The 144,179-nt window shown below is 40.7% G+C and overlaps 1 protein-coding gene and 1 long non-coding RNA gene across 2 annotated transcripts; both read right to left on the bottom strand.

Moving 5' to 3' along the window:
- Positions 1-66,318: 66,318 nt before the first annotated feature.
- Positions 66,319-119,687, bottom strand: LOC138352575 (uncharacterized). Its single transcript, XM_069305065.1, has 7 exons — positions 119,678-119,687; positions 113,366-113,448; positions 110,983-111,162; positions 103,269-103,380; positions 93,268-93,350; positions 90,967-91,155; positions 66,319-66,923 (listed from the first exon to the last, which is right to left on the bottom strand). The coding sequence occupies exons 1-7, from the start codon at positions 119,685-119,687 to the stop codon at positions 66,789-66,791; spliced, it is 792 nt and encodes a 263-aa protein (XP_069161166.1). The 3' UTR covers positions 66,319-66,788.
- A 6,044-nt stretch (positions 119,688-125,731) lies between these two features.
- LOC138352605 (uncharacterized) lies at positions 125,732-134,719 on the bottom strand. Its single transcript, XR_011222835.1, has 4 exons — positions 134,639-134,719; positions 133,094-133,256; positions 128,672-128,829; positions 125,732-126,507 (listed from the first exon to the last, which is right to left on the bottom strand). It is a non-coding gene; the product is annotated as an uncharacterized lncRNA (long non-coding RNA).
- Between the last annotated feature and the right edge of the window lie 9,460 nt (positions 134,720-144,179).

Here is a 144,179-nt window from a genome sequence, read left to right as displayed (position 1 = left end):
ACAACTAGTACACCACTACTACCACACCACAACTAGTACACCACAACTAGTACACCACTACTACCATACCACAACTAGTTCACCACTACTAGCTCACCAGAACTAGTATACCACTACTACCACACCAGAACTAACACACCACCACTACTACCACACTACAACTAGTACACCACTACTACCACATCCCCACTAGTACACCACTACTACCACTTCATAACTAGTACATAGCTACTACCTCTCCACAACTAGTACACCACTAATACAACACCATCATTAGTACACCATTACTACCACACAAAAACTAGTTCACTACTACTACAACTCCACAACTAGTACACCACTACCACCACACCACAACTATTACCCCACTACTAATACACCCTAACTAGTACACCACAATTACCACACCTCAACTAGTACACCACTACTACCACACCACAACTAATACACCACTACTGCCACACCACAACGAGTACACAACTACTACTACACCATAAATAGTATACCACTACTACCACACCATATCTAGTACACCACTACTACAACACCACAACTTGTACACCTTACTACAACACCACAACTAGTACATCACAAGTAGTACACCACTATTAGCTCACCAGAACTAGTACTCCACGACTACCACACCAGAACTAGTACACCACGACCACCACACCAGAACTAGTATACCACTACTACCACACTAGAACTACTTTACCACTACTACCACTCCACAACTAGTTCACAACTCCTACCACTCCACAACTAGTACACCACTACTACCACACAACAACTAGTACACCACTACTACTACACCATCATTAGTACACCACTACTACCACACCACAACTAGTACATCATTAGTACAACTAGTACACCACTTCTACCACACCACAAGTAGTACACCACAACTAATACACCCCACCTAGTACACCACTATTACCACACCACAACTAGTACACCACTACTACCAAACTACAACTACCACACAACAATTAGTACACCACAACCAGAACACCACTACAACAACACAACAATTAGAACACCACCACCAGTACACCACTACAACAACACCACATCTAGTACACCACTACAACAACACCACATCTAGTACACCAATACTACCACAATACAACTAGTACACCACTACTGCCACACGACTACTGTCACACCACAACTAGTAGACAACTACTACTACACAATAAATAGTACACCACTACTACCACACCACACCTACCACACTATAACTAGTACACCACTACTACCACACCATAAGTAGTACACCACTACTACCATACCACAACTAGTACACTATCACGGGGCGTGTGTTACTGATGTTATCAGCCGTGATACGTTTTTGTTGTCATAGAGAGCTAGTGAGAGCTTGGTGGTGGTGGTCCTTACCAGGTTGTCTTGGGAGTATGAGGGGTAAGGGAAACAGCCTAGTACACGTCACAAATTTATACGTACAAGTCACAGGATTACATTTAACAAGGCGTTTTCCTTACAACATAAGATCACTATGTATTATAGCTCAAGTGGTTCTGACCACCCCACGGCTCACTGTCCCATTCCTGGTGTCATACACCCAGCCACAAACCGCTATCATCGAACGACACATACATTTTTGCCTCTAGGAAACCTGGACTCTTATAAAACCTCTCCAACTTCTGCAATATTACTCTACCCAATCTTGCAACCCTGGATATAGACAAGGATAGGCTTAACTGACTGAACGGCCGGAGAAAACCCTTCAAATAGCAGGAACGGTCGGCAGCGCTACACCTCCCCCTTCAGTCAAGATGGCGTCCACCTCTCTTGCCTCATCGCCCCTTAATACTCTACTCTTTACATATTATATCAAACACATTAATGATTTTATTTACTATATTCCCCCATGCATACTTTTTTATAGATTCCATTTTTCCCTTACATAGTAAAGCTATTCAAGTTCACATTATTTCTGATGATCTCCAGCTGAGAAGGCAATACTTTTCTGGGAGGAGTAATAATGATGACTGGCGGTCTCTCTGATCTCAGCTGGGGATTTATACTAATATACACTCTCCCTGTGTCCACCAACATTTTAGAACCGAAACCAACCTCCACAGGAGGTAAGGTTCGTAACACCCCTCCTAAGCCATGGAAAAAAAAGGGAAATTCTTAAAGGAATTTCACTCTTTTTCACATAAAACTAACACCTCAAACAGATTTCATAGTAATTGTAAAGAAACAGTAAATGTTATATAATAAACACTAGATACACAAGAATATATACATCTCTGAGCAATAGTACAACCCTAAGTCACCCCAGGTTTTGGCAATCTAGAAAGCGCATCTGCTACTACATTTAATTTTCCTGGAATATGTTTGATGACCAGATTGTACTCTTGCAGCAATAAAGACCACCTTAATATTCTCTGGTTGGAATTCTTCATGCTAGCAATAAATGTTAAGGGGTTGTGGTCAGTAAACACTTGAACAGTATTGGCTGATAAATAAATGTCAAATTTTTTAACAGCTAGTAATAATGATAAAGCCTCCTTCTCCACTGTGGAGTAATTCTGTTGACATTTAGTAAATATTTTAGAATAGTAATGTATTGGATGATTAATACCCTCATCATCTTCTTGCATTAGTACAGAACCAGCACCCCAGTCCGAAGCATCTATATATAGTTTGAATGGCTTAGAGTAGTCAGGAGTAGCTAACACTGGACCAGATGACAACATTCCTTTTAGTTTAGTAAATGCATCCTGACATTCCTTAGACCATCTAAACTTTACATTTTTACATAGCAAGTTTGTCAAAGGAGCTGCAATTGCTGCAAAATTTTTACAGAACTTCCTATAATAAGCACACATTCCTAGATATCCTTGTACCTCCTTCTTGCTAGTCAACACTGGATACTATAATATATCATTTACTTTATTTTTGAGTGGTAACACCTTCCCATTTCTCACTTCATATCCTAAGTAAGAAATACTAGCTCTAGCAAAAGTACATTTATGTAAGTTTACAGTTAAATTAGCCTCCTTTAAGCATTTTAATAGTTTAGCCAAACCTTTCATATGGCCCTCCCAATTATTGTGAAAAATTACAATATCATCCAAGTAAGCTCTACATTGTGGTATGTCTTTTAACACTAAGTTCATATGACGCTGGAAAGTTGCTGGGGCATTTTTCAGCCCAAAAGGCATTACAGTGAATTCATACAACCCATCTGCAGTTATAAATGCACTCATCTCCCGAGCTCTTGGTGTTAAAGGAATTTGCCAGTAGCCTTTTGACAAATCTAGTTTGGTTACAAACTTGGCTTTACCAACACTGGCAATACAATCATCTAATCAAGGCATTGGAAAGTTATCATCAACAGTCATTACATTTAGCTTACGGTAGTCAATGACCAACCTGTAAGTTCCATCCTTCTTTGGAACCAAAATGCAAGGACTACTCCAACTGCTGCTGCTAGGTCTCACCAATCCATGTTGAAGCATGTAGTCGACTTCTTTCCGGATGAAATTTAACTTGGTAGGGTTGACTCTATATGGGTGTGACTTGACTGGTTGGTTGTCGGTCACCTCGATGTCGTGGAGAATAACTTTAGTCTGGTTGGGAATATTGCCAAAGATGTCTGCACGAGAAGTCAGCAACTGCTCCAAGTCCTGCTTCTGCTCTGATGACAAATGTTCCACCATTTTCTGGACATTAGCCAACCACTCCCCATTGCTAAAATAAGGTACATGAGCATTAGGTACACTATTAAAATCACATTCCCCATTATTCTCATCTACATGGGCTACACTAAGCACCTGGTTGGTATTGGTAGTTCCCTTCTGTGTTAGTTTCATCCTATTCACATGCACTACTATTTCCTTTCTCTTGAGATCAGGGGTTTGGATTACATAATTGGTGGGACTGAGTTTCTTTATCACTGTATAAGGACCTTGGAACCTATGCAACAATGTTGGTCCCTGTCGTGCCATTAGTACCACCACTTTATCACCTGCCTCAAAATGTCGTTGCTTTGTCTTTTTATCGTACTGTGCCTTCATTTTTCCTTGAGCTTCTTTAAGATGAATTAAGGCTTTAACCGTTTTTATTTAACTTATCTTGTAAGTCATGAATATAGTTTACCTGCACAACACTCTTTGGATTTCCAACCAACTTATCTCTTAAGATGGTTAGTGGACTTCTCACCTCATGGCCAAAAACTAATGAGTTGGGTGAACACCCCAGGGACTCCTGATAAGTATCCCTCAGTGCCATGAGCATCAGTGGAAGACCATCATCCCAGTCTCTGCCAGTTTCCATGCAACTGGTTCTCAACATTTGCTTAAGGGTTTGGTGCATCCTTTCCAAAGCGCCTTGGCTCTCCGGATGGTAAGTAGTGGATGTCTTATGGAGGATGCCAAACTCCTCACAAAACTGCTGAAAATCTTTGGAAGTGAAATTAGCCCCATTATCTGTCTGTATTACTTTTGGTAAACCAAAACTAGTACAAAATTTCATTATGTGCCTTACTACCACTTTCGTTGTAGCATTTCTCACAGGGAATGCCTCAGGAAAGCGTGTAGTCTGACACATCATGGTGATGATATACATATTACCACTCTTGGTTCTAGGCAATGGGCCTACTACATCAACAATAATATGGGTAAAGGGTTCCTCGGCTACCACAATTGGCTGTAAAGGAGCTTTTGGTATTACCTGGTTTGGTTTGCCAGTTTTTATACATACTGGACATTCATTACAATACTGGATGACATCTTTCTTTAATCCAGGCCAGGTAAAGTACTTGCTTATTTTATTATATGTTTTTGCAATGCCCTGATGTCCGCCTATTGGTGAATCATGGGCTACACTTAGCACCTTTTCTCTATAACCCCTAGGTAGGACTACTTGATTAACTACCTCCCAAGTGTGTGACACAGGTGAGCTCCTAGGTCTCCACTTCCGCATCAACACCTCTTTAGTGTAGTAATAAGTCATAGCCTCCGATTCTGCTTCTAGTTTAGTTACTGCCTTATTATGCAAGTCAGTCAACGTAGGATCAGTTCTTTGCTGATGAATAAAATTTGATTTTGATCTCAAGTCTGAAGAGCCAGATGTGGTAACTGGACTGCACTCTCCCCTACCCCTTTTCCTAGGTGGTTTGGTGGAGGTGTTCCCCATCCTGTTCCCATCTGCTTCTTCCAACTTGGTAATAAAAGTGTCACAAAGATCCACTTCACTATTTGATTTGTTAACCTCTAATTTTGTCTCCTGACTTACATTATTGGGAGTTTGTGATATTTGAGACTCTGATTTTGACTGGGTCACGGCACATGCTGGGTACATTACCTTGTCCTCAGGATCTGCCCATGCCCTAATCACCTCTGGCTTAGTTAGCATTATTGGGTGGTCATCTCTTTTTACTCTATTACCAGAAAGATCATTCCCCACAATTAGATCAATGCCAACAACTGGTAATTTAGGACTAACACCTACTAAACTTTTGCCTTTAATAAAATCACAGTCTAGGTTTACTTCTCTCAATTGTACAGTCTGGAAATCTCCTGTGATTCCCTGTATAATCATTACCTCCCCAGTCTCTGTAGACTGTATATATTCTAACACACTCTCTAATAATAAAGATTGGGATGCTCCTGTATCCCTCAAAATTTTAACATCATGCCACAAACCATTTGCACACTGTAATTTCCCATTTGATATAAACTCTCCAAAATGATTTATAGCAAGTGCTTTTCTCCCCATTATTTTTGTTACACCTTTGGTTTTCCTCCCATCACACATTGTGAGTGCCATAGGCCTCTTTTCTGGGTGGAGAAACCAACAACTCTTAACAACATGACCCTTCCTATGGCAGTAGGAACACTGTTTCAACTCTGGGTGAGGCTTATTACTAGTGTTGTAACACTGTAAAAGTGTTTGGTTTAGTTTATTTAAAATATATATAAAATATGAGTCAGAGACAGGAATTGGAGAAGGCGCCAAGTTGTCGGCCGGAGATCTCACACCTCTAACCGTTAATGACCCCAAGTGACCTGAGGTCAGATCATGAGAATTTCACCTGGCTTCCGCTAATCTTATAATTGGAGCCTGGTAGCCTTCAAACATGCCGACGTTTAAGGAGTGGCTTGGTAGAAAGCCGGAAGCTATCTACTTGTGGGCGGAGTTAGCTACTAGGTTCCCCAATAAATACTCGGAGAGCTATCGATTCGACAGCATTAAGCATTAAGAGAAAAACAGCAGACGAGCCAGCAGAGCAGAGAAGACGTCCCTAGCAGGGAGGCTGTAGGCCGGCAGGGCGAGACAGTCTCTGTCAAGCTACAGACCCCCCCCCCCTCTATCCAGCTATAGGCCGAGACACTTGGTGAGTTGAGCAGTAAGGTGACTTGGTCGTGTTTTACAAGTGTTGTGTGATGATCAGGGACAGTCAGTTGTAGTGTTCTCAGATTCTTGGAGGATGACTCACTTTACATATATATATCTTGAACATTGCTTAAATTTTTGATACTTAGTATGTGAAATATAATTGAATTTATTATTTAAATGGCCTTTAACTGTCTTTTAACTGGCCTTTAAATGGCCACCTCTCTCCTGTTTCACCCCAAACCCTCACTAATTACTTCACTATTCATTTCTTTCCTTTCGTTTTCTCTTATACGTTTGTGGCAGTGACATGTATTCTAGAGTTCTCTCTAGAGTTTCGGGTAACTGATCAAGTTACGGCGCCTTGTAGTCTTAGCACCTAGGTAGTCAAATCACCTAGGTTACAAGGTGTTGAACGAGAGAGGTTGCCTTAGGAACTCTGGAGGGTGCTCTAGAATAGTTAGCTAACTGAGGACGGGATAACGGACTAGAGAGAGCTGTTTCCCCCGGCCTCGTTAGTTAACTGGGGGGTGGAATAATGGACAAGATAGAGCTATTTCCCCCACCCCCCGTTACAGTGTGATCCTCTTTGGGTTTCATATTACTCTCTTTACCACCTGGCACCTTTGAAAAAGTGTTCCCTTGACCTGCTGTTGGGTACATGTGGGACCCAAATCTGACTGAGGAGTTTACTGCTCGACCAGATCCTTGTCTATTTGATTGAATTTTATTTTTAAAAGTTACTTTATGCATCAACTCATATTCATCTGCTAATTTAGCCAACTCATAGATATCTCTGGGTAATTTCTCTGCCAAATACAAAGCCACATTAGAAGGCATGCAAGATAAAAATTCTTCTACTAGGGGTAAATTTTTAAGAGAGTCCAGATCCCTAATTTTTTCTGCATCTAACCATTTATTAAACATGTGATATTTCTCTTGTGCAAATTCTACCAAGGTTTGACTTGGGTCTCGTCTCAGTTGTCTAAACTTCTGCCTATAATCCTCAGGAACAAGTTGATAAGCAGTAAGGATGGCTGCTTTTACCTTATCATAGTCAAAACAGTTACTCAAAGGCATAGCTGCAAATATCTTCTGTGTCTTTCCCACCAACTGACCTTGAAGAAGAGATACCCATTGTGTTTCAGGCCACTCCATACTCTGTGCCAACTTTTCAAAATGTATGAAGAATTGGTCTGGGTCAGACTCACAGAATAGAGGAAACTTGACATTTTTGTGAATCTTTAACTGCCCAGTTGTTCCTAAATCGTCAACACCGGTATTTTCTGATTTAATTCCCAAATCTCCTAGCCTAATCTGTAACTCTATCTTTTTCTGAGCTAGCTTCACTTCTAACCTCTTCATAGCTAGTTCTTGAGCTTGCTCTGCCTCTATCTTCTTCTGAGCTTGCTCTGCCTTTAACTGCAACTTCTTTAGTTCCAATTCTGCCTGCCACTGCATCTGAGTCTCTACCTTTCCTGTAGTTACAACATTTGCACCACTGGTGGACGGGGACTGGTCTAATATTTCCTGTGGGAGAATTTGCTCATCTACCCAGTGTATCATTATTTCTCTTAGCAGTTCCGTCTTCACCATTCCCATGTGCAATAATAGTCCATAGTGCTTGCCAACAGCCACGAGGATAGACTTTTTTGCCGCTTTCAAACCCTCAACACTAGGATTGTCGACAATTTGTTGGGCTACCAAATCCATTTTTTAGTGTGCTAAGATACAGCAGACTCCAACACACTTTATAATTCTGCACCCACCTTTCTCTTTTTAGGCTAAGAATTTGTTTTGAAAACTCATAAGGACAGTGCTTAGTTTACTTGACTACCCTGTCAACTGGTAATTTTTTTGCACTCAAAAACATGCACAAAAAATTCTTAAAACACTTTTCATGAAGATTAATAAAATGTACATAAATAAGTTATGAAGTACATATTCATATTATACCAATATTAAAAATATTCTAATTTTCTACACAAGTTAAAGTAAAAAAAAAATAAGCTACACAATTTTTATATCAGGTTACATCTACAGGTTATCCACTTTATTAGGCTTTCGATCAGGCTGCTCAATATGTAAGGTGCTCTCGGACAGGCTACCCAATTCTATCACGGGGGGTGTGTTACTGATGTTATCAGCCGTGATACGTTTTTGTTGTCATAGAGAGCTAGTGAGAATTTGGTTGTGGTGGTCCTTACCAGGTTGTCTAGGGAGTATGAGGGGTAAGGGAAACAGCCTAGTACACGTCACAAATTTATACGTACAAGTCACAGGATTACATTTAACAAGGCGTTTTCCTTACAACATAAGATCACTATGTATTATAACTCAAGTGGCTCTGACCACCCCACGACTCACTGTCCCATTCCTGGTGTCATGCACCCAGCCACAAACCGCTACCATCCAACGACACATATATTTTTGCCTCTAGGAAACCTGGATTCTTATAAAACCTCTCCAACTTCTGCAATATTACTCTACCCAATCTTGCAACCCTGGATATAGACAAGGATAGGCTTATCTGACTGAACGGCCGGAGAAATACCCTCAAATAGCAGGAATGGTCGGCAGCGATACACCTCTCCCTTCAGTCAAGATGGCGTCCACCTCTCTTGCCTCATCGCCCCTTAATACTCTACTCTTTACATATACTATCAAACACATTAATGATTTTATTTATTATATTCCCCCATGCATACAGTCCATTTTTGGACTGTATGCATGGGGGAATGCATTCCCCCCATGCATAGAGTCCATTTTTCCCTTACATAGTAAAGCTATTCAAGTTCACTTTATTTCTGATGATCTCCAGCTGAGAAGGCACTACTTTACTGGGCGGAGTAATAATGGTGACTCGCGGCCACTCTGAACTCAGCTGGGGATTTATACTAATATACACTCTCCCTGTGTCCACCAACATTTTACAACCGAAACCAACCTCCACAAGAGGTAAGGTTCGTAACATACACCACTACTACAACACCACAACTAGTACATAACAACTAGTACACCACTACAACCACACCACAACTAGTACACCACTATTACCACACCACAACTAGTCCACCACTATTAACACACCACAACTAGTACAAACTTACTACCTCACCACCACTTGTACACCACTACTACCACACCACCACTAGTACACCACTACTACCACACCACTACTAGTACACCACTACTAACATACCATCACTAGTACACCTCTAGTACCACACTACAACAAGTACACCATTACTACCACACCATAACTAGTACACCACAACTAGTACACCACAACTAGTAAACCACTACTACCACACCACAACTAATGCACCACTACTACAACACCACAAACAGTACACCACTACTACAACACTACAACTAGTACATAACAACTACCACACCACAAATAATACGCCACTACTACCACACCAGAACTAGTACACCACAACTACCACACTACAACTAGTGCACCACTACTACCACACCATAACTAGTACAACACTACTACCATACCGCAACTAGTACACCACAACTAGTTCACCACCACTACTACAACACTATTAGTATACCACTACTACCAAATAACCACTAGTAAATCACTAAAACCACTCCACAACTAGTACACAACTACTACCACTCCACAACTAGTACACAACTACTACCATTCCACAACTAGTACACCACTACTACCACACCACAACTAGTACACCACTACTACCACATCACCACTAGTACACCACTACTACCACTCCACAACTAGTACACCACTACTACCACTCCACAACTAGTACACCACTACTACCACACAACTACCACACCATAACTAGTATACCACTACTACCACACCACAACTACCACACTACAACTAGTAAACCACTACTACCACACCATAAGTAGTACACCACAACAAGTACACCAGAACTAGTACACCACTACAACCATAACACAACTAGTACACCACTACTACATCACCACAACTAGTACACCATAACTAGTATACCACTACTACCACACCACAACTACCACACTACAACTAGTAAACCACTACTATCACACCATAAGTAGTACACCACAACTAGTACACCAGAACTAGTACACCACTACAACCATACCACAACTAGTACACCACTACTACATCACCACAACTAGTACACCACTACTACAACACCACAACTAGTACATCACAAGTAGTACACCACTATTAGCTCACCAGAACTAGTACACAACTACTACCACACCAGAACTAGTACACCACTACTACCACACTACAACTAGTACACCACTACTACCACTCCACAACTAGTACACCACTACTACCACCCACAACTAGTACACCACTACTACCACATCACCACTAGTACACCACTACTACCACTCCACAACTAGTACACAATTACTACCACTCCACAAATAGTACACCACTACTACCACACAACAACTAGTACACAACTACTACTACACCATCATTAGTACACCACTACTACCACACCACAACTAGTACATCATTACTACAACACCACAACTACTATACCAATACTACCACTCCACAACTAGTACACCACTATTACCACACCACAACTAGTACACCATTAGTACAACACCACATCTAGTACACCACTACCACCACTCCACAACTAGTACACCACTACTAACACACAACAACTACTACACCATAACTAGTATACCACTACTACCACACCACAACTACCACACCACAACTAGTACACCACTACTACCACACCATAACTAGTATACCACAACTAGTACACCACTACTACCATACCACAACTAGTACACAACTACTACATCACCACAACTAGTACACCACTACTACAACACCACAACTAGTACATCACAAGTAGTACACCACTACTAGCTTACCAAAACTAGTACACCACTACTACCACACCAGAACTAGTACACCCCTACTACCAAACTACAACTAGTACACCACTACAACCACTCCACAACTAGTACACCACTACTACCACACCACAACTAGTACACCACTACTACCACATCCCACTAGTACACCACTACTACCACTCCACAACTAGTACACTACTACTACCACTCCACAACTAGTACACCACTATTACCACACAACAACTAGTACACCACCACTACAACACCATCATTAGTACACCACTACTACCAAACCACAACTAGTACACCACTACTACAAAACCACAACTAGTACACCACTACTACCAAACCATAAGTAGTACACCACTACTAATACACTCCACCTAGTACACCACTATTACCACACCACAGCTAGTACACACCTACTACCAAACTACATCAACCGCACCACAATTAGTACACCACCACCAGAATACCACTACAACAACACCAAAATTAGTACACCTCCACCAGTAGACCAGACAACAACATCACATCTAGTACACCAATACTACCACAACACAACTAGTACAACACTACTGCCACACCACAACTAGTACATAACTACTACTACACCATAAATAGTACAATACTACTACTACCCTATAACTAGTACACTACTACTACCACACCAAAACAACCACAGCACAACTAGTACACCACTACTACCACACCATAAGTAGTACACAACTACTACCATACCAGAACTAGTACACCACTACTACCACACCAAAACTAGTACACCATTACTACAACACCACAACTAGTACACCACTACTACAACACCACAACTAGTTCATCACAGCTAGTACGCCACTACTACCACACCACAAGTAGTACACCACTACTACCACATCACCACTAGTACACCACTACTACCACTCCACAACTAGTACACCATTACTACCACTCCACAACTAGTACACCACTGCTAACACACAACAACTACCACACCATAACTAGTATACCACTACTACCACACCACAACTACCACACCATAACTAGTATACCACAACTAGTACACCACTACTACCATACCACAACTAGTACACAACTACTACATCACCACAACTAGTACACCACAGCTACAACACCACAACTAGTACATCACAAGTAGTACACCACTACTAGCTCACCAGAACTAGTACACCACTACTACCACACCAGAACTAGTGCACCACTACTACCAAACTACAACTAGTACAACACTACTACCACTCCACAACTAGTACACCACTACTACTACACCACAACTAGTACACCACTACTACCACATCCCACTAGTACACCACTACTACCACTCCACAACTAGTACACCACTAATACCACTCCACAACTAGTACACCACTACTACTAAACAACAACTAGTACACCACTACTACAACACCATCATTAGTACACCACTACTACCAAACCACAACTAGTACACCACTACTACAACACCACAACTAGTACACCACTACTACCACACCATAAGTAGTACACCACTATAAATACATCCCACCTAGTACACCACTATTACCACACCACAACTAGTACACACCTACTATCAAAATACAACAACCACACCACAATTAGTACACCACCACCAGAACACCACTACAACAACACCACAATTAGTACACCTCCACCAGTTGACCAGACAACAACACCACATCTAGTACACCAATACTACCACAACACAACTAGTACACCACTACTGCCACACGACTACTGCCACACCACAACTAGTACACAACTACTACTACACCATAAATAGTACACCACTACTACCACCCTATAACTAGTACACCACTACTACCACACCACAACAACCACAGCACAACTAGTACACCACTACTACCACACCATAAGTAGTACACCACAACTAGTACACCACTACTACCACACCACAACTAGTCCACCACTACAACTAAACCACAACTAGTACAAACCTACTTCCTCACCATCACTTGTACACGACTAATACCACACCACCACTAGTACACCACTACTACCACACCACCACTAGTACACCACTACTACCACAACACCACTAGTACACCAATTCTAGCACACAACCACTAGTACACAACTACTACCAAATCACAACTAGTAGACCTCTACTACCACACCAGAAATAGTACACCACCAATAGTACACCACTACAAGTACACCAATACAACCACACAACAACTAGTACACCACTACTACCACACCGCAACTAGTACACCACTACTACCACACCACAACTAGTACACCACTACTACCACACCAAAACTAGTACACCACTACTATCACACCACTAGTACAGCACTACTACCACACCACCACTTGTACACCACTACTACCACACCATTACTAGTACACTACTACAACCACACCACAACTTGTACACCACTACTACTACACCATACCTAGTACACCACTACTACCACACCATCACTAGTACACCACTACTACCACACAATCACTAGTACACTACTACTACCACACCATCACTAGTACACCTCTACTACCACACAACAACTACTACACCGATACTACCACAACACCACTAGTACACAACTACTACCACACGATCACTAGTACACCACTACTACCACACCACAACTAGTACACCACTACTACCACACCATCACTAGTACACCACTACTACCACATTATCACTAGTACAACACTATTACCACACCACAACTAGAACACCACTACTACACCACCACAACTAGTACACCACTATTACCACACCACTAGTACACCACTACTACCACACCATCACTAGTACACCACTAGTACCACATCATCACAAGTACACCACTACTACCACACCACAAATAGTACACGACAACTAGTACACCACCACAACTACACCACCACTAGTATACCACTACCACCATTCCACAACTAGTACACCACTACTACCACACCATAAATAGTACACCACCAATATTACACCACTACTAGTACACCAATACAACCACACCACAACTAGTACACCAGTACTACCAGACCACAACTAATACACGACTACTACCACACCACAACTAGTACACCAATACTACCACATCAAAACTACTACACCACTACTACCACACCACTAGTACATCACTACTACCACACCACCACTAGTACACCACCACTACCACACCATCACTAGTACACTACTACAACCACACACCTACTTGTACACCACTACTACCACACCACCACTAGTACACCACTACTACCACACCACCACTAGTACACCACTACTACCACACCATCACTAGTACACCACTACTACCTCACCACAACTAGTACACCACTACTACAACGCCACAACTAGTACACCACTAGTACACCACTAATACCACATCATCACTAGTACACTACAAGTACATCACCATCACAAGTACACCACTACTACCACACCACAAATAGTACACGACAACTAGTACACAACCACAACTACACCACCACTAGTATACCACTACTACGACTCCACAACTAGTACACCACTACTACTACATCACCACTAAAACACCGCTACTACCACATCACCAAAAGTATACCACTACTACCACTCCACAACTAGTACACCACTACTACCACTCAACAAGTAGTACACCACTACTACCACATCACCACTAGTACACCACTACTACCACTCTATAAGTAGTACATCACTACAACCACACCACAACTAGCACACCAATACTACCACATCACCACTAGTACACCACTACTACCACTCCACAACTAGTACACCACTACTACCACACAACAACTGGTACACCACCACTACAACACCACCAGTAGTACACCACTACTACCACACCACAACTATTACACCTCTACTAACACACCACAACTAGTACACCACTACTACAACACCACAACTAGTACACCACTACAACCAAAGCACAAGTAGTACACCACTAATAATATACCCCAACTAGACCACCTCTATTACCACACCAAAACTAGTACACCTCTACTACCACACCACAATTAGAACACCACCACCATTACACAACTACAACAACACCACGACTAGTACACCACTACTACCACACCATAAGTAGTACACCACAACTAGTACACCACAACTAATGCACCACTACTACCATACCGCAACTAGTACACCACTACTACAACACCACAACTAGTATACCACTACTACAACACCACAACTAGTTCATCACAGCTAGTACGCCACTACTATCACACCACAACTAATACACCACTACTACCATACCAGAACTAGTACACCACTACTACCACACCAAAACTAGTACACCATTACTACAACACCACAACTAGTACACCACCACTACAACACCACAACTAGTTCATCAAAGCTAGTACGCCACTACTACCACACCACAAGTAGTACACCACTACTACCACATCACCACTAGTACACCACTACTACCACTCCACAACTAGTACACCATTACTACCACTCCACAACTAGTACACCACTGCTAACACACAACAACTACCACACCATAACTAGTATACCACTACTACCACACCACAACTACCACACCATAACTAGTATACCACAACTAGTACACCACTACTACCATACCACAACTAGTACACAACTACTACATCACCACAACTAGTACACCACAGCTACAACACCACAACTAGTACATCACAAGTAGTACACCACTACTAGCTCACCAGAACTAGTACACCACTACTACCACACCAGAACTAGTGCACCACTACTACCAAACTACAACTAGTACAACACTACTACCACTCCACAACTAGTACACCACTACTACTACACCACAACTAGTACACCACTACTACCACATCCCACTAGTACACCACTACTACCACTCCACAACTAGTACACCACTAATACCACTCCACAACTAGTACACCACTACTACTAAACAACAACTAGTACACCACTACTACAACACCATCATTAGTACACCACTACTACCAAACCACAACTAGTACACCACTACTACAACACCACAACTAGTACACCACTACTACCACACCATAAGTAGTACACCACTACTAATACATCCCACCTAGTACACCACTATTACCACACCACAACTAGTACACACCTACTATCAAAATACAACAACCACACCACAATTAGTACACCACCACCAGAACACCACTACAACAACACCACAATTAGTACACCTCCACCAGTTGACCAGACAACAACACCACATCTAGTACACCAATACTACCACAACACAACTAGTACACCACTACTGCCACACGACTACTGCCACACCACAACTAGTACACAACTACTACTACACCATAAATAGTACACCACTACTACCACCCTATAACTAGTACACCACTACTACCACACCACAACAACCACAGCACAACTAGTACACCACTACTACCACACCATAAGTAGTACACCACAACTAGTACACCACTACTACCACACCACAACTAGTCCACCACTACAACTAAACCACAACTAGTACAAACCTACTTCCTCACCATCACTTGTACACGACTAATACCACACCACCACTAGTACACCACTACTACCACACCACCACTAGTACACCACTACTACCACAACACCACTATTACACCAATTCTAGCACACAACCACTAGTACACAACTACTACCAAATCACAACTAGTAGACCTCTACTACCACACCAGAAATAGTACACCACCAATAGTACACCACTACAAGTACACCAATACAACCACACAACAACTAGTACACCACTACTACCACACCGCAACTAGTACACCACTACTACCACACCACAACTAGTACACCACTACTACCACACCAAAACTAGTACACCACTACTACCACACCACTAGTACAGCACTACTACCACACCACCACTTGTACACCACTACTACCACACCATTACTAGTACACTACTACAACCACACCACAACTTGTACACCACTACTACTACACCATACCTAGTACACCACTACTACCACACCATCACTAGTACACCACTACTACCACACAATCACTAGTACACTACTACTACCACACCATCACTAGTACACCTCTACTACCACACAACAACTACTACACCGATACTACCACAACACCACTAGTACACAACTACTACCACACGATCACTAGTACACCACTACTACCACACCACAACTAGTACACCACTACTACCACACCATCACTAGTACACCACTACTACCACATTATCACTAGTACAACACTATTACCACACCACAACTAGAACACCACTACTACACCACCACAACTAGTACACCACTATTACCACACCACTAGTACACCACTACTACCACACCATCACTAGTACACCACTAGTACCACATCATCACAAGTACACCACTACTACCACACCACAAATAGTACACGACAACTAGTACACCACCACAACTACACCACCACTAGTAAACCACTACCACCATTCCACAACTAGTACACCACTACTACCACACCATAAATAGTACACCACCAATATTACACCACTACTAGTACACCAATACAACCACACCACAACTAGTACACCAGTACTACCAGACCACAACTAATACACGACTACTACCACACCACAACTAGTACACCAATACTACCACATCAAAACTAGTACACCACTACTACCACACCACTAGTACATCACTACTACCACACCACCACTAGTACACCACCACTACCACACCATCACTAGTACACTACTACAACCACACACCTACTTGTACACCACTACTACCATACCACCACTAGTACACCACTACTACCACACCACCACTAGTACACCACTACTACCACACCATCACTAGTTCACCACTACTACCTCACCACAACTAGTACACCACTACTACAACACCACAACTAGTACACCACTAGTACACCACTAATACCACATCATCACTAGTACACTACAAGTACATCACCATCACAAGTACACCACTACTACCACACCACAAATAGTACACGACAACTAGTACACAACCACAACTACACCACCACTAGTATACCACTACTACGACTCCACAACTAGTACACCACTACTACTACATCACCACTAAAACACCGCTACTACCACATCACCAAAAGTATACCACTACTACCACTCCACAACTAGTACACCACTACTACCACTCAACAAGTAGTACACCACTACTACCACATCACCACTAGTACACCACTACTACCACTCTATAAGTAGTACATCACTACAACCACACCACAACTAGCACACCAATACTACCACATCACCACTAGTACACCACTACTACCACTCCACAACTAGTACACCACTACTACCACACAACAACTGGTACACCACCACTACAACACCACCAGTAGTACACCACTACTACCACACCACAACTATTACACCTCTACTAACACACCACAACTAGTACACCACTACTACAACACCACAACTAGTACACCACTACAACCAAACCACAAGTAGTACACCACTAATAATATACCCCAACTAGACCACCTCTATTACCACACCAAAACTAGTACACCTCTACTACCACACCACAATTAGAACACCACCACCATTACACAACTACAACAACACCACGACTAGTACACCACTACTACCACACCCGAACTAGTACACCACTACTGCCACACAATTACTAGTACACCACTACTATCACACTATAAATAGTACACCACTACTACCACACCACAAATACCATACTATATCTAGTACACCACTACTATCACACCACAACTACCACACCACAACTAGTACACTACTACTACCACACCATAACTAGTACACAACAACTAGTACACCACTACTACCAAAGCACAACTATTACACCACTACTACAACAACACAACTAGTACACCACTACTACAACACCACAACTAGTACATCACAACTACCACACCACAACTAGTACACCACTACTACCACACCTCAACTATTACACCACTACTACCACACCATAACTAGTACACCACTACTACCACACTACAACTAGTACACCACTACTACCACACTACAACTTGTACACCACTACTACCACACTACAACTAGTACACAACTACTACCACACCACATCAAGTACATCACTACTACCACACCACAACTAGTACACCACTACTACCACACCAACACTAGTTCAACACTACTACCACACCACCACTAGAACAACACTGCTAGCACACAACCAAAAGTACACCACTACTACCAAATCACAACTAGTACAACACAACTATCACACCACAAATTGTAGACCACCACTAGTACATCATTATTACCACACCAGAAATAGTACACAACTGCCAGTACACCAATACTACCACACTAGAACTAGTGCACAACTACTAGCACTCCACAACTAGTACACCACTTCTACCACACCACAAGTAGTATACCACTACTACCACACTACAACTAGTACACCACTACTACCACACTGCAACTAGTTCACTACTACTACCACACCACAACTAGAACACCGCTACTACCACACCACAACTTCTCCACCATTACTACCACACCACAACTAGTACAAATCTATTACGTCATCAGCACTTGTACACCACTACTACCACACCACAACTAGTACACCACTACTACCACAACACCACTAGTACACCATTACTAGCACACCACTACTAGTACACCACTACTACCAAATCACCACTAGTACACCACTATACCACACCACAACTTGTTGACCACTACTAGTACACCACTACTACCACACTACAAATAGTACACCACCAATAGTACACTACTACTAGTACACCAATACTACCACACCACAACTAGTGCAACACTACTACCACACTATAACTAGTACACCACTACTACAACACCACAACTAGTACACCACTATTACCACACCAAAATAGTACACCACTATTACTACACCACTAGTATCCCACTACTATTACACCATCACTAGTACACCACTAGTACCACACCATCACAGGTACACCACTACTACCACATTACAAATAGTACACGACAACTAGTACACCATCACAACTACACTACCACTAGTATACTACTACTACCACTGCACAACTAGTACACAACTACTACCACATCACCACTAAAACAGCACTACTACTACATCACCAAAAGTATACCAATACTACCATTCCACCACTAGTACACCACTACTACCACTCTACATGTAGTACACCACTACTACCACACCACAACTAGTACACCACTACTACCACATAACCACTTGTACACGACTACTACCACTCTACAAGTAGTTCACCACTACTCCCACACCACTACTACCACACCAGAACTAGTACACCACTATTACCACACCATCACTAGTACACCACTACTACCACACCACAACTAGAACACCACTACTACACCACCACACCTAGTACACCACTATTACCACACCACTAGTACACCACTACTACCACACCATCACTAGTACACCACTAGTACCACACCATCACAAGTACACCACTACAACCACACCACACGACAACTAGTACACCACCACAACTACACCACCACTAGTATACCACTACTGCCACTCCACAACTAGTACACCATTACTACCACACCAGAAATAGTACACTACCAATATTACACCACTACTAGTACACCAATACAACCACACCACAACTAGTACACCACTACTACCACACCACAACTAGTACACGACTACTACAACACCACAACTAGTACACCAATACTACCAGACCAAAACTAGTACATCACTACTACCACACCACCACTAGTACACCACTACTACCACACCACCACTAGTACACCACTACTACCACACCATCACTAGTACACCACTACTACCTGACCACAACTAGTACACCACTACTACAACACCACAACTAGTACACCACTAGTACACCACTAATACCACACCATCACTAGTACACTACAAGTGCATCACCATCACAAGTACACCACTACTACCACACCACAAATAGTACACGACAACTAGTACACAACCACAACTACACCACCACTAGTATACCACTACTACGACTCCACAACTAGTACATCACTACTACTACATCACCACTAAAACACCGCTACTACCACATCACCAAAAGTATACCACTACTACCACTCCACAACTAGTACACCACTACTACCACTCAACAAGTAGTACACCACTACTACCACATCACCACTAGTACACCACTACTACCACTCTACAAGTAGTACATCACTACAACCACACCACAACTAGCACACCAATACTACCACATCACCACTAGTACACCACTACTACCACTCCACAACTAGTACACCACTACTACCACACAACAACTGGTACACCACCACTACAACACCACCAGTAGTACACCACTACTACCACACCACAACTATTACACCACTACTAACACACCACAACTAGTACACCACTACTACAACACCACAACTAGTACACCACTACAACCAAACCACAAGTAGTACACCACTAATAATATACCCCAACTAGACCACCTCTATTACCACACCAAAACTAGTACACCTCTACTACCACACCACAATTAGAACACCACCACCATTACACAACTACAACAACACCACGACTAGTACACCACTACTACCACACCCGAACTAGTACACCACTACTGCCACACAATTACTAGTACACCACTACTATCACACTACAAATAGTACACCACTACTACCACACCACAAATACCATACTATATCTAGTACACCACTACTATCACACCACAACTACCACACCACAACTAGTACACTACTACTACCACACCATAACTAGTACACAACAACTAGTACACCACTACTACCAAAGCACAACTATTACACCACTACTACAACAACACAACTAGTACACCACTACTACAACACCACATCTAGTACATCACAACTACCACACCACAACTAGTACACTACTACTACCACACCATAACTAGTACATGACAACCAGTACACCACTACTACTACACCTCAACTATTACACCACTACTACCACACCATAACTAGTACACCACTACTACCACACTACAACTAGTACACCACTACTACCACACTACAACTTGTACACCACTACTACCACACTACAACTAGTACACAACTACTACCACACCACATCAAGTACATCACTACTACCACACCACAACTAGTACACCACTACTACCACACCAACACTAGTTCAACACTACTACCACACCACAACTAGAACAACACTACTAGCACACAACCAAAAGTACACCACTACTACCAAATCACAACTAGTACAACACAACTATCACTCCACAAATTGTAGACCACCACTAGTACATCATTATTACCACACCAGAAATAGTACACAACTGCCAGTACACCAATACTACCACACTACAACTAGTACACAACTACTAGCACTCCAAAACTAGTACACCACTTCTACCACACCACAACTAGTACACCACTACTACCACATAACCACTTGTACACGACTACTACCACTCTACAAGTAGTTCACCACTACTCCCACACCACTACTACCACACCAGAACTAGTACACCACTATTACCACACCATCACTAGTACACTACTACTACAACACCATCACTAGTACACCACTAGTACCACACCATCACAAGTACACCACTACTACCACACCACAAATAGTACACGACAACTAGTACACCACCACAACTACACCACCACTAGTATACCACCACAACTACACCGCCACTAGTATACCACTACTGCCACTCCACAACTAGTACACCATTACTACCACACCAGAAATAATACACTACCAATATTACACCACTACTAGTACACCAATACAACCACACCACAACTAGTACACCACTACTACCACACCACAACTAGTACACGACTACTACCACACCACAACTAGTACACCAATACTACCACACCAAAACTAGTACATCACTACTACCACACCACTAGTATATAACTACTACCACACCACAACTAGTACACCACCACTACCACACCATCACTAGTACACTACTACAACCACACACCTACTTGTACACCACTACTACCACACTACCACTAGTACACCACTACTACCACACCACCACTAGTACACCACTACTACCACACCATCACTAGTACACCACTACTACCTGACCACAACTAGTACACCACTACTACAACACCACAACTAGTACACCACTAGTACACCACTAATACCACACCATCACTAGTACACTACAAGTACATCACCATCACAAGTACACCACTACTACCACACCACAAATAGTACACGACAACTAGTACACAACCACAACTACACCACCACTAGTATACCACTACTACGACTCCACAACTAGTACACCACTACTACTACATCACCACTAAAACACCGCTACTACCACATCACCAAAAGTATACCACTACTACCACTCCACAACTAGTACACCACTACTACCACTCAACAAGTAGTACACCACTACTACCACATCACCACTAGTACACCACTACTACCACTTTACAAGTAGTACATCACTACAACCACACCACAACTAGCACACCAATACTACCACATCACCACTAGTACACCACTTCTACCACTCCACAACTAGTACACCACTACTACCTCACAACAACTGGTACACCACCACTACAACACCACTACTACCACACCACAACTATTACACCACTACTAACACACCACAACTAGTACACCACTACTACAACACCACAACTAGTACACCACTACAACCAAACCACAAGTAGTACACCACTAATAATATACCCCAACTAGACCACCTCTATTACCACACCAAAACTAGTACACCTCTACTACCACACCACAATTAGAACTCCACCATAATTACACAACTACAACAACACCACGACTAGTACACCACTACTACCACACCCGAACTAGTACACCACTACTGCCACACAATTACTAGTACACCACTACTATCACACTATAAATAGTACACCACTACTACCACACCACAAATACCATACTATATCTAGTACACCACTACTATCACACCACAACTACCACACCACAACTAGTACACTACTACTACCACACCATAACTAGTACACAACAACTAGTACACCACTACTACCAAAGCACAACTATTACACCACTACTACAACAACACAACTAGTACACCACTACTACAACACCACAACTAGTACATCACAACTACCACACCACAACTAGTACACTACTACTACCACACCATAACTAGTACATGACAACCAGTACACCACTACTACCACACCTCAACTATTACACCACTACTACCACACCATAACTAGTACACCACTACTACCACACTACAACTAGTACATCACTACTACCACACTACAACTTGTGCACCACTACTACCACACTACAGCTAGTACACAACTACTACCACACCACATCAAGTACATCACTACTACCACACCACAACTAGCACACCATTACTACCACACCAACACTAGTTCAACACTACTACCACACCACCACTAGAACAACACTACTAGCACACAACCAAAAGTACACCACTACTACCAAATCACAACTAGTACAACACAACTATCACACCACAAATTGTAGACCCCCACTAGTACATCATTATTACCACACCAGAAATAGTACACAACTGCCAGTACACCAATACTACCACACTACAACTAGTACACAACTACTAGCACTCCACAACTAGTACACCACTTCTACCACACCACAACTAGTACACCACTACTACCACACTACAACTAGTACACCACTACTACCACACTGCAACTAGTTCACTACTACTACCACACCACAACTAGAACACCACTACTACCACACCACAACTTCTCCACCATTACTACCACACCACAACTAGTACAAATCTATCACCTCATCAGAACTTGTACACCACTACTACCACACCACAACTAGTACACCACTACTACCACAACACCACTAGTACACCATTACTAGCACACCACTACTAGTACACCACTACTACCAAATCACCACTAGTTCACCACTATACCACACCACAACTTGTAGACCACTACTAGTACACCACTACTACCACACCACAAATAGTACACCACCAATAGTACACTACTACTAGTACACTAATACAACCACACCACAACTAGTGCAACACTACTACCACACTATAACTAGTACACCACTACTACAACACCACAACTAGTACACCACTATTACCACACCAAAATAGTACACCACTATTACTACACCACTAGTACCCCACTACTACTACACCATCACTAGTACACCACTAGTACCACACCATCACAAGTACACCACTACTACCACATTACAAATAGTACACGACAACTATTACACCATCACAACTACACTACCACTAGTATACTACTACTACCACTGCACAACTAGTACACCACTACTACCACATCACCACTAAAACACCACTACTACTACATCACCAAAAGTATACCAATACTACCATTCCACCACTAGTACACCACTACTACCACTCTACATGTAGTACACCACTACTACCACACCACAACTAGTACACCACTACTACCACATAACCACTTGTACACGACTACTACCACTCTACAAGTAGTTCACCACTACTCCCACACCACTACTACCACACCAGAACTAGTACACCACTATTACCACACCATCACTAGTACACCACTACTACCACACCACAACTAGAACACCACTACTACACCACCACAACTAGTACACCACTATTACCACACCACTAGTACACCACTACTACCACACCATCACTAGTACACCACTAGTACCACACCATCACAAGTACACCACTACTACCACACCACAAATAGTACACGACAACTAGTACACCACCACAACTACACCACCACTAGTATACCACTACTGCCACTCCACAACTAGTACACTATTACTACCACACCAGAAATAGTACACTACCAATATTACACCACTACTAGTACACCAATACAACCACACCACAACTAGTACACCACTACTACCACACCACAACTAGTACACGACTACTACCACACCACAACTAGTACACCAATACTACCACACCAAAACTAGTACATCACTACTACCACACCACTAGTATATAACTACTACCACACCACAACTAGTACACCACCACTACCACACCATCACTAGTACACTACTACAACCACACCCCTACTTGTACACCACTACTACCACACCACCACTAGTACACCACTACTACCACACCATCACTAGTACACCACTACTACCTCACTACAACTAGTACACCACTACTACCAGACCACAACTAGTACACCACTATTACCACACCACTAGTACACCACTACTACCACACCATCACTAGTACACTACTAGCACATCACCATCACAAGTACACCACTACTACCACAACACAAATAGTACACGGAAACTAGTACACAACCACAACTACACCACCACTATTATACCACTACTACCACTCTACAACTAGTACACCACTACTACTACATCACCACTAAAACACCGCTACTATTACATCACCAAAAGTATACCACTACTACCACATCACCACTAGTACACCACTACAACCACTCTACAAGTAGTACACTACTACAACCACACCACAACTAGTACACCACTACTACCTCATCACCACTAGTACACCACTCCACAACTAGTACACCACTACTACCACACAACAACTGGTACACCACTACTACAGCACCACCAGTAGTACAACACTACTACCACACCACAACTAGTACACAACTACTAACACACCACAACTAGTACACCACTACTACAACACCACAACTAGTACACCACTACAACCAAACCAAAAGTAGTACACCACTAATAACATACCCCAATTAGACTACCTCTTTTACCACACCACAACTAGTACACCTCTACTACCACACCACAATTAGTACACCACCACCATTACACAACTACAACAACACCACGACTAGTACACCACTACTACCACACCCGAATTAGTACACCACTACTGCCACACAATTACTAGTACACCACTACTATCACACTATAAATAGTACACCACTACTACCACACCACAACTACCATACTATAACTAGTACACCACTACTATCACACCACAACTACCACACCGCAACTAGTACACTACTGCTACCACACTATAACTAGTACACAACAACTAGTACACCACTACTACCACAGCACAGCTATTACACCACTACTACAACAACACAATTAGTACACCACTACTACAACACCACAACTAGTACATCACAACTACCACACCACGACTAGTACACTACTACTACCACACCAAACTAGTACAGGACAACCAGTACACTACTACTACCACACCTCAACTAGTACATCACTACTACCACACCAGAACTAGTACACCACTACTACCACACTACAACTAGTACACCACTACTACCACACTACAACTTGTACACCACTACTACCACACTACAACTAGTACACAACTACTACCACACCACATCAAGTACACCACTACTACCACACCACAACTAGTACAAACCTACTACCTCACCACCACTACTACCACACCACAACTAGTACACCACTACTACCACACCAACACTAGTTCAACACTACTACCACACTACTACTAGAACAACACTACTAGCACACCACCAAAAGTACACCACTACTACCAAATCACAACTAGTACAACACTACTACCACACCACAAATTGTAGACCACCACTAGTTCATCATTAATACCACACCAGAAATAGTACACAACTTCCAGTACACCAATACTACCACACTACAACTAGTACACCACTACTACCACTCCACAACTAGTACACCACTACTACTACACCACAACTAGTACACCACTACTACCACACCAAAACTGGTACACCACTTCTTCCACACCACTAGTACACAACTACTACCACACCATCACTAATATACCACTACTACCACACCACAACTAGTACACCACTTTACCTACACAACAGCTAGTACACCACTACTACCACACCATCATTAGTATACCATTGCTACCACACCATCACTAGTACACCACTACTACCACACCACAACTAGTACACCACTACTACCACTCCACAGTAGGACGGCGGTCAGGGAACGACAAGGGTAGGACGGCGGTCCGCGAATTACTTCAATATTCTCGGGATATTTACGTACCAGTGAGCCCAAAACATAGTTTTTGGTCATATGAAGGGTACAGCAACGCAGTGATAACGCAACATAGTGAATTATTATAACGTTGGATAAGAAAAAAAATTGAAAAAGAACGAGATTGTGGCAAGACGGTGGCACCAGAGGCCTGAGAAGGGAAGAGCTTAGACCACCACGTGGGAGGACCTCTGGCGGGGACGTCAACAATTAAGGCGGACATCACTTCATAAATCACCTAATTGTGCTGTGGGATGCTTACTCGGAGGTGAGTGCTCTCAAAGTCAGTCATACAAGGTGTACAGTGTTTTTTTATATAGTAATTAGCTTTGAACATAAGTTAATTAAAATACGAAAAAGAAGCTCAAGAGCCTCAGCTTGGTACTAGTTTCTCACACATGTGTGTTGCATTACACCGCCACTGACTAGACCTACCCCCCCCCCCCCTCCTCACCATAACACGCCAGTGTAAACACACACACACACACACACACACTCGCACGCACAAACCAACCTACCGCCAACCTCACCTCTCACCCCAGGGACTGACCCGCCATACCTCACCCACCTGATTGCCCTCCTTCCTCTCTTCCTCTCTGCCTACTTCCCTGTCTCCCTCACTCTCCCTCCCTTTCACTCCCCTTCACTCCTCCTCTCCCTTTCACTCCCATTCACTCCTCCTCTCCCTTTCACTCCCTCTCTCCCTCTCCCTCCATCCCTCCACCAGTTAACCCCCCCCCCCCACTGTGCCACCCCCACAATAAACACACACACACATACACACACACGCACACACACACACACACAGACACACACACACACACACACACACACACACACACACACACACACACACACACACACACACACACACACACACACACACACACACACACACACACACACACACCCCAGTGCTAATCCACCCCATGCTAACCAGCTCACACGTGCTTCTCAGGTCACCCCTTTCCCAAATCAGCCGCCCCTGCTTATCTCCCCAGCACATCCCTTGACCCCTCTGACCCCACTGGAGTCAAATTCATCCCACATTCCAAGGACCCCCTCATCACCTCAACCCCCAAAACCCGTCCAGCCCTCGTCCCCTCAACCCCCAAAACCCACCCAGCTCTCATCTCCTCAACCCCCAAATCCCATCCAGACCTCATCCCCTCAACCCCAAGAACCCACCCAGACCTCATCCCCTCAACACCCAAAGCCTACCCTGCCCTCACCCCTCCTCATCCCCTCTCCTTCCATGTGACCCCCCACCCTTGCGAGGGAGGTGGGAGGTCCCCCCCACCCCCTCTATCCATCCCCCTCCCAACCTCTCAACCTCTATCTGTCTCCCAACCTTACGCCATCTCCCAACCCCTCTATGCCCTCCCTAATCTTCAGACCCAGTATGCCCTTCCTACTCCAGACCTACCTACCCAGGCCCTACCCCAGACCCTCCTACCTACCTTCCTAGAAGCCCAGCCCCCAGTAGCCCCCCAAGCACCCCTCCTGAACTCTTTCACCCCCCATACACCCCCCGGACCCCCCCAGACACCCCCTGGATCCCCCCGGACATCCCCCGGACCCTCCCCGCCCCCAGTCATCCCCCAGAAACCCCCCAGATCCCCCAGATCCCCTCTGCCCCCAGTCACCCCCAGACATCCCCCAGATCCCCCCAGACCCCCAGAGAAAGGGAGAACTCTGGTACAAGAGTTTCCAGGAAGAATCTCAAGGTTTGGTACACCAATGCTGATGGGGTATCTAATAAAGCAGAAGAGATAAAAGAAAGAGTGAGTGAAGCAGATCCTGACATAGTTGCAATTGTGGAAACTAAAATTAATGACATGATCTCAGATGCAATCTTTCCTGAAGGGTACCAGGTGATACGAAAAGAGAGGACACAGAGACAGGGAGGGGGAGTAGCACTCCTAATAAAGCGGAAATGGAAGTTTGAAGACCTGGGAAATCGAGTTACCAATGAGTGCACAAGCTTCATACATGGAACTCTGACAGTAGATGGGAGGAAGATTGTGATCATGGTAATCTACAATCCCCCACCAAACAGTAGAAGACCCAGGCAGGAGTATGATGACAACAACAAAGCATGTATAGATGAACTGCAGAAGGCAGCAACACTAGCCCACAGAATGAGAGCGAAGCTGCTGATCATGGGGGACCTAAATCATGGAGAGATAAATTGGGAATCAAGGAATCCCCATGGAGGGGATGAAACGTGGGGAGCAAAATTAGTAGATGTTATAGACAGGAATTTCCTGACACAACATGTGAAGGAAGACACAAGGGAAAGAGGAGGAGATGCACCGAGCCTATTAGACCTGATTTTCACCCAGAACGTAGAAGATATCGAGAATTTAGAGCATGAAATACCTCTAGGGGCCAGTGACCATTGTGTCCTAGTCTTTGACTACATGATGGAATTCAAAATTATGACCATGGGACAAGAGATCTGGGAAAGGAGAGCTGACTACAGGAAAGGGGACTATATGAGGATAAGGGACTATCTGGGTGAAGTGCAGTGGGAGGAAGAAATTAGAGGAAAAACAGTCCAAGATATGATGGACCTAGTCATACAGAAATGCCAGGAGGCCGAAGAGAGATTTATACCAACGGTAAAGGGAAAAAATAAGAAGGAATATAATAACCCATGGTTTAATAGACAGTGTCAGGAAGCAAAAATGGCCAGCAGGCGGGAGTGGAGGAAGTACAGAAGACAAAGAACAGAGGACAACAGAAGCAGATACAACAGAGCTAGGAACGATTACATTAACATAAGACGAACATCGGAAAGGGACTATGAGAACGATATTGCAATCAAAGCGAAAAAACAACCTAAGTTACTACACAGTCATATAAGAAGAAAAATGTCGGTGAACGACCAAGTGACAAGACTAAGGAAGACAGAGGGGGCATATACTGAAAGTGACAAGGAAATCTGCGAGGCACTGAATGCCAGTTTCCATGGAGTGTTCACTACCGAGCCTGAGCAGCTCCCATTGTTGGAAGGGGTTACCCTAGATGAAAGACTATCAGATATAGAGGTGACAGCAGAGGAGGTAATGAAACAGTTGACAACTCTAGATGCAACTAAAGCAGTTGGACCAGACAAAGTATCACCGTGGATACTAAAAGAAGCAGCACAGGCCCTCAGCGTGCCTCTGGCAATGATCTTTAATGAGTCACTTATGTCAGGAGAATTGCCCAGTTGCTGGAAGAAGGCAAATGTCGTGCCGATCTTCAAGAAAGGAGATAGGGAGGAGGCACTTAACTACAGACCTGTATCACTGACAAGCATCCCCTGTAAAATACTGGAAAGAATAATTAGGCTACGACTGGTTGCACACCTGGAGAACATTAGGTTTGTGAACAAACATCAACATGGGTTCTGGACAGGGAAATCGTGCCTAACAAACCTTCTGGAATTCTATGATAAAATAACGAGGATAAGACAGGACAGAGATGGTTGGGCAGACTGCATATTTCTGGACTGCCCAAAAGCCTTTGATACAGTACCGCACATGAGACTGCTGTTCAAGCTCGAGAGGCAGGCGGGGGTGGGGGGAAAGGTCCTAGAATGGATAAGGAACTACCTAACAGGAAGGAGCCAAAGAGTTACGGTAAGGGGCGAGAAGTCGGACTGGCGAACAGTAACAAGTGGAGTACCACAAGGATCGGTGCTGGGACCAATTCTATTTCTTGTATATGTTAACGACATGTTTACAGGCGTAGAGTCCTACATGTCGATGTTTGCGGATGATGCAAAGTTGATGAGAAGAGTTGTGACAGATGAGGATTGCAGGATCCTCCAAGAGGACCTGAACAGATTGCAGAGATGGTCAGAGAAATGGCTACTAGAATTCAACACGAGCAAATGTAAAGTTATGGAAATGGGACTAGGAGATAGGAGACCAAAGGGACAGTACACAATGAAGGGGAACAGCCTACCTGTAACGACGCGTGAAAGAGACCTGGGGGTGGACGTAACACCTAATCTATCTCCTGAGGCACATATTAATAGGATAACGACAGCAGCGTACTCTACACTGGCAAAAGTTAGAACATCATTCAGAAACCTAAGTAAGGAGGCATTTAGGGCGCTTTACACTGCCTACGTAAGGCCAGTCTTAGAGTATGCCGCCTCATCATGGAGTCCCCATCTGAAGAAGCATATAATGAAACTGGAAAAGGTTCAGAGGTTTGCAACGAGACTCGTCCCAGAGCTACGAGGGATGGGGTATGAAGAGCGCCTGAGGGAACTGTGCCTTACGACACTAGAAAGAAGAAGGGAGAGGGGGGACATGATAGGAACGTATAAGATACTCAGAGGAATTGACAGAGTGGACATAGACGAAATGTTCACACGGAATAGTAACAGAACGAGAGGACATGGATGGAAGCTTGAAACTCAGATGAGTCACAGAGATGTAAGGAAGTTTTCTTTTAGCGTGAGAGTAGTGGGGAAATGGAATGCACTTCAGGAACAGGTTGTGGAAGCAAATACTATTCATAATTTTAAAACCAGGTATGATAGGGAAATGGGACAGGAGTCATTGCTGTAAACAACCGATGCTCGAAAGGCGGGATCCAAGAGTCAATGCTCGATCCTGCAAGCACATATAGGTGAGTACATATAGGTGAGTACACACACACACACACACACACACACACACAGGGGGCCTCGTAGCCTGGTGGATAGCGCGCAGGATTCGTAATTCTGTGGCGCGGGTTCGATTCCCGCACAAGGCAGAAACAAATGGGCAAAGTTTCTTTCACCCTGAATGCCCCTGTTACCTAGCAGTAAATAGGTACCTGGGAGTTAGTCAGCTGTCACGGGCTGCTTCCTGGTGCGTGTGTGTGTGTGTGTGTATAGTGTGGAAAAAAAAAAAAGAAGTAGTTAGTAAACAGTTGATTGACAGTTGAGAGGCGGGCCGAAAGAGCAAAGCTCAACCCCCGTAAAAACACAACTAGTAAACACACACACACACACACACACACACACACACACACACACACACACACACACACACACACACACACACACACACACACACACACACACACACACACACACACACACACACACATACACACACACACAGGTCAAGCGGGATGGAAAGACAACAGAATGAAGCTGGAGGAGAGGGACTGGACGAGTCATTCATGGAGATGATTGCTAAGGCATGGAAGGAAGTCAGTGGGGAATTGAAGGACCTGAGGGAAACTATATGTAAGCTGCAGATAGAACTAAGTGCAGCACAAGAGGAGATAAAAAGCCTAAAAACAGGCCCTCATCAGACTCTGGCCCAGGGGACCAACCCCCAGGTGCCAGGAGATGTAGCAATGGCAGGGACCCCTACAATTGGCCCAACCTTTGCTGAAATGCTCAAGAGCCCAGGAGCAATGTCCACAGTCAAGGAAGTTGTAATGAAAGCAGTAACCTCACAGGAGGCAGCTAGATGCACAAGCCAGCTAATGGAAAGGAAAAGAGCTGTAGTAGTGGTAGGTGTCAAGGAACAAGAGGGCTCCACAAGGGAGGAAACGAGGACTAAAGACAAAGCTGCAGTGGCAGGGATATTAAAGGAGATAGGAATGGAAGGGGCTGAACGAGACATAGAACAGTTTTTCCGGATTGGCCAGTACAACAGAGACAAAAAGAGATTGATCAAGGTAGTATTCAAGAGCGAGAACATCAAAGAGGACATCCTAGTAAGGAAGAGCAAACTGAGGCATGCAAGGAACTACAAAGAAGTATATGTTCAGAGGGACATGACCAGAGACGAGATAGTAAGGGCAGCAGATGCAAGGAAAAGGCGCAAGGAGAGGGAAGAGAGCCAGGGAACCTCAGCCTCCAACCCAGCAATCCCAGAGGGGAGTGGGGAACCCCAATCCAGCAACCCAGGAACCCCAGGGGGGAATGCAACACCCCAGCCCACCACCCAATAGGGCCCTCCCTACCCCCCAGCACAAACCCTTCCTTGCCCCTGCATAATGCCCATCATGAAACCCAAATCCTCCCCTTCCCCTTACCCCAAGTAGCCCCTGATTCCCAGCCCCTGGTCTTCTCCCTGCCCCAAGCAGGCCTGAGCAAGACCAAAGCCCTCTATCCCCCACTCCACCTCCCTCCAAACCCCTCTCAACTACACCGCAGGAGGGCGTGCCCTCTCCCCCAGGCAATCCCTGCTCCCTCACCCCCAGGACTTCTTCCTGCCCCAAGCAGGCCTGAGGAAGACCTAAGCCCTCCACCCCCCACTCCACCTCCCCCTGAACCCCTGGCAACTACCTCACAGGAGGATGAGCCTACCCAAGTAGCAATGACCATAGAACAACCTCCTACACTTGTAGGGAGTGTGGGTGAAATTGGATATAAGAAAGTGAGCTTCAAGGTAATGTACTCAAACATTGATGGGATTACCAATAAAACAAGTGAACTGGCAGAAAGGGTGCAAGAAGAAAACCCTGATGTAATAGGACTAACGGAAACAAAATTGTCAGGAGTCATAACAGATGCTGTGTTTCCAAAGGACTACTATATAGTAAGGAAAGAGAGGGAAGGGAGAGGAGGTGGAGGAGTGGCCCTGCTGATAAGGAAGGACTGGAGTTTTAATGAGATGGAAATTCCGGGCTGTGACGGATTCAGAGATTACATAACAGGAACTATAACAATGGGTGGACCTAAGATAATAGTGGCAGTCATTTACAACCCTCCCGTAAATGACAAAAGACCTAGACAGGAGTTTGATAGGAACAACATGGCAACCATTAATATAATAGAGAGAGCAGCTTCAGTTGCCTGCAGGAATGGCTCAAGACTCTTAATCATGGGTGATTTCAACCATGGAAAGATAGACTGGGAGAATGGGGACCCACATGGTGGTGCAGATACGTGGCGAGCTAAACTCTTGGAAGTGGCAACAAGGAAGTTTCTGAGCCAGCATGTCAAGGAACCCACAAGAGTGAGAGGCAATGATGAACCAGCTAGACTCGACTTGATATTCACCCTGAATGAGTCAGAAATAAGGGAAGTCAAAATTGAAGCCCCCATAGGAATGAGTGACCACAGTGTACTGACCTTTGAGTACTTGGTGGAGGTGGGGATAACCTATCCAAGGATGGGAGTGGAGGGGAAAAGATTGAATTACCGAAGAGGAAAATATGACGAGATGAGGAACTTCCTCAGGGGAATACCATGGGAAACAGAACTTAGAGACAAGAATGTGCAGGTCATGATGGATTTTGTCACCCAAAAGTGCCAGGAAGCTGCAGACAGGTTTATCCCCGTCCAAAAGGAGAAAAACGAAAAGCAACAGAAAACCCCATGGTTCAACCAGGAATGTAAGGTAGCGAAACAACTGAGTAAAAGAACATGGAGAAACTACAGAAATAGCAGAACACCAGAGAGCAGGGAGAGATACCAGAGGGCCAGAAATGAGTACATCAGAGTGAGGAGGGAAGCAGAGAGACAGTTTGAAAATGACATCGCGAGTAAAGCCAAGACCCAATCAAAGCTGCTCCACAGCCACATCAGGAGGAAAACAGCAGTGAAGGAACAAGTGATGAAGCTGCGGAAAGGGGAAAACAGATACACAGAGAATGACAAGGAGGTGTGTGAAGAACTCAACAAGAGATTCCAGGAGGTCTTCACAATAGAACAAGGAGAAGCCCCTGCACTAAATGAGGAGGCGGCAAACCAAGCAACCTTGGAGGAATTTGACCTCCCCAGTGATGAGGTTAAAAGGTGTCTGCTGGAGCTGGATGTGACAAAGGCTGTTGGGCCTGATAGAATCTCACCATGGATACTAAAGGAAGGTGCAGAAGCACTAAGTGTGCCACTCTCTATGGTGTATAACAGGTCACTGGAAACAGGAGACTTACCAGAAAGTTGGAAGACAGCTAACGTGGTCCCAATATACAAAAAGGGTGACAGGCAAGAGGCACTGAATTACAGGCCAGTTTCCTTAACTTGTATACCATGCAAGGTGATGGAGACGATTGTGAGGAAAAGGCTCGTAGAGCATCTGGAGGGAAATAACTTTGTAACGCACCACCAACATGGGTTCAGAGATGGTAAATCGTGCCTCACAGGTTTAATAGAATTTTATGACCAGGCAACGAAAATTAGGCAGAAAAGAGAAGGGTGGGCCGACTGCATTTTCCTGGATTGCCAAAAAGCCTTTGACACAGTACCCCATAAAAGGCTGTTAAAAAAGTTGGAGCAACAGGCCGGAGTATAAGGGAAGGTGCTCCAGTGGATAAGGGAGTACTTAAGCAACAGGAAACAGCGAGTAACGGTGAGGGGGGAGACATCAGAGTGGCGAGATGTCACCAGCGGAGTCCCACAGGGCTCAGTACTTGGACCCATACTGTTTCTAATATATGTGAACGATCTTCCAGAGGGTATAGACTCATTCCTCTCGATGTTTGCTGATGATGCAAAAATTATGAGAAGAATCAAGACGGATGAAGATAGACAGGGACTACAGGATGACCTGGATAAACTGGAGGAATGGTCTAGAAAATGGCTGCTAAAGTTCAACTCGGGAAAGTGTAAGGTGATGAAATTAGGCGAAGGGAGCAGGAGGCTGAACACAAGGTATCATCTGGGAGGGGAAATCCTGCAAGAGTCAAATAGAGAGAAGGATCTGGGGGTTGATATCACACCGAACCTGTCCCCAGAGGCCCACATCAAAAGAATATCATCAGCGGCATATGCTAGACTGGCCAACATAAGAACTGACTTCAAAAACTTGTGAAAGGAATCTTTCAGAACCCTGTATACCACTTATGTAAGACCAATCCTGGAGTATGCAGCTCCAGCCTGGAGTCCATACCTAGTTAAACACAAGACAAAGTTAGAGAAGATTCAGCGGTATGCCACCAGGCTCGTCCCGGAACTGAGAGGATTGAGCTACGAGGAAAGGCTAAAGGAGCTGAACCTCACATCCCTGGAAAACAGAAGAGTAAGGGGAGACATGATAACCACCTACAAAATTCTCAGGGGAATTGACAGGGTGGACAAAGACAAACTCTTCAGAACGGGTGGGACACGAACAAGGGGACACAGGTGGAAACTTAGTACCCAGATGAGTCACAGAGACGTTAGAAAGAATTTTTTCAGTGTCAGAGTAGTTAATAAATGGAATGCACTAGGAAGTGATGTGGTGGAGGCTGACTCCATACACAGTTTCAAATGTAGATATGATAGAGCCCAGTAGGCTCAGGAATCTGTACACCAGTTGATTGACAGTTGAGAGGCGGGACCAAAGAGCCAAAGCTCAACCCCGCAAGCACAATTAGGTGAGTACAATTAGGTGAGTACTACTGCCACACCACTACTAGTACACCACTACTCCCACATTATCACTAGTACACCACTACTATCACACCACTAGTACACCACTACTACCACACCATCACTAGTACACCACTACTACCACACCACAACTAGTACACCACCATAAAACACCACCATTAGTACACCACTACTACCACACCACAACTTGTATACCACTTCTACCACACCACAACTATTACACCACTACTATCACACCACAACTAGTATCCCACTACTACCACACCGCTACTAGTACACCACTACTACCACACCACAACTAGTATACCACTAATGCCACACCACAACTAGTTCACCACTACTACAACATTACAACTAGTGCACCACTACTACAACACCACAACTAGTACATCACATCTAGTACACCACTACTGCCACACCACAACTAGTACACCACAACTACCACACCAGAACTAGTACACCACTACTACCACACTACAACTAGAACACCACTACTGCCACACTACAACTAGTACACTACTACTACCACACCACAACTAGTACACCACTACTACCACACCACAACTTCTCCACCATTACTACCACACCACAAATAGTACAAACCTACTACCTCACCAGCACTTGTACACCACTACTACCACACCACAACTAGTACACCACTACTATAACAACACCACTAGTACACCATTACTAGCACACCACTACTAGTACACCACTACTACCAATTCACCACTAGTACACCAATATACCACACCACAACTTGTAGACCACTACAAGTACACAACTACTACCACATCACAAATAGTACACCACCAATAGTACACTACTACTAGTACACCAATACTACCACACCACAACTAGTGCAACACTACTACCACACCATAACTAGTACACCACTACTACCACACCAAAATAGTACACCACTATTACTACACCACTAGTACACCACTACTACCACACCATCTTTAGTACACCACTAGTACCACACCATCACAAGTACACCACTACTACCACACCACAAATAGTACACGACAACTAGTACACCATCACAACTACACCACCACTAGTATACTACTACTACCACTGCACAACTAGTACACCACTACTTCCACATCACCACTAAAACACCACTACACCTACATCACCAAAAGTATACCACTACTACCACTCCACCACTGGTACACCACTACTACCACTCTACAAGTAGTACACCACTACTACCACACCACAACTAGTACACCACTACTACCATATCACCACTTGTACACGACCACTACCACTCTACAACTAGTACACCACTACTCCCACACTACTACTACCACACCACAACTAGTACACTACTACTACCACATCACCGCTAGTACACCACTACTACCACTCCACAACTAGTACACCACTACTACCACACAACAACTAGTACACCACTACAACAACACCTCAATTAGTACGCCACTACTACCACACCACAACTAGTACACCACAACTACAACACCACAACTAGTACACCACTACAACCACACCACAAGTAGTACATCACAAATAATATACCCAAACTAGTACACCTGTATTACCACAGCACAACTAGTACACCTCTACTACCACACCACAACTACCACACCACAACTACCACACCACAATTAGTACACCACCACCATTACACAACTACAACAACACCACGACTAGTACACCACTACTACCACACAAATACTAGTACACCAATACTATAACACTGTAAATAGTACACCACTACTACAACACCACAACTACCACACCATAACTAGTACACCACTACAACCACACCACAACTAAAACACCACAACTACCACACCACAACTAGTACACTACTACTACCACACCATAACTAGTACACAACAACTAGTACACCACTACTACCACACCACAACTAGTACACCACTACTACAATAACACAACTAGTAAACCACTACTACAACACCATAACTAGTACACCACTACTACAACACCATAACTAGTACTTCACAACTAGTACACCACTACTACCACACCTCAACAAGTACACCACTACTACCACTCCACAACTAGTACACCACTACTATTACCACACAACAACTAGTACACCATTACTACAACACCACCATTAGTACACCACTACTACCACACCAAAACTAGTACACCACAACTACCACACCACAACTAGTACACCACTACTACAACACCACCACTAGTACACCACTACAACCACACTACAAGTATTACACCACTAATAATATACCCCTACTAGTACACCTCTATTACCACACCACAACTAGTACACCTCTACTACCACACCACAATTAGTACACCACCAATAGTACACAACTACATCAACACCACGACTAGTACACCACTACTACCACACCACAACTAGTACACCACTACTGCCACGCAATTACTAGTACACCAGTACTATCACGCTATAAATAGTACACCACTACTACCACACCACAACTACCATACCATAACTAGTACACCACTACTATCACACCACAACTACCACACCACAACTAGTACACTACTACAACCACACCATAACTAGTACACAACAACTACTACACCACTACTACCACAGCACAACTATTATACCACTACTACAACAATACATCTAGTACACCACTACTACAACACCACAACAAGTACATCACTGCTAGTACACCACTACTACCACACCACAACTAGTACATCACTACTACCACACCACATCTATTACACCACTACTACCACACCGCAACTAGTACAAACCTACTACCTCTCCACCACTTGTACACCACTACTACCACACCACAACTAGTACAATACTACTACCACACCAAGACTAGTTCAACACTTCTACCACACCACCACTAGAACAACACTACTAGCATGCCACCAAAAGTACACCACTATTACCAAATCACAACTAGTACAACATTACTACAACACCACAAATTGTAGACCACCACTAGTACATCATTAATACCACAGCAGAAATAGTACACCACCAATAGTACACAACTTACAGTACACCAATACTACCACATTACAACTAGTACACCACTACTACAACACCACCATTAGTACACCACTACTACCACACCACAACTAGTACACCACTACTACCACACCACAACTAGTACACCACTACTACAACACCACATCTAGTACACCACTACAACCAAACCACAAGTAGTACACTACTAATAATATACCCCAACTAGAACACCTCTATTACCACACCACAACTAGTACACCTTTACTACCACACCACAATTAGTACACCACCACCATTACACAATAACAACAACACCACGACTAGTACACCACTACTACCACACCACATCTAGTACACCACTACTGCCACACAATTACTAGTACACCACTACTATCACGCTATAATAATACACCACTACTACCACACCACAACTACCATACCATAACTAGTACACCATTACTATCACACCACAACTACCACACCACAACTAGTACACTACTACTACCACACTATAACTAGTACACCACTACTACCACACCACAACTTGTTCATCACTACTACCACACCACATCTATTACACCACTACTACCACACCACAACTAGTACAAACCTACTACCTCACCACCACTTGTACACCACTACTACCACAACACAACTAGTACACCACTACTACCACACCACAACTAGTAAAAACCTACTACCTCACCATCACTTGTACACCACTATCACACCACCACTAGTACACCACTACTACCACACCATCACAAGTATACCACTACTACCACATCATCACTAGTACACCACTACTACCACACCACAACTAGTATCCCACTACTACCACACCACGACTAGTTCACCACTACTACCACACCACAACTAGTACACCACTAATACCACACCACAACTAGTTCACCACTACTACAACATTACAGCTAGTACACCACTACTACAACACCACAACTAGTACATCACTCCTAGTACACCACTACTACCACACCACAACTAGTACACCACAACTACCACACCAGAACTAGTACACCACTACTATCACATTACAACTAGTACACCACTGCTACAACACTACAACTAGTACACTACTACTACCACACCACAACTAGTACACAACTACTACCACACCACAACTTCTCCACCATTACTACCACACCACTACTAGTACAAACCTCCTACCTCACCAGCACTTGTACAGCAATACTACCACACCACAACTAGTACACCACTACTGCCACAACACCACTAGTACACCATTAGTAGCACACCACTACTATCAAATCACCACTAGTACACCACTATACCAAACCACAACTTGTAGACCACCACTAGTACACCACTACTACCACACCACAAATAGTACACCACCAATAGTACACTACTACTAGTACACCAATACTACCACACCACAACTAGTGCAACACTACTACCACACCATAACTAGTACACCACTACTATAACACCACAACTAGTACACCACTACTACCACACCAAAAAAGTACACCACTATTACAACACAATCACAAGTACACCACTACTACCACACCACAAATAGTACACGAAAGATAGTACACCATCACAACTACACCACCACTAGTATACTACTACTATACTGCTCAACTAGTACATCACTACTACCACATCACCACTAAAACACCACTACTATCACATCACCAAAAGTATACCACTACTACCACTTTATTACTAGTACACCACTACTACCACTCTACAAATAGTACACCACTACTACCACACCACAACTAGTACACCACTACTACCACAATACCACTTGTACACGACTACTACCACTGTACAAGTAGTACACCACTACTCCCACACCACTACTACCACACCACAACTAGTACACTACTACTACCACATCACCATTAGTACACCACTACTACCACTCCACAACTAGTACACCACTACTACCACACAACAACTAGTACACCACTACTACAACACCTCCATTAGTACACCACTACTACCACACCACAACTAGTACACCACTACTAGAACACCACAACTAGTACACCACTACAACCACACCACAAGTAGTACACCACAAATAATATACCCCAACAAGTACACCTCTATTACCACACCACGACTAGTACACCTCTACTACCACACCACAACTACCACACCACAATTAGTACACCACCACTATTACACAAATACAACAACACCACGTCTAGTACACCACTATTACCACACAACTACTAGTACACCACTACTACCACACTATAAATAGTACACCACTACTACAACACCACAACTACCACACCATAACTACCACACCACAACTACCACACAACAACTACCACACCACAACTAGTACACTACTATTACCACTCCATAACTAGTACACAACAACTAGTACACCACTACTACGACACCACAACTAGCACACCACTACTACCACACCACAACTAGTACACCACTACTACAACAACACAACTAGTACACCACTACAACAACACCGTAACTAGTACATCACAACTAGTACACCACTACTACCACACCTCAACTAGTACACCCCTACTTCCACTCCACAACTAGTACACCACAACTACTACCACACAACAACTAGTACACCATTACTACAACACCACCATTAGTACACCAGTACTACCACACCACAACTAGTACATAACTACCACCAACCCACAACTAGTACACCAATACTACAACACCACCACTAGTACACCACTACAACCACACCACAAGTAGTACACCACTAATAATATACTCCAACTAGTACACCTCTATTACCACACCACAAGTAGTACACCTCTAATACCACACCACAATTATTACACCACCACCATTACACAACTACAACAACACCACGACTAGTACACCACTACTACCACACCACAACTAGTACACCACTACTGCCACACAATTACTAGTACACCACTACTTTCACGCTATAAATAGTACACCACTACTACCACACCACTACTAACACACCACAACTACTACAAACCTACTACCTCACCACCACTTGTACACCACTACTACCACACCACAACTAGTACACCACTACTACCACACCAAGACTAGTTCAACACTACTACCACACCACCGCTAGAACAACACTACTAGCATGCCACCAAAAGTACACCACTATTACCAAATCACAACTAGTACAACATTACTACAACACCACAAATTGTAGACCACCACTAGTATATCATTAATACCACACCAGAAATAGTACACCACCAATAGTACACAACTTCCAGTACACCAGTACTACCACACTACAACTAGTACACCACTACTACAACACCATCATTAATACACCACTACTACCACACCACAACTAGTACACCACTACTACCACACCACAACTAGTACACTACTACTATAACACCACAACTAGTACACCACTACAACCAAACCACAAGTAGTATACCACTAATAATATACCCCAACTAGAACACCTCTATTACCACACCATAACTAGTACACCTCTACTACCACACCACAATTAGTACACTACCACCATTACACAACTACAACAACACCACGACTAGTACACCACTACTACCATACCACAACTAGTATACCACTACTGCCACACAATTACTAGTACACCACTACTATCACGCTATAAATAGTACACCACTACTACCACACCACAACTACCATACCATAACTAGTACACAACTACTATCACACCACAACTACCACACCACCACTTGTACACTACTACTACCACACCATAACTAGTACACAACAATTAGTATACCACTACTACCACAGCAGAACTATTATACCACTACTACAACAATACAACTAGTACACCACTACTACAACACCACAACTAGTACATCACTACTAGTACACCACTACTACCACACCATAACTAGTACACCACTACTACATCAACACAACTAATACACCACTACTACAACACCATAACTACCACTCCACAACTAGTACACCACTACTACTACCACACAACAACTAGTACAGCATTACTACAACACCACCATTAGTACACCACTACTACCACACCAAAACTAGTACACCACTACTACCACACCACAACTAGTACACTACTACTACAACACCACCACTAGTACACTACTACAACCACACTACAAGTAGTACACCACTAATAATATACCCCAACTTGTACACCTCTATTACCACACCACAACTAGTACACCTCTACTACCCCACCACAATTAGTACACCACCACCAGTACACAACTACAACAACACCACGACTAGTACACCACTACTACCACACCACAACTAGTACACTACTACTGCCACGCAATTACTAGTACAATACTACTATCACGCTATAAATAGTACACCACTACTACCACACCACAACTACCGTACCATTACTAGTACACTACTACTATCACACCACAACTACCACACCACAACTAGTACACTACTACAACCAGACCATAACTAGTACACAACAACTAGTACACCACTACTACCACAGCACAACTATTATACCACTACTACAACAATACAACTAGTACACCACTACAACAACACCACAACTGGTACATCACTACTAGTACACCACTACTACCACACCACAACTAGTACATCACTACTACCACACCACAATTAGTACACCACTACTACCACACCACAACTACCATACCATAACTAGTACACAACTACTATCACACCACAACTACCACACGACCACTTGTACACTACTACTACCACACCATAACTAGTACACAACAACTAGTATACCACTACTACCACAGCAGAACTATTATACCACTACTACAACAATACAACTAGTACACCACTACTACAACACCACAACTAGTACATCACTACTAGTACACCACTACTACCACACCATAACTAGTACACCATTACTACAACAACACAACTAATACACCACTACTACAACACCATAACTAGTAATTCACAACTAGTACACCACTACTACCACACCTCAACTAGTGCGCCACTACTACCACTCCACAACTAGTACACCAATACTACTACCACACAACAACTAGTACACCATTACTACAACACCACTATTAGTACACCACTACTACCACACCAAAACTAGTACACCACTACTACCACACCACAACTAGTACACCACTACTACAACACCACCACTAGTACACCACTACAACCACACTACAAGTAGTACACTACTAATAATATACCTCTACTAGAACACCTCTATTACCACACCACAACTAGTACACCTCTACTACCACACCACAATTAGTACACCACCACCATTACACAATTACAACAACACCACGACTAGTACACCACTACTACCAGACCACAACTACCACACCACAACTAGTACACTACTACTACCACACTATAACTACTACACAACAACTAGTACACCACTACTACCACAGTACAACTATTATACCACTACTACAACAATACAACTAGTACTCCACTACTACAACACCACAACTAGTACATCACTACTAGTACACCACTACTACCACACCACAACTAGTTCATCACTACTACCACACCACATCTAGTACACCACTACTACCACACCACAACTAGTACAAACCTACTACCTCACCACCACTTGTACACCACTACTACCACACCACAATTAGTACACCACTACTACCACACCACAACTAGTAAAAACCTACTACCTCACCACCACTTGTACACCAATACTACCACACCATCACAAGTATACCACTACTACCACACCATCACTAGTACTCCACTACTACCACACCACAACTAGTACACCACCACTAAAACACCACCATTAATACACCACTACTACTACTCCACAACTACCATACCATAACTAGTACACAACTACTATCACACCACAACTACCACACCACAACTAGTACACTACTACTACCACACCATAACTAGTACACAACAACTAGTATACCACTACTACCACAGCAGAACTATTATACCACTACTACAACAATACAACTAGTACACCACTACTACAACACCACAACTAGTACATCACTACTAGTACACCACTACTACCACACAACAACTAGTACACCACTACTACAACAACACAACTAGTACACCACTACTACAACACCATAACTAGTACTTCACAACTAGTACACCACTACTACCACACCTCAACTAGTACACCACTACTACCACTCCACAACTAGTACACCAGTACTACTACCACACAACAACTAGTACACCATTACTACAACACCACCATTAGCACACCACTACTACCACACCAAAACTAGTACACCACTACTACCACACCACAACTAGTACATCACTACTACAACACCACCACTAGTACACCACTACAACCACACTACAAGTAGTACACCACTAATAATATACCCCAACTAGTACTATTTAACCTCTATTAACAAACCACAATTAGTACCCCACCACCAGTACACAACTACAACAACACCACGACTAGTACACCACTACTACCACACCACAACTAGTACACCACTACTGCCACGCAATTACTAGTACACCACTACTATCACGCTATAAATAGTACACCACTACTACCACACCACAACTACCATACCATTACTAGTACACTACTACTATCACACCACAACTACCACACCACAACTAGTACATTACTACAACCACACCATAACTAGTACACAACAACTAGTACACCACTACTACCACAGCACAACTATTATACCACTACTACAACAATACAACTAGTACACCACTACTACAACACCACAACTAGTACATCACTACTAGTACACCACTACTACCACACCACAACTAGTACATCACTACTACCACACCACATATAGTACACCACTACTACCACACCACAACTAGTACAAACCTACTACCTCTCCACCTCTTGTACACCACTACTACCACACCACAACTTGTACAATACTACTACCACACTACAACTAGTACACCACTATTACCACACCACAACTAGTACACAACTACTACAACACCACAACTAGTACACCTCTTCAACCAAACCACAAGTAGTACACCACTAATAATATACCCCAACTAGAACACCTCTATTACCCCACCACAACTAGTACACCTCTACTACCACACCACAATTAGTACACCACCACCATTACACAACTACAACAACCCCACGACTAGTACACCACTACTACCACACCACAAGTAGTACACCACTACTGCCACACAATTACTAGTACACCACTACCAGTACACCACAAATAGTACACCACTAATACCACACCACAACTAGTTCACCACTACTACAACATTACAACTAGTACACCACTACTACAACACCACAACTAGTAACTCACACCTAGTAAACCACAACTACCACACCACAACTAGTACACCACAACTACAACACCAGAACTAGTACACCACTACTATCACACTACAACTAGTACACTACTACTACCACACTACAACTAGTACACAACTACTACCACACCATAACTAATACACTACTACTACCTCACCACAACTTCTCCACCATTACTACCACGCCACAACTAATACAAACCTACTACCTCACCAGCACTTGTACACCACTACTACCACACCACAACTAGTACACCACTACTACCACAACACCAATAGTACACCATTACTAGCACACCACTACTAGTACACCACTACTAGTACACCACTACTACCACACCAGAAATAGCACACCACCAATAGTACACTACTACTAGTACACCAATACTACTACACCACAACTAGTGCAACACTACTACCACACTATAACTAGTACACCACTACTACAACACCACAACTAGTACACCACTACTACCACACCAAAATAGTACACCACCATTACTACACCACTACTACCACACCATCACTAGTACACCACTAGTACCACACTATCACAAGTACACCACAAATACCACACCACAAATAGTACACGACAACTAGTACACCATCGCAACTACACCACCACTAGTATAATACTACTACCACTGCACAACTAGTACACCACTACTACCACATCACCACTAAAACACCATTATTACCACATCACCAAAAGTATACCAATACTACCACTCCACCACTAGTACACCACTACTACCACTCTACAAGTAGTACACCACTACTACCACACCACTACTACCACATCACCACTAGTACACGACTACTACCACTCTACAAGTAGTAAACCACTACTACCACACCACAACTAGTACACCATTACTACCACATCTCCACTAGTGCACCACTACTACCACTCCACAACTAGTACACCACTACTACCACACAACAACTAGTACACCACTACTACAACACCTCTATTAGTACACCACTACTACCACAACACAACTAGTACACCACTACTACCACACCACAAATAGTACACGACAACTAGTACACCATCACAACTACACCACCACTAGTATTCTATTACTATACTGCACAACTAGTACACCACTATTACCACATCACCACTAAAACACCACTACTACCACATCACCACTAAAACACCACTACTACCACATCACCAAAAGTATATCACTACTACCACTCCATTACTAGTACACCACTACTACCACTCTACAAGTAGTACACCACTACTACCACACCACAACTTGTACACCACTACTACCACATCACCACTTGTACACGACTACTACCACTCTACAAGTAGTACACCACTACTCCCACACCACTACTACCACACCACAACTCGTACACCATTACTACAACATCACCACTAGTACACCACTACTACCACTCCACAACTAGTACACCACTACTACCACACAACAACTAGTACACCACTACTACAACACCTCCATTAGTACACCACTACTACCACACCACAACTAGTACACCACTACTACCACACCACAACTAGTACACCAAAACTACAACACCACACATAGTACACCACTACAAACACACCACAAGTAGTACACCACAAATAATATACCCGAACTAGTACACCTCTATTACCACACCACAACTAGTACACCTCTACTACCACACCACAATTAGTACACCACCACCATAACACAACTACAACAACTCCACGACTAGTACACCACTACTACCACACAACTACTAGTACACCACTACTATCACACTATAAATAGTACACCACTACTACAACACCACATCATAACTAGTACACCACTACTACCACACCACAACTACCACACCACAACTACCACACAAAAACTACCACACCACAACTAGTACACTACTACTACCACACCATAACTAGTACACAACAACTAGTACACCACTACTACCACACCACAACTAGTACACCACTACTACAACAACACAACTAGTACACCACTACTACAGCACCGTAACTAGTACATCACAACTAGTACACCACTACTACTACCACACAACAACTAGTACACCATTACTACAACACCACTATTAGTACACCAGTACTACCACACCACAACTAGTACACCACTACTACAAAACCACAACTGGTACACCACTACTACAACACCACCACTAGTACACCACTACAACCACACCACAAGTAGTATACCACTAATAATATACCCCATCTAGTACACCTCTAATACCACACCACAATTATTACACCACCACCATAACACAACTACAACAACACCACGACTAGTACACCACTACTACCACTGTTGGAAATTTCCAACACTAATACAATACTATTGTATTGTTATAAACTAGTGTTAAAATATACTAATTACTGTAGTAACTAAAATTTACTAACAGTAGGGTTCACATGAACTAATTATTATATCTGTATAGGAATACTGGAAGTCTTACGAAACCAAGCACCAGTATTGCGTCAGATTCTACCTAGTTAAACACATTTATATCCAGTGTGTTAGAGAATTGAATGTGATTCTCTAAAATCATCAGTATTCCGGGTGATAATAATTTACGGATAACATAACTCCCAAATAATTCCAAATCGAGAGTTTTTAGTTACAATTGTTATCAAGTAATAAATTTACCGTCACGTGTGAATGCCATGGAGAAAACTAAAATCTTCTCCATTTCTTGCTAACTACCATAAGACGAGAAAGTAATAATATTTGTCTCCCTAGAATTACAACCCAGTCTTTATTAAAGCATTTTAGCCGCAACTTCGCAAAATAATATAATTCGTGATAAATAATTTCTGTGGCGAATGCGAGACGCGAGCGGGGAGGTAGATACCATTGTGATTTGTGGCTTGAGGAGGACAAGACGCCTGAGTGCGGCGTGAAGTCACGTGTTGCGGAATTGAGCAACAAGTTTTGGTGTCAGAGTCTGGGACACGTTCCGGTGAAGTTGTCAGCAAGATTTAACCTGATACTCATCATAGAACTAGTTAATATTGTTCTACGTGATCTGTTATGACCGGCCAACTAAAGCGCGTCGACATTCAAGCCAAGCTATCCACCACGTGTTCGCCATTGTGAGAGTGGAGCTTGGGACGCGGTTTCGGCAAGCCTCAACTTAATCTGTACCCCTCAGCTAATATATATAACTCCCTTTTGATGCATCATTAGAGATTGTATATATCGGGGCAGCTTGTCGTTACATTGAGCAACCTCAACAAAACCCATGTTAGTATTCTAACTAATTAATTTTCCATTTCCATGAATATAGATATTTTATTAGCCTAGTACAATGCTACGTAATATCCCTTAAATTACAGCTCGCGTGTGAGGAATCCACGAGCTGTTTGTTCCCTTACCCGTGTTATTCATCTCCCAGTGTTCTACGAGGAATTCCGGAGATCCCGAGGATGATTCGTAACTGATGTCTTTGAAATCGTCTTCAAGCTAAGACTTTTCGTATTCCTTTAATTATTCAAATTCTCATTATTTTATTCTATCATTTAATGGGATACTGTGTACACTGGAGATAATACGTGTTTATTAGAATGATTAATTTCTGATGTTAATGATCCATATATTTACTGGTGATAAGTCATCTATTGATTTCTTTAATTGGTCATAAGATTAAGTTATTACACAATGAACTGGTGCACGAACCACACTAGTTCCTAGACGTATATGAAGTTCTAGCAATAACCCCCCAATGTAGGTGTTTGAGGCTTTGATTCAAGTTAATTATCTATACAGCTCATTAATTTTTAAGTGATTATACTTCCGAATATTTAACCATAGTCACTGGTTCTCACTGGAGTTTCTGATGTTCTCTTTTTCATTAGTTTCCCTCTTTACTATAAAAGCGGGTGGTCCTTCGTAATTGATTTCATTACTTTAATAATTAAATAAATAGAGTCAAGCCCCAAATGTCTCACATTATGGTCTTATCGAACCGGATAAACATAAAATATAAATATACATAATAATTAGTAATAACTAATCACCGTGTGAAGTAGTCTAGACTAACCCCATTAATTAATTGTGTCTACCAACAAACAGCGTAACACATAGGTTAGCCTAAGTCACACCAAGTCATTGCTACTTACACCTCATGTATAAGGTAGCACTCGAGGGACACAGTTAATTGCCCACAACACTTAGACCTACACTTCATACTGAAGTAAGAATCTTTAGGTCACCAGGAGCAACAGCTCATAACTTGTATATTAATCATTAACACCAATTATGTGTTAACCATTTGGGCTATACAAATATTTCAATATACAGCTGTCAGCAGACTGTCTATTATAGCCTGAATTCATTCCATAGTTACTGATTCACTCAAGTCAGTGGATTCATTAACATTTTAGGATCCAGTACATTAATACAAATTGATGATCCCATACTAATTAACCCTTAACATGCTCGGGGTCTAATATCCTTCCATCCCCACAGGCGCATGTCATTTTGAAAAAAAAAAAATATTTTTTCTTTCTAACCTGTTAATTTGTGTTCACTGATCACGGGAAAAATAATAAAAAAATCGTAAGTGGCATATATTGCCTGCTATAGGGCGGGGAAGTCTGGCAAATTATAGGCGCTGACTCAGCGTGCGTCCCAGGCGGTCTGTTGCTCGCAAGCTGTCAGGCCAGAGTTGCCACAAAGAGATAATTACCGAATTATTTCAATGTCTCTGATTGATTTTTCATACTTTTTTTGCTGTAATATTATTCAATAGTGTGTAGTTTGATATATTTATATAATAAAATGAGTGAATCATTGCTGTACTCCAAAATATGGTGTGCATATTGTTGATTCAATTACGTTCATCAGTGAACAAATACTTTGTCGGTTATTACACTATAAGCACAGGTTATATATAAGTATTTGCATGTTTTGTTCACTATAAGGAACCACTAAGTAGCTATTATGAGTCAAAAAGTAATGAGGAGTGACCGCCGTGTACCAGCCAGCCACTCCCGCCCTACCTCCAGTCATCTGACTCACCCTCATTCTCCTCCCACAATAATGTTTTTGCTATAATTCACTATATACAGACGTTATATATAAGTATCTACATGTTTTGTTCACCATAACTGTACATCTAAGCTTGTATGGTGAGTAAAGGCACAGAGATGTGGCTACTCACACAGTCAGCTGATCGGCGGCTGCCCTCAAGGTCAGACGCACTAATATTTCTCCTCCAACAATACTGTGTGGTGTTATTACGCTATATATCTTATATACAGACGGTATATATAAGTATCTACATGTTTTGTTCACCATAACTGTACATCTAAGCTTGTATGGTGAGTAAAGGCACAGAGATGTGGCTACTCACACAGTCAGCTGATCGGCGGCCGCCCTCAAGGTCAGACGCACTAATATTTCTCCTCCAACAATACTGTGTGGTGTTATTACGCTATATACACACATTATATATAAATATCTACCTGTTTTATTCATCATACTTGTACAAATAAACTGGTATGGTGCCCAAAGACCATCGTGGTAACCAGTAAACAACACCATCGTCTGCACGGTGGCGTCGTGCAGACGACGCCACCGCTCTCACCAAAATGGCGGCTCCAAACCTTCTCTTGCTGTTTATATCCTCTATACACACGTTATATATAAGTATCTACATTTGTGTTCACCATAGCGAACCACTAAGCTGGTATGCTGAGTGCAGTCAATAAAAGGTGGCCACACACAGTCAAAAGACATCGCCCTCCCTCCTACAGCATTACACCTCCTTCCATGGCGCACAGCGCTAAATATCACCACAATCCTGCTATTATCAGAACCCTGGTCAGTTTTATCACAGTCAGGGGTCTTATGTAATAATATCATCGCTACATAATAGCATGAACAAGTATAATTTGGCATTTTTAGGCGATGCTGTGGTCACAAGCTGAACAGCAGTGCTGTTAGCTCATGCTGCGTGCGTCAGGCTTGGTTGCTCACTCAATACTGAGGCCAATAACACCCGGGAGTTTGGCCCACGATTTTTTTTTTAAATGGCGTCTGTTTACAAGAGCCCTGATGAAGGTGTGGTGAACCCCGTGTATCCGCGGGCTGTTTAAATCTTGCATAGTACACCAACACATCGTATGACGTGATGCGCAGTTTACTGGTACAACGTCCAGCACGTCATATGACGTGATGCGCACTTTAATGGTTAAGGCGTCCTGTAGATACCAGTTGTGTTGCTCCTGACAGTATGGGTTCGAGTCACTTCTGGGGTGTGAGTTTTCAGTCGCATATAGTCCTGGGGACCATTCAGGCTTCTTCGCATTTGTGTTCCTCATGTGTGCCCCAAAGAATGAGCTGATTTGATAAAATGCTATATCCAAGATTACCATCCAAGTGCGGGCGGGGAAGTGGTTCAAATAGCTTCGGCTATCACTTCCTTATGTCCGGACGTGATGGTCAGGCGGATTAAGGCGTCCTGTAGATATCAGTTGCGTTGCTCCTGGCAGTATGGGTTCGAGTCACTTCTGGGGTGTGAGTTTTCAGTCGCATATAGTCCTGATGATCATTCCTGCTTTTTCGCATTTGTGTTCCTCACGTGTGCCCCAAAGAATGAGGTGATTTGATATATTGCTATGCCCAAGATTACTATCCAAGTGCCGGCGGGGAAGTAGTTCAAATAGCTTCGGCTGTCACTTCCTAATGTCCGGTCATGATGGTGAAGCGGATTAAGGCGTCCTGTAGATACCAGTTGTGTTGCTCCTGACAGTATGGGTTCGAGTCACTTCTGGGGTGTGAGTTTTCAGTCGCATATAGTCCTGGGGACCATTCAGGCTTCTTTGCATTTGTGTTCCTCATGTGTGCCCCAAAGAATGAGCCGATTTGATAAAATGCTATATCCAAGATTACCATCCAAGTGTGGGCTGGGAAGTGGTTCAAATAGCTTCGGCTATCACTTCCTTATGTCCGGTCATGATGGTCAAGCGGATTAAGGCATCCTGTAGATACCAGTTGCAATGCTCCTGGCAGTATAGGTTAAAGTCACTTCTGGGGTGTGAGTTTTCAGTCGCATATAGTCCTGGGGACCATTCAGGCTGTTTCGCATTTGTGTTCCTCGCGTGTACCCCAAAGAATAAGGTGATTTGATAAAATGCTATTCCCAAGATTTCCATTCGAGTGCCGGCGGGGAAGTGGTTCAAATAGCTTTGGCTATCACTTCCTTATGTCCGGTCGTGATGGTCGAGCGGAATAAGGCCTTCTGTAGATACCAGTTGCGTTGCTCCTGGAAGTATGGTTTCAAGTCACTTCTGGGGTGTGAGTTTTCAGTCGCTTATAGTCCTGGGGACCATTCAGGCTTGTTCGCATTTGTGTTCCTCACGTGTGCCCCAAAGAATGAGGTGATTTGATAAAATGCTATGTCCAAGATTACCATCCGAGTGCGGGCGGGGAAGTGGTTCAAATAGCTTCGGCTATCACTTCCTTGTGTCCGGTCATGATGGTCAAGCGGATTAAGGCATCCTGTAGATACCAGTTGCAATGCTCCTGGCAGTATGGGTTAAAGTCAATTCTGGGGTGTGAGTTTTCAGTCGCATATAGTCCTAGGGAGCATTCAGGCTTGTTCGAATTTGTGTTCCTCACGTGGGCACCAAAGAATGAGGTGATTTGATAAAATGCTATGCCCAAGATTATCATCCCAGGGCCGGCGGTTAAGTGGTTCAAATTGCTTCGGCCATCACTTCCTTATGTCCGGTCGTGATGGTCAAGCAGATTAAGGTGTCATGTAGATACAAGTTGCGTGGCTCCTGGCAGTATGGGTTCGAGTCACTTTTGGGGTGTGAGTTTTCAGTCGCATATAGTCCTGGAGACCGTTCAGGATTGTTCGCATATGTGTTCCTCATGTGTGCCCTAAAGAATGAGGTGATTTGATACAATGCTATGCCAAAGATTACCCTCCGAGTGCCAGCGGGGAAGTGGTTCAAATTGCTTCGGCCATCACTTCCTTATGTCCGGTCGTGATGGTCAAGCGGATTAAGGCTTCCTGTAGATACCAATTGCATTGCTTCTGGCAGTATGGGTGTGAGTCACTTCTGGGGAGTGAGTTTTCAGTCGCTTATAGTCCTGGGGACCATTCAGGCTGTTTCGCATTTGTGATCCTCACGTATACCCCAAAGAATGAGGTGATTTGATACAATGTTAAGGTATTTGGATAGAACGTTTTGTGCTAGAGATAGGGGGAACAGGTTAAGGGTTTGCTATCCCGGAGCTGGCATTGGTGATATTATAAACAACATGAATGATATTATGGCTGGAAATGGGAACAATCCCGTTATTTGCATTAGCGTGGGAGGAAATGATGTTGGTCGAGTTAGGAGTAAGGAACTGATTCAGAGGTATAAAACAGCCATAGAATTAGTTAGGAGCAAGGGAGGAATCCCGATCATATGTGGCATTCTTCCAAGAAAGGGAGTGGGAAATGAATGGGTGTCGAGGGCAATTGGTGTCAATTGCCGGCTGGAAAGATATTGCAAATCAAATGCAATATCTTTCATAGACAACTGGGAACACTTCTATGGAAGAAATGAAATGTATGCTCGTGATGGGGTGCAACTATCGAGACCTTGGGTTGTTGCTGTTGCGAACTCGTTGGAAGAAGTGGTTAGAGGTGTTTGTTTGGGTTTAAACTGTTAGTAGATAGAGGTATGGGAATTGATTTGGAGGAAGAAGGTAATAAAAGTATGTGTTTGTGGGAGAAAGGAATTGGCAAAATGATCAGGGAAAGCGAAGGGCCACAAAATAACAATTGACTTAGGGTATATTACACTAACAGTAGAAGTCTAAGAAATAAAATTAACGAATTAAATGCTCTTGTCTGCACAGAAAAAATTGATATTATTGCACTTACCGAAACGTGGATGAATGTAGAAAATAGAGAACTATTAGCTGAATATAAAATAAATGGATTTAAACTATTTCACACAGATAGATATATTAGACGAGGAGGTGGAGTAGCCATATATGTTAGGGACAATTTGAAATGTAGTCTCAAAGAGGGAATCAAAACTGAGCCACACACAGAAACTATTTGGATAGAATTAAACGAAAAAGCTAATAATATTATAATAGGAGTTATATATAGGCCACCAAATTTAGACAGAATGGAAGCAAAGCATCTATAGGATGAAATATCTAGAGCATCTAGATCTAACAGTATTTATGTCATAGGTGACTTTAATTTTAGTGGAATAAACTGGTTGAACAAAACAGGGAATAGTGAAGCAGAAGATTTTCTAGAATTAATTGACGATTGCTTTCTTACGCAACACATTAAGGAACCAACACGGGAAAATAATATTTTAGATTTAGTGTTAACTAACAGGGAAACACAAATTAATGACATTAAAATAGGGAGTGAGCTAGGGAACAGTGATCACAAAGAAATCAGATTTAGCATAGAATGGAATAGACCTGTAGGAGAAAATTCTGTTAAAGTGCCAGATTTTCGAAAAGCTGATTTTAATAGCCTAAGAAATTTTTTGGGTCAAATTGATTGGAAAGCCTTGTGTATGGGGTGTGGGCCGATCTTGGAGCGAGACATGAACCCAGCGATAGGTGACTTAAATGGGGATTTCGATGTATAACTTATTTAAGAATATTCTAAACAAAGCACAGGAACGTAGTATACCATACAAATTGAATAGATCGAATACTAATGACCCAAAGTGGATAACAAAGAATTTGAAGAACCTTATAGGTAAAAAGAGACCTTGGTACAAAAGGATTAAAAATGGGGAGGTCACTTTAGAACAGGAATTCGTACAACTGATTAGAAATGTTAAAAAAGATATAAGGAAAGCAAAAAGAAACTATGAAGTTCGCATAGCAGGGCAAGCAAAGACAAATCCTAAAGGGTTTTTTCAGTTATATCGTACTAAGACTAGGGAAAGGATAGGTCCATTAAAAACTGAGACAGGTCAAATAACAGATAGTGATGAAGAGATGAGTAGTATTCTTAATAAATATTTTGTATCTGTATTTACTAAAGAGGAACTTAACAATATGCCTTCAGCCGAACAAGTCTATGTGGGTGGGGACGAGGACAGGTTGATGAGTTTAGCAGTTACCAGGGAGGATGTTCTTAAACAAATAGTAAAACTCAAACCAAACAAATCCCCAGGGCTGGATGAAGTGTTTGCCAGGGTGCTTAAAGAATGCAAAGAGGAGCTTTGTGACCCACTGTCAACCATATTTAATAAATCAATAGAGTCAGGCAGAGTGCCAGAGTTTTGGAAGTGTCTAATGTGATACCAGTTTTTAAGAAAGGAGATAGATCACTTGCGTCTAACTATCGACCAATTAGCCTAACGTCTATTGTGGGAAAGTTACTCGAATCTATAATAGCAAATAAAATTCGTCTTCATCTTGAAAAACATAGATTAATAATTGAGTCGCAACATGGTTTTATAAATGGCGGTTCATGTTTAACAAATTTGTTATCTTTTTATTCTAGCATAGTTGAGGCAGTTGATAGTGGTAAGGATTGTGATGTTGTGTACCTTGACTTTAGCAAAGCTTTTGATACAGTGCCACATGAAAGACTGATTAAAAAGATAGTCTCATGGTATTGGGGGTGCTATATTAAGCTGGATTAGGGCATGGCTATACCAAAGGAAACAAAGAGTTAGTATAAATGGAATCAAGTCAGAGTGGGAAAATGTTGTGAGTGGAGTGCCTCAAGGCTCTGTCCTGGGACCTTTGTTGTTTATAATATATATAAATGATTTAGATTCAGGTTTGAGTAGCAACATTTGCAAATTTGCCGATGATACGAAAATCGGTAGGGAAATTAATTCGGAGGAGGACTCACTATCACTTCAAGTTGATCTAGATAGGGTTTTGAAATGGTCAAAGGATTGGCCGATGCAGTTTAATGCTGATAAATGTAAAGTTCTGTGGTTAGGTAATGATGATAGGGTTACAAGATACGAGCTAGATAGTGTTGAGATTGCGAAGTCGAATTGCGAAAGGGATCTGGAAATTATGATTAGTAAGAATTTAAAACAAAAGGATCAATGCATAAATGTTCGTAATAAGGCAAATCGGTCACATGGATTTATTAATCGTGGCGTTAGTAACAAGACACCTGGTGTGGTTCTCAAGCTATATCTTGCTCTAGTTAGGCCCCATTTAGATTATACAGTTCAGTTTTGGTCACCATATTATAGAATGGATATAAATTCACTTGAACGTGTCCAGCGTAGGATGGCTAAGTTAATTCCCCAAATTAGAAATCTTTCATATGAAGAAAGATTAACAAAGCTTAAGTTGCATTCACTGGAAACATGAATGATATTATGACGGGAAATGGAAACAAACCCATTATTTGTATTAGTGCAGGGGGTAATGATGTTGGACGAGTTAGGAGTGAGGAACTAATACAGAGATTCAGGACAGCCATTGAATTAGTTAGGAGCAAGGGAGGAATCCCGATCATATGTGGCATTCTTCCAAGAAAGGGAGTGGGAAATGAATGGATGTCAAGGGCACTTGGTGTCAATTGCCGGCTGGAAAGACATTGCAAATCAAATGCAATATCTTTCATAGACAACTGGGAACACTTCTAGGGAAGAAATGAAATGTATGCTCATGATGGGGTGCATCTATCGAGAGCTGGGGTTGTTGCTGTTGCGAACTCGTTGGAAGAAGTGGTTAGAGCTGTTTGTTTGGGTTTAAACTGTTAGTAGATAGAGGTATGGGAATTGATTTGGAGAAAGGAGGTAATAAAAGTATGTGTGTGTGGGAGAAAGGAATTGGCAAAATGATCAGGGAAAGAGAAGGGCCTCAAAATAACAATTCACTTAGGGTATATTACACTAACAGTAGAAGTCTAAGAAATAAAATTAACGAATTAAATGCTCTTGTCTGCACAGAAAAAATTTATATTATTGCACTTACCGAAACGTGGATGAATGTAGAAAATAGAGAACTATTAGCTGAATATCAAATAAATGGATTTAAACTATTTCACACAGATAGATATATTAGACGAGGAGGTGGAGTAGCCATATATGTTAGGGACAATTTGAAATGTAGTCTCAAAGAGGGAATCAAAACTGAGCCACACACAGAAACTATTTGGATAGAATTAAACGAAAAAGCTAATTATATTATAATAGGAGTTATATATAGGCCACTAAATTTAGACAGAATGGAAGCAAAGCATCTATAGGATGAAATATCTAGAGCATCTAGATCTAACAGTATTTATGTCATGGGTGACTTTAATTTTAGTGGAATAAACTGGTTGAACAAAACAGGGAATAGTGAAGCAGAAGATTTTCTAGAATTAATTGACGATTGCTTTCTTACGCAACACATTAAGGAACCAACACGGGAAAATAATATTTTAGATTTAGTGTTAACTAACAGGGAAACACAAATTAATGACATTGAAATAGGGAGTGAGCTAGGGAACAGTGATCACAAAGAAATCAGATTTAGCATAGAATGGAATAGACCTGTAGGAGAAAATTCTGTTAAAGTGCCAGATTTTCGAAAAGCTGATTTTAATAGCCTAAGAAATTTTTTGGGTCAAATTGATTGGAAAGCCTTGTGTATGGGGTGTGGGCCGATCTTGGAGCGAGACATGAACCCAGCGATAGGTGACTTAAATGGGGATTTCGATATGGATTCAATATATAACTTATTTAAGAATATTCTAAACAAAGCACAGGAACGTAGTATACCATACAAATTGAATAGATCGAATACTAATGACCCAAAGTGGATAACAAATAATTAAAAGAACCTTATAGGTAAAAAGAGAGCTTGGTACAAAAGGATTAAAAATGGGGAGTTCACTTTAGAACAGGAATTCGTACAACTGGTTAGAAATGTTAAAAAAAGAGATAAGGAAAGCAAAAAGAAACTATGAAGTTCGCATAGCAGGGCAAGCAAAGACAAATCCTAAAGGGTTTTTTCAGTTATATCGTACTAAGACTAGGGAAAGGATAGATCCATTAAAAACTGAGACAGGTCAAATAACAGATAGTGATGAAGAGATGAGTAGTATTTTTAATAAATATTTTGTATCTGTATTTACTAAAGAGGAACTTAACAATATGCCTTCAGCCGAATAAGTCTATGTGGGTGGGGACGAGGACAGGTTGACGAGTTTAGCAGTTACCAGGGAGGATGTTCTTAAACAAATAGTAAAACTCAAACCAAACAAATCCCCAGGGCCGGATGAAGTGTTTGCCAGGGTGCTTAAAGAATGCAAAGAGGAGCTTTGTGACCCACTGTCAACCATATTTAATAAATCAATAGAGTCAGGCAGAGTGCCAGAGTTTTGGAAAGTTGCTAATGTGATACCAGTTTTTAAGAAAGGAGATAGATCACTTGCGTCTAACTATCGACCAATTAGCCTAACGTCTATTGTGGGAAAGTTACTCGAATCTATAATAGCAAATAAAATTCGTCTTCATCTTGAAAAACATAAATTAATAATTGAGTCGTAACATGGTTTTATAAGTGGCCGTTCATGTTTAACAAATTTGTTATATTTTTATTCGTTATTTGTTATTATTTGCGAACTCGTTAGAAGAAGTGGTTAGAGGTGTTTGTTTGGGTTTAAACTGTTAGTAGATAGAGGTATGGGAATTGATTTGGAGGAAGGAGGTAATAAAAGTATGTGTTTGTGGGAGAAAGGAATTGGCAAAACGATCAGGGAAAGAGAAGGTCCGCAAAATAACAATTCACTTAGGGTATATTACACTAACAGTAGAAGTCTAAGAAATAAAATTAACGAATTAAATGCTCTTGTCTGCACAGAAAAAATAGATATTATTGCACTTACCGAAACGTGGATGAATGTAGAAAATAGAGAACTATTAGCTGAATATCAAATATATGGATTTAAACTATTTCACACAGATAGATATATTAGACGAGGAGGTGGAGTAGCCATATATGTTAGGGACAATTTGAAATGTAGTCTCAAAGAGGGAATCAAAACAGAGCCACACACAGAAACTATTTGGATTGAATTAAACGAAAAAGCTAATAATATTATAATAGGAGTAATATATAGGCCACCAAATTTAGACAGAATGGAAGCAAAGCATCTATGGGATGAAATATCTAGAGCATCTAGATCTAACAGTATTTATGTCATGGGTGACTTTAATTTTAGCGGAATAAACTGGTTGAACAAAACAGGGAATAGTGAAGCAGAAGATTTTCTAGAATTAATTGACGATTGCTTTCTTACGCAACACATTAAGGAACCAACACGGGAAAATAATATTTTAGATTTAGTGTTAACTAACAGGGAAACGCAAATTAATGACATCGAAATAGGGAGTGAGCTAGGGAGCAGTGATCACAAAGAAATCAGATTTAGCATAGAATGGAATAGACCAGTAGGAGAAAATTCTGTTAAAGTGCCAGATTTTCGAAAAGCTGATTTTAATAGCCTAAGAAATTTTTTGGGTCAAATTGATTGGAAAGGCTTGGGTATGGGGTGTGGGCCGGTCTTGGAGCGAGACATGAACCCAGCGATAGGTGACTTAAATGGGGATTTCGATGTGGATTCAATATATAACTTATTTAAGAATATTCTAAACAAAGCACAGGAACGTAGTATACCATACAAATTGAATAGATCGTATACTAATGACCCAAAGTGGATAACAAAGAATTTGAAGAACCTTATAGGTAAAAAGAGAGCTTGGTACAAAAGGATTAAAAATGGGGAGGTCACTTTAGAACAGGAATTCGTACAACTGGTTAGAAATGTTAAAAAAGAGATAAGGAAAGCAAAAAGAAACTATGAAGTTCGCATAGCAGGGCAAGCAAAGACAAATCCTAAAGGGTTTTTTCAGTTATATCGTACTAAGACTAGGGAAAGGATAGGTCCATTAAAAACTGAGACAGGTCAAATAACAGATAGTGATGAAGAGATGAGTAGTATTTTTAATAAATATTTTGTATCTGTATTTACTAAAGAGGAACTTAACAATATGCCTTCAGCCGAACAAGTCTATGTGGGTGGGGACGAGGACAGGTTGACGAGTTTAGCAGTTACCAGGGAGGATGTTCTTAAACAAATAGTAAAACTCAAACCAAACAAATCCCCAGGGCCGGATGAAGTGTTTGCTAGGGTGCTTAAAGAATGCAAAGAGGAGCTTTGTGACCCACTGTCAACCATATTTAATAAATCAATAGAGTCAGGCAGAGTGCCAGAGTTTTGGAAAGTTGCTAATGTGATACCAGTTTTTAAGAAAGGAGATAGATCACTTGCGTCTAACTATCGACCAATTAGCCTAACGTCTATTGTGGGAAAGTTACTCGAATCTATAATAGCAAATAAAATTCGTCTTCATCTTGAAAAACATAAATTAATAATTGAGTCGCAACATGGTTTTATAAATGGCCGTTCATGTTTAACAAATTTGTTATCTTTTTATTCTAGCATTGTTGAGGCAGTTGATAGTGGTAAGGATTGCGATGTTGTATACCTTGACTTTAGCAAAGCTTTTGATACAGTGCCACATGAAAGACTGATTAAAAAAATAGTCTCTCATGGTATTGGGGGTGCTATATTAAGCTGGATTAGGGCATGGCTATACCAAAGGAAACAGAGAGTTAGTATAAATGGAATCAAGTCAGAGTGGGAAAATGTTGTAAGTGGAGTGCCTCAAGGCTCTGTCCTGGGACCTCTGTTGTTTATAATATATATAAATGATTTAGATTCAGGTTTGAGTAGCAACATTTGCAAATTTGCCGATGATACGAAAATCGGTAGGGAAATTAATTCGGAGGAGGACTCACTATCACTTCAAGTTGATCTAGATAGGGTTTTGAAATGGTCAAAGGATTGGCAGATGCAGTTTAATGCTGATAAATGTAAAGTTTTGAGGTTAGGTAATGATGATAGAGTTACAAGATACGAGCTAGATGGTGTTGTGATTGCGAAGTCGGATTGCGAAAGGGATCTGGGAGTTATGATTAGTAAGAATTTAAAACAAAAGGATCAATGCATAAATGTTCGTAATAAGGCAAATCGGACACTTGGATTTATTAATCGCAGTGTTAGTAACAAGACACCTGGTGTGGTTCTCAAGCTATATCTTGCTCTAGTTAGGCCCCATTTAGATTATGCAGTTCAGTTTTGGTCGCCATATTATAGAATGGATATAAATTCACTTGAACGTGTCCAGCGTAGGATGACTAAGTTAATTCCCCAAATTAGAAATCTTTCATATGAAGAAAGATTAACAAAGCTTAAGTTGCATTCACTGGAAAGGCGAAGAGTTAGGGGTGACATGATAGAGGTTTACAAGTGGATGAATGGACATAACCGGGGGGATATTAATAGGGTATTAAAAGTATCAACACAGGACAGAACACGAAACAATGGATATAAATTGGATAAGTTTAGATTTAGGAAAGACTTGGGTAAATACTGGTTCAGTAACAGGGTTGTTGATTTGTGGAACCAATTGCCGCGTAACATTGTGGAGGTGGGGTCCCTCGATTGTTTCAAGCACGGGTTGGACAAGTATATGAGTGGGATTGGGTGGTTATAGAATAGGAGCTGCCTCGTATGGGCCAATAGGCCTTCTGCAGTTACCTTTGTTCTTATGTTCTTATGTTCTTATTCTAGTATAGTTGAGGCAGTTGATAGTGGTAAGGATTGTGATGTTGTGTACCTTGACTTTAGCAAAGCTTTTGATACAGTGCCACATGAAAGACTGATTAAAAAGATAGTCTCATGGTATTGGGGGTGCTATATTAAGCTGGATTAGGGCATATCTATACCAAAAGAAACAGAGAGTTAGTATAAATGGAATCAAGTCAGAGTGGGAAAATGTTGTAAGTGGAGTGCCTCAAGGCTCTGTCCTTGGCCCTCTGTTGTTTATAATATATATAAATGATTTAGATTCAGATTTGAGTAGCAACATTTGCAAATTTTCTGATGATACGAAAATCGGTAGGGAAATTAATTCGGAGGAGGACTCACTATCACTTCAAGTTGAACTAGACAGGGTTTTGAAATGGTCAAAGGATTGGCAGATGCAGTTTAATGCTGATAAATGTAAAGTTCTGAGGTTAGGTAATGATGATAGAGTTACAAGATACGAGCTAGATGGTGTTGAGATTGCGAAGTCGGATTGCAAAAGAGATCTGGGAGTTATGATTAGTAAGAATTTAAAACAAAAGGATCAATGCATAAATGTTCGTAATAAGGCAAATCGGACACTTGGATTTATTAATCGCAGCGTTAGTAACTAGACACCTGGTGTGGTTCTCAAGCTATATCTTGCTCTAGTTAGGCCCCATTTAGATTATGCAGTTCAGTTTTGGTCGCCATATTATAGAATGGATATAAATTCACTTGAACGTGTCCAGCGTAGGATGACTAAGTTAATTCCCCAAATTAGAAATCTTTCATATGAAGAAAGATTAACAAAGCTTAAGTTGCATTCACTGGAAAGGCGAAGAGTTAGGGGTGACATGATAGAGGTTTACAAGTGGGTGAATGGACATAACAAAGGGGATATTAATAGGGTATTAAAAGTATCAACACAAGACAGAACACGAAACAATGGGTATAAATTGTATAAGTTTAGATTTAGGAAAGACTTGGGTAATTACTGGTTCAGTAACAGGGTTGTTGATTTGTGGAACCAATTACCGCGTAACGTGCTGGAGGTGGGGTCCCTCCATTGTTTCAAGCGCGGGTTGGACAAGTATATGAGTGGGATTGGGTGGTTATAAATAGGAGCTGCCTCGTATGGGCCAATAGGCCTTCTGCTGTTACCTTTGTTCTTATGTTCTTATGTTCTAATGTTCTAATGGCTATAGTGGGTAAAGACTGTATTGAGTAAAGGCTACAGTGAGTAAAGCCTACAGTGAATAAAGGCTATTAATGAGTAAATGCTATTGTGAGTAAAGACCATAGCGAGTAAAGGCTAGAGTGAGTAAGGACTATAGTGAGTAAAGGCTATAGTGAGTAAAGGCTATAGTGAGTAAAGGCTATAGTGAGTAAAGGCTATAGTGAGTAAAGGCTATAGGGAGTAAAGGCTATAGGGAGTAAAACCTATAGTGTGTAAAGGCTATAGTGGGTATAATCTATAGTGAGAAAGGCTATAGTGGATAAAGGCTATAGTGGGTTAAGGCTATACTGGGTAACTGGTATAGGAAGTAAAGGCTATAGCGGGTAAGGGCTATAGTGGGTAAATATAATTTTAATCCTCTGTATCTTATTTATTACTTTTGAAAAGCTATATGGGTAAAGCTATGGTAGGTAAAGGCTCTTGTGGGTAAAACTATAACGGGTAATGTCAATAGTGTAAAAAGCTATGATGGTAAAGGTTTTACTGGGCAAATCTGTAGTGGGTAAAAGGTATAATAACTAATGCTTTAGTGGGTAAATGCAATTTTAATTCCTCTGTAAATTTGTATCTTACAAATAAATTTTAAAAGTCATATGGGTAAAAGGAGCATAGAAAATATGATTTGAATTCCTTGGTAGCTCATAATAGGTTTAAACCCCTTGGTAGCTCATAATAAGTTTAAACCCCTTGGTAGAACATAATAGGTCTAAACCCCTTGGTAGAACATAATAGGTCTAAACCCCTTGGTAGCTCATAATAAGTTTAAACCCCTTGGTAGAACATAATAGGTCTAAACCCCTTGGTAGCTCATAATAAGTTTAAACCCCTTGGTAGAACATAATAGGTCTAAACCCCTTGATAGCTCATAATAAATTTAAACCCCTTGGTAGAACATAATAGGTCTAAACCCCTTGGTAGCTCATAATATGTTTAAATACAACAAAGTTCTTGAAGCCTTATATAAGGCGTCCCTCGTCACTGATGCAAACACCGATCTAATAACCTCTGTCCTCCTCCAGGAACCTGATAACGTCGAAGTCGTTGGGCACGGTCTGTGCTCTCTCCTGGATATCTTGGAGTGTGTAATCCATCAAAAGTTCTCCGTTCTCAAACACCGGAACAAGTAGGTCCTGAAATATAGAACCTGGTATAGAATTAACAGTTCTTGGTGAAAATGGTAATGATCTTACTAATGCTAAATTCAAAGTTTTTATTAAAAGATTTTGGGAGCCCTACTTTTCAATATTTCCTATATATTCAAACAGTGTCTATCAACATGTGTCCATCAACACGTGTCCATCAACACGTGTCCAAACAAAGTGTCCATCAACACGTGTCCAAACACAGTGTTCATCAACACGTGTCCATCAACACGTGTCCATCAACACGTGTCCAAACAGTGTCCATCAACACGTGTTGATGGACACTGTGGGCACTGGTGAGCATTGAAGCGCAGGTCCCTCAAACTGCTCGAAAGGAAAATTGAGAATCGAAGCGAATTTTGGTTGTGGGAGATTCCCAGGTGAGGTATTTAGACAGAACGTTTTGTGCCAGAGATAGGGGGAACAGATTAAGGGTTTGCTTTCCGGGAGCTGGAATTGGTGATATTGTTGGAAACATGAATGATATTATGACAGGAAATGGAAACAAACCCATTATTTGTATTAGTGCAGGGGGTAATGATGTTGGACGAGTTAGGAGTGAGGAACTAATACAGAGATTCAGGACAGCCATTGAATTAGTTAGGAGCAAGGGAGGAATCCCGATCATATGTGGCATTCTTCCAAGAAAGGGAGTAGGAAATGAATGGATATCGAGGGCACTTGGTGTCAATTGCCGGCTGGAAAGATATTGCAAATCAAATGCAATATCTTTCATAGACAACTGGGAACACTTCTATGGAAGAAATGAAATGTATGCTCATGATGGGGTGCATCTATCGAGAGCTGGGGTTGTTGCTGTTGCGAACTCGTTGGAAGAAGTGGTTTAGATGTAAAACATCTAAACTATTGGGACCGACTAAAGAGCCTAAAACTGTACTCCCTTGAGCGCAGGCGGGAGAGGTACATAATAAATTACACGTGGAAAATATTAGAGGGGCTGGTCCCAAACCTGCACACAGAAATAACATCACATGAGACCAGAAGACATGGCAGGATGTGCAGAATACCCCCGTTGAAAAACAGAGGTGCAACTGGTACTCTGAGAGAGAACTCTATCAACATCAGAGGTCCGAGACTGTTCAACACGCTTCCACTACACATAAGGGGCATAACTGGCCGACCCCTCACAGTGTTCAAGAGAGAACTGGATAAGCACCTCCAAAGGATACCTGATCAACCAGGCTGTGACTCGTACGTCAGGCTGCGAGCAGCCGCGTCCAACAGCCTGGTTGATCAGTCCGGCAACAAGGAGGCCTGGTCGACGACCGGGCCGCGGGGACGCTAAGCCCCGGAAGCACCTCAAGGTAACCTCAAGGTAGAGGTGTTTGTTTGGGTTTAAACTGATAGTAGATAGAGGTATGGGAATTGATTTGGAAGGAGGTAATAAAAATATGTGTTTGTGGGAGAAAGGAATTGGCAAAATGATCAGGGAAAGAGAAGGGCCTCAAAATAACAATTCACTTAGGGTATATTATACTAACAGTAGAAGTCTAAGAAATAAAATTAACGAATTAAATGCTCTTGTCTGCACAGAAAAAATAGATATTATTGCACTTACCGAAACGTGGATGAATGTAGAAAATAGAGAACTATTAGCTGAATATCAAATAAATGGATTTAAACTATTTCACACAGATAGATATATTAGACGAGGAGGGGGAGTAGCCATATATGTTAGGGACAATTTGAAATGTAGTCTCAAAGAGGGAATCAAAACTGAGCCACACACAGAAACTATTTCGATAGAATTATACGAAAAAGCAAATAATATTATAATAGGAGTTATATATAACTCCTATTATATAAGGCCACAAAATTTAGACAGAATGGAAGCAAAGCATCTATGGGATGAAATTGCATATGCAATTGCATAGGAATTGCATTCAGTTGCATATTGTCCTGGGGACCATTCAGGCTTGTTCGCATGGGATGAAATATCTAGGGCATCTAGATCTAACAGTATTTACGTCATGGGTGACTTTAATTTTAGAGGAATAAACTGGTTGAACAAAACAGGGAATAGTGAAGCAGAAGATTTTCTAGAATTAATTGACGATTGCTTTCTTACGCAACACATTAAGGAACCAACACGGGAAAATAATATTTTAGATTTAGTGTTAACTAACAGGGAAACACAAATCAGTGACATCGAAATAGGGAGTGAGCTAGGGAACAGTGATCACAAAGAAATCAGATTTAGTATAGAATGGAATAGACCTGTAGGAGAAAATTCTGTTAAAATGCCAGATTTTCGATAAGCTGATTTTAATAGCCTTAGAAATTTTTTGGGTCAAATTGATTGGAAAGTCTTGGGTATGGGGTGGGGGCCCGTCTTGGAGCGAGACATGAACCCAGCGATAGGTGACGTAAATGGGGATTTCGATGTGGATTCAATATATAACTTATTTAAGAATATTCTAAACAAAGCACAGGAACGTAGTATACCATACAAATTGAATAGATCGAATACCAATGACCCAAAGTGGATAACAAAGAATTTGAAGAACCTTATAGGTAAAAAGAGAGCTTGGTACAAAAGGATTAAAAATGGGGAGGTCACTTTATAACAGGAATTCGTACAACTGGTTAGAAATGTTAAAAAAGAGATAAGGAAAGCAAAAAGAAACTATGAAGTTCGCATAGCAGGGCAAGCAAAGACAAATCCTAAAGGGTTTTTTTCAGTTATATCGTACTAAGACTAGGGAAAAGATAGGTCCATTCAAAACTGAGACAGGTCAAATAACAGATAGTGATGAAGAGATGAGTAGTATTTTTAATAAATATTTTGTATCTGTATTTACTAAAGAGGAACTTAACAATATGCCTTCAGCCGAACAAGTCTATGTGGGTGGGGACGAGGACAGGTTGACGAGTTTAACAGTTACCAGGGATGATGTTCTTAAACAAATAGTAAAACTCAAACCAAACAAATCCCCAGGGCCGGATGAAGTGTTTGCCAGGGTGCTTAAAGAATGCAAAGAGGAGCTTTGTGACCCACTGTCAACCATATTTAAGAAATCAATAGAGTCAGGCAGAGTGCCAGAGTTTTGGAAAGTTGCTAATGTGATACTAGTTTTTACGAAAGGAGATAGATCACTTGCGTCTAACTATCGACCAATTAGCCTAATGTCTATTGTGGGAAAGTTACTCGAATCTATAATAGCAAATAAAATTCGTCTTCATCTTGAAAAACATAAATTAATAATTGAGTCGCAACATGGTTTTATAAATGGCCGTTCATGTTTAACAAATTTGTTATCTTTTTATTCTAGCATTGTTGAGGCAGTTGATAGTGGTAAGGATTGCGATGTTGTGTACCTTGACTTTAGCAAAGCTTTTGATACAGTGCCACATGAAAGACTGATTAAAAAGTTAGAGTCTCAAGGTATTGGGGGTGCTATATTAAGCAGGATTGGGGCATGGCTATACCAAAGGAAACAGAGAGTTAGTATAAATGGAGTCAAGTCAGAGTGGGAAAATGTTGTAAGTGGGGTGCCTCAGGGCTCTGTCCTGGGCCCTCTGTTGTTTATAATATATATAAATGATTTAGATTCAGGTTTGAGTAGCAACATTTGCAAATTTGCCGATGATACGAAAATCGGTAGGGAAATTAATTCGGAGGAGGACTCACTATCACTTCAAGTTGATCTAGATAGGGTTTTGAAATGGTCGAAGGATTGGCAGATGCAGTTTAATGCTGATAAATGTAAAGTTCTGAGGTTAGGTAATGATGATAGGGTTACAAGATACGAGCTAGATGGTGTTGAGATTGCGAAGTCGAATTGCGAAAGGGATCTGGGAGTTATGATTAGTAACAATTTAAAACAAAAGGATCAATGCATAAATGTTCGTAATAAGGCAAATCGGACACTTGGATTTATTAATCGCAGCGTTAGTAACAAGACACCTGGTGTGGTTCTCAAGCTATATCTTGCTCTAGTTAGGCCCCATTTAGATTATGCAGTTCAGTTTTGGTCGCCATATTATAGATTGGATATAAATTCACTTGAACGTGTCCAGCGTAGGATGACTAAGTTAATTCCCCAAATTAGAAATCTTTCATATGAAGAAAGATTAACAAATCTTAAGTTGCATTCACTGGAAAGGCGAAGAGTTAGGGGTGACATGATAGAGGTTTACAAGTGGGTGAATGGACATAACAAAGGGGATATTAATAGGGTATTAAAAGTATCAACACAAGACAGAACACGAAACAATGGGTATAAATTGGATAAGTTTAGATTTAGGAAAGACTTGGGTAAATACTGGTTCAGTAACAGGGTTGTTGATTTGTGGAACCAATTGCCGCGTAACATTGTGGAGATGGGGTCCCTCGATTGTTTTAAGCATGGGTTGGACATGTATATGAGTGGGATTGGGTGGTTATAAATAGGAGCTGCCTCGTATGGGCCAACAGGCCTTCTGCAGTTGCCTTTGTTCTTATGTTCTTATGTTATGTTATGTACGTGTCCAAGCACAGTGTCCATCAACACGTGTCCAAACATAGTGTCCATCAACACGTGTCCAAACATAGTATCCATCAACATGTGTCCAAACACAGTGTCCATCAACACGTGACCAAACATAGTGTCCATCAACATGAACATAAGAACATACGAACAAAGGCAACTGCAGAAGGCCTATTGGCCCATACGAGGCAGCTCCTATTTATAACCACCCAATCCCACTCATATACTTGTCCAACTCACGCTTGAAACAATCGAGGGACCCCACCTCCAGCAAGTTACGCGGAAATTGGTTCCACAAATCAACAACCCTGTTACTAAACCAGTATTTACCCAAGTGTTTCCTAAATCTATACTTATCCAATTTATACCCATTGTTTCGTGTTCTGTCTTGTGTTGATACTTTTAATACCCTATTAATATCCCCTTTGTTATGTCCATTCACCCACTTGTAAACCTCTATCATGTCACCCCTAACTCTTCGCCTTTCCAAAAGAACAAAGGCAACTGCAGAAGGCCTATTGGCCCATACGAGGCAGCTCCTATTTATAACCACCCAATCCCACTCATATACATGTCCAACCCATGCTTGAAACAATCGAGGGACCCCACCTCCACAATGTTACGCGGCAATTGATTCCACAAATCAACAACCCTGTTACTGAACCAGTATTTACCCAAGTCTTTCCTAAATCTAAACTTATCCAATTTATACCTATTGTTTCGTGTTCTGTCTTGTGTTGATACTTTTAATACCCTATTAATATCCCCTTTGTTATGTCCATTCACCCACTTGTAATCCTCTATCATGTCACCCCTAACTCTTCGCCTTTCCAGTGAATGCAACTTAAGCTTTGTTAATCTTTCTTTATATGAAAGATTTCTAATTTGGGGAATTAACTTAGTCATCCTACGCTGGACACGTTCAAGTGAATTTATATCCATTCTATAATATGGCGACCAAAACTGAACTGCATAATCTAAATGGGGCCTAACTAGAGTAAGATGTAGCTTGAGAACCACACCAGGTGTCTTGTTACTAACACTGCGATTAATAAATCCAAGTGTCCGATTTGCTTTATTACGAACATTTATGCATTGATCCTTTTGTTTTAAATTCTTACTAATCATAACTCTCAGATCCCTTTCGCAATCCGACTTCGCATTCTCAACACCATCTAGCTCGTATCTTGTAACTCTATCATCATTACCTAACCTCAGAACTTTACATTTATCAGCATTAAACTGCATGTGCCAATCCTTTGACCATTTCAAAACCCTATCTAGATCAACTTGAAGTGATAGTGAGTCCTCCTCCGAATTAATTTCCCTACCGATTTTCGTATCATCGGCAAATTTGCAAATGTTGCTACTCAAACCTGAATCTATATCATTTATATATATTATAAACAACAGAGGTCCCAGGACAGAGCCTTGAGGCACTCCACTTACAACATTTTCCCACTCTGACTTGATTCCTTTTATACTAACTCTCTGTTTCCTTTGGTATAGTCATGCCCTAATCCAGCTTAATATAGCACCCCCAATACAATGAGACTCTATCATTTTAATCAGTCTTTCATGTGGGACTGTATCAAAAGCTTTGCTAAAGTCAAGGTACACAACATCAAAATCCTTACCACTATCAACTGCCTCAACTATGCTAGAATAAAAAGATAACAAATTTGTTAAACATGAACGGCCATTTATAAAACAATGTTGCGACTCAATTATTAATTTATGTTTTTCAAGATGAAGACGAATTTTATTTGTTATTATAGATTCGAGTAACTTTCCCACAATAGACGTTAGGCTAATTGGTCGATAGTTAGACGCAAGTGATCTATCTCCTTTCTTAAAAACTGGTATCACATTAGCAACTTTCCAAAACTCTGGCACTCTGCCTGACTCTATTGATTTATTTAATATGGTTGACAGTGGGTCACAAATCTCCTCTTTGCATTCTTTAAGCACCCTGGCAAACACTTCATCCGGCCCTGGGGATTTGTTTGGTTTGAGTTTTACTATTTGTTTAAGAACATCCTCCCTGATAACTGTTAAACGCGTCAACCTGTCCTCGTCCCCACCCACATAGACTTGTTCGGCTGAAGGCATATTGTTATGTTCCTCTTTAGTAAATACAGATACAAAATATTTATTAAGAATACTACTCATCTCTTCATCACTATCTGTTATTTGACCTGTCTCAGTTTTTAATGGACCTATCCTTTCCCTAGTCTTAGTACGATATAACTGAAAAAACCCTTTAGGATTTGTCTTTGCTTGCCCTGCTATGCGAACTTCATAGTTTCTTTTCGCTTTCCTTATCTCTTTTTAACATTTCTAACCAGTTGTACGAATTCCTGTTCTAAAGTGACCTCCCCATTTTTAATCCTTTTGTACCAAGCTCTCTTTTTACCTATAAGGTTCTTCAAATTCTTTGTTATCCACTTTGGGTCATTAGTATTCGATCTATTCAATTTGTATGGTATACTACGTTCCTGTGCTTTGTTTAGAATATTTTTAAATAAGTTATATACTGAATCCACATCGAAATCCCCATTTAAGTTACCTATCGCTGGGTTCATGTCTCGCTCCAAGACCGGCCCCCACCCCATACCCAAGACTTTCCAATCAATTTGACCCAAAAAATTTCTTAGGCTATTAAAATCAGCTTTTCGAAAATCTGGCACTTTAACAGAATTTTCTCCTACAGGTCTATTCCATTCTACACTAAATCTGATTTCTTTGTGATCACTGTTCCCTAGCTCACTCCCTATTTCGATGTCATTAATTTGTGTTTCCCTGTTAGTTAACACTAAATCTAAAATATTATTTTCCCGTGTTGGTTCCTTAATGTGTTGCATAAGAAAGCAATCGTCAATTAATTCTAGAAAATTTTCTGCTTCACTATTCCCTGTTTTGTTCAACCAGTTTATTCCACTAAAATTAAAGTCACCCATGACGTAAATACTGTTAGATCTAGATGCCCTAGATATTTCTTCCCATATATGCTTTGCTTCCATTCTGTCTAAATTTGGTGGCCTATATATAACTCCTATTATAATATTATTTGCTTTTTCGTATAATTCTATCCAAATAGTTTCTGTGTGTGGCTCAGTTTTGATTCCCTCTTTGAGACTACATTTCAAATTGTCCCTAACATATATGGCTACTCCCCCTCCTCGTCTAATATATCTGTCTGTGTGAAATAGTTTAAATCCATTTATTTGATATTCAGCTAATAGTTCTCTATTTTCTACATTCATCCACGTTTCGGTAAGTGCAATAATATCAATTTTTTTCTGTGCAGACAAGAGCATTTAAATCGTTAATTTTATTTCTTAGACTTCTACTGTTAGTGTAATATACCCTAAGTGAATTGTTATTTTGAGGCCCTTCTCTTTCCCTGATCATTTTGCCAATTCCTTTCTCCCACAAACACATACTTTTATTACCTCTTTCCTCCAAATCAATTCCCATACCTCTATCTACTAACAGTTTAAACCCAAACAAACACCTCTAACCACTTCTTCCAACGAGTTCGCAACAGCAACAACCCCAGCTCTCGATAGATGCACCCCATCACGAGCATACATTTCATTTCTTCCATAGAAGTGTTCCCAGTTGTCTATGAAAGATATTGCATTTGATTTGCAATGTCTTTCCAGCCGGCAATTGACACCAAGTGCCCGTGACATCCATTCATTTCCCACTCCCTTTCTTGGAAGAATGCCACATATGATCGGGATTCCTCCCTTGCTCCTAACTAATTCAATGGCTGTCCTGAATCTCTGTATTAGTTCCTCACTCCTAACTCGTCCAACATCATTACCCCCTGCACTAATACAAATAATGGGTTTGTTTCCATTTCCCGTCATAATATCATTCATGTTTCCAGTGAATGCAACTTAAGCTTTGTTAATCTTTCTTCATATGAAAGATTTCTAATTTGGGGAATTAACTTAGTCATCCTACGCTGGACACGTTCAAGTGAATTTATATCCATTCTATAATATGGCGACCAAAACTGAACTGCATAATCTAAATGGGGCCTAACTAGAGCAAGATATAGCTTGAGAACCACACCAGGTGTCTTGTTACTAACGCTGCGATTAATAAATCCAAGTGTCCGATTTGCCTTATTACGAACATTTATGCATTGATCCTTTTGTTTTAAATTCTTACTAATCATAACTCCCAGATCCCTTTCGCAATTCGACTTCGCAATCTCAACACTATCTAGCTCGTATCTTGTAACCCTATCATCATTACCTAACCACAGAACTTTACATTTATCAGCATTAATCTGCATCTGCCAATCCTTTGACCATTTCAAAACCCTATCTAGATCAACTTGAAGTGATAGTGAGTCCTCCTCCGAATTAATTTCCCTACCGATTTTCGTATCATCGGCAAATTTGCAAATGTTGCTACTCAAACCTGAATCTAAATCATTTATATATATATTATAAACAACAGAGGTCCCAGGACAGAGCCTTGAGGCACTCCACTTACAACATTTTCTCACTCTGACTTGATTCCATTTATACTAACTCTCTGTTTCCTTTGGTATAGCCATGCCCTAATCCAGCTTAATATAGCACCCCCAATACCATGAGACTCTATCTTTTTAATCAGTCTTTCATGTGGCACTGTATCAAAAGCTTTGCTAAAGTCAAGGTATACAACATCACAATCCTTACCACTATCAACTGCCTCAACTATGCTAGAATAAAAAGATAACAAATTTGTTAAACATGAACGGCCATTTACAAAACCATGTTGCGACTCAATTATTAATTTATTTTTTTCAAGATGAAGACGAATTTTATTTGCTATTATAGATTCGAGTAACTTTCCCACAATAGACGTTAGGCTAATTGGTCGATAGTTAGACGCAAGTGATCTACCTCCTTTCTTAAAAACTGGTATCACATTAGCAACTTTCCAAAACTCTGGCACTCTGCCTGACTCTATTGATTTATTAAATATGGTTGACAGTGGGTCACAAAGCTCCTCTTTGCATTCTTTAAGCACCCTGGTAAACACTTCATCCGGCCCTGGGGATTTGTTTGGTTTGAGTTTTACTATTTGTTTAAGAACATCCTCCCTGGTAACTGTTAAACTCGTCAACCTGTCCTCGTCCCCACCCACATAGACTTGTTCGGCTGAAGGCATATTGTTAAGTTCCTCTTTAGTAAATACAGATACAAAATATTTATTAAAAATACTACTCATCTCTTCATCACTATCTGTTAATTGACCTGTTTCAGTTTTTAATGGACCTATCCTTTCCCTAGTCTTAGTACGATATAACTGAAAAAACTCTTTAGGATTTGTCTTTGCTTGCCCTGCTATGCGAACTTCATAGTTTCTTTTTGCTTTCCTTATCTCTTTTTTAACATTTCTAACCAAATGTGTCCAAACATAGTGTCCATCAACACGTGGCCAAACACAATGTCCATCAACACGTGTCGAAACACAGTGTCCATCAACATGTGTCCAAACATAGTGTCCATCAACACATGTCCAAACATAGTGTCCATCAACACATGTCCATCAACATGTGTCCAAACATAGTGTCCATCAACACGTGTCCAAACATAGTGTCCATCAACCTGTGTCCAAACATAGTGTCCATCAACACGTGTCCAAACATAGTGTCCATCAACACTTGTCCAACATATTGTGCTATTACAAACTCCCTGATCTCCGACAGAGGACAACTGTACCCATCAATGTTGCATGTCTGCAAGAGTGAAGAGCTCGTATTAGCGCCCAACCTGTATCTTACATGGCTGCAACCTCTGTATGTTGCATGTTACACAACCTCGCCAACACCAACCCCCCGTACAGCTTTACCACCAAGTGATGGCTTATGTAGGAAAATCCTTCCAATATTATGAATTTCAAACATTCACGATGATGCGTAGATTGTGACCTGGAACCGATGCATATGTCTGAAGACATTCTTGACTTTTATCCCGACTTCAACACCAGCTCCCATACCGTTAGGCCAACCTGTCAATCTGTCATCACAAAGTGACAGTATCAATTATTACTACAAATGGAAGTACAAATTATTAACTTCCCTAGGCCTTGTATATTACATGCGTATGTTCTAAATGTACATAATGCAGATGTACTAAGGCTTTGGCTGCCATATTTTGACTAGGATTGCTTACGTGGATATTAAGTCGCAATAACGTGGATGAAAATTAGACACTCAACCCACACATCTGAAAAATAAAAGAAGCGACGACGTTTCGGTTCTTCCTGTACCATTAGCAAGTCATGTTACCATTGCATGAGTTGATAATGGTCCACATTATGACATGACAATTATATTATTTTCAGATTTGTGGGTTATGTGTCTAGGGTTGCTTATTTATGCCTAGGACTGGTTTTTAGGCTTATTATCACTGTTCTATTATTTGGTTTGCTCTTTATAGTGGTCCATTGTATAAAACGTAAACCTCTTTTGGATACTACAGCCCAAATTTTGTCCGTTTGATTCATAGTAGCTATAGGTTCTCTCTTTTTAGAATATGGGTTGATTTGGCTATTGTTTCAATAAGCTAAGTGTCCCTCGAAAAAAATCTGTAAATCTGACACCCTAGGCATCGGTTGTCATTTGTACTTCCCCAAATATTATATCAGGGATTTATAAAGAGAAAAAATCATACTTACCAAACCTACTTGTTACGCTGAAGTGTAACCAACTATAATGATAAAGGGTTCCCAGATGAGTTTTATGCACGGACTACAACAACGCCTATCAGATATGGGGAAGAGAGCTCTGCTCTTTTCAAACATATGAATTCGATAGAATTTTTTATTCGATAGACTGGGTGAATTTTATTAGTTACCGAAATTTACCTGGTAACATGTATTAATATACGCAACAACATTCCACTTCGAAAACGACAGGAAGCCGGCGGCTTGTCAAAAGTTTTCCATTTGTCCTGACGATTAAAGTGTTTTAACATAATTGTGTTTGAAAGAGGGTAGAATTCATAAATATATATACATATATATATATATATATATATATATATATATATATATATATATATATATATATATATATATATATATATATGCGAACAAGCCTGAATGGTCCCCAGGACAATATGCAACTGAAAACTCACACCCCAGAAGTGACTCGAACCCATACTCCCAGGAGCAACGCAACTGGTATGTACAAGACGCCTTAATCCACTTGACCATCACGACCGGTGTGAGTTTTCAGATATATATATATATATATATATATATATATATATATATATATATATATATATATATATATATATATATATATATATATATATATATATATATATACATATATATATATATATACATATATATATATATACATATATATATATATATATACATATATATATATATATATATACATATATATATATATATATATATATATATATATATATATATATATATATATATATATATATATATATATATATATATATGTATACACCTCGACATCCTCACAGACCAACATCACCTCAGCACTGAAACAAGGATTACCAAGAAACTAACAACATTATATGGAGGACCTATGGCAATTCCACGACCAAGAGATGGCTTCCTGAACCTTGCAGGAATTAACCTCACTGAGGACCAAGTCACTCTCCTAAATCTGGGCATAAACTGTCATGTTATGTCCAGACCGAGTGAGATGGCCCGGAAAGTAGAGTTGGAAATTCTGTTGGACGACATATTCGACCTCGAGACACAAAAGAAGGTCACTACCAAAGATACCTTACAAGCAGAACTTATTGCAGAAGGAGGAAAGAATCGAGGCAACTACAGAAGCACCATACTGTCCCCCGAGCTTAAAGCGGCAGCTAAAAGCCTTCGTGAGAACAAGGAGATAGTTGTCAGGAGAGGTGACAAGTCGCCAATATATGTCATTCTTAAAAAAGACGAATATCTGGCGAAAATGAACATCATACTCTCTGACCAAACTAAGTTCCAAAGGGTAACGAAGGACACTACAGCCGAATTAAAAGCAAAGGTCAACAAACTGATCGAAACTGTGAACGCCAAGAAATCCGGACTCCACCTGCCAAAGATCATTGGGGAATATAAACCTGGATATGCGTATGGAAATGTCAAGACGCACAAGCCTGGAAACCCACTTCGGCCAATCATTAGCCAGATACCCACACCCACGTACAGACTGGCGAAGCGACTCAACGGCCTGCTGACTCATGTTCCTTGCGCCTTCAGCCTGAAGTCTCCAAAGGAATTTGTTGACTTACTGTGGGGCACACGGGCCACAGGGATAAGAGCCTCGTTGGACGTAGAATCGCTGTTTACCAACGTACCTGTGGACGAGACAATCGGAATGATAGCCGACAGAGTGTATCGTGATCCAGCCTGTACTCCTCTTGACATACCAGAAAATATTCTGAGGAAACTACTCCAAGCTTGTACTAAAGAGGCACCCTTCTTGAGCCCGGATGGGCACATGTATAAGCAAGTAGATGGGGTCGCCATGGGTTCTCCCCTAGGTGTCCTGTTTGCAAACTTCTACATGGGTACCATCGAGCAAAAAGTCTTAGTCGACATGAACTTGAAACCGGCCATATACTGCAGGTATGTTGACGACATTTTTACACAGGTACCTGATGTCAGACATCTGCAGGAGCTGAAGGAGGCATTTGAGCAGAGTTCCGTGCTGCGTTTCACTTACGAGATGGAAAAGGATGGGAAGCTGCCCTTTCTAGATGTAACAGTCATGAAAAAGGGCGGAGGTTTCCACACTGCAGTCTACACTAAGGAAACAAACATAGGAATGTGCCTAAATGCCAACAGCGACTGCCCTGACAGGTACAAGAGGAGTGTTGTTAACGCATATGTCGACCGTGCTCTCAGCCACAGCTCAGAATGGAAGCAAGTCGACGAAGAACTCTGTAGGGTAAGGCAGGTCCTAGTCAATAACGGCTTCTCCAATGGTTTCGTCGAAGACACCATAAGAAGGAAAGTGAAAAGCCATGCAACCTCTGAAGAGACAACTAACACAACACCTATGCCCCCTATTAGACTATTTTACAGGAACTTCTTTTCCACAGCTCATAAAACGGAGGAAAGGGTCCTGAAAGATATTGTTAATGGAAACGTTATCCCTACAGACAAAAATCAGAGGATACAACTGACGATTTACTATAAAACCAGAAAAACGGCCAGCCTACTCATGAGAAACTCTCCAGACACAAAACAGAACGCTTTAAAAGAGACTAACGTCGTCTATGCCTTCAAATGCCCACTTGGGTACTGTAAGCTCCAAAAAACCCAGTATATAGGCAAGACAACAACATCTCTTTCTAGGCGTTTAACGATGCATAAGCAACAGGGCTCCATTAAGGAACATATAATCTCTTCCCACAAGCAAACCATCGCCAGAGAAATCCTAGTAAACAACACAGAAATCATCGATAGATACAGCGATAGCAGGCATCTTGACGTTTGCGAGGCACTACACATCAAGAAGTCAACACCAGCAATCAACAGCCAATTATTGCACAACTATATTCTACCCACCTCAAGACTACGCTCCAATATAGAAGCATCAAGAAATATGGACCAATAGGCTTTCTACAAACACTTCTATTCAATATCCATTGTTTCGTGTTCTGTCTTGTGTTGATACTTTTAATACCCTATTAATATCCTCTAATGCCACATCATCCTTCCCACCTTACTCAAATGTAATGCCACATCACCCTTCCCACCTCACTCAAATGTAGATATAAAATCAGGGAAACGCAAGTTCTAATCAGTTGTGTATTTGTGAAGTCTTTGAAAATGTAATAAGTTTTACGAAACGCGCCCGTGTCGCGTCAGACTAGAAATCCTCCAAAAAACCCAGTATATAGGCAAGACAACAACATCTCTTTCTAGGCGTTTAACGATGCATAAACAACAGGGCTCCATTAAGGAACATATAATCTCTTCCCATAACCAAACCATCGCCAGAGAAATCCTAGTAAACAACACAGAAATCATCGATAGATACAGCGATAGCAGGCGGCTAGACGTTTGCGAGGCACTACACATCAAGAAGTCAACACCAGCAATCAACAGCCAATTATTGCACAACTATATTCTACCCACCTCAAGACTCCGCTCCAATATAGAAGCATCAAGAAATATGGACCAATAGGCTTTCTACAAACACTTCTATTCAATATCCATTGTTTCGTGTTCTGTCTTGTGTTGATACTTTTAATACCCTATTAATATCCTCTAATGCCACATCATCCTTCCCACCTTACTCAAATGTAATGCCACATCACCCTTCCCACCTCACTCAAATGTAGATATAAAATCAGGGAAACGCAAGTTCTAATCAGTTGTGTATTTGTGAAGTCTTTGAAAATGTAATAAGTTTTACGAAACGCGCCCGTGTCGCGTCAGACTAGAAATAAAAAATGAATTTTGGAGAAGTGATTTTTGATTTACCTCCAACAGTGAAGCATAATGTACGAAAGATTGAGAAAATTCGTGTTAGAATTATTAATCTTACTTTTTCGGTCATATTTAATAAAATATGTCTACAGGAAAGACTGCTACCAAAATATACTAATATATATATATATATATATATATATATATATATATATATATATATATATATATATATATATATATATATATATATATATATATATATATATATATATATATATATATATATATATATATATATATATATATATATATATATATATAAATACCCCAGAATTCCTACCTCTCTTATGGCTTTGAAGTATAGCGTAGTGGATACAGCATGCAACTGCCACCTTGTTGGCCAGTGTTCGAGTCCCCTGGTGGGTTGAGTGTCTAAAAAGTTATAAACTTCAGCTACTGGAATAGGGTAGTCTGTGCATATATATATATATATATATATATATATATATATATATATATATATATATATATATATATATATATATATATATATATATATATATATATATATGAATTCTACCCTCTTTCAAACACAATTATGTTAAAACACTTTAATCGTCAGGACAAATGGAAAACTTTTGACAAGCCGCCGGCTTCCTGTCGTTTTCGAAGTGGAATGTTGTTGCGTATATTAATACATGTTACCAGGTAAATTTAGGTAACTAATAAAATTCACCCAGTCTATCGAATAAAAAATTCTATCGAATTCATATGTTTGAAAAGAGCAGAGCTCTCTTCCCCATATCTGATAGGCATTGTTGTAGTCCGTGCATAAAACTCATCTGGGAACCCTTTATATTATATATATATATATATATATATATATATATATATATATATATATATATATATATATATATATATATATATATATATATATATATATATATATGGGGGGATACATAAGGGATAAACATAGGGGCTGCAGAAGGCTTATTGGCCCATACGAGGCATCTCCTATCTAAACACAAAGATTAATCCAGTGTAACTGGCCTGTCTTCTGTGTTGGCATCGATATGTTCTTGTCTTGTCCTTACTCTCATGGTGGGTAGAGTAAATAGTTCCGTGATTTGGGTGTTCATGGTAGGTCGCTCTATTCTTATGTGAATTGCCAATGGGCAATTATGAATTATGGGCAATTCACATAAGAATAGAGCGACCTACCATGAACACCCAAATCACGGAACTATTTACTCTACCCACCATGAGAGTAAGGATAAGACAAGAACATATCGATGCCAACACAGAAGACAATGTCCAACATAACAGGCCAATTACACTGGATTAATCTTTGTGTTTAGATAGGAGATGCCTCGTATGGGCCAATAAGCCTTCTGCAGCCTTCTGCCTCGCTCTATTCTTATGTGAATTGCCAATGGGCAATTATGAATTATGGGCAATTCACATAAGAATAGAGCGACCTACCATGAACACCCAAATCACGGAACTATTTACTCTACCCACCATGAGAGTAAGGATAAGACAAGAACATATCGATGCCAACTCAGAAGACAATGTCCAACATAACAGGCCAATTACACTGGATTAATCTTTGTGTTTAGATAGGAGATGCCTCGTATGGGCCAATAAGCCTTCTGCAGCCCTATGTTTATCCCTTATGTATCCCCCCATGTTTTCACCTTCATTGTATTATCACCTGACCTAAGTGAAGGACCTGGTGACTCTAGTGGGAGCCCTGAGGACAGAGTTGGACTCTCTGCGGGAGGAGGTGCGTCAGCTTAAAAAACAACGAGAAGTAACGAAGGAGGAGACCAGCAGTAAAGGGACCTCGTCTTGGAGAGTTGCGAAAGACAGGGGCCTTAAGAAGACTTTGATAAAGCCGCCTTCAAACGCCATAGCAACTTCAAATTCATTTGACGTTTTGGAGGACGAGTGCTGTGGAGAGACTGTGGATCGCGCAAAAGGGAAAGCAACGAAGAGAAAGGAAGCGCAGGCCCCTCAGAAAGTAAAGGAAGTACCTAAGCAAACATTAGTTGTGGGAGATTCCCAGATAAGGTATTTGGATAGAACGTTTTGTGCTAGAGATAGGGGGAACAGGTTAAGGGTTTGCTATCCCGGAGCTGGCATTGGTGATATTATAAACAACATGAATGATATTATGGCTGGTAATGGGAACAATCCCATTATTTGCATTAGCGTGGGAGGAAATGATGTTGGTCGAGTCAGGAGTGAGGAACTGATTCAGAGGTATAAAACAGCCATAGAGTTAGTTAGGAGCAAGGGAGGAATCCCGATCATATGTGGCATTCTTCCAAGAAAGGGAGTGGGAAATGAATGGATATCGAGGGCACTTGGTGTCAATTGCCGGCTGGAAAGATATTGCAAATCAAATGCAATATCTTTCATAGACAACTGGGAACACTTCTATGGAAGAAATGAAATGTATGCTCGTGATGGGGTGCATCTATCGAGAGCTGGGGTTGTTGCTGTTGCGAACTCGCTAGAAGTGGTGGTTAGAGGTGTTTGTTTGGGTTTAAACTGTTAGTAGATAGAGGTATGGGAATTGATTTGGAGGAAGGAGGTAATAAAAGTATGTGTTTGTGGGAGAAAGGAATTGGCAAAACGATCAGGGAAAGAGAAGGTCCGCAAAATAACAATTCACTTAGGGTATATTACACTAACAGTAGAAGTCTAAGAAATAAAATTAACGAATTAAATGCTCTTGTCTGCACAGAAAAAATAGATATTATTGCACTTACCGAAACGTGGATGAATGTAGAAAATAGAGAACTATTAGCTGAATATCAAATATATGGATTTAAACTATTTCACACAGATAGATATATTAGACGAGGAGGTGGAGTAGCCATATATGTTAGGGACAATTTGAAATGTAGTCTCAAAGAGGGAATCAAAACAGAGCCACACACAGAAACTATTTGGATTGAATTAAACGAAAAAGCTAATAATATTATAATAGGAGTAATATATAGGCCACCAAATTTAGACAGAATGGAAGCAAAGCATCTATGGGATGAAATATCTAGAGCATCTAGATCTAACAGTATTTATGTCATGGGTGACTTTAATTTTAGCGGAATAAACTGGTTGAACAAAACAGGGAATAGTGAAGCAGAAGATTTTCTAGAATTAATTGACGATTGCTTTCTTACGCAACACATTAAGGAACCAACACGGGAAAATAATATTTTAGATCTAGTGTTAACTAACAGGGAAACGCAAATTAATGACATCGAAATAGGGAGTGAGCTAGGGAGCAGTGATCACAAAGAAATCAGATTTAGCATAGAATGGAATAGACCAGTAGGAGAAAATTCTGTTAAAGTGCCAGATTTTCGAAAAGCTGATTTTAATAGCCTAAGAAATTTTTTGGGTCAAATTGATTGGAAAGGCTTGGGTATGGGGTGTGGGCCGGTCTTGGAGCGAGACATGAACCCAGCGATAGGTGACTTAAATGGGGATTTCGATGTGGATTCAATATATAACTTATTTAAGAATATTCTAAACAAAGCACAGGAACGTAGTATACCATACAAATTGAATAGATCGTATACTAATGACCCAAAGTGGATAACAAAGAATTTGAAGAACCTTATAGGTAAAAAGAGAGCTTGGTACAAAAGGATTAAAAATGGGGAGGTCACTTTAGAACAGGAATTCGTACAACTGGTTAGAAATGGTAAAAAAGAGATAAGGAAAGCAAAAAGAAACTATGAAGTTCGCATAGCAGGGCAAGCAAAGACAAATCCTAAAGGGTTTTTTCAGTTATATCGTACTAAGACTAGGGAAAGGATAGGTCCATTAAAAACTGAGACAGGTCAAATAACAGATAGTGATGAAGAGATGAGTAGTATTTTTAATAAATATTTTGTATCTGTATTTACTAAAGAGGAACTTAACAATATGCCTTCAGCCGAACAAGTCTATGTGGGTGGGGACGAGGACAGGTTGACGAGTTTAGCAGTTACCAGGGAGGATGTTCTTAAACAAATAGTAAAACTCAAACCAAACAAATCCCCAGGGCCGGATGAAGTGTTTGCTAGGGTGCTTAAAGAATGCAAAGAGGAGCTTTGTGACCCACTGTCAACCATATTTAATAAATCAATAGAGTCAGGCAGAGTGCCAGAGTTTTGGAAAGTTGCTAATGTGATACCAGTTTTTAAGAAAGGAGATAGATCACTTGCGTCTAACTATCGACCAATTAGCCTAACGTCTATTGTGGGAAAGTTACTCGAATCTATAATAGCAAATAAAATTCGTCTTCATCTTGAAAAACATAAATTAATAATTGAGTCGCAACATGGTTTTATAAATGGCCGTTCATGTTTAACAAATTTGTTATCTTTTTATTCTAGCATTGTTGAGGCAGTTGATAGTGGTAAGGATTGCGATGTTGTATACCTTGACTTTAGCAAAGCTTTTGATACAGTGCCACATGAAAGACTGATTAAAAAAATAGAGTCTCATGGTATTGGGGGCGCTATATTAAGCTGGATTAGGGCATGGCTATACCAAAGGAAACAGAGAGTTAGTATAAATGGAATCAAGTCAGAGTGGGAAAATGTTGTAAGTGGAGTGCCTCAAGGCTCTGTCCTGGGACCTCTGTTGTTTATAATATATATAAATGATTTAGATTCAGGTTTGAGTAGCAACATTTGCAAATTTGCCGATGATACGAAAATCGGTAGGGAAATTAATTCGGAGGAGGACTCACTATCACTTCAAGTTGATCTAGATAGGGTTTTGAAATGGTCAAAGGATTGGCAGATGCAGTTTAATGCTGATAAATGTAAAGTTCTGAGGTTAGGTAATGATGATAGAGTTACTAGATACGAGCTAGATGGTGTTGTGATTGCGAAGTCGGATTGCGAAAGGGATCTGGGAGTTATGATTAGTAAGAATTTAAAACAAAAGGATCAATGCATAAATGTTCGTAATAAGGCAAATCGGACACTTGGATTTATTAATCGCAGCGTTAGTAACAAGACACCTGGTGTGGTTCTCAAGCTATATCTTGCTCTAGTTAGGCCCCATTTAGATTATGCAGTTCAGTTTTGGTCGCCATATTATAGAATGGATATAAATTCACTTGAACGTGTCCAGCGTAGGATGACTAAGTTAATTCCCCAAATTAGAAATCTTTCATATGAAGAAAGATTAACAAAGCTTAAGTTGCATTCACTGGAAAGGCGAAGAGTTAGGGGTGACATGATAGAGGTTTACAAGTGGATGAATGGACATAACTGGGGGGATATTAATAGGGTATTAAAAGTATCAACACAGGACAGAACACGAAACAATGGATATAAATTGGATAAGTTTAGATTTAGGAAAGACTTGGGTAAATACTGGTTCAGTAACAGGGTTGTTGATTTGTGGAACCAATTGCCGCGTAACATTGTGGAGGTGGGGTCCCTCGATTGTTTCAAGCACGGGTTGGACAAGTATATGAGTGGGATTGGGTGGTTATAGAATAGGAGCTGCCTCGTATGGGCCAATAGGCCTTCTGCAGTTACCTTTGTTCTTATGTTCTTATGTTCTAATGCGGGTATAAAATCAACTAATATATATATATATATATATATATATATATATATATATATATATATATATATATATATATATATATATATATATATATATATATATATATATATATATATATATATATATATATGTATATATATATATATATATATATATATATATATATATATATATATATATATATATATATATATATATATATATATATATATATATATATATATATGTGTCGTACCTAGTAGCCAGAACGCACTTCTCAGCCTACTATGCAAGGCCCGATTTGCCTAATAAGCCCAGTTTTCATGAATTAATTGTTTTTCGACTACCTAACCTACCTAACTTAACCTAACTTAACTTTTTCGGCTACCTAACCTAACCTAACCTATAAAGATAGGTTAGGTTAGGTTAGGTAGGGTTGGTTAGGTTCGGTCATATATCTACGTTAATTTTAACTCCAATAAAAAAAAATTGACCTCATACATAATGAAATGGGTAGCTTTATCATTTCATAAGAAAAAAATTAGAGAAAATATATTAATTCAGGAAAACTTGGCTTATTAGGCAAATTGGGCCTTGCATAGTAGGCGGAGAAGTGCGTTCTGGCTACTAGGTACAACATATATATATATATATATATATATATATATATATATATATATATATATATATATATATATATATATATATATATATATATATATATATATGTCGTACCTAGTAGCCAGAACTCACTTTTTGGCACTATCACTATATATATATAGTGATAGTGTATATATATATATATATATATATATAACTCACTATATATATATATATATATATATATATATATATATATATATATATATATATATATATATATATATATATATATATATATATATATATATATATATGTCGTACCTAGTAGCCAGAACTCACTTTTTGGCCTACTATTCAAGGCCCGATTTGCCTAATAAGCCAAGTTTTCCTGAATTAATATATTTTTTTAATTTTTTTTCTTATGAAATGATAAAGCTACCCATTTCATTATGTATGAGGTAAATTTTTTTTATTGGAGTTAAAATTAACGTAGATATATGACCGAACCTAACCAACCCTACCTAACCTAACCTAACCTATCTTTATATATTAGGTTTGGTTAGGTAGCCGAGAAAGTTAGGTTAGGTTAGGTTAGGTAGGTTAGGTAGTCGAAAAACAATTAATTCATGAAAACTTGGCTTATTAGGCAAATCGGGGCTTGCATAGTAGGCTGAGAAGTGCGTTCTGGCTACTAGGTACGACATATATATATATATATATATATATATATATATATATATATATATATATATATATATATATATATATATTTTGACTCTATGAATCATAATGTCCAAAAACGGAAGAGTACCATTCTCCTCAGTCTCACAAGTGAATTTTATTGAAGGTACCAAAGAATTGAGTTCATTAAGAAAAACTATCTGGTCTTTGTTGCACGGCCATAAGCACAAAATATCATCAACATACCTAAACCAAACTACATTAGCCGGGATAATCCTGGATAAGATTTTTGTTTCAAAGAATTCCATATACAAATTGCTTAAAACTGGGGACAGGGGATTGCCCATCGCCATACCAAATGTTTGTTTGAAAAATTTTCCATTAAAACTAAAATAATTGTCTTTTATACACAATTTAATAAGTTCCAATACTTTATTGGTCTGCAAGCTCAAATTATATTTAGGCAGTTCCTCACGTAGAAATTCTAACAGATCATCAACAGGAACTTTAGTGAATAAAGAGGTCACATCGAAACTTATAAGTTTAAAATCAAAATTTAAATTCAGTGTGGATAGCTTATTGGTTAACAGAAATCCTACTGAAAAAGTGATTGCACAATTTAACAAAACTCTTAAAACTGTGTGTAAAGGCGATAAAGAGTTGATATCTAGGCTAACAAGTCGATCCCCTCTCTTCCTTACATGTATGGTCTTATAAAAACTCATAAGCCATATAATCCGGCAAGGCCGATTATTAGTTCAATTGGTTCGGCGGCTTATAAACTCTCTAAGTGGTTAGTCAAAGTTTTGTCCCCTATAGTTGGTACTATTTCCAACTCACACTTGACAAACAATGTGGACTTAGTTAATAAGCTATCCACACTGAATTTAAATTTTGATTTTAAACTTATAAGTTTCGATGTCTTGATGTGTACACATCAAGAAGTCAACACCAGCAATCAACAACCAATTATTGCACAACTATATTCTACCCACCTCAAGACTCCGCTCCAATATAGAAGCATCAAGAAATATGGACCAATAGGCTTTCTACAAACACTTCTATTCAATACCCATTGTTTCGTGTTCTGTCTTGTGTTGATGAAATTAATACCCTATTAATGCCACCCCTTGTTCTGTCTTGTGTTGATGAAATTAATACCCTATTAATGCCACCTCTTGTTCTGTCTTGTGTTGATTAATGCCACATCACCCCTTCCACCTCACTCAAATGTAGATATAAAATCGGAGATGCGTAAGTTCTATTCAGTTGTGTATTTGTAAACTAAAGACTTTGAAAATGTAATAAGTTTTACGAAACGCGCACGTGTCGCGTCAGACTAGAAATAAAAATGAATTTTGGAGAATTGATTTTTGATTTACCTCCAACAGTGAAAAAAAATGTACGAAAGATTGAGAAAATTCGTGTTAGAATTATTAATCTTACTTTTTCGGTCATATTTAATAATATATATATATATATATATATATATATATATATATATATATATATATATATATATATATATATATATATATATAATTAATACTTCGAATTTCAACATTTCTTCATTTGATAACTGATCTTGCCAAGATCTATCCCTTTAATAGGCTGTTAAACGGAGCTAGCGACGAGACATTTACTTCACCGTTACTTTACATTTGTTTATGTAAAATATGATGAATATTTGAGTAATGAATGGATTTATCCGCCCCTTGAGGGACCCGTAATATAAGAGGGTAGAAATAGCCTAACCTTCTCTATCATTTTGGGATGTATTTTGTTATCTCAATAAACTTCCAAGAACTTGAACCTAACGAAACATGTGACTCGATCCTTCCCCTTTTCTCATACAAGCAGCCACAGCCTCATATTTTTATTCTTTTGAAAAAGGTCTTAGTGTGAACAACGAACCCAACGATTTCTGAGGAAAGCGCTGATGTTACATTTCCAATCATGCAAGTTCCCTCATCTGAAGTTAACAGAATATTGTATAACTATACTTGTGAAGGTACATTTACTGTACTCTGATCTTGACGTGAAAGATCCGAATCCCACTGACATTAGAATGAAAAAGTCGATTTGGAATTTAACATAAAAATCCAGGTAGCTGTCTGACCTTAGTGACTGTATGATCAGGCGTAATAAACAGGACCTAATACCCATCTGACCTTAAGACGAAAAATGAGTTCTAATTCTAACATTACCGTGTACATACCGGATCCGTGTCAGTGCCTGACCTTAGTGGAGTCACCTTTCCCGGCCTGCTGAGTGGTGTAGAGACCGTGGTGGTGATGGTGGAGGGAGAGACGGCCACGCTTGCTATTCTTGCCGGAGTCGGTGACGGGCTGCTTGTACACGTCGACGCCCTGCCCGCCCACCTCCACGTAGCTCACCTTATATGCGCACTTCTGCGTGTCTCGATTAATCTATAACAACCAATGCCAGGGAAGTGTTGTGTGATTCTAATGAAAAGAACTCTAATGGCTTGGCAAAATAATATTTATGACGGTTACCCAAAAGCCGTAACGGTCACCAACTCGTCCTCTTAAAAATAACGTCACTTCTCGCTCGTATGCGTGCTATGGCCAAATTTGGACGTAATTTGAAATGAAGTTGACTCACAAAAGTGACGTACTGTTCCGTTTTCTGTTTGAGTTGTCCGGCTTACTCGGAACGGTTAGGAGAGGACACTTTCAATTCACGTTTTTCATAACGTTTTGAAACTTTATGAGAATTTCCTGTCCACCTAACCTATCAGAGGACCCTTAACTTATTGTTGTTGAAAAAAATCCCAAATTTTTTTTCATTTCTTTTTTATTTTCAAATTACGTCCACTTTCGGCCATACGGGCAAACGGCCAAAAGCGACATTATTTTTAAGAGGATCGTGTGTTATTATTGATCTTGAGGCACCAGCCCGTGGGCAAGGATGAGCCACATTTGACCACAATATCAACCAAATATATATACACCAGTTAAGGTATTGGTTGTAAGACTCAATATTATCAGCCGAAGCAGACTTTAGGCCAAGTTCGATAACGAATTCATACATCAGGACAGCGAAATTATAACTCTAAAGATACAACATGGGACATGAAGACCCTCACCTGCCCGTCGTTACTGTCAGGAAAGCCCGGGAAGGCATCAATCATAACACCACTGGCACTGAATTATCATCAATATCTCCAAGTCGTTTATGTTTATATACATAATACAGTCAGTAAAACAATTCACAATTTGCACTGATTAATTCAGAGAACAAAATATTTCTTACAGTATTTATGTTATCTTTTTATGAGGACTTCCACCATAACCTTTGTTCTTTATTATCGTTATTCACTTGAACGTTTATCATTATTAACTTGAAATTTCAACGCCAATTATCTGAACTTTCATCATGATTACCCTGAATTTTTACCTTTATTAACATGAACTTTTACCGTTATTAATATTAACTTTCACCATTATTACCTTGAACTGTCAACGTTATTAACATGAACTTTCATTATTTATTTGACTGAACTTTTATAATTTATTAACAAGAACTTATAACATTCATCAATTCGAGCTTTCATCGTTATTAAACTTAATTTTCAGCATTTATTAATCTGATCTTTCATCATTTATTTGGCGGAATGTTTATCATTTATTTGACTGAACTTTCAGCATTTATTTACCTGAACTTCCAGCATTTATTAACCTGAACTTCCAGCATTTATTAAACTGAACTTTCATCATTTATTAACCTGAACTTTCAGCATTTATTAACCTGAACTTCCAGCATTTATTAAACTGAACTTTCATCATTTATTAACCTGAACTTTCAGCATTTATTAACCTGAACTTTCAGCATTTATTAACCTGAATTTTCAGCATTTATTAACCTAAACTTTCAGGATTTATTAACCTGAACTTCCAGCATTTATTAACTTGAACTTTCAGCATTTATTAACCTGAACTTTCAGCATATATTAACCTAAACTTCCAGCATTTATGAACCTGAAATTCCAGCATTTATTAATCTGAAATTCCAGCATTTATTAAGCTGAAATTCCAGCATTTATTAAGCTGAAATTCCAGCATTTATTAAGCTGAAAGTGACGATATGTAATATTGGAGCCCAAGTAAGCCATTGTATCAACATGTAATAATGGAGCCCAAGTAAGTTTTTTTTTTTTGAGGGGGGCAATTTTTTATATAATCCGGAAACATAAAGCTAAAACCGAACCTAAATATTTATAGGCCTAGTATAGCACATAGCTGTAAATATATTAGGCCTCATATAGCATGTATTAAGCCTAGGATGGTTAGGTTAGGTCATATTAGCAACAAAAATATACAAATGTGTCCAGTTTGTCCAAATTCAATAATACTCATTGCCATAATAATAGGCTGCTCATCTACAGGTCCATCAGGACATATTGGTACTTTTGACCACATCGTTACTACTTTCTAAGAATTTTCATTTTAGGGGATAAGCTGCAAAAAGGAGATATTGGAGAGAGTTAGCAAACGAGAAGGAAAAAAAGGAATTCTTACCTTCTGGAGCAATGCGGCTCCGGCGCCAAAATAGGTGTTGGCTGTGCTCCAGTTGTGGTTCTTGAGGTGCTCTAGTGTAGACCCTGCAGCAAGATATATGTTCATATAAACTCTGTTGACAGATACAGGAAACCTTTATTTAACTGTTTTATCAATGTCCCTTAGGCCATGGGTGACGAACCTATGGCACTGGTGCCAAGAGTGGCACACAAGCAAATTTTGCTGGCATGCAAAATGCATCGCCGCTCCCTTGATTCTTTAAATCCAACCCGTAATAAATAAATAAATGTAACTAGAATGAAATAAAGGTACAAGAATGTAACAACTCTTGTATATAACTAAAAAAAAATATATGAAGATTATCATAACTGCGAAACGAAGCAGTGAATAAGTTTTCACAAACCAGGAACAAAAGGAAGTGTTCCCAGATGTCTCGCATCAGCAGGAACCAGCTGGAAGATTTTGAGAACAAGTGACACGTTCTGAATTCATCACTCGTCCCAATGTTCTCATCAGTAAATGACAGAACTAAACGAGTATCAATGATCTACTAGAGATCTTTGGGAAGACAAAGATCTACTGTCAAAGTAGATATACTGTCACAGTAGATTTTTTCTATGAGAATTACAAACGTACCAAAGACATTTGCGTCACTCTGCTTATATTTGTCTTCTGTTGTTTGTGAATGAGCACTAGGCATTTGGTGATATAATAGTAAATATGTAGTTTAGCGGCTCCACGAATATTTATTTTTTTCGTAATAAATATATTTGATTTGTATTGAATGACTAATCAATCACTACTGCATTATTACAGTTGTGAATTTTTAGCATAATGTCATCTCAAACAGCTCAGATAAAATTTGCAATTGACGGAAACAGTATCAGAAATTGTCAGGAATCGTGGACAGAAAACTTTGGTATCATAAAAAAAAAGGATGATGAAGCATCATGCATCAGTTGTGTGCAGTACTTCTTCCGTAGAGCAACATGATAAAACTGTTCATAAATGGCTTTATGATAAAAGTGAGCAAGAATACATTGATCGAGAAATCAGCAACACAAAATATAATCGAATGTTATAACTAATAAAAATTCAGGTTGTTGAAACTAACAACTTAGTTGTTGCTGGGTTTCAAATGACATAGATAATTGATAATCGTTGCAGACCACTCAGTTATGAGGTATATATGTTAGAGAATCGTGGCCAAAATGTGCTCCTTTTCTTTTCGACCGGTTTCCAGCAAAAGACAAAATTATTCAGCGCATTATGAATTTACAAGTGATTGAAACACAGTTAAAAGATCAAAAATTCAAGTTGGAAACTAACATAGCAGAACAGCTAACAAAAGATAACGGTTCTTGTAAATTCCCATCAATTTGTCTTCTTGATAACACTGACGCTACATCATCAGCTATCAGTTAAAATCCCCACTTCAGTACGGGTGATAAAGACGTGAAAAACTGGTTAACTTGATAACGTTACTTGAACATACCTCACGGGCTGAATTATACCAGGCAGTAGTAGTATTGTCTAAACGACAGGTTAAACTTTCCAAATTAGTTGCTGTGACAACTGATTGTGCACCCTAGCATGACTGATACAGAAACAGTTTTGTATGTTTGCAAAATATGCTAGGCATTGCTGTTATTATATACGATGAGGCTTTGTATATAAAAGCTGGCCATATGAAGACATATCACGTGAAGAAGTGATGAAAATTTTAACCAAGATATTTAATTATATTTCTACATATGCTTTGAAAAAATTATGTCAGAATTTACTGACCTCGGTGACCTCAGTGTACACTGGAATACTATATATAACAATATCTATTGGCTTAGGAGAGGTTGTCCTTGAAAGATTTGTTGAGTGATTGAATGAAATTCGCAAATTTTTTTGATAAATGAAACATTTTCTTTTTAAAAATTATCTGAAGCTGCGTTAATTTTTTTTAGACGTTTTTTTCACTAACTTCACCTCACAGGTAGTCTGGTAGCAGAGTGGACAGCGCACAGGACTCGTAATTCTATGGTCCGGGTTCCATTCCCGGACCAAGCAGAATCAAATTGGCAAAGTTTCTTTCACCCTCAATACCCCTGTTACCTAGCAGTAAATAGGTACCTGGGAGTTAGACAGCTGTTACGGAACTGCTTCCTGGGTGTGTACTCACCTAGTTGTGTTTGCGGGGGTTGAGCTCTGGCTCTTTGGTCCCGCCTCTCAACCGTCAATCAACAGGTGTACAGATTCCTGAGCCTATCGGGCTCTGTCATATCTACACTTGAAACTGTGTATGGAGTGAGCCTCCACCACATCACCCCCTAATGCATTCCATTTGTCAACCACTCTGACACTAAAAAAGTTCTTTCTAATATCTCTGTGGCTCATTTGGGCACTCAGTTTCCACCTGTGTCCCCTTGTGCGTGTTCCCCTTGTGTTAAATAGACTGTCTTTATCTACCCTATCAATCCCCTTCAGAATCTTGAATCTGGTGATCATGTCCCCCCTAACTCTTCTGTCTTCCAGCGAAGTGAGGTTTAATTCCCGTAGTCTCTCCTCGTAGCTCATACCTCTCAGCTCGGGTACTAGTCTGGTGGCAAACCTTTGAACCTTTTCCAGTTTAGTCTTATCCTTGACTAGATATGGACTCCATGCTGGGGCTGCATACTCCAGGATTGGCCTGACATATGTGGTATACAAAGTTCTGAATGATTCTTTACACAAGTTTCTGAATGCCGTTCGTATGTTGGCCAGCCTGGCATATGCCGCTGATGTTATCCGCTTGATATGTGCTGCAGGAGACAGGTCTGGCGTGATATCAACCCCCAAGTCTTTTTCCTTCTCTGACTCCTGAAGAATTTCCTCTCCCAAATGATACCTTGTATCTGGCCTCCTGCTCCCTACACCTATCTTCATTACATTACATTTGGTTGGGTTAAACTCTAACAACCATTTGTTCGACCATTCCTTCAGCTTGTCTAGGTCTTCTTGAAGCCTCAAACAGTCCTCTTCTGTTTTAATCCTTCTCATAATTTTAGCATCGTCCGCAAACATTGAGAGAAATGAATCGATACCCTCCGGGAGATCATTTACATATATCAGAAACAAGATAGGACCGAGTACAGAGCCCTGTGGGACCCCACTGGTGACTTCACGCCAATCGGAGGTCTCACCCCTCACCGTAACTCTCTGCTTCCTATTGCTTAGATACTCCCTTATCCACTGGAGCACCTTACCAGCTACACCTGCCTGTCTCTCCAGCTTATGTACCAGCCTCTTATGCGGTACTGTGTCAAAGGCTTTCCGACAATCCAAGAAAATGCAGTCCGCCCAGCCCTCTCTTTTTTGCTTAATCTGTGTCACCTGATCGTAGAATTCTATCAAGCCTGTAAGGCAAGATTTACCCTCCCTGAATCCATGTTGGCGATGTGTCACGAAGTCCCTTCTCTCCAGATGTGTTACCAGGTTTTTTCTCACGATCTTCTCCATCACCTTGCATGGTATACAAGTCAAGAACACTGGCCTGTAGTTCAGTGCCTCTTGTCTGTCGCCCTTTTTGTATATTGGGACCACATTTGCCGTCTTCCATATTTCTGGTAGGTCTCCCGTCTCTAGTGATTTACTATACACTATGGAGAGTGGCAAGCAAAGTGCCTCTGCACACTCTTTCAGTACCCATGGTGAGATCCCATCTGGACCAACCGCCTTTCTAACATCCAGATCCAGCAGGTGTCTCTTGACCTCCTCTCTCGTAATTTCGAACTCCTCCAAGGCCGCCTGGTTTACCTCCCTTTCTCCTAGCACAGTGACCTCACCCTGTTCTATTGTGAAGACCTCCTGGAACCTCTTGTTGAGTTCCTCACACACCTCTCTGTCATTCTCTGTATACCTGTCCTCGCCTGTTCTAAGTTTCAATACCGGTTCTTTCACTGTTGTTTTCCTTCTGATGTGACTGTGGAGTAGCTTTGGTTCGGTCTTGGCTTTGTTTGCTATATCATTTTCAAAATTTTTCTCTGCTTCTCTTCTCACCCTGACGTACTCATTCCTTGTTCTCTGGTATCTCTCCCTGCTTTCTGGTGTTCTGTTATTCCGGAAGTTCCTCCACGCCTTTTTGTTCAGTTTCTTCGCTTCCATACATGCCCTATTATACCATGGATTCTTCTGTTGCTTCTCGGATTTTTCCCTTTGGGCCGGGATGAACCTGTTTACTGCCTCCTGACACTTTTGGGTAACATAGTCCATCATACCCTGTACAGACTTGTCTCTGAGGTCTGTGTTCCAAGGTATTTCACTTAGGAAACTTCTCATCTGTTCATAATTCCCCTTTCGGTATGCCAGCCTTTTGATTCCTAGTTCTTTTTGGGGGGAGATAAGTCCTAGCTCTACCAGGTACTCAAAGTTCAATACACTGTGGTCACTCATTCCCAAGGGCGCTTCCATCTTAACTTCCCTTATATCCCATTCATTTAGGGTAAATATCAAATCAAGCATTGCTGGTTCATCTTCTCCTCTCATTCTTGTTGGCTCTTTGGTATGCTGGCTTAGAAAGTTTCTTGTTGCCACGTCCAGCAGCTTAGCTCTCCATGTTTCTGGTCCTCCATGCGGGTCTCTGTTCTTCCAATCTATCTTCCCATGGTTGAAGTCTCCCATAATTAGTAGTCCAGATCCATTCCTGCTAGCAACAGAAGCTGCTCTTTCTATTATGTTAATGGTGGCCATGTTGTTTCTATCATATTCCTGTCTAGGTCTTCTGTCATTTGGTGGTGGATTATATATGACTGCGACTATAATTTTTTTCCCTCCATTTGTTACAGTACCTGCTATGTAGTCACTGAAACCTTCACAGCCCTGAATATCCATCTCCTCAAAATCCCAGCCTTTTCTTACCAGCAGAGCTACACCACCCCCACCTCTTCCTTCCCTCTCTTTCCGCATAACATAATAGTCCTGTGGGAACACTGCATTTGTTATTGTTTTCGTGATCTTTGTTTCTGTGAGGGCTATTATGTCTGGGTTTTCCTCTAGTACCAGTTCTCCAAGCTCATTTGCTTTATTTGTAATTCCATCTATGTTAGTGTACATCGCTTTGAGGCTCACTTTCTTCTGTCCCTTCTCAAATCGCCTCCTTGGTGAGTGTTCTGCTGGTGGGGGAGGCTGTTCCATGGGTGTGAGGACCTGTGAGGTGGGTAACAGGATCTCAGAGGATGCTGGAATGAGGGGCGGGGGATCCAGTGAAGGGGGAGGGACAGGGAGGGTATGGGGTGAAAGGGGAGGGAGGACGGGAAGGAAAGGGGGGGAGGGAGGACTCGGGAGGAGGGGAGGGGTAGAAGGGTGGGGATTGGGTGTGGGGGGAGGGAGATTTGGCTGAACTTTTGAGTGGGGGCAGGGAGGGTTTGGGGTAGGGGGGTTTTCTATGCAGACTATGTGTGTGTGTGTGTGTGTGTGTGTGTGTGTGTGTGTGTGTGTGCGTGCGTGCGTGCGTATGTGTGTGTGTGTGTGTGCGTGCGTGTGTGTGGAAAAAAAATAGTAGTTATTAACAGTTGAGAGGCAGGCCGTAAGAACAAAGCTCAACCCCTTTAAACACAACTAGGTTAATACAGTTACATGACTTGAACGCCAAATTACATGGATCTGGCAAAACACTTGATGTTAGATAATATAAAAGTTTTTGAAACCAAACTTAAATTTTTTAACCCGATGTCGAGAATGGAACATTCAAATATTTTCCAAACCTTATAAAACACAAATCACAGATCGAATTCGTAAGAAAACAGACATTCAGAACCTTCAAATGCAATTTTCGAGCATCATTGACTCAACTGCTCATAATTTTTCTTACAAGAAAAGAAATTACAAAATACATAAAGTGTGCAGACAGTAACATTAGACAAATTAAACCTGGAAATATTGCAGTGGATTGACATGGATAAGTTTTCCATGCAGTTGATTTACAAAGCAACTAAATTTCAATGCACAATTTTGTTGACTAAAACTGACTAGGAAATATTGAAAGAGATCAGTTAGTGACTGGATTAGTTTAGAAAATTTCAGAAAATGAAATTCAGAAATTGGAATTCCATTCCTGAAAGTTTTGAGTGTGAAAAATATTGCAGTGGCATTATTTACAGTATTTTCACCAACATATTTTTGTGAGAAAATCCGTAGGAGCCGTGATGAGGGTTCGAACCTATGCGCTGTGAGTTCCCAGGCACACAGCACATTGGTTCGAACCCTCATAGCAGCTCCTACGGATTTTCTCATTGATGCATCACGATAGTGTGATTACGCTTTGTATATTCATGTGAGTAATTATTTTCAGTCATGAACTTTGTCAAGTCTAATTATAGGAGTAGACTTAATGATTAAATTAGTGCTGCAGCATAGCTCTCAAAACAACCAAATAAAAGTGTGATATAAATATGACGTCGTTGGTGGGGCAGCAAACATCTCAAGAATAAAATAACTGTATTTTCTTATACGTTATTTTCTGTTTTATAATTTTAACTAAAGTGTATAACTTCATATTCACATTTCTTGTTACTTATAAGTTACAGTACAAATTGTATGTAATAATTTTGAATTATCAGGTTAAAAAATATATATTAATAATTTTCAACAGTTAAAAAATTATTTCATATATATATATATATATAACTTTAGAACACTTTCCCACCAGGAGACTCGAACCCTAGCCAGCACAGAAGCCTTCCAGCAACTGGCATAACAGGTACGCCTTAACCCTCTCCACCACCTGCTCAGACCCTTAAAAGAGATGGTAATTTCGGAGTATTTAAATACACCAAAGATCAACACCTCCCAAGAGCACTAGAGCAAGTGAGGGGTCATTTAGACGTTAATTTCATCAAGTCCCTGTTAATATGGGAAGACACAGTGTCTATGCTTAAGGCACAACTCTCCTAAACACGAGAGTGAAGTATAGAACTTTAGAACACTTTCCCACCAGGAGACTCGAACCCTAGCCAGCACAGAAGCCTTCCAGCAACTGGCATAACAGGTACGCCTTAACCCTCTCCACCACCTGCTCAGACCCTTAAAAGAGATGGTAATTTCGGAGTATTTAAATACACCAAAGATCAACACCTCCCAAGAGCACTAGAGCAAGTGAGGGGTCATTTAGACGTTAATTTCATCAAGTCCCTGTTAATATGGGAAGACACAGTGTCTATGCTTAAGGCACAACTCTCCTAAACACGAGAGTGAAGTATAGAACTTTAGAACACTTTCCCACCAGGAGACTCGAACCCTAGCCAGCACAGAAGCCTTCCAGCAACTGGCATAACAGGTACGCCTTAACCCTCTCCACCACCTGCTCAGACCCTTAAAAGAGATGGTAATTTCGGAGTATTTAAATACACCAAAGATCAACACCTCCCAAGAGCACTAGAGCAAGTGAGGGGTCATTTAGACGTTAATTTCATCAAGTCCCTGTTAATATGGGAAGACACAGTGTCTATGCTTAAGGCACAACTCTCCTAAACACGAGAGTGAAGTATAGAACTTTAGAACACTTTCCCACCAGGAGACTCGAACCCTAGCCAGCACAGAAGCCTTCCAGCAACTTGCTCTAGTGCTCTTGGGAGGTGTTGATCTTTGGTGTATTTAAATACTCCGAAATTACCATCTCTTTTAAGGGTCTTGTTGTTGTTGTGGTTGTTGATCTTTGGTGTATTTAAATACTCCGAAATTACCATCTCTTTCCCGGCCTGCTGAGTGGTGTAGAGACCGTGGTGGTGATGGTGGAGGGAGAGACGGCCACGCTTGCTATTCTTGCCGGAGTCGGTGACGGGCTGCTTGTACACGTCGACGCCCTGCCCGCCCACCTCCACGTAGCTCACCTTATATGCGCACTTCTGCGTGTCTCGATTAATCTATAACAACCAATGCCAGGGAAGTGTTGTGTGATTCTAATGAAAAGAACTCTAATGGCTTGGCAAAATAATATTTATGACGGTTACCCAAAAGCCGTAACGGTCACCAACTCGTCCTCTTAAAAATAACGTCACTTCTCGCTCGTATGCGTGCTATGGCCAAATTTGGACGTAATTTGAAATGAAGTTGACTCACAAAAGTGACCTACTGTTCCGTTTTCTGTTTGAGTTGTCCGGCTTACTCGGAACGGTTAGGAGAGGACACTTTCAATTCACGTTTTTCATAACGTTTTGAAACTTTATGAGAATTTCCTGTCCACCTAACCTATCAGAGGACCCTTAACTTATTGTTGTTGAAAAAAAATCCCAAATGTATTTTCATTTCTTTTTTATTTTCAAATTACGTCCACTTTCGGCCATACGGGCAAACGGCCAAAAGCGACATTATTTTTAAGAGGATCGTGTGTTATTATTGATCTTGAGGCACCAGCCCGTGGGCAAGGATGAGCCACATTTGACCACAATATCAACCAAATATATATACACCAGTTAAGGTATTGGTTGCAAGACTCAATATTATCAGCCGAAGCAGACTTTAGGCCAAGTTCGATAACGAATTCATACATCAGGACAGCGAAATTATAACTCTAAAGATACAACATGGGACATGAAGACCCTCACCTGCCCGTCGTTACTGTCAGGAAAGCCCGGGAAGGCATCAATCATAACACCACTGGCACTGAATTATCATCAATATCTCCAAGTCGTTTATGTTTATATACATAATACAGTCAGTAAAACAATTCACAATTTGCACTGATTAATTCAGAGAACAAAATATTTCTTACAGTATTTATGTTATCTTTTTATGAGGACTTCCACCATAACCTTTGTTCTTTATTATCGTTATTCACTTGAACGTTTATCATTATTAACTTGAAATTTCAACGCCAATTATCTGAACTTTCATCATGATTACCCTGAATTTTTACCTTTATTAACATGAACTTTTACCGTTATTAATATTAACTTTCACCATTATTACCTTGAACTGTCAACGTTATTAACATGAACTTTCATTATTTATTTGACTGAACTTTTATAATTTATTAACAAGAACTTATAACATTCATCAATTCGAGCTTTCATCGTTATTAAACTTAATTTTCAGCATTTATTAATCTGATCTTTCATCATTTATTTGGCGGAATGTTTATCATTTATTTGACTGAACTTTCAGCATTTATTTACCTGAACTTCCAGCATTTATTAACCTGAACTTCCAGCATTTATTAAACTGAACTTTCATCATTTATTAACCTGAACTTTCAGCATTTATTAACCTGAACTTCCAGCATTTATTAAACTGAACTTTCATCATTTATTAACCTGAACTTTCAGCATTTATTAACCTGAACTTTCAGCATTTATTAACCTGAATTTTCAGCATTTATTAACCTAAACTTTCAGGATTTATTAACCTGAACTTCCAGCATTTATTAACTTGAACTTTCAGCATTTATTAACCTGAACTTTCAGCATATATTAACCTAAACTTCCAGCATTTATGAACCTGAAATTCCAGCATTTATTAATCTGAAATTCCAGCATTTATTAAGCTGAAATTCCAGCATTTATTAAGCTGAAATTCCAGCATTTATTAAGCTGAAAGTGACGATATATAATATTGGAGCCCAAGTAAGCCATTGTATCAACATGTAATAATGGAGCCCAAGTAAGTTTTTTTTTTTGAGGGGGGCAATTTTTTATATAATCCGGAAACATAAAGCTAAAACCGAACCTAAATATTTATAGGCCTAGTATAGCACATAGCTGTAAATATATTAGGCCTCATATAGCATGTATTAAGCCTAGGATGGTTAGGTTAGGTCATATTAGCAACAAAAATATACAAATGTGTCCAGTTTGTCCAAATTCAATAATACTCATTGCCATAATAATAGGCTGCTCATCTACAGGTCCATCAGGACATATTGGTACTTTTGACCACATCGTTACTACTTTCTAAGAATTTTCATTTTAGGGGATAAGCTGCAAAAAGGAGATATTGGAGAGAGTTAGCAAACGAGAAGGAAAAAAAGGAATTCTTACCTTCTGGAGCAATGCGGCTCCGGCGCCAAAATAGGTGTTGGCTGTGCTCCAGTTGTGGTTCTTGAGGTGCTCTAGTGTAGACCCTGCAGCAAGATATATGTTCATATAAACTCTGTTGACAGATACAGGAAACCTTTATTTAACTGTTTTATCAATGTCCCTTAGGCCATGGGTGACGAACCTATGGCACTGGTGCCAAGAGTGGCACACAAGCAAATTTTGCTGGCATGCAAAATGCATCGCCGCTCCCTTGATTCTTTAAATCCAACCCGTAATAAATAAATAAATGTAACTAGAATGAAATAAAGGTACAAGAATGTAACAACTCTTGTATATAACTAAAAAAAAATATATGAAGATTATCATAACTGCGAAACGAAGCAGTGAATAAGTTTTCACAAACCAGGAACAAAAGGAAGTGTTCCCAGATGTCTCGCATCAGCAGGAACCAGCTGGAAGATTTTGAGAACAAGTGACACGTTCTGAATTCATCACTCGTCCCAATGTTCTCATCAGTAAATGACAGAACTAAACGAGTATCAATGATCTACTAGAGATCTTTGGGAAGACAAAGATCTACTGTCAAAGTAGATATACTGTCACAGTAGATTTTTTCTATGAGAATTACAAACGTACCAAAGACATTTGCGTCACTCTGCTTATATTTGTCTTCTGTTGTTTGTGAATGAGCACTAGGCATTTGGTGATATAATAGTAAATATGTAGTTTAGCGGCTCCACGAATATTTATTTTTTTCGTAATAAATATATTTGATTTGTATTGAATGACTAATCAATCACTACTGCATTATTACAGTTGTGAATTTTTAGCATAATGTCATCTCAAACAGCTCAGATAAAATTTGCAATTGACGGAAACAGTATCAGAAATTGTCAGGAATCGTGGACAGAAAACTTTGGTATCATAAAAAAAAAGGATGATGAAGCATCATGCATCAGTTGTGTGCAGTACTTCTTCCGTAGAGCAACATGATAAAACTGTTCATAAATGGCTTTATGATAAAAGTGAGCAAGAATACATTGATCGAGAAATCAGCAACACAAAATATAATCGAATGTTATAACTAATAAAAATTCAGGTTGTTGAAACTAACAACTTAGTTGTTGCTGGGTTTCAAATGACATAGATAATTGATAATCGTTGCAGACCACTCAGTTATGAGGTATATATGTTAGAGAATCGTGGCCAAAATGTGCTCCTTTTCTTTTCGACCGGTTTCCAGCAAAAGACAAAATTATTCAGCGCATTATGAATTTACAAGTGATTGAAACACAGTTAAAAGATCAAAAATTCAAGTTGGAAACTAACATAGCAGAACAGCTAACAAAAGATAACGGTTCTTGTAAATTCCCATCAATTTGTCTTCTTGATAACACTGACGCTACATCATCAGCTATCAGTTAAAATCCCCACTTCAGTACGGGTGATAAAGACGTGAAAAACTGGTTAACTTGATAACGTTACTTGAACATACCTCACGGGCTGAATTATACCAGGCAGTAGTAGTATTGTCTAAACGACAGGTTAAACTTTCCAAATTAGTTGCTGTGACAACTGATTGTGCACCCTAGCATGACTGATACAGAAACAGTTTTGTATGTTTGCAAAATATGCTAGGCATTGCTGTTATTATATACGATGAGGCTTTGTATATAAAAGCTGGCCATATGAAGACATATCACGTGAAGAAGTGATGAAAATTTTAACCAAGATATTTAATTATATTTCTACATATGCTTTGAAAAAATTATGTCAGAATTTACTGACCTCGGTGACCTCAGTGTACACTGGAATACTATATATAACAATATCTATTGGCTTAGGAGAGGTTGTCCTTGAAAGATTTGTTGAGTGATTGAATGAAATTCGCAAATTTTTTTGATAAATGAAACATTTTCTTTTTAAAAATTATCTGAAGCTGCGTTAATTTTTTTTAGACGTTTTTTTCACTAACTTCACCTCACAGGTAGTCTGGTAGCAGAGTGGACAGCGCACAGGACTCGTAATTCTATGGTCCGGGTTCCATTCCCGGACCAAGCAGAATCAAATTGGCAAAGTTTCTTTCACCCTCAATACCCCTGTTACCTAGCAGTAAATAGGTACCTGGGAGTTAGACAGCTGTTACGGAACTGCTTCCTGGGTGTGTACTCACCTAGTTGTGTTTGCGGGGGTTGAGCTCTGGCTCTTTGGTCCCGCCTCTCAACCGTCAATCAACAGGTGTACAGATTCCTGAGCCTATCGGGCTCTGTCATATCTACACTTGAAACTGTGTATGGAGTGAGCCTCCACCACATCACCCCCTAATGCATTCCATTTGTCAACCACTCTGACACTAAAAAAGTTCTTTCTAATATCTCTGTGGCTCATTTGGGCACTCAGTTTCCACCTGTGTCCCCTTGTGCGTGTTCCCCTTGTGTTAAATAGACTGTCTTTATCTACCCTATCAATCCCCTTCAGAATCTTGAATCTGGTGATCATGTCCCCCCTAACTCTTCTGTCTTCCAGCGAAGTGAGGTTTAATTCCCGTAGTCTCTCCTCGTAGCTCATACCTCTCAGCTCGGGTACTAGTCTGGTGGCAAACCTTTGAACCTTTTCCAGTTTAGTCTTATCCTTGACTAGATATGGACTCCATGCTGGGGCTGCATACTCCAGGATTGGCCTGACATATGTGGTATACAAAGTTCTGAATGATTCTTTACACAAGTTTCTGAATGCCGTTCGTATGTTGGCCAGCCTGGCATATGCCGCTGATGTTATCCGCTTGATATGTGCTGCAGGAGACAGGTCTGGCGTGATATCAACCCCCAAGTCTTTTTCCTTCTCTGACTCCTGAAGAATTTCCTCTCCCAAATGATACCTTGTATCTGGCCTCCTGCTCCCTACACCTATCTTCATTACATTACATTTGGTTGGGTTAAACTCTAACAACCATTTGTTCGACCATTCCTTCAGCTTGTCTAGGTCTTCTTGAAGCCTCAAACAGTCCTCTTCTGTTTTAATCCTTCTCATAATTTTAGCATCGTCCGCAAACATTGAGAGAAATGAATCGATACCCTCCGGGAGATCATTTACATATATCAGAAACAAGATAGGACCGAGTACAGAGCCCTGTGGGACCCCACTGGTGACTTCACGCCAATCGGAGGTCTCACCCCTCACCGTAACTCTCTGCTTCCTATTGCTTAGATACTCCCTTATCCACTGGAGCACCTTACCAGCTACACCTGCCTGTCTCTCCAGCTTATGTACCAGCCTCTTATGCGGTACTGTGTCAAAGGCTTTCCGACAATCCAAGAAAATGCAGTCCGCCCAGCCCTCTCTTTTTTGCTTAATCTGTGTCACCTGATCGTAGAATTCTATCAAGCCTGTAAGGCAAGATTTACCCTCCCTGAATCCATGTTGGCGATGTGTCACGAAGTCCCTTCTCTCCAGATGTGTTACCAGGTTTTTTCTCACGATCTTCTCCATCACCTTGCATGGTATACAAGTCAAGGACACTGGCCTGTAGTTCAGTGCCTCTTGTCTGTCGCCCTTTTTGTATATTGGGACCACATTTGCCGTCTTCCATATTTCTGGTAGGTCTCCCGTCTCTAGTGATTTACTATACACTATGGAGAGTGGCAAGCAAAGTGCCTCTGCACACTCTTTCAGTACCCATGGTGAGATCCCATCTGGACCAACCGCCTTTCTAACATCCAGATCCAGCAGGTGTCTCTTGACCTCCTCTCTCGTAATTTCGAACTCCTCCAAGGCCGCCTGGTTTACCTCCCTTTCTCCTAGCACAGTGACCTCACCCTGTTCTATTGTGAAGACCTCCTGGAACCTCTTGTTGAGTTCCTCACACACCTCTCTGTCATTCTCTGTATACCTGTCCTCGCCTGTTCTAAGTTTCAATACCGGTTCTTTCACTGTTGTTTTCCTTCTGATGTGACTGTGGAGTAGCTTTGGTTCGGTCTTGGCTTTGTTTGCTATATCATTTTCAAAATTTTTCTCTGCTTCTCTTCTCACCCTGACGTACTCATTCCTTGTTCTCTGGTATCTCTCCCTGCTTTCTGGTGTTCTGTTATTCCGGAAGTTCCTCCACGCCTTTTTGTTCAGTTTCTTCGCTTCCATACATGCCCTATTATACCATGGATTCTTCTGTTGCTTCTCGGATTTTTCCCTTTGGGCCGGGATGAACCTGTTTACTGCCTCCTGACACTTTTGGGTAACATAGTCCATCATACCCTGTACAGACTTGTCTCTGAGGTCTGTGTCCCAAGGTATTTCACTTAGGAAACTTCTCATCTGTTGATAATTCCCCTTTCGGTATGCCAGCCTTTTGATTCCTAGTTCTTTTTGGGGGGAGATAAGTCCTAGCTCTACCAGGTACTCAAAGTTCAATACACTGTGGTCACTCATTCCCAAGGGCGCTTCCATCTTAACTTCCCTTATATCCCATTCATTTAGGGTAAATATCAAATCAAGCATTGCTGGTTCATCTTCTCCTCTCATTCTTGTTGGCTCTTTGGTATGCTGGCTTAGAAAGTTTCTTGTTGCCACGTCCAGCAGCTTAGCTCTCCATGTTTCTGGTCCTCCATGCGGGTCTCTGTTCTTCCAATCTATCTTCCCATGGTTGAAGTCTCCCATAATTAGTAGTCCAGATCCATTCCTGCTAGCAACAGAAGCTGCTCTTTCTATTATGTTAATGGTGGCCATGTTGTTTCTATCATATTCCTGTCTAGGTCTTCTGTCATTTGGTGGTGGATTATATATGACTGCGACTATAATTTTTTTCCCTCCATTTGTTACAGTACCTGCTATGTAGTCACTGAAACCTTCACAGCCCTGAATATCCATCTCCTCAAAATCCCAGCCTTTTCTTACCAGCAGAGCTACACCACCCCCACCTCTTCCTTCCCTCTCTTTCCGCATAACATAATAGTCCTGTGGGAACACTGCATTTGTTATTGTTTTCGTGATCTTTGTTTCTGTGAGGGCTATTATGTCTGGGTTTTCCTCTAGTACCAGTTCTCCAAGCTCATTTGCTTTATTTGTAATTCCATCTATGTTAGTGTACATCGCTTTGAGGCTCACTTTCTTCTGTCCCTTCTCAAATCGCCTCCTTGGTGAGTGTTCTGCTGGTGGGGGAGGCTGTTCCATGGGTGTGAGGACCTGTGAGGTGGGTAACAGGATCTCAGAGGATGCTGGAATGAGGGGCGGGGGATCCAGTGAAGGGGGAGGGACAGGGAGGGTATGGGGTGAAAGGGGAGGGAGGACGGGAAGGAAAGGGGGGAGGGAGGACTCGGGAGGAGGGGAGGGGTAGAAGGGTGGGGATTGGGTGTGGGGGGAGGGAGATTTGGCTGAACTTTTGAGTGGGGGCAGGGAGGGTTTGGGGTAGGGGGGTTTTCTATGCAGACTATGTGTGTGTGTGTGTGTGTGTGTGTGTGTGTGTGTGTGTGTGCGTGCGTGCGTGCGTGCGTGCGTATGTGTGTGTGTGTGTGTGCGTGCGTGTGTGTGGAAAAAAAATAGTAGTTATTAACAGTTGAGAGGCAGGCCGTAAGAACAAAGCTCAACCCCTTTAAACACAACTAGGTTAATACAGTTACATGACTTGAACGCCAAATTACATGGATCTGGCAAAACACTTGATGTTAGATAATATAAAAGTTTTTGAAACCAAACTTAAATTTTTTAACCCGATGTCGAGAATGGAACATTCAAATATTTTCCAAACCTTATAAAACACAAATCACAGATCGAATTCGTAAGAAAACAGACATTCAGAACCTTCAAATGCAATTTTCGAGCATCATTGACTCAACTGCTCATAATTTTTCTTACAAGAAAAGAAATTACAAAATACATAAAGTGTGCAGACAGTAACATTAGACAAATTAAACCTGGAAATATTGCAGTGGATTGACATGGATAAGTTTTCCATGCAGTTGATTTACAAAGCAACTAAATTTCAATGCACAATTTTGTTGACTAAAACTGACTAGGAAATATTGAAAGAGATCAGTTAGTGACTGGATTAGTTTAGAAAATTTCAGAAAATGAAATTCAGAAATTGGAATTCCATTCCTGAAAGTTTTGAGTGTGAAAAATATTGCAGTGGCATTATTTACAGTATTTTCACCAACATATTTTTGTGAGAAAATCCGTAGGAGCCGTGATGAGGGTTCGAACCTATGCGCTGTGAGTTCCCAGGCACACAGCACATTGGTTCGAACCCTCATAGCAGCTCCTACGGATTTTCTCATTGATGCATCACGATAGTGTGATTACGCTTTGTATATTCATGTGAGTAATTATTTTCAGTCATGAACTTTGTCAAGTCTAATTATAGGAGTAGACTTAATGATTAAATTAGTGCTGCAGCATAGCTCTCAAAACAACCAAATAAAAGTGTGATATAAATATGACGTCGTTGGTGGGGCAGCAAACATCTCAAGAATAAAATAACTGTATTTTCTTATACGTTATTTTCTGTTTTATAATTTTAACTAAAGTGTATAACTTCATATTCACATTTCTTGTTACTTATAAGTTACAGTATAAATTGTATGTAATAATTTTGAATTATCAGGTTAAAAAATATATATTAATAATTTTCAACAGTTAAAAAATTATTTCATATATATATATATATATAACTTTAGAACACTTTCCCACCAGGAGACTCGAACCCTAGCCAGCACAGAAGCCTTCCAGCAACTGGCATAACAGGTACGCCTTAACCCTCTCCACCACCTGCTCAGACCCTTAAAAGAGATGGTAATTTCGGAGTATTTAAATACACCAAAGATCAACACCTCCCAAGAGCACTAGAGCAAGTGAGGGGTCATTTAGACGTTAATTTCATCAAGTCCCTGTTAATATGGGAAGACACAGTGTCTATGCTTAAGGCACAACTCTCCTAAACACGAGAGTGAAGTATAGAACTTTAGAACACTTTCCCACCAGGAGACTCGAACCCTAGCCAGCACAGAAGCCTTCCAGCAACTGGCATAACAGGTACGCCTTAACCCTCTCCACCACCTGCTCAGACCCTTAAAAGAGATGGTAATTTCGGAGTATTTAAATACACCAAAGATCAACACCTCCCAAGAGCACTAGAGCAAGTGAGGGGTCATTTAGACGTTAATTTCATCAAGTCCCTGTTAATATGGGAAGACACAGTGTCTATGCTTAAGGCACAACTCTCCTAAACACGAGAGTGAAGTATAGAACTTTAGAACACTTTCCCACCAGGAGACTCGAACCCTAGCCAGCACAGAAGCCTTCCAGCAACTGGCATAACAGGTACGCCTTAACCCTCTCCACCACCTGCTCAGACCCTTAAAAGAGATGGTAATTTCGGAGTATTTAAATACACCAAAGATCAACACCTCCCAAGAGCACTAGAGCAAGTGAGGGGTCATTTAGACGTTAATTTCATCAAGTCCCTGTTAATATGGGAAGACACAGTGTCTATGCTTAAGGCACAACTCTCCTAAACACGAGAGTGAAGTATAGAACTTTAGAACACTTTCCCACCAGGAGACTCGAACCCTAGCCAGCACAGAAGCCTTCCAGCAACTTGCTCTAGTGCTCTTGGGAGGTGTTGATCTTTGGTGTATTTAAATACTCCGAAATTACCATCTCTTTTAAGGGTCTTGTTGTTGTTGTGGTTGTTGATCTTTGGTGTATTTAAATACTCCGAAATTACCATCTCTTTCCCGGCCTGCTGAGTGGTGTAGAGACCGTGGTGGTGATGGTGGAGGGAGAGACGGCCACGCTTGCTATTCTTGCCGGAGTCGGTGACGGGCTGCTTGTACACGTCGACGCCCTGCCCGCCCACCTCCACGTAGCTCACCTTATATGCGCACTTCTGCTTGTCTCGATTAATCTATAACAACCAATGCCAGGGAAGTGTTGTGTGATTCTAATGAAAAGAACTCTAATGGCTTGGCAAAATAATATTTATGACGGTTACCCAAAAGCCGTAACGGTCACCAACTCGTCCTCTTAAAAATAACGTCACTTCTCGCTCGTATGCGTGCTATGGCCAAATTTGGACGTAATTTGAAATGAAGTTGACTCACAAAAGTGACCTACTGTTCCGTTTTCTGTTTGAGTTGTCCGGCTTACTCGGAACGGTTAGGAGAGGACACTTTCAATTCACGTTTTTCATAACGTTTTGAAACTTTATGAGAATTTCCTGTCCACCTAACCTATCAGAGGACCCTTAACTTATTGTTGTTGAAAAAAAATCCCAAATGTATTTTCATTTCTTTTTTATTTTCAAATTACGTCCACTTTCGGCCATACGGGCAAACGGCCAAAAGCGACATTATTTTTAAGAGGATCGTGTGTTATTATTGATCTTGAGGCACCAGCCCGTGGGCAAGGATGAGCCACATTTGACCACAATATCAACCAAATATATATACACCAGTTAAGGTATTGGTTGCAAGACTCAATATTATCAGCCGAAGCAGACTTTAGGCCAAGTTCGATAACGAATTCATACATCAGGACAGCGAAATTATAACTCTAAAGATACAACATGGGACATGAAGACCCTCACCTGCCCGTCGTTACTGTCAGGAAAGCCCGGGAAGGCATCAATCATAACACCACTGGCACTGAAATATCATCAATATCTCCAAGTCGTTTATGTTTATATACATAATACAGTCAGTAAAACAATTCACAATTTGCACTGATTAATTCAGAGAACAAAATATTTCTTACAGTATTTATGTTATCTTTTTATGAGGACTTCCACCATAACCTTTGTTCTTTATTATCGTTATTCACTTGAACGTTTATCATTATTAACTTGAAATTTCAACGCCAATTATCTAAACTTTCATCATGATTACCCTGAATTTTTACCTTTATTAACATGAACTTTTACCGTTATTAATATTAACTTTCACCATTATTACCTTGAACTGTCAACGTTATTAACATGAACTTTCATTATTTATTTGACTGAACTTTTATAATTTATTAACAAGAACTTATAACATTCATCAATTCGAACTTTCATCGTTATTAAACTTAATTTTCAGCATTTATTAACCTGATCTTTCATCATTTATTTGACGGAATGTTTATCATTTATTTGACTGAACTTTCAGCATTTATTTACCTGAACTTCCAGCATTTATTAACCTGAACTTCCAGCATTTATTAAACTGAACTTTCATCATTTATTAACCTGAACTTTCAGCATTTATTAACCTGAACTTCCAGCATTTATTAAACTGAACTTTCATCATTTATTAACCTGAACTTTCAGCATTTATTAACCTGAACTTCCAGCATTTATTAAACTGAACTTTCATCATTTATTAACCTGAACTTTCAGCATTTATTAACCTGAACTTTCAGCATTTATTAACCTGAATTTTCAGCATTTATTAACCTAAACTTTCAGGATTTATTAACCTGAACTTCCAGCATTTATTAACTTGAACTTTCAGCATTTATTAACCTGAACTTTCAGCATATATTAACCTAAACTTCCAGCATTTATGAACCTGAAATTCCAGCATTTATTAATCTGAAATTCCAGCATTTATTAAGCTGAAATTCCAGCATTTATTAAGCTGAAATTCCAGCATTTATTAAGCTGAAATTCCAGCATTTATTAAGCTGAAAGTGACGATATGTAATATTGGAGCCCAAGTAAGCCATTGTATCAACATGTAATAATGGAGCCCAAGTAAGTTTTTTTTTTGAGGGGGGCAATTTTTTATATAATCCGGAAACATAAAGCTAAAACCGAACCTAAATATTTATAGGCCTAGTATAGCACATAGCTGTAAATATATTAGGCCTCATATAGCATGTATTAAGCCTAGGATGGTTAGGTTAGGTCATATTAGCAACAAAAATATACAAATGTGTCCAGTTTGTCCAAATTCAATAATACTCATTGCCATAATAATAGGCTGCTCATCTACAGGTCCATCAGGACATATTGGTACTTTTGACCACATCGTTACTACTTTCTAAGAATTTTCATTTTAGGGGATAAGCTGCAAAAAGGAGATATTGGAGAGAGTTAGCAAACGAGAAGGAAAAAAAGGAATTCTTACCTTCTGGAGCAATGCGGCTCCGGCGCCAAAATAAGTGTTGGCTGTGCTCCAGTTGTGGTTCTTGAGGTGCTCTAGTGTAGACCCTGCAGCAAGATATATGTTCATATAAACTCTGTTGACAGGTACAGGAAACCTTTATTTAACTGTTTTATCAATGTCCCTTAGGCCATGGGTGACGAACCTATGGCACTGGTGCCAAGAGTGGCACACAAGCAAATTTTGCTGGCATGCAAAATGCATCGCCGCTCCCTTGATTCTTTAAATCCAACCCGTAATAAATAAATAAATGTAACTAGAATGAAATAAAGGTACAAGAATGTAACAACTCTTGTATATAACTAAAAAAAAATATATGAAGATTATCATAACTGCGAAACGAAGCAGTGAATAAGTTTTCACAAACCCGGAACAAAAGGAAGTGTTCCCAGATGTCTCGCATCAGCAGGAACCAGCTGGAAGATTTTGAGAACAAGTGACACGTTCTGAATTCATCACTCGTCCCAATGTTCTCATCAGTAAATGACAGAACTAAACGAGTATCAATGATCTACTAGAGATCTTTGGGAAGACAAAGATCTACTGTCAAAGTAGATATACTGTCACAGTAGATTTTTTCTATGAGAATTACAAACGTACCAAAGACATTTGCGTCACTCTGCTTATATTTGTCTTCTGTTGTTTGTGAATGAGCACTAGGCATTTGGTGATATAATAGTAAATATGTAGTTTAGCGGCTCCACGAATATTTATTTTTTCGTAATAAATATATTTGATTTGTATTGAATGACTAATCAATCACTACTACATTATTACAGTTGTGAATTTTTAGCATAATGTCATCTCAAACAGCTCAGATAAAATTTGCAATTGACGGAAACAGTATCAGAAATTGTCAGGAATCGTGGACAGAAAACTTTGGTATAATAAAAAAAAAGGATGATGAAGCATCATGCATCAGTTGTGTGCAGTACTTCTTCCGTAGAGCAACATGATAAAACTGTTCATAAATGGCTTTATGATAAAAGTGAGCAAGAATACATTGATCGAGAAATCAGCAACACAAAATATAATCGAATGTTATAACTAATAAAAATTCAGGTTGTTGAAACTAACAACTTAGTTGTTGCTGGGTTTCAAATGACATAGATAATTGATAATCGTTGCAGAGCACTCAGTTATGAGGTATATATGTTAGAGAATCGTGGCCAAAATGTGCTCCTTTTCTTTTCGACCGGTTTCCAGCAAAAGACAAAATTATTCAGCGCATTATGAATTTACAAGTGATTGAAACACAGTTAAAAGATCAAAAATTCAAGTTGGAAACTAACATAGCAGAACAGCTAACAAAAGATAACGGTTCATGTAAATTCCCATCAATTTGTCTTCTTGATAACACTGACGCTACATCATCAGCTATCAGTTAAAATCCCCACTTCAGTACGGGTGATAAAGACGTGAAAAACTGGTTAACTTGATAACGTTACTTGAACATACCTCACGGGCTGAATTATACCAGGCAGTAGTAGTATTGTCTAAACGACAGGTTAAACTTTCCAAATTAGTTGCTGTGACAACTGATTGTGCACCCTAGCATGACTGATACAGAAACAGTTTTGTATGTTTGCAAAATATGCTAGGCATTGCTGTTATTATATACGATGAGGCTTTGTATATAAAAGTTGGCCATATGAAGACATATCACGTGAAGAAGTGATGAAAATTTTAACCAAGATATTTAATTCTATTTCTACATATGCTTTGAAAAAATTATGTCAGAATTTACTGACCTCGGTGACCTCAGTGTACACTGGAATACTATATATAACAATATCTATTGGCTTAGGAGAGGTTGTCCTTGAAAGATTTGTTGAGTGATTGAATGAAATTCGCAATTTTTTTTGATAAATGAAACATTTTCTTTTTAAAATTATCTGAAGCTGCGTTAATTTGGAGACGTTTTTTTTCACTAACTTCACCTCACAGGTAGTCTGGTAGCAGAGTGGACAGCGCACAGGACTCGTAATTCTATGGTCCGGGTTCCATTCCCGGACCAAGCAGAATCAAATTGGCAAAGTTTCTTTCACCCTCAATACCCCTGTTACCTAGCAGTAAATAGGTACCTGGGAGTTAGACAGCTGTTACGGAACTGCTTCCTGGGTGTGTGTGTGTGTGTGTGTGTGTGTGCGTGCGTGCGTGCGTGTGTGTGTGTGTGTGTGTGTGTGTGTGTGTGCGTGCGTGTGTGTGTGGAAAAAAAATAGTAGTTATTAACAGTTGAGACGCAGGCCGTAAGAACAAAGCTCAACCCCTTTAAACACAACTAGGTTTATACAGTTACATGACTTGAACGCCAAATTACATGGATCTGGCAAAACACTTGATGTTAGATAATATAAAAGTTTTTGAAACCAAACTTAAATTTTTTAACCCGATGTCGAGAATGGAACATTCAAATATTTTCCAAACCTTATAAAACACAAATCACAGATCGAATTCGTAAGAAAACAGACATTCAGAACCTTCAAATGCAATTTTCGAGCATCATTGACTCAACTGCTCATAATTTTTCTTACAAGAAAAGAAATTACAAAATACATAAAGTGTGCAGACAGTAACATTAGACAAATTAAACCTGGAAATATTGCAGTGGATTGGCATGGATAATTTTTCCATGCAGTTGATTTACAAAGCAACTAAATTTCAATGCACAATTTTGTTGACTAAAACTGACTAGGAAATATTGAAAGAGATCAGTTAGTGACTGGATTAGTTTAGAAAATTTCAGAAAATTAAATTCAGAAATTGGAATTCCATTCCTGAAAGTTTTGAGTGTGAAAAATATTGCAGTGGCATTATTTACAGTATTTTCACCAACATATTTTTGTGAGAAAATCCGTAGGAGCCGTGATGAGGGTTCGAACCTATGCGCTGTGAGTTCCCAGGCACACAGCACATTGGTTCGAACCCTCATAGTAGCTCCTACGGATTTTCTCATTGATGCATCACGATAGTGTGATTACGCTTTGTATATTCATGTGAGTAATTATTTTCAGTCATGAACTTTGTCAAGTCTAATTATAGGAGTAGACTTAATGATTAAATTAGTGCTGCAGCATAGCTCTCAAAACAACCAAATAAAAGTGTGATATAAATATGACGTCGTTGGTGGGGCAGCAAACATCTCAAGAATAAAATAACTGTATTTTCTTATACGTTATTTTCTGTTTTATAATTTTAACTAAAGTGTATAACTTCATATTCACATTTCTTGTTACTTATAAGTTACAGTACAAATTGTATGTAATAATTTTGAATTATCAGGTTAAAAAATATATATTAATTATTTTCAACAGTTAAAAAATTATTTCATATATATATATATATATATAAATATATATATATATATATATTTATAAAATAATATATTTATATTTATTTATAAAATAATATATAATATATTTATAAAATAATATATAATATAATATATTTATAAAATAATATATAATATAATATATTTATAAAATAATATATATATAAAATTATTTCATATATATATATATATATATATATATATATATATATATATATATATATATATATATATAGTAGCCAGAACGCACTTCTCAGCCTACTATGCAAGGCCCAATTTGCCTAATAAGCCAAGTTTTCATGAATTAATGGTTTTTCGACTACCTAACCTACCTAACCTAACCTAACTTTTTCGGCTACCTAACCTAACTTAACCTATAAAGATAGGTTAGGTTAGGTAGGGTTGGTTAGGTTCGGTCATATATCTACGTTAATTTTAACTCCAATAAAATAAAAATTACCTCATACATAATGAAATGGGTAGCTTTATCATTTCATAAGAAAAAAATCGAGAAAATATATTAATTCATGAAAACTTGGCTTATTAGACAAATCGAGCCTTGCATAGTAGGCCCAGAAGTGCGTTCTGGCTACTAGGTACGACATATATATATATATATATATATATATATATATATATATATATATATATATATATATGCAAACAAGCCTGAATGGTCCCCAGGACTATATACAACTGAAAACTCACACCCCAGAAGTGACTCGAACCCATACTGCCAGGAGCAACGCAACTGGTATGTACAGGGACGCCTTAATCCGCTTGACCATCACGACCGGACAAAAGGAAGTGATAGCCGAAGCTATTTGAACCACTTCCCCGCCTGCACTCGGATGGTAATCTTGGGCATAGCATTTTATCAAATCACCTCATTCTTTGGGGCACACGTGAGGAACACAAATGCAAACAAGCTTGTTTGCAAATAATTTATTGTTAAATAATTTATTAATTATTTAACAATAATTACATTTTTTCAAAACTTTCATTTATTTCAATCTTTTTCTGTTTAAATTTTGTTAACAGTAAAACAATATTCACGTAAATAAATATCAGCTCCTTTTCCTTACATTATTATTATTTGTATTTTTTTTATTTATTTATTTATACAAGAGTTCTTACATTCATGTACAGACACTAGTATGCATAGCGTTTCAAGTCCTTAATCCTAATATTTCCCCGGAATACGACGCACCAGATCGTTTAACTTAACAACCAGGTACCCCATTTTACTGTTGGGTAAACAGAGGCTACAGTTAAGAACTTCTGCCCAGTAAATCCTTCCAAGTCAGAATACGAACCCGTTCCAAAGCGCTCGCGAAAACCCAGGCAAGTGTCTTACCACTTTGCCACTGGGACGGGTTATTATTGTTACTGAATTCATTATTTTTACTTCTTTGAAATTGCTAATTATGAATAGCAAATAGCATATAATTCATAAAGCTAGACCAAATAAAGCAAAATTCAGAAGAGTTATTTGTTGTCTAGGTGCCGGTCGGCCGAGCGGACAGCACACTGGACTTGTGATCCTGTGGTCCTGGGTTCGATCCCAGGCGCCGGCGAGAAACAATGAGCAGAGTTTCTTTCACCCTATGCCCCTGTTACCTAGCAGTAAAATAGGTACCTGGGTGTTAGTCAGCTGTCACGGGCTGCTTCCTGGGGGTGTAGGCCTGGTCGAGGACCGGGCCGAGGGGACACTAAAAAGCCCCGAAATCATCTCAAGATAAGCAGACATGTTTAAGAATGATTTCCAACATTATATTTTCGCCACAAAAATGGTAAATTGCAAACGTAATAATAATAATAAATTATAATCTGTGGCTCAATATTCTTTTCAGCACACAAGATAATTTATTTAGAAAATTATTGCCAATTTGGGCACACACTCAAAACTGTTCACTTTGATCAACTATTGACCTTCGCCAGGATGCAACCCTCAATAGTTGCCAAACTTCCTGGGACAACCTATTTTTCTGCTAGGTGAACAGAGGCATCGGATAATTGAACCATGCCCAACCTTTCCTGTCCTAACCGAGGATTAAACTCGGGTTTCTCCATTGTAAGCCGAGGATGTAGGCTACTGTGATACAGGACACCTATTGATAAAACTTCAGACTAATGCTCGTTCATTCCCTCGTGTGATTGGCTTAAAGGTGGACTGTGCATAGCACGTAATGGATCCACACAGTTACTACAAAAGATGGTCTCATGATCAATTAGAGTATTGAAATATATGTTATTGACAGTTTTAAGAGTGCATGTCCTGGAGCAATTGTGGGGATCCACAGCCTTGGAGAAGAGAAGAGAATAAAAGGTATTCATAGAAGACGTTGTAGATTCTCCCTGAACACTTTTAAGTACTTTCTTCTCCTATCAGCTATATTTGTTATTATTTAATATGATTTATTTAATAATTATATTTTATTACATTATTTTACAGTTTACGGAAGATGTACACAAATAGCAATCACAGTTCGAAAACCACATCCAGTTATTCTGAGGTGGGGGTACGTGGTCCAAAACACAGCAAGCATTTCCCCTCTGGATCGCGACATTGAGGCGCTGAAACAGGAAACTGGTCACTATTACGTCTCAAGTTTGCTTAATGAGCTCCTCACTCGCCTCCTTTAGGAACTTAAGTGCACACTTACTCCAGATGCCAAGGATCTCAGACCCTGTTGACACAAACTTGCAACAATGTTCGAAGACTCTGTACTTATTAATTAGTTTTCTGGGTCTTTCTGAAGGTTGCTGCCCCATCACTCTCAGTTGTGCTGAGAGGTAGACAGGCATCAGCCAATGTAGATGCACATGTAGTCCCACACAAGCTGTTTACCATCCCTCCATGGCTGCAGGTTTACTCCATCTGGGCGTTGGTGAGTTTTTGTCTGGTCTGCTCAACTGAGGTTCTCTTTGTGCTGGACACTTACCTGCAGCCATATTTCTCTTAATGATATCATTGACTTCTTCATATCTAGCAATCTTTCTGACTCACGACAAATGAGACCATGGCTGCCATATTGGCTCAGGAAGCACAGCTGCAGATGCAATGGTGATCGATGGAGACAGGGATGGCAAGGCACAGGGAAACGGCAATATTTATGGCTCGATGGTTCAGCTGAGTGACCAAGGCAGAATTTGGGATAACCAACAGGATTCTCCAGCATGGGGACCTACCACAGCGAGGTGTGCTGTATACTTACCAGAAGTTGCCTCCAGCATCACTGAGGTAATAATATCCATTTGGCATCTATTCTTTCTTCCATCCTCAAGTTGTTCAACTTTTCTTCCAGAATTACATCAATGGCATTTGAGTCCAAATGTGCCCCTGGCAGCACACTGTTGATGCGAGAGTACCAGCACAATGAGACTCCTAGTAGGACGGTTCTTACTGCATCAATAACTGGTTAGCTAGATAAGATAATTTCACACTTCGAAGGATTTAAGGTGAGTCCTAACTCCTAGGTTTCATCGATGTAAACCAGGGATCGTTATGTTCCTGCCAGGGATGTCATCATCCAGGAATCCTAAGTTGAGCTCTCTGGTCAATCTGCTCGTGATCTCTTTAATAGCCATGCAGAAAAGAAAAGAAAAGGGGCAAGTGGGTCTCCCTGCTGGACACCTGCTGAAACTACTTCATGTTCCTAAACAACAGTGTCGATTCTTTACTGTAACCTGCAGAAACGAAGAGGAGTAAACAAATGAGGCTTGTTCGAACTGCTTTGAAGTTCGAAATGGTTCGAAGCTTGGTGCATGGGCATGGTAGTTTTTGCAGAGTGTGGGGTAGTGTGTAGAGTGTTGTGTAGAGTAGCATGTGTAGTGGGTGGTGTAGTGTTGTGGCGTTTGGACGCCTGGTATGGAGTGTGGTGTTGTGGAGTGCATAGCGGCACAGGAGGCCAGGTGGTGGTGGGTACGGTGAGTATCGGTGTAATGAGGTCAGGTGCGTCAGGACGCAGAGCCTGGCTGTTGAGAGACGTGGTGTTATAATGAGGTCATCAGTGGTTGGGTTGACCAGAGGTGATGGTTTGTCGGAGTGGGTAAGTATTATGGATAAGATTATAATGTAGAATTTCAAAATTTCAGGTGTTGGTGGTTGCAGTGAGCGAGCCAAGTAGATATACTAATTTCTCATTAATTAAGTTGTTACAGGAATCTCGCTAGAAGCGAGCCAGTGGCAGTATGATGCTTTAGTGACATTAGTTGTGAAATTATTTTAATGAGGTATTTATTGTGATAATGTATGTGTATGTATATACTGTATATTACCTCATCGGCACCATTACTGAGTGTTAGGCATGAGAAGGTCCCCCGGGATCATGTCACAGAGCTTCAGGTAGAGTAGAAGGGAAGCTATGAGGCTACACTCAGTTATTCTAGAAAAAAAGGGGGGTGGAAGTGAAGCCAACGTGACGTTATAGGCGAAATTCGCCCCCTGACATCAGAGCAGGGATAAGGGCCAGCTGCAATGGTTTTGCAGCTGCGCTCAGGCTATATACGGGGAGAGAGTAAGGAGCCGAGGGGGTTATGTAATAATGGGATCGAGCCAGGGGGCTCCGAGGGAATATTTTGCAGGTACAGCGGTCGGGAAGGTGTGAATACAGGTGGACACACTCTGGGCGGATGGGCCTAGACCAGAGAGCTGTGAGGGATCTACAGCGTTCTGGGATTGGTGCCTGGAACGAGACGTCAGCACAGACCCAAGGGAACATGACCCTGGGGTAGGAATCTCCGTTGCTCTGGAGGCCAGGATCACGTTACCTCAGAGCAACGATGGGACATTGACAACATTCACCAGGCTGGACAGCCTGGGTTTTGTCTGGGTCATGGAGGATCTATGACCTAGCAACCATGGGACACGAAGACAAGAGAAGTGATGCTGCCAATTGTGGAGGAGGCCAGTGAAACATTGTGTGATCATTGTAAGCCCTTATGTCAACAGTACAGGGCAAGATGTTAAATTATTAACTTGTTACTAAGGATGAAGAACCTTAGATATATGTGTTGTGTATATATTAATGACTAGTGTCATTTCTGTTTAAGTGCCAGCATTCTGGTCCATGTAATTTTATGGTTATGTTTGTATGTAATTATATGTCAGCAGTTTAGCTATATGTGCATTGTTGGAGATGGGAAAAATTATTACAGACTATTTTACCTGTGCTATGATGTGAATATAATGTATATGTTGGAGAAGTGTTGTGAGTCATGTCGAGGAACATTTTAATTTATTTCATTGTGTGTATGATGAACTTATTGGATGATTTTTTAGTTGTACACATATGGTGGGTGCATCCTCCAGGTCCTTGCACTAATGGAACCATTGCAATGATGCATATGGGGACATATGCGTGTTTAAGGAGGGGAGTGGTGTTGTAATCCACAAGTTAGTAGGAATTATTAGCTAGAGGATCATTACTACAACACTTAACGAATGATGATTGAAAGTACATGTAAGTAGACAGACTATGGATCACATATCTAAGAAAGGTCAATGGATTAAGACCGAAGCTGTTTAGCCAAATTAATAATTCCTGGAAAGAGGAATTATTCTTCGTCAGGCTTCTAGGATCAAGGTTACCGCTCTAGGGATAAGGTTAATCGGATTATACCTTCCTCGAGAGGCGTGGTGAAATGATTGAGGCCATGGTGGGCTGGAGTCAGTCTGGTTGTGGAAGTTGAACTAGCAAGTCCTTCGAGGTCTCCGTTTGTGGCAGCAGCGAAGTGTAGCAGACAGCTATGCGAGAGCCTGTTGTGATCTTAGTGACGAAGTTAAGTCTGCAGTATGTGAGTATTGAATGAAAGACTAACCTGGTGTGGAGCGTTGTAGTAATCATTCCGTATTAGGGACTTAGGCGGAAGTTACGAGTGTGGGTGGTGATCGCGGAGGTCAAGTGGTCTATGGGTATTGGAAGTGTATTGACCTAATAGAGTATGTTAATTAATATAGTATTATTTGTCAGAGTCTATTCTTTGTAATTAAATGACAAAACCCGACGGCCTTTAAATACCTTCCATATGTTCATTCATTGTGTTCCAGTACAAACCTAGTGGTACGCCTCAAGGGTCTGGTGTGTGTAGGAGTATAGGTGGTAGTAACGGTTGCTGAAGAAAGGTGTTATGTGTTGTGTAATCGCTGTGTTCGGAATGAACCGGGGTTTAGCGTCACGACATATATATATATATATATATATATATATATATATATATATATATATATATATATATATATATATATATATATATATATATATCAAATCACCTCATTCAAATCACCAATGGTCCTGGGGACCATTCAGGCTTGTTTGCATTTGTGTTCCTCACGTGTGCCCCAAAGAATGAGGTGATTTGATAAAATGCTATGCCCAAGATTACTATCCGAGTGCCGGCGGGGAAGTGGTTCAAATAGCTTCGGCTATCACTTCCTTATGTCCGGTCGTGATGGTCAAGCGGATTAAGGCGTCCCTGTACATACCAGTTGCGTTGCTCCTGGCAGTATGGGTTCGAGTCACTTCTGGGGTGTGAGTTTTCAGTTGTATATAGTCCTGGGGACCATTCAGGCTTGTTTGCATTTGTGTTCCTCACGTGTGCCCCAAAGAATGAGGTGATTTGATAAAATGCTATGCCCAAGATTACTATCCGAGTGCCGGCGGGGAAGTGGTTCAAATAGCTTCGGCCATCACTTCCTTATGTCCAGTCGTGATGGTCAAGCGGATTAAGGCGTCCCTGTACATACCAGTTGCGTTGCTCCTGGCAGTATGGGTTCGAGTCACTTCTGGGGTGTGAGTTTTCAGTTGTATATAGTCCTGGGGACCATTCAGGCTTGTTTGCATTTGTGTTCCTCACGTGTGCCCCAAAGAATGAGGTGATTTGATAAAATGCTATGCCCAAGATTACTATCCGAGTGCCGGCGGGGAAGTGGTTCAAATAGCTTCAGCTATCACTTCCTTATGTCCGGTCGTGATGGTCAAGCGGATTAAGGCGTCCCTGTACATACCAGTTGCGTTGCTCCTGGCAGTATGGGTTCGAGTCACTTCTGGGGTGTGAGTTTTCAGTTGTATATAGTCCTGGGGACCATTCAGGCTTGTTTGCATTTGTGTTCCTCACGTGTGCCCCAAAGAATGAGGTGATTTGATAAAATGCTATGCCCAAGATTACTATCCGAGTGCCGGCGGGGAAGTGGTTCAAATAGCTTCGGCTTTCACTTCCTTATGTCCGGTCGTGATGGTCAAGCGGATTAAGGCGTCCCTGTACATACCAGTTGCGTTGCTCCTGGCAGTATGGGTTCGAGTCACTTCTGGGGTGTGAGTTTTCAGTTATATATATATATATATATATATATATATATATATATATATATATATATATATATATATATATATATATATATATATAATAAATATGACCGAAAAAGTAAGATTAATAATTCTAACACGAATTTTCTCGATCTTTCGTACGTTTCTTTTCACTGTTGATGGTAATTCAAAGATCAATTCTCCAAAATTCATTTTTATTTCTAGTCTGACGCGACACTTGAGCGCGTTTCGTAAAACTTATTACATTTTCAAAGACTTTAGTTTACACAAACACACAACTTTAACTGAATAGAGCTTAAACATCTTTCGAGTTTTTATACCTACATTTGGGTGAAGTGACATGTTACAATAGTTTTGGATGAGGTGAAAATAAACTTTTAACACAAGACAGAACACGAAAACAATGAAATACAAACAGGTATTAAAAGTAGGTAACTGCAGAAGGCCTATTTTTATTGGCCCATATTTCTTGATGCTTCTATATTGGAGCGGAGTCTTGAAGTGGGTAGAATATAGTTGTGCATTAATTGGCTGTTGATTGCTGGTGTTGACTTCTTGATGAGTAGTGCCTCGGAGACGTCGAGCCGCCTGCTATCGCTGCATCTATCGATGATTTCTGTGTTGTTTGCTAAGATTTCTCTGGTGATGGTTTGGTTGTGGGAAGAGGCTATATGTTCCTTAATGGAGCCCTGTTGCTTATGCATCGTTAAACGCCTGGAAAGAGATGTTGTTGTCTTGCCTATATACTGAGTTTTTTGAGGCTTACAATCCCCAAGAGGGCATTTGAAGGCATAGACGACGTTGGTCTCTTTTAAAACGTTCTGCTTTGTGTATGGAGAGTTTCTCATGAGTAGGCTGGCCGTTTTTTTGGTTTTATAGTAAATTGTCAGTTGTATCTTCTGATTTTTGTCTGTAGGGATAACGTTTCTACTGACAATATCTTTCAGGACCCTTTCCTCCGTTTTATGGGCTGTGGAAAAGAAGTTCCTGTAAAATAGTCTAATAGGGGGTATAGGTGTTGTGTTAGTTGTCTCTTCAGAGGTTGCATGGCGTTTCACTTTCCTTCTTATGATGTCTTCCACGAAACCATTGGAGAAGCCGTTGTTGACTAGGACCTGCCTTACCCTACAGAGTTCTTCGTCGACTTGCTTCCATTCTGAGCTGTGGCTGAGGGCACGGTCGACATAAGTGTTAACAACACTCCTCTTGTACCTGTCCGGGCAGTCACTGTTGGCATTCAGGCACATTCCTATGTTTGTTTCCTTAGTGTAGACTGCAGTGTGGAAAACTCCGCTCCTTTCCATGACTGTTACATCTAGAAAGGGCAGCTTCCCATCCTTCTCCATCTTGTAAGTGAAACGCAACACAGAATTCTGCTCAAATGCCTCCTTCAGCTCCTGCAGATGTCTGACATCAGGTACCTGTGTAAAAATGTCGTCAACATACCTGCAGTATATGGCCGGTTTCAAGTTCATGTCGACTAAGACTTTTTGCTCGATGGTACCCATGTAGAAGTTTGCAAACAGGACACCAAGGGGAGAACCCATGGCGACCCCATCTACTTGCTTATACATGTGTCCATCCGGGCTCAAGAAGGGTGCCTCTTTAGTACAAGCTTGGAGTAGTTTCCTTAGACTGTTTTCTGGTATGTCAAGAGGAGTACAGGCTGGATCATGGTACATTCTGTCGGCTATCATCCCGATTGTTTCATCCACAGGTACGTTGGTAAACAGATTCTACGTCCAACGAGGCTCTTATCCCTGTGGCCCGTGTTCCCCACAGGAAGTCAACAAATTCCTTTGGAGACTTCAGGCTGAAGGCGCAAGGGACATAAGGATTCAGCAAGCCGTTGAGTCGTTTCGCCAGTCTGTACGTGGGTGTGGGTATCTGGCTGATGATTGGCCGAAGTGGGTTTCCAGGCTTGTGTGTCTTGACATTTCCATATGCATATCCAGGTTTATATTCCCCAATAATATTTGGCAGGTGGAGTCCAGATTTCTTGGCGTTCACAGTTTCGATCAATTTGTTGACCTTTGCTTTCAGTTCGGCTGTAGTGTCCTTCGTTACCCTTTGGAATTTAGTTTGGTCAGAGAGTATGAGGTTCATTTTTGCCAGATATTCGTCTTTTTTAAGAATTACGTATATTGGCGACTTGTCGCCTCTCCTGACAACTATCTCCTTGTTCTCACGAAGGCTCTTAGCTGCCGCTTTGAGCTCGGGGGACAGTATGGTGCTTCTGTAGTTGCCTCGATTCTTTCCTCCTTCCGCAATAAGTTCTGCTTGTAAGGTATCTTTGGTGGTGATCTTCTTTTGTGCTTCGAGGTCGAATATGTCGTCCAACAGAATCTCCAACTCCACTTTCCGGGCCATCTCACTCGGTCTGGACATAACGTGACAGTTTATACCCAGATTTAGGAGAGTGACTTGGTCCTCAGTGAGGTTGATTCCTGCAAGGTTCAGGAAGCCATCTCTTGGTTGAATTGAGGTCAATTATGTATGAGTTGTTATGTATGAGGTCAATTATGTATGAGGTATGTATGAGGAATTATGTATGAGGTCAAAAAATTGACCTCATACATAATGAAATGGGTAGCTTTATCATTTCATAAGAAAAATATTAGAGAAAATATACTAATTCAGGAAAACTTGGTTTATTAGGCAAATCGGGCCTTGCATAGCAGGCCGAGTACGACGTTCTGGCTACTAGGTACAACATATATATATATATATATATATATATATATATATATATATATATATATATATATATATATATATATATATATATATATATATATATATATATATATATATATATATATATATATATATATATATATATATGAGTTTTCAGTTATATATATATATATATATATATATATATATATATATATATATATATATATATATATATATATATATATATACATATATATATATATATATATATATATATATATATATATATATATATATATATATATATATATTATTAAATATGACCGAAAAAGTAAGATTAATAATTCTAACACGAATTTTCTCAATCTTTCGTACATTACGCTTCACTGTTGGAGGTAAATCAAAAATCACTTCTCCAAAATTCATTTTTATTTCTAGTCTGACGCGACACGGGCGCGTTTCGTAAAACTTATTACATTTTCAAAGACTTCACAAATACACAACTGATTAGAACTTACGTCTCTCTGATATTATATCTACATTTGAGTGAGGTGGGAAGGGTGATGTGGCATTAACACAAGACAGAACAGGAGGGGATATTAATAGGGTATTAAAAGTATCAACACAAGACAGAACAGAAACAATGGGTATTGAATAGAAGTGTTTGTAGAAGGCCTATTGGTCCATATTTCTTGATGCTTCTATATTGGAGCGGAGTCTTGAGGTGGGTAGAAGCATCAAGAAATATGGACCAATAGGCCTTCTACAAACACTTCTATTCAATACCCATTGTTTCTGTTCTGTCTTGTGTTGATACTTTTAATACCCTATTAATATCCCCTCCTGTTCTGTCTTGTGTTAATGCCACATCACCCTTCCCACCTCACTCAAATGTAGATATAATATCAGAGAGACGTAAGTTCTAATCAGTTGTGTATTTTGAAGTCTTTGAAAATGTAATAAGTTTTACGAAACGCGCCCGTGTCGCGTCAGACTAGAAATAAAAATTAATTTTGGAGAAGTGATTTTTGATTTACCTCCAACAGTGAAGCGTAATGTACGAAAGATTGAGAAAATTCGTGTTAGAATTATTAATCTTACTTTTTCGGTCATATTTAATAATATATGTCTACAGGAAAGACTGCTACCAAAATATACTAATATATATATATATATATATATATATATATATATATATATATATATATATATATATATATATATATATATATATATATATATATATATATATATATATATATATATATATATATATATATATATACACATATGAGAAAGGCAGCAAGAACACGCAAGCAATAAATAACTAAGAACTCTATATGACCCGACCAGGATTGGAACCCATCACGCCAGGATCCCTCCTGAATGTACCTGGTACCGTGATCACTACACCAACTGATCAGTCGTGAAGCTTAGTTAATTAGCACCAGATTGTTGTTGTTGTTTTAGATTTAGCCAGTCAAAACAAAATGTACGTGTAGCACGTGTTATAATGAGCCAGTAATTGAGTTCAGTTATTCACGATATCTTTGTTACGTGAATAAAGCACCAGGACTGACCAATCCTTATATAGACGATCAATTGGTGCAATGATCATGGTACCGTGTACGTTTGGGGTGATCTTGGACGTCAAGGGGTTCGAATCCTGGTCGGGTCATTTAGAGTTATTAATAATTTATGGATTGCGTATTCCTAAAGCCCATCAGTGTCACAAAAGATTTGTTTATTTATTTACAAGGACAGGAAGCCCAGAGGTAACCCCCGCCCCCCCCCCCAGACCAACGCCTGACTTCCCCAACCGATAAGCATTGCCTAACTCCTGGGTACCTATTTCACCGGGCATCAGGTATAAACAGCCGTACCCAAATGTCTTTTCTTGCAACATATCCTACATGTAAACAGGACAGTTACCTTAAGAATGACCACTTTGGGGTCACCACTGTCCGGCCGGAGGTAGATACAGCCGCCTTTGCTGCCCCGCTGGAGTACCAGGTCCCTCAGCTCCCCGCACCAGTCCTCCTCCAGGCACCGCCAGATGTCATACGAGTCGCACACACACCCGACGTCCCCTGCGGGAAGGACATCCATTTATATACACTGCAGGATATCTTCTTCTTTTAACTTATATTTCGTAATCATATCTGCAATTAGCTCTGATCATTAGTGGTATTTAGTCTATAAGAAAGCTACTTTTTGGTCTTAACAAATGTGCAAGATATGTGTAAATATTTAGTCCAAAATGATCTACTACCAGAACATTTTGGCAAATATCGCAAGTTTACTAAAGGCAGGTAGTAAATGTGGGTGACTGTAACTTTTCCACCGTTGCCCGCAGAATGGAGCCACAGGATGAACATCCAATTATGAAACTAGCTCACCACATATGTAAGTTGCTGTTCTAGGAGGCTGTACTTGTAGTTGGTCTCAAACCCAGTAATTGTTCATATAACACGATATATTAAAATTTACAGTTAGCTTATGAATATTGTAACTTGTTTAGCTAAATGAATTATGTGTCTTTATGTGCATGTGGTGATGGTTCCATTCCACTATCCCTCATACGACAGGTAAGGGGCTCACTACCTCCCACAGGATGGATATGGGGCCCACTACCGCCCATAGAATAAGTATGGGGCCCACTACCGCCCCACAGAATAGGTATGGACTTCGCCATCGTTCACATGATGGGTATGGGTTTCACTTCTGCTCACAGGATGGGTATAGGGCCCTTGTTATGATGTTGATGCCATCTGTTGAGTTCACCCGACCCAAATTCTTTTAGGAGAGTTGTTGTGACGTTGTCAACGCCATCTGTTGAGTACCCGACCTATTTTTCTGTTCCTCAGTGGAAGCTGTGATCTTATTGACACCTGTGCAGTTTCCTTCTTACTATTCATCTTTTACTCTTCAGAAGTGATGTGATATGGGTGGTACCTTGGTCCATAGAAATCAATTCACCCAGGGTAGTCTCGCACTCAAGACATGTTCCAGTGGGAACAAGTGGGGCGAATTGGTATAGACTGGAAATTCTCTGTGATACCCAGTGAAGTATTAGTGATTGACCGACGCATGCTGGGATGGCCAAGTTGAGTACCAAGTACCTTGAATGGCAAGAGGCAGTCCACCATGAGTGACCAGCAAGGGCAGTCCTGAATGCAAGACTTGTTTCGGTGGGAACAAGTTGGGCGTGTTCTTGGGGACAGTTAATCGTCTGTAGAAGCCAACGACCTATTGGTTTTGGAACAACGTATTCCAGGGTGGTACAGTTTTGTTAATAGATGGAATTAATCTGCCTGACCTCTAAGTTAAGGCTTGTTAGTGGTTAAACCTTTAGAGGAAGCCAGCGACCGTTTTGCTGGAGTTTCGAGGTAGTGTTTAGACACTGTGATGATTCTGTGGAGGACTGGCCTGTGAATTGTTGAGAAAAGTGATCTCGCTGGCATGTATCTCAGAAAAAAGGTTTGGGGAAGAAGCCTTGAGTGTTTAGGAAGAAGATTCGCCGCACCAGTGTTTCGATGGCTGAAGTTTTTGTAGTGTCTTGTATGAAAGTGATACGTACGGTGTTACCCGTGATGTTTAATTGTAATAGGTGTATATTGTTGAAGATAAGATTGAAGTGCATGTGGTGAGGGGTTTTAGTGTTGCTTACCCCCATTCTCGTTTAGTTGTCTATTACTGATCAGTTCTTAATAACTTAACCCTGGTTGGGGTTGGATCTGGTAAGAAGAGGCACTAAGGCCCTATAGAAAGAGAAATGAAAAGAAGCCGGGTTACTGGGTAAGTGAGGCCGTAACACACGTTAACAGCTTAGAGTGAAAATAGGGGTTAATACTAAATACAATAAAATTGACATTCCTTCACTGAAATTTTTGTTTAAATCTACTTGTGGCCAACAAAAATTCTGATGATAGATACATTACGGAAACACTCTTCAAAATGTAAAACAATAACTGGCATCACTGCTCAAGTCCCTCTCCACGGCTTATTAATATTTTTTTTTCTGGCACCACATGTAATGTCTTCACAATTACTCTGATGATAAGTTAAGTCACAACATTGGATATTAGTAGACAAACTTTAGTACAAATAAATTATCCCGACGACCAGCAAATCATAATTCCAACTTCTCCGAAGACCCTGTGTTCCGCTTCCGGTTTGGCTTTAGGCGGGAAACACTCCCTCCTCCCTGGGAGTGTCAGCGGAGGCTCGCCTTCACCCAACTTGTAACCAACATAACATAAAATTGTGGGTTCATTCTTTTCATTGAACGTAACTAAATAAAACTATGGGACTATACTTGTGTAGTCTAAGTAAAGACTATAATTCTGGACTATTTACAGTGAGGGGGGGGGGGTAGTATGACTATTGGGGAGAGAGGGGTGTATCTTGGCGGTAAATGTCTATATATGTGGAAATAGTGGAACGTGTGTAATAACGTGTGTTTCCTCAGTGGAAACCAGAGGTCAAAATTGAGCTAAATAAACTGCCTTATAGTATTGGAAACGCATCACGAGGTGCATTTGTTTGTATTTTCCCTGCCAGACGTAAGACTATTCTTGTTTCTCAAAGAGCATTTAAAGACTGAGCTTGGGGTTGATTATTAAATAATAAAATAGGCACCAACTATGTTTACTAATACTTTCTAATCATTTGTAAAGTAAACCTAAGTAAACTTGGGATAGGAATGCTTTAAGATTAGTTGAGTAGTCTGCTGGCAGTGAGTCTACTGAGGGAGAAGAGTGGAGATGCGCTCTCTTCTCTGGCTGGCGTTGTGGTGAAAGGAAACCTCCTCCCCTTCCTCTGTTTCTTTATTTCTGTGTCGTTGTTATCCAGTTAAGTAGACTGTGTAGTATCCTCATTGTCTGGCATAAACGTGTTCTATGTGTAGAGTATTGATGTGTAGCAATTAGGTGTTCACTAGTGTTTATTTTTACAAGTTACTCTAGAGGGTTCCAGGGGAACCACGTGGGCTCCAGTGTTACCAGTAAGCTCCCTAGAGTCATTGCTAGTGTCCCTCGCCTAGTAGAACTTTACCCTAGTGTGTTCTCAGTGTAAAACCTTGTATCCTGCTTATGTGGACCAAGGCTTTTAACGTAAGATAGTGTGGTAAAGTAATTATTATTATTGTTATTGGTGTGAGTGTATATGGGGGGTTGTTAAGGGGTTAATAAATAAGTAAGTTAGTTAAAGGAGTATCCATTCTTCCTGTGTAGGAGATCTATGATCAACCTCTAGTCTGACATGACCTAGTAGCAAGTTATTATTCACTGTGGATAGTTTATTTTGGGGGCCGGGCCTTTTAGATCTCCCATATTTGATAACTCTTAATGCTAACTACTACCCATACACCCCTGTTATACTATATCCCCCATAGTACAGACTCCCATTTGTAACACTTTAGTGCAAATAAATTCTCCCGACAACCAGCAAATCATAATTCCAACTTCTCCGAAGACCCTGTGTTCCGCTTCCGGTTTGGCTTTAGGCGGGAAACACTCCCTCCTCCCTGGGAGTGTCAGCGGAGGCTCGCCTTCACCCAACTTGTAACCAACATAACATAAAATTGTGGGTTCATTCTTTTCACTGAACGTAACTAAATAAAACTATGGGACTATACTTGTGTAGTCTAAGTATAGACTATAATTCTGGACTATTTACAGGGAGGGGGGGGGGGTAGTATGACTCTATTGGGGAGAGAGGGGTGTATCTTGGCGGTAAATGTAACAACATTAATACTGACTTAATTATCTATTTCACTACACTACAACACACTAAACTACACTCCACGTGTGGATTTGTTCAATAATTTATTTATTTATTTATTTATTTATATTTACAAGAGTTTTTACATTCTTGTAAAGCAGTATCATTCAGAACTACCGTGTTCAATTCAGTGGCGGATATATATAATTATGTGAATAGTTACAGCATTATCGTCTTTGTCATTTGCCCTAAACAAATAATAATTAAACCATTCTCCGGCATATATTACTGCATTTGAAAGCATTCATCATGTCCTTCACAAGGAAACTACTTATAGGTTACACAGACACTGCAGAAATCCTGGATCCTAGAAATCAGATATGCAGTATTACAAGAAACTAGCCTTGATCCTAACTAGCTCTAACACAAAATCTTGCAGTTAGGCTTGGTTATCTTTCATTTAGAGTGATGTGTGGTAGCTTGCTGCTCTTGTGATCACGAAAGAGCAAGCTCTCATCCCAAGCACAATACTTTCTCCGTGAATTCTTAATACATTGGATTTTTCGGTAAATTATCCCGGAGCTCAGCTTGAAAATCCAACACGCTTTTGGTTCATTCTTAACATCTTACCTTCAGGGTAGGTCTGGAGCAGGTGTCTGTGGGAGTCCACCTCCCGCTCCTTGCCCCAAGTGATGACGGTGGAGTGCTCTGAGGAGCGGGACGAGATGCCTCCCACCGTCTTGAGGTGGTAGTACTTCCTCAGCAGCGATGTCCCCGCCACAGTGTCTGACGCCTTCAATGTTTGCAGACAGTCAGAATCAAATACATAATATTCTTTTGTGTATGTCGTGTATTGTCAGCAATTGAAATGCGAACAAAGGATAATTTCGTATTACATGTGAATAGTGCATGATCCGAACACATATAAATGTGATTAGCGCATTATCCGAACACATGTAAATGTGAATAGTACATGATCTGTGTGAGGAAGTGATTTATTCTTGATTCTAGAATAATAGAGGCAGATCATGCATATCTGGTGTCCTTGTGAAGCTAGAGCCGCTACAGGAGTGAGTGTTATGCAATAGCCTTTATGTACCCAATGAGAGATTAGCATAGGATATAAACATTACGAGTAGTCTGGAAAGATAGTCATCTTCCCCTACACAGTCCCCCGTGGCGTAGTGGTAAAACACTCGCCCGGCGCCTTGCAAGCACTTTGAAGATGGGTCAGGTGGGGAAGCTTGAGAATATTGGCCTTATGCATACCAATATGTCAGCCAATATTTCGCAGGTGATGAAGACTCAGATGTTCTCAACAGTTCATGCAGAATTGGTCAAGAACATGATGAGTCTCCTATCACGGTTCTCCACCTCGTCCAGAATTCGGATGAAAGATGAGAGGCCAAGCAGTGCAAGAGTGTGTACGCAAATGGAAGCGAACTTGTGTTTCATAGAAGCTTTTATAACTCCTGCTATCGAGAAGGCATGACCTTCTCCGATGGATAAACTTTCTCTCTCTCTCTCTCTCTCTCTCTCTCTCTCTCTCTCTCTCTCTCTCTCTCTCTCTCTCTCTCTCTCTCTCTCTCTCTCTCTCTCTCTCTCTCTCTCTCTCTCATTCTCTCTCTCTCATTCTCTCTCTCTCTCTCTCTCTCTCTCTCTCTCTCTCTCTCTCTCTCTCTCTCTCTCTCTCTCTCTCTCTCTCTCTCTCTCTCTCTCTCTCTCTCTCTCTCTCTCTCTTTCTCTCTTTCTCTCTTTCTCTCTTTCTCTCTTTCTCTCTTTCTCTCTTTCTCTCTTTCTCTCATTCTCTCATTCTTTCATTCTCTCATTCTCTCATTCTCTCATTCTCTCATTCTCTCATTCTCTCATTCTCTCATTCTCTCTCTCTCTCTCTCTCTCTCTCTCTCTCTCTCTCTCTCTCTCTCTCTCTCTCTCTCTCTCTCTCTCTCTCTCTCTCTCTCTCTCTCTCTCTCTCTCTCTCTCTCTCTCTCTCTCTCTCTCTCTTTCTCTCATTCTCTCATTCTCTCATTCTCTCATTCTCTCATTCTCTCTCTCTCTCTCTCTCTCTCTCTCTCTCTCTCTCTCTCTCAAACAGCAGAAACGTAAGGTAGCTACAATACATGAAATACGGTCCAGTATAATAACTAGTATGGTGAGAAGGTATGCGCTACTGACCTTAAAGTTGATCAAGTGCGCAGCGCCGCCCAGAGCGCCGGACTCTACAGAGGACACGCCCCGGTACCCAGCATCGTGTAGCTGTGGACGCAGTCAGGATTTTAAAATATACACAATAATTCAGGTTTACCATGTAACCACCCCCTAATTCAGTAGGCGGCAGTGGAAAGATTATAATCACCTGTATTTATTGTCTACAGTTTGCATACTGTGGTAGTATGGTACCAAAAAAAAATGTTTGGCTACGATGTCTTGTAGTAGTTCATTTTGAAGTAAATATTTACACATATCTTGAACATTTATTATAGAGTTGTCTCCAAATTCATGTATCTTTTCGTACTCAATCACACAGGGGCGCCGGTGGCTGTGTGGATAGCACGCTGTACACGTAATCCTGTGGCCCGGGTTCGATTCCTGGCGCCAGCGAGAAAAAAAAATGGGCAGAGTTTCTTTCATCCTGATGCTTCTGTTACCTAGAGTAAATAGGTACCTGGGAGTTACACAGCTGTTACAGGCTGCTTCCTTGTGTGTGTGTGTGTGTGTGTGTGTGTGTGTGTGTGTGTGTGTGTGTGTGTGTGTGTGTGTGTGTGTGTGTGAAAAATAAATAAATAAAAATTAGTAATTAGTAACAGTTGATTGATTGACAGTTGAGAGGCGGGCCGAAAGAACAGAGCTATACCCCCCCCCCCCCCCGCAAGCACAAATAGGTGAATACAACTAGGTGAATACACAGTGACAGACAGTGTGCGAATAATTTTGCTGACACATTTACATTTGATCAGGTAAAGATTTGATTACATTTGATCTACATCAACAGCAAAAGCAAATTTTGAGTCTAAGTCGAGCAATAGTAAGATTTAGTCAGCAAGTTCTATTGAACGGTTCATAGTTATCTGAATCTTCTTGCATGATAATATGAGGAAAAATTGAATTTTTAGTGTAGATTTCAGTTTATCTCAGGTCTACAAGGCTTTCTTGACGTTCGTGGTGAGAAAAATTTTTGTTCTTAGGATACTTATGTAGGCAGTTCAAGATTATAGTCAACTTCCTTTTCAAGGGCAGAATCTCTGACTAATTACTGAGTAATAGCCCTCAGAAAGGGTATGGAGACCACTTCTGCCCACAGGATGGGTATGGGGTCTACTTCCGTCAATGAGATGGGTATGTGGTCTACTAAAACCCAGAGGATAGGTATGGGGTTTACCACCACTTATGGGATGGTTATAGGGTCCACTACCACCTACTGGATTGGTATGGGGTCCCCAACCCCCCATAGAATGGGTATGGGGTCCACTACCGACTATGGGATGGGTATGGGGGTCCACTACCGACTATGGGGTGGATATGGGGTACACCACCGCCCATAGGATGGGTATGGGGTCCACCACCGCCTATGGGATAGGTATGGAGTCCACTACCACTTATGGGATGAGCATGGGGTCCACCACTGCCTATGGGATGGGCATGGGGTCCACTACCGTCTATGGGATGGGTATGGGGTCCACCACCCCATACCCATAGGGAGCCGGTCGGCCGAGCGGACAGGACGCTGGACTTGTGATCCTGTGGTCCCGGGTTCGATCCCGGGCGCCGGCGAGAAACAATGGGCAGAGTTTCTTTCACCCTATGCCCCTGTTACCTAACAGTAAAATAGGTACCTCCTTGTTAGTCAGCTGTCACGGACTGCTTCCTGGGGGTGAAGGCCTGGTCGAGGACCGGGCCGCGGGGACACTAAAAAGCCCCGTAATTATCTCAAGATAACCTCAAGATAACTACCGCCCATAGGATGGGTATGGAATTCATCACCGCCTATGGGATGGGTATGGGGTACACTACTACTCATGGGATGGCTATGGGGGTCCACCACCGCATATGGGATGGGATCCACTACCACCTATGGGAAGGGAATGGGACCCACCACCCTCTATGGGATGGGTATGGGGTCTACCACTGCCTATAGGATGGGTAAGGAGTCCACCACTGCCTATGGGATGGGTATGGGATCCACCACCACCTATGGGCTGGGAATAGGGTCCACCACCGCCTAGATAACAGGTCACTGGAAACAGTAGACCCAGCAAACATTTTTTTTGTTTTCAAACAGTTTTATAAACATTTTCCTTCTTTGATCACATTTAAAATTACGTTTTTCAGACACTTTTGGAAAGATTGTAAAAACGAGTATAAACCTGAGGCCATAATGCCTGCATGAAAGTTTTTTTTGAATGTTATGATATAATATTTTATAAAAATTTAAAACAAAATATTGTTTTAATTATTTAATTATTGCTAATTATTTAATTGCTGTCATTATTAGATACAGCATTATATTCACTATTAAATTGTGATGACAGAGAGGGAGAGAAAGAGAGCGAGGCAAAATTAAGAGAGCTGCAAGGGGTTACAAAGCCGTATATGAAGGACAAGTTCTCTCTCATCTAGAGTATGCACCCCTTTCCTAGATCACCTGCCCACCGGCATTTATCAGCGTGTTGGACAAAGTGAAGAGATGGGCAAGAAGGCTCATCTCTAATCTTAGTCAAGTCTGGTGGGAACAGTCTGAACATCAGAGCCTGCAACACCGTCGTGACGTTCTTGGTCTTACTGTTATGTACAACATACTCAAAATTCCGCCCCTGGCCCAACTCCGTAGACTATTAGTAGTTGCCACCCATAGTACTAAGGCTCTTAACCTTCAATAGTCACATGCTGGAAGGGCCTTTCTCAAGAACATCACTCCATGAGCGATCATTCATTCCTAGGCTGACTCGCATCTGGAACTTGTTCGCTCAACAGGTTCATCCACGGGAGATCAGGTCAACTGATCACATGAAGGCACTGGCAAACAGTTTGCTACAGGCTCATCCTCTTCCTTATATGATTGTTACCCAATATTGTTAATGAATAAAGGTTATATCAACTGATGCATATAACAGGCTCGTGTAATAATTGAGCCTCTAGGCGTAGGTTTTAACTGAGTTGAGGTATGATTACAGCTCTTGCTTGCGCAGAGAGAGAGAGAGAGAGAGAGAGAGAGAGAGAGAGAGAGAGAGACAGAGACAGAGACAGAGACAGAGACAGAGACAGAGACAGAGACAGAGACAGAGACAGAGACAGAGACAGAGACAGAGACAGAGAGACAGAGACAGAGACAGAGACAGAGACAGAGACAGAGACAGAGACAGAGACAGAGACAGAGAGAGAGAGAGAGAGAGAGAGAGAGAGAGAGAGAGAGAGAGAGAGAGAGAGAGAGAGAGAGAGAGAGAGAGAGAGAGAGAGAGAGAGAGAGAGAGAGAGAGAGAGAGAGAGAGAGAGAGAGAATGAATGAGAATGAAGAATGAGAATGAAGGCAGAGAGAAGATAGATGCAGAGAGAGACAGAAGGAGAAAGAAAGAGAGAGACAGGAGGAGAGAGATAGAGAGAGAGGAGAAAGGCAGAGATGACACGTGCAGAGAAAAGGAGATACATATAGAGAGAGAAGGAGATCGAAGCAGGGGGAGAGAGAGAGACAGAGACAGAGAGAGGAGAGAGAAGGAGGAACAGAGAGAGAGGAGAGAGCAGGAAAGACAGAGACATAGAGGAGAGAGAGACAGAGACAGAGAGAGGAGAGAGACAGAGACAGAAATAGAGACACTAAGATAAGGACAGAGACATAGAGAGATGAACAAAGACATGAGGTCCACTACCACCTACAGGATGGATCTGGGGTTTATTACCATGCACATGATGGTTATGGGGTTTATTACCATGCACAGGATGGTTATGGGGTTTATTACCATGCACAGGATGGTTATGGGGTTTATTACCATGCACAGGATGGTTATAGGGTTTATTACCATGCACAGGATGGTTATGGGGTTTATTACCATGCACAGGATGGTTATGGGGTTTATTACCATGCACATGATGGTTATGGGGTTTATTACCATGCACAGGATGGTTATGGGGTTTATTACCATGCACAGGATGGTTATGGGGTTTATTACCATGCACATGATGGTTATGGGGTTTATTACCATGCACATGATGGTTATGGGGTTTATTACCATACACATGATGGATATCGGATTTATTACCATGCACAGGATGGTTATGGGGTTTATTACCATGCACAGGATGGTTATGGGGTTTATTACCATGCACAGGATGGTTATGGGGTTTATTACCATGCACAGGATAGATCTGGGGTTTATTACCATGCACATGATGGTTATGAGGTTTATTATCATGCACATGATGGTTATGGGGTTTATTACCATGCACATGATGGTTATGGGGTTTATTACCATGCACAGGATGGTTATGGGGTTTATTACCATGCACAGGATGGTTATGGGGTTTATTACCATGCACAGGATGGTTATGGGGTTTATTACCATGCACAGGATAGATCTGGGGTTTATTACCATGCACATGATGGTTATGAGGTTTATTACTGCACACAGTATGGGTATGGGGTTCATTTTGACCCAAAGGGTGGGTATGAGGTCCAATGCCGCCGCCCATAGGGTTAGTATGGACTTCACAACCCCCCACAGGATGGGTATGGGGTCCACTACCCCCAACTGGATGGGTATGGCGTAGACTCTCACCCACATGATGGGTATGGGGTCCACCATTACCCACACGACGGGTATGGGGTCTACCAGCACTTACAGGACGGGTATGGAGTCCACCATCACCCACAAGACAGGTATGGGGTCTGTTAGAAATGGGAGTCTGTACTATGGGTGATATAGTATAACATGGGTGTAGGGGCAGTAGTTAGCATTAAGAGTTATCAAATATGGGAGATCTCAAAGGCCCGGCCCCCACTAAATATAGAGAAATAACTTGTAGTGGCTTATTACAGCAATAGTCAGCCTAGAGGTTGATCATAGATCTCCTACACAGGAAAAATGGATACTCCTTTACTAACTTACTTATTTAATAACCCCTTAACAACCCCCCATATACATTCACACCAATAACAATAATAATTACTTTACCACACTATCTTACGTTAAAAGCCTTGGTCCACATAAGCAGGATACAAGGTTTACACTGAGAACACGCTCGGGTAAAGTACTACTGGTTAAGAACTGAGGCTTGATGCAGCTTAGGGTAGTGAGACCACGTGGTACTCTAATACAACACAACACAACACTTAGGGGTACCCAAAACACTGGCAAATACTACCCCCAGGTCTCACCAAACTTTACTTCCAGAGTAGGCACACTTATAACACAGGATATACTTAACTTAAGGTAAGGGAAATAAGTAAGAGGAAAGGTAGAAGGGGAGAGAGGTGCAGCCACAGAGTCCCTCTGTTCACACCTCGAACGCCAACAGAGAAGAAAGCTTCCAGCGACCAGCTCAGGGCTCCCGCATTGAGTGGTGCCGGGAGGAGTCTAATTGATCGTGCAGCTAAACACATTAAAAATCTTCCCCTATGCAACATATTGTTACTTTACTCGTCCTCAGGGTAGTTAATCTTATAACAATGTTATACTTAATCCACAACAAGCTCAAGAGTCTGAATGCTTGTGAGCAAAAAGATTCGTCCTACGTTTGGCAGGGAAGATACGAACAAAGACACGTCGACTTGCAACTTGCCACTGTAACGTAGCTTATTTAGTTCAATTTGACCTCTGGTTTTCACTTGAGGAACCCAAGGTCGTAACAGGGTCCACCACCACTCACAGGATGGGTATTGGGTCCATCACCACCCACAGGACGGGAATGAGGTTCCACTACCACACACAGGACGGGTATAGGGTCCTCCACCACCACTCACAGGACAGGTATGGGGGCACAATGCCGCCTACTGCATGGTATTGGCGAGGCTTTCTTTCCTCTTGTCGGCGCCAATACGAAGCGAGGGGGTATTCCAGTCACACCCGTGGCTGTGCGCCGTGTGGAGCTGAATACGACCATGGATTCTTCTGTCCCTCAGTCTTTTCACGACCGGCAATGTCCAGGGCGCAATATACTCCGATGTAGCCTCTACAAAGACACCAACAACTCTTTCCCAAGGCCGCCATCCTTGCTAGCTCACTCAGCCGCTGCCAGGGAGATTCCTTCGTGGTGGTACTTGTAGAAGCTCAGAAGGAGGAATCTTCTTTTCAGCTTCAACCCTCAGGTAAACAGTTCAAGGGTGCAACAATGGCAGACTATATACCAAACACAGCAGTAAAATTGTCCACATTTACTAAAACAAATATTTACAAACCCACAAAATTCTGATGATATTGCAACACTCTTATCATCAGATCACTCATACATTTTGGCAACACTCCTCAAAAATGTAAAACAATAACCAGCAACACTGCCCACTGCACATTAAAATTCGTCTTTCCATCCAACAATGCTTTCTATAATTATAATAATGACCTTGTGTATCAAACCAACTATAGTGACAGTATAAACACTTGAGTATACCTGCGAGTATATATATGTGAGTATACTCCCTCACGGATAATCAGTAGCCAAGCATAAGAGATTTGGGGAGGTCCTCATCCTCTTGATCCCGGTTGGTCATCTATCGTCCTCGTTGAATCACAGTGGTATGGCTGACGGAAATGTCCCAAACTCTCCTCGTTTCCAGTTCACTTACGTAGTGGTTTACCGACGGCTCCCGTGTTGTCTGGTGAAGTTCCCGGAGTCCATTCAATCATGTTACCTCTCAACCGGCAGATCGTCGAACAGGACTGCTTGTTTGTATCAGGTCGTCACAAATCCCAGGAGCGACTCTCAGGTTACCCAATTGCCTTCCCAGCCTGAACTCCTGGTCAACAGGTAGAGTCACGCATCTTGGTCTCTCTTCTCGCGGTTTTTAAAGGCTTCTTGGGCAGTTGCTCGAGATCTCCAATGTCTTCGACGATTCCGACAAGGTGGTCCCCACGTCCACATGCTAGACTGCTTCTTGCTGGAGAGACAAATAGTGCGTCCGTTCACTGCAGTTGCTGAAATTGTAGTCGCACCGCCTGTGACTCCCGCCCATGACGAGGGCACTGACGTCATGTCACGTCACGCGACGGCACGTTATAATTGGTTGCGTTCCCTGCAGCCAGCCTGCATTAGGAAGCCGAGGTAATGGCAACCATGTCTGCAGAAAGAGCAGCCAGTAATCAGCTTCCACCAGATGTATTAGCAGTGCAGGCAGGATTAGAGGAAAAAAGGTGGCACAGAATCCTTACAGCATGTGCAGAAGTTTCTGACACTAATACCCCTTTCACACTGGATGAGCTCAATTGGACTAAGAAAAACTCCAAAGATACATCCCCTGGAGACGACAAAATAACCTATAAAATGATTAGAAACCTCGGCCCAGAGGGAGACGCTGCATACCTAAGGTTGATTAATTTAGCCTGGACTTCTAAAACTAGACCTACAGCTTGGAATAGGGCAGACATAGTGCCGATCCTAAAACCCAAAGATCCCGCTAAATCAAAGCCGATCTCATTTCAAAGCTGTGAAGGCAAGACGGCTGACAGAATGGCACTCAATAGGCTAGAGTGAAAAACGCCAGAACTGCACCATGATATGTATGCCTATAGAAGAGGGGTAGGCACAGTGAAATGTATTACAACACTGTTAGCCCACTTGAATGACAGACCAGGAGTGCTGATATTCCTGGGCCTCGAGAAAGCCTTTGAACTGGCTAGCGCTCCAGCGATTCTCTGCTGCCTTATCGACAAAGTGGTTAAAGGTAACCTGCTCTCCTGGACCAAAAACTGTCTCATAAACAGAGAAGCAATAGTAAAATTTCATGGCACAGTCTCTGAATACAAAAGACAAAAATGGTACACCGCAAGGAGGCATTCTCAGCCCCCTCTTCTTCAACTGTTTGATAGAAAGAATACTGAGGCTAAAACTGCTACAACACTGCAGGCTGCTGAACTACGCGGACGACTTTGTCATCATCATAAAAGAAAGGGATGCAGTGTGCCTTGCACCCAAATGCTTAGACTGCATAAGTGACGAGGCAAAGCAGATTGGTATCAAACTCAACCCCACAAAGACAAAAGCCATTCCCATAAAAATAGTGAAGCACAACATCCAACTCATAGTATAGGGCCAACCAATTGAATGGGTAGACACATATCAGAAGCTAGGGATAATCCTGGACACACATAATTTTCAATGCTGAGGTCACTTACTTATTAAGAGAGAGAACTGCGGCCCGGACGGCAATCCTCAGGTCGCTAACCTCCCTCTCTGGAGGAGCTAATCTGCAAGTTCTTTGCGCATACAATGTATAGGCAGTCAGATCAGTGATCGACTATGCCGCATCTGCACTCACAAGCCTATTACAGCAACAGTGGAAAAAGCTTAAAGTTGCCCAAAACAATGCTATGAGACCTGCCCTGGGAGCTCCTATTAGGACCAGGTTTGAAACTCTAAGAATGGAAACCGGTTTGCCCTCCCTACAAGAAAGAATTTCGCAAAGAACAATTATAATTATCAGTAAGATAATTGTTTCCCCTGATTCAGTCCTGGTATGACAAGCCTTGGTGGTTGGACTTGGCCAACACAACAGAAACTCTTGGGCTGCCAGAACGGGAAAAGTCCTCAACAAACAACAATTAAAAAGCATGATCCTTGATAGAGGTGATCAACCACACCCAAACTACACATGTTCTCCACCGTGGGAGGAGCCTACCTTCAAATAGTAATGGAAGGTCTTCCAATGAAAAAGGCTGCCTATGATAAAAACAATCCTAAGGCGCATCATAGAAAAGCAAATGAGCAGCATAGCAGTAGCAGGAGCCACCCACATCTTCACAGACGGATCGGTGGACACGGAATATGAGAGTGCTGGCGCTGCTCTTTGCACTGACAGCGAACAGGCATTTTGGAGATTGGGAGGACCAGTATCATCAACCCAAACTGAGTTGTTTATCATACAACAGGCTATTGCATATGTGATTGCACAAAACACTCAAAATGCAATCATACACAGTCTCAAGAGCTGCCTTCACATATTAGGACAAAAGAACTGGAAAGACAATGTGGGAATAATTACCACCATTTTGTATCTTGGAGCAGTAGCTAAAGGCAAAATACTCAACATAACTCTGAACTGGATCCCATCCCATGTTGGAATCCTATTAAATGAGAAAGCCAATGAAATTGCTAAATTGGCAACTCGTCATCCAGAGATACATAAAACAATCCAACCTAGTCTAGTGTACATAAAAAACACCATCACCACAACCTCTCACACCTCAACAAAGCATATCTACACCAGAGAGTAGTAGTAGGTTCGCCATCTGCAATATGATATCTTCAGGCCATCAAGTTAGACAGGTTAAACATCCCAAAAGGAATCGACAGGGAAATAGCAGTTTGGTTATATAAACTACGTCTAGGTTACAGTCGATGCAACTGAGAGATTGGTGAACCCTGACAGAGTGAATGCATCTTCTGCCAAACAGTCACAGAAAAGTCACTACTACACTATTCCTGGAATGTGAAGCAACCAACGACCTTAGAAAAGCTTTAAGAGTCACTGAATCTTGCAGTAACCACCCAGAAGTCATCAACACTCTTCTGGTCA

Source organism: Procambarus clarkii, chromosome 54 (assembly GCF_040958095.1).
Source record: "Procambarus clarkii isolate CNS0578487 chromosome 54, FALCON_Pclarkii_2.0, whole genome shotgun sequence".
NCBI lineage: Eukaryota > Metazoa > Arthropoda > Malacostraca > Decapoda > Cambaridae > Procambarus > Procambarus clarkii.
This window is presented reverse-complemented; position numbering and strand designations above follow the sequence as displayed.

What these genes read in the sequence shown, in the direction of transcription:
- LOC138352575 (XM_069305065.1), bottom strand. An exon ending in GAGCCGCATTGCTCCAGAAG is followed by an intron (nt 111,163 to 113,365) that starts GTAAGAATTCCT and finishes TGGTTGTTATAG; the next exon opens with ATTAATCGAGACAAGCAGAA. An exon ending in GAGCCGCATTGCTCCAGAAG is followed by an intron (nt 91,156 to 93,267) that starts GTAAGAATTCCT and finishes TGGTTGTTATAG; the next exon opens with ATTAATCGAGACACGCAGAA.